The following is a 104,588-nucleotide window of genomic DNA, read 5'->3' as shown; positions in this document are numbered from 1 at the left end:
AGCCTAACCTATACATCAAGCTTGAATTTGCTGTCAAAAACCTGTTTCAAAAGAACTAATAGTTTATTCCATGCCAAATAATGATTGACCAAGACCCTGGAGCATGGATTCAAGTTTCTCTGAAAAAGTTTTGAAATGGAAAAGTTTACATGAGCCAAAGAATAAAGAAAATAATAATATATTCAACACACACACCAATGGAGGTTATTACTGGATGAGGGATGAGGTTCTCTTGGCTTCCCAGTTTCCACATAGAACACAGGTACTTGGCATCCATACATGAAGAGCATATCAAAGTATCTCAACAAGGAGTCTCACCAGATGGAAGTTTTAGCAACAATTCATTTTAACAGGCTAAAGAAAGTGGGGGTGCATTTCCTGCTCCCCACATAGTAAATGAGAGTAAGGATTCAAAATGGCAGTTTTTATCTGTGGCCTTCATACTTTCTGAGCTAGCGAATATACTGGTCATGTTGTCTGGCAGCTCCTAATCATTTAGACAATGGTTCTAGGTGGGTAAAACATGGAGATGTGATCTAGGCCTATTCAAACACAGAGAGTTTTAGAACTTCTATCAGATTTTTATTTCTACCTATTAGTGGAAGAGTTTGCAGGTTTTTTTTTTTTTTTTTGGTCAGCACTAGAGTTTGAACTCAGGGGCTCACACTTTCTAGGCAGGCTCTCTTGCTGCTTGAGCCACTCTGCCAGCCTGAGTTTGCTGCTTATTAACATCTCAAAGGAGACGGTAGCTATAGATAGCCCTTTTTATCTCTCCCTATTCTTACAGCTTAATACCTAAAAGGTGATGGGAGGAGAGCTCCTGCTCTGGTTTTTTATTTTTTACTTCCTTGTTCTAACGTCTGAGGCTGGCCCTTTTAATATTTATTAAAAATAACACCTCCCTGTCTCATATGTCTATCCTAAGTCAGAATATAAAGTTTGAAGAGCATTGGTATTCTTTAAAGGTCTGGTAGAATTCAGCAGTGAATCCATCCAGTCTTGAGCTTTTTTGTCCTTATTAGGAGACTATTGCAGCTTTAATTTTATTGCTTGTTATAGAGATGTTTAGGTGTTTTATATCCTCTTATATCCTTCAGTTTTGGTAGGTCGTATTCATAGAGAAATGTATCCATTTATTTCAGATTTTCTAGTTTATTACAATATAAGTTTTAAGAATATTCCCTAATTGTTGCTGATGGAGTGGAGTCTGTGATCAGAAGACTTCCAAATTCTTTGTGTCCAATGGGGAAGAATCCATTGTAGGACACATAGGTGTAAATGGAGTTTATTAAAAGTTTGAGAAGGGACATACAAAAGGGAGCATAGTGGGGCACAGGTGGACTCTGCAGGCAGAGAGAGCATGCTTCTCTTCTCCAGGTGCTTTTAAAACTTACCTCTGGGAAGGGAGAACCAGGTGATTTCCATCCAATAATCAAATGAGTGGGGAGGGAAAGGAGAACCAGGTGATTTCCATCCAATAATCAAATGAGTGGGGAGGGACATGGGCAGCTCTGGGCCAGGTGAAGGTGGTATTGAAGGACAGACCACAGGAGGTCAAGGAGACACTTCTCCCCATGAAATGCCCACCTGCATCTGAAAGGCATCTCCACCCTCAGGCAATAAACAAAGAAAAAGGCTGTAAAACCCAATCCCCACCCTGACCCATGGGACCACCTGTTTCCAGGTCCCCCTGCATTCCCCACTATGCAGTCTTTCTCTTCTCTACAAATAAAATATTTCCAACCTCTACTGCTGGAGTCTGCCTGTGCTTTCATTCTCAGAGCAGGCTCAAGAATCCTGAGCACCTAAACTTTCTGCACATGTCATCTGTGCATCATATTTAGCGAGCCACAAAGGACATTTCTTCTGAACCAAGGTTGATATAGGTTGTGCCAAACTGGGAAAGGCTGCCTCAGAATGTGACTGTGACTGTGCAGCCCCCCCCCCCCACCATGGCCTAGCTACAGTGGTCCTCTCAGGCCGACCTTTCTTTTGCGCGCTCTCTCTCTTGTTTAAGGAGGGTTTCTCCCTTGGGAACCTGAGGAAAAGCTCCAAGCCCATTACAGCTTAAGGCAGGCAACCTGAGAGAACTTAGATGCCAGCTGGGAGCTTATACCGGACTGCCAATGCTTCGTGGGTGGAGCCAGACTTCAGTGCACCAAGGCTTTTTTTCCCTCTCCTTAAACTCTAATTCTCTCTCTCTTTCAAGATCTGACTCACGTAAAAGGAGGTCCAAAAACAGCCAGTGGAAAGGAAAGTTTCTCTTCAAACTATAAAAGGTGTTCTGGCTGGGGCACTCCCTGATGTCACCCAAAGCTGGAGATGCAACTTCCTGACCCGCCCTGAGGCTCCAAAGGTGGCTAAGTCTCGGACCCCTCCAGCCATGTCCATAGCAAACAGACAATCAGATCTTTACAATTCCATCATGGTTTCCATGGCCTGAGAGTGGAGGTCACCCTTTGCTTCCAGTGCTCTAGTACTGCCCTTGGGCAGGATCGACCTGGACAGCAGTGGTGACCAATAATCCCTCATGCATTGAGCCTGGAAACTCTTTTCCCTCAATCCTCAGCCTCTCCTTCCCCTTTCTCAAGTAGTTCAGGATGAGTGTCCCCTTCCCTCTTTGCTCTAAACAGCAGTGGGCTTCCTTCTTCAAAGTTTGGGAAAAATCCCTGCAGGCACCAGAAAGTGCTAATCTCTAATTTAGGCTTAACTGTCTTTGTCAAGCATCTGGTTAAACTGGTTAAACAGGTTCTGCAGCCTGCTCTCAGGGAAAAGAAAGAAAAAAACAAAACAAAACAGTTAAAAGACAGAGACCTCGAAGTCTTCTCTGTTTTTGGCCCTTACCAGAGCAAAAGTCTTCAGATGCTCTCTCTCTTTTCATAAAAAGCATATTTGCCTCACAGGATATATAGGGGGACAAAAGTCTATTTCATCAGGAGTTCCCATCCATGCCTCTACAGGGATCCTCCCTCTGTCATGCAAGCCCTCTTGGTTACTTTGATAGAGTTATTTTTAAATCACAAGCCTTCAGCTGGTAGAGGAGAACCAGGCCTACCTGGGTCGCAGGACAAACAGGCTAGTCAAAATAGATAAGAGATTGGTCAAAGGTCATTTTGGTGGGGTGGCTGCACCCAAAATGCCTAAAAATCCTCCATGACCTTAGCCACAGGTGGCAGTGGCAGGAGCAAGGGAAAGAGGGATACCCTCTCCCACTAGAGTTTCTCCTCATCTGGGGACACCTAGATAAAAGGAGAAACCTCTGTTAATGTGACCAATTTGCCCTTTTTTTTTGATGGGGAATCAAGCCTCAAGGATCCAGGAAGGATCCCTCTTGCCTGCTTACTAAAATATTAATTTTAATGAAAATTACTCAAGTTTTACTACACCCAGTCTTGGCCACATTGTCCTCTGGGAGATGAGGAAACATGGTCAGAAGGAGGGAGCATTAATTATAATACCATTCTTCAATTAGATATGTTCTGTAAAAAGGAGGGAAAGTGGACTGAAGTTCCATATGTTCAACTGTTCTTTTTCCTGAGACCACCCAGAATGGCTGAACAAATGCAGGCTAGATACCCAGACCATGGTAACCCTTTGAAAAAAAACCCCAAACTCCCTTCAACCAAAGAACCCATCTGAGGCTCCATCAGCTCCCCTCTCCCCCCTTACCCAGCTACCTCACACACCAGACATCGTCCCACAGGACTCGACCCCCTCCAGTTAACTCCTGCAGGGGATAGGGCTCACATTCCTTTTAGAGTGAGTGAACTTAAAGAAATAAAAAGGGATTTAGAAAATTACACAGAAAACCCAGATCTGTACATCCAGGCATTTAGAGAAGTCAGCCAAAACTTTGAACTGAGCTGGAGAGATGTAATGCTATTGCTATCTCAGACCCTTACTGCTCTGGAGAAACAGTGGATACTAGATCAGGCCGTCAAAACTGGAAACAATTATCACTTAGATAAATGTGGCCCTACAGGCCTGTCTCAGACTGGGCCCTCACAGGAGAAGGAAGGGGAGGGAGAAGAAAGACAAAGACACTGGATACCTAAAAGGGAACCTCGATTCCCAGTTCTAACAGGAGATCAGGCAGTACCTAGGTATGACCCTAAGTGGGACCCTGTAAATGACAAGGATGAATGGAGCCATAACCATTTCATCCACTGCATTGTCTAAGAAGAGCCAAGGTAAAACCTCTTAATTACTCCCAAGTCATGACTATATAGCAAAGACCCTTAGAAACCCCAGTAGCTTTCCTACAGAGACTTAAGGTTGCTTTACAAGAGCATACCAACATTGTACCGGAGTCACAGGAAAAAGAAATCATCCTAAAAGATAAATTTCTAACACAGTCAGAAACAGATATCCATAAAAAGCTTTAGAAACTGATGGCTGAAGGGAGCAGAGATCTAGACCAATTTATCCATGTAGCTACATCCATATACTATAATAGAGACTTAAAAAAAGAAAAAAAAAAGGACCTGGAAAAGGAAAAGAAAAAGGATAAATGGCAGGAGGCTCTGATTGCAGTGCTGAGAGGTTTCCCCAGGGCAAAGTTCAAACCCGAGGACATGCTTTCAATGTGGACAGGCAAGCCGTTTTAGGAGGGATTGCCCTAGGGAAAGCTATCTCTGGGACCCTGCCCCATTTGTCAGGGAAAACATTGGAAGGTACAGTGTCCCAGGTTCCCAGGGGAACCAAGACCAGAGCCTCCCACCTAATGATGGGTTCCGGGTCCTCGCATACAGGCTCTTGTGACCACCATAAAAATGGGAGCCCCAGGTTATACTCACTACAGAAAAGTGCAAGGTCAGCCTCCTTATTGATACTGGAGCCAGCATCTTAGCTATTCCCTTCTCTCCTGGACCCAGGTTCTCCAAGAAAATTACTGTCCGGGCATATCAAGCCCGTTGACAGATAAGCACTCATCACAGTCAATTTTCAGGGCTCATCTATAAATGTCCCAGTAGGATTAGAAAAGTAATGACAAAACTTGAAGTAACTATGGTTAACAGCTCAGTAATTAACATGCAGTCTAATGTCTTTTAATTATATACAATATTACAATTGGAAATTTATGCACTAACTTGTAAAAGAAGTTAAGACACAAACGTGGTATAATGTGTTTTTATAATTTTATTTTAGAAGGGTTATATTCTTAAAGAACACAAAGACACCTAATATATAAAGGAGCCAGTATTAGCATCACAGTTTAAACCTTGAATTTTGGTAGGTAAAGTAACAACTCAGTGGTTGTCAGCACTGTCAATTAAAAACCCTAAAGTTTTTAATGGTTAGGAGAAGGCAGTATTGGTAATCTCAAATAGCCTCTGCATTAATGTGTAATTGTATATTGTATACCTAAAACAATATTTAGCCAATTTCAGATAAATCAAAATTTACCTGAAAAAGAGATGTCAGGCTTAAAAGTCAGATCTCTTAGCATTTGTCATAAGCAGCAGAAATGTCAAAGATCTTATTAAATAGAATGTATCTTAGATAAAAGAACTATAGTTGTTTACACGTATAGACGTGTAACTCTGTAACTGATTTTATAACATTTAGATGCATGTACAAGGTATTAGAACCATTTAAAAGAATTTTTACTTAATTTTCACTTAGTTTTCTCAGTGTTACCAGAAGAATATCTTAGAGTTTTTATATCTGGCAAGAGACTAATTTCAGAACTATCATACACTGGGCAAAGAGGCTGATACCAAAAACATGTAAAATGAAAAGATAACAATGTAAAGGAAGACAATCTGTTGAGTGTTAGTGAGGAAACATCTTAATATGGACCTTGTAACCAGTACAGAATTAACTACTAAATCAAAATCACACCAAGGGAAGCTTGGCTGATGGAAGTTAGATGTCAATAATGGGGAAACAATTTCTCAGTGCAAGAAAGCTGAGTAGTTTTGAAGCATTAGTACAGGTAGTAATAGAAAATCCTTTTGGGGGAACAAGTACATTTTCTACAAGATTAATGTCTCAAATGATTAGATACAGAAACAGAGATAAGGGAGTAAACATAAAGTTAGGAAACCCAATGACTAAGTCATAACTTACACGTGATAAGAAATCACATTCTAGATGGCTTAGGACACACAGCAGGGTTGTTTTTGCCCTGCATGCAGTCCCTGGAGCCCAAAAACAATAGGCTCAGTCACTGAGAGTTAATGACACACACAATTTAGCATTAATCACCTTTTAATAGACCCCAATAAAAACTTAATGTTTCATCCCATCTGGACGGTGAACTTTGGTTTGGTTTTGGTAAAACTTTCTATCAGCCTTTGGCACCAAAAATCCCTGACATTTATTTTGATAGAACAGAAACCTATTTTTATTTATTTATTTATTTATTTTTCTTTTATTCATTTATGCATACAATTTTTGGGTCTTTTCTCCCCACTTCCCCCTGCCCCCTCCCTTATCCCCCTGCCCTCTCCCTCTCCCCCCCCCACCCCTTTGCTATCAGGCAGAAACTATTTTGCCCTTATCTCTAATTTTGTTGAAGAGAGAATATAAGCAATAATAGAAAGGACCAAGGAAGGGCAGAAACCTATTTTTAAATACAAATTAGTGCCTTAAATTTTGACCACAGAAAACTCCTAGGCAAACTTAAACTATAGCCAACCCAACCATAAATATGTAAATGTATAAGCTTTAAGACCTTAATTTGCATCTTGAAACAACCTTTGCAAAAACCCAAATTTAGATAACACTTTTTAATAAAACTCTTAGCAATCATACCTTAAAGCACGTAGGAAGAAAAGTAAACTATCTTTTCTATAATGTTAATCTAAAAGAGCATGAGTTAATAAACCTAATTATAAAAGAGTTAAATGTAAACTACACTCACAATAGAATGAAATAAAATGAGATTATTGCCTATTAATTTTGTTTTTGTTCTAAGACAAAGGATAATTAGGCCTGGTTGGGATTAGAACTTTAGACAACTTTTTTAATTACAGTTTTACATATTAAATTTATTAAAGTAGTTTAAGATATCTAAACACACCACAGATGTTTTGACCTAGGGATGCCAAAAAAAGTCAGATACAAGTGTGTATGTATGAGCTCAAAAAAGTAATAATTTGGTGGTCACAATTAATAGGAGACAAAGACATACACAGAAAACACACACAATAGCACACAAAAATGATTACATTAATTCAGAGTGCATTTAAATTATTTTATTGTCAATTTTAGTAGGTTAGTCAGCTAGATTCTTAAGTAGCTTATAACAGATCTTTAACACAAATACCCTATTCTTTGTACAATCCTTAACAAATTAACATAGTAAGACCATACTAATTTAGAGAATTTTAATCACAAGTTATAATTTTCCTAGAGAATGGCAAGATGGCATCATCCATGAGTTTCCTATCCCTAGGGAGTGGTAAGATGTCATTGAACACGTGGTGGCTCCACTGTGGTGGCAGCATTTCCTGTGACCACATGGTCTCTCCAAAGCATCTTTCAAATGGAACATAGACATCTTACATGCAACACACAGGCTCAAAATAGCAATCTGTTACAGAAATAAAAGATATCTCCCCCTGAGAGACAGCTGTTACTGTCCATATGAGTTAGTAATTTGGATTAGCAGGATCAAAGCACTCCCAGTATTTAAGGATACAGCCAAGTGAATATGTGGGCTTCCCCTATGCTGGCTGGTGGAGAGAAAGCGAGAGAGAGAGAGAGAGAGAGAGAGAAAGAGAGTGGGAAGGGGGTGTTTTCCCTTTAAGAGAGCATGAAGGCTTCCTAGATCCCTGAGGCATCCCTTCTTTAGATACCAAGGAAGTCTCCAATGTAGGTCCTTTTAAACTTGGATCTGTCACATGTCTCTGGAGTGAACGCATGGCAGGAGACTCTGAGTTCAAGTCATCCATCCTCCTAAGGGCCCACCTCTCCACCCTTTTCATGGGGGTCCTGAATGGGATGCTAATCCTGAATGCTAGCTTAATGAAGAAACCAAATAATTAAAGCAAACTAAGTAAGGTGGGATTCGAACTCATGTCATCATACTTGCTAGTGTTAGAAATGAAAGAGGCATGGAAGAGGCAGAGAGATGCTCAAACACCAGCACAGGGTTTATTTTTCAGGCAAGAGCCTTGTGGAGGGGGACCCCAGCAAGAGAGGTAGAGCCCACTCCCACACACAGGATTGGGCTAGATATAGGGCAATAGTGAAAAAGTACCAGGAAAGTCACTAAGGCATACTGTTGCTGAGCACCCAAGAAAGATAAATTGTAGTTAGGTTACTGTCTGTTCAACTGTCCTTGGCACCCATTTTTGGAGATAAAGGTTAACAACAGTCCCTTTGTCAGGCTTTGGGGTTGGGTGGGGAGTTTTTAGTAAGCCACCTGCAAGGGGATAGGGGGTCTGGTCCTAAAATGGCTGTCCTCACTGCTAACCCCAACAGCTAGGTAAGCATTTGATCATTTGAGACACTCCACCAGCCCTTGTTAGCTTTGCTAGAGAAAGGAGACTTAGAAACTATCTTTAGAATCTGGTAAATAATCCCATTAATCCTGTCAGTGAAGGGTGCATGTGTCCCTGGGACACGGGAATGCGACCTTTTGGTAAGCGTTTCAGTGACCCTTTCAGGCCATGGGGACAAGGAGAGCATGGGCAAGAGTTGGGACTACTGCGTGCCCAGGGCAAACAGAGAAATGACGGGTAGATTGGCAAGGGAACCAGAAAGAGGAAGAAGGCTGAAATGCACAGCAGCTGGCCTGAGGCCCAGGGCCATGGCCACCTAAGCTGGTGCCTTTGGCTACCCCAGGTGCTCAAGGCAGAGTGGCAGCCTTGGAGCCCGGTCATGTGGGTGGTAGGTCTTGGGGTACACAGCTCCCTCCTCCTGCCTACAGCCAGGTGGACTCTGTTGGCGGGCTAGGCTGTGTGTGCGGTTCCGAGAGCAGAGGCGGGTTTCTGCACCTGTGCTGAGAGGCGTTGAGGGGCACGGGCCAGAGACCTGGAGTGCTCTGAGAGGCAAGGTGGGCTTCCGGGCTGGCTGAGAGATGGGCTAGGAGATCTGGCGCATGGGTGGCACCTTTCCCGGCCTCCAAGCCCTTCCCGATGGTGGTAGTGGAGATGGAGAGCGGCATTGTTAGTTTGTGCTGCAGCCTCCTTCTGGAGGGTCAGCGGGCCAAAGACCCAGAGTACTAGCATGTCGAGGCCCACCTTTTCCCCCTTTGGCCTGGTAGTTTTTAGCCCCACCAGGCGCTGTCCTTGGCCCCTCCAGAGGCATTTTAAAGTCTGAAGTTAGATGGGTCCAGTGAGGCATGCCTCCCTGGTGGTCCATAAAATGGTACAGGTTGGGGGATGGAGGGTAGGTGGAAAGAGGAGCCCTGCCTGAGTCCCCAGGGCAACGACTGTGATGACCAGGGGCGGTTCTGATTGTCTCCGATCCACATGGTTTTCTGGTCCAGTAGTTAGAGATCCTGCCACATGCTTTCCTCACAGTGGCATTTTTGGGTGACTCAGTCTTTAGGCTGCCAGGAAAGAGGAAGATAGCCTTGAAACAGGGTCATAAAACATGATAAGCTGTCAATTAAAAGCTGTAACCTCAGACAGAGCTGTAAAACATGAGAATTGCCCATTAGAGCCATGCAAAAGTTCAGGATCCAGGTGAAGGGCACCATGCAGAGATAAACACTCGCGCATTCCTTTGTCTCCACTTGTAAATAAACTTTCCAAAGCAGGACTCCCCTGCTGTTCTTATCTAAACCTTAGGTCTCTAATCCACTACTAGCCCCTAATTTATGGGAGAGCACATTCTTTGTAACCTGATGCCCTGTGCTGCTTTTTAAATATCCTGTGAATCCTTTGTTCAGTGCTCAGACACAGGTACATGTGTGGGCCTGCTAGCATAAATTTAAAATCTGAGTTCTCCACTCCTCCGAGTGTCACTTGGTTTCTCCTCTGACTATACTGCCACAATATTTGGAGGCCCCAGCGAGTTTCCAACTGACTGGCCCCTTGAGCCACTGGCTGGAAGCTGGGCTGCATCGGAGTAGGGAGGAACATGGGACCAAATGAAGTGGCAAGCCACCTGATGGTATTCCAGGCCTTCCTTCACCCCGGTGCCCCAACTCTCTGAGCAGTCTTGACCTGGCATGGACTCCAAGGAGAAGTGGACCGACTCATCTGTCAGTCTCGTCCGGACTCGGTAATCACCACCCCCCGGAAATCAGTCCTAAATCAGGTCCCGTCTCACTGGACGGAAAGGGAGCTTAATCCACTCCTGGGAACCTCCTAGAGGAGTTCCACAGGTCAGGGACTTCTCCCAGAGGGGGGAAGGAAACTGTTATAACTTCGGTGTAAATGTGTGTGTGTAAATTTGTTTAAAGCATGGGCAAAATTTAATCTGCTCCTGGAATTCCAGCTCATTTTATGCACGCTTAAGTTGACATTTTTTCTGGCATGCTTAATTTATAAAACTTTTTTTTGTGTGTATGTAAACATCTTCAAAATGGTTCTTAAATTGCTACTATAAGGTTAATATGATACTCAAGGTAACAAAAAACAGGGTATTTGTTTTAAAGATCTTTGTTATAAACTGCTTAGGCTTTTACATTTAAATACATAAGCATCTTAATACATAAATACATAAGAATCTTAAGGACGATTCTTATTATAGAGTAAATGTAAAAGTTATTACTCTGTTCCACTGCTACCTTAAACAACAACAAAAAACATGTTTTCAAACATGTTTCAATCAGGTCTCACTAGGATGCAGACATTCAGGGGTTAACACTCTGGCTTAGCCTGGAAGGAAAAAAAGGAGGCTACAGTCTGCAACAAAATCTTGGAATTTAGGTAGTTAAAATGACCTTAGCGTGTTTCATTCTGTCATAAGTAAAATCTGGGATTTAATTCTCTGTTATAATATATGGGTCTATTAATAAATGAGCTTTCTATAAATTGCTTTTATACAAAAAATAATTTCAGGGTTGCTTTCTTGTTTTTTCATGCAAAATGTAAGGCTCTAAGTTAAAAGATTTTATGAGTTATTTTCAACAAGTAACAAAATATATAAAAGGTATTAAGGATATGGTTTTTTCAAAATAAATAAAGGGTTAAAAGAATACTTTTAGATAAAAAGGAGGATAAAGACCAGCTCCCCAGAGGATACAAAATAAAATGTCATAAAGATACAGAGTAAATTGTCATAAAATGATACACTTATAGATGGTATGTAATTGATTAAGTTAATTAAAATCCAGTTACATTAAGGGTTTTATAAGGTCAAAATTTAATGTACTGATGTTAAACTAAAACTTAATTCTCTAAGCTCATAACAACAAGGCTACCTTAAAAATATTGTATTGGTCTAGATAACATTTACAAAAAAAATGTCTTATAATGGTTTTGTTTTGTCAAGATAACTCAGAAATTTTTGATACTACAGGTTAATCCATAAATTTGTCAAGATAACAAGAGTTTATTAAAACACAGAGAGACAAGAGGCAACTGAGCACGGGGGGGTACTGCTGCACTGATATGAGGGTTAAGACAGATTTATTTATGTAAAGCCAAAGTGCACCCTCCAGATAGGATAAAAGTAAATAAATAAATAAATAAAGACTCCAAAAGGAGCACTACACTGGAAGTTGAGACCTCCAGTTTTTATTAGACATAACAGAGTGGGGATGTTAGTCCTACTCCTTCCACATGGCAGGTAGAGGGAATTTTTTCCCAGGGATGACCAGATTGGGCCTGTTATTTTAGGGGTGCTCCATTGGCTCCAGGTTGGTGGGATCCTACTGTATGTCATGAGCCATTCGTTAATGTCAGCAATCTGGGATATGATCCCTTATCAACATCTGAGCCATGGTTCTTGGCCACTATGTTTCCTAACTCCACACCTAGTCCCCATAAATATTTACCTGGGTTCTCTGGTGATTTTTGTCAGTGTTTTAACTACTAAGGTAACTGAGTCATGTTCATTTAGGAGTTGGTTTATGTTGGGGTTAACAATAAAGACAGCCATGTTAGGACTAGACTCCTCCCCCTTGCAGATGGCTTACCTTTATCATCCTGGATATATGCCAGGGACAGTTGGGCAGACAGTAGTATTTTTCCACTAGCCCCCTATGTCTAGCCCAAGCCTGTATATGGCAATGGGCTCTTGCTCTCTTGCTGGGGTCCCCCTCCACAGTGCTCCTGCCTAAATAATAAACTCTGTACCAGTGTTTGAGCTGTCTCTGTGCCTATTCCGTGCCTCTTATTTTCTAAAGGTTATATTAAACTTTCTAGATGACCTCATGGTTAAACAACTGTTTTCTTGGATGATTCTAATACAGTTTGTACCCTGGGCTAGTTTGTGACTGGGCTGTTTGTGTTTGCTAAAACTGTTCTTTCTCTCTACAACTGATAAAAATCTAAAGTTTTACTTCAAGAGTAACAACTAAACTAATATGTGTATTAACCTCTATAGAGTTGTGATGCTGTTGCTGGTTCCTGTGTATTAAATATATTTGTATTTTTCAAGTATATCAAGCCTTCTACAATACAAAATTTAGATAAACATGGTAACAAAAAGTTAGTGGTACTGATGTACTGTTCTATTAGTTGCTAAATTGTCCATCAAAATTTTAACCATGGCTCTTTTAAATTTTTGTCATTTTAGTTCTGACCCTCCTAGGACATTTACAATCAAGTCCATAAAAAATGACTCTAATAAGTGCTTATGTGTCAACCAAGCTAGCTCTTTTGTTAGATTTTGTTTTGTATTGTCCTTGTCTAAAGGTCCACTGCCTAAGAGTCACTCCTTCTAAGCCTCTGTGTTGCTTAAATTTGGCCAAAAGGGTCTAGTTGGCACTGACTCCCACCTGATTTGCTTGTTATTCCCTCCCAACGTGGGACCGAAACCAAACAAACAGAATCCAGGAATAAGTAGCCAATCAAAAAAGATCTTCAGTCTATGGCCATACCACCCTCAATGTGCCTGATCTCATCTGGTCTCAAATGCTAAGCATGGTCCGGCCTGGTTAATACTTGGATGGAAGACAGATCTTCAGAAAAGACTGCTCAGAGACTAACAGTTTGGAGACAAAGAGGGGAATGCCATCAAAGTTCCAATGGAGTCACTGGTGCCAGACCTCTCAAAGATAACCAAGGCCAAGAGGATTAAAGAAATGGTTCCTATACATGTGTGGCTATCTGATTAAAGCTTTTCCAGACACAAACTCATATTTTTAGACAGGGTCTTCTACTAAAATAGAGACAAAATAACTATTTTTACTGGATCTAAACATGTCCTTTAATACTTAAAGATGGTGTTTTTAGCTTTTTGAAAAAAATAACAAGTTTTCTTGGACATACATACTGACAGTATATTGTTGTCAAGGTAATTCTACTCAGTTAAAAAAAAGGGATATGATAAATAAAAGATTAAAAAGAAACTCCTCCAACCCAGTTGGACGGGTCCCCATCTAGTAATGTTAGCAGCTCTTATGGCTGTTGAAGTTACAGGTGTCACTCCCTCCCAGGATTCATCACTCCTGGATAAAAAGACAGCCACCCCTGCAGAGCCCAATGTCTGACAGGCTGTCGTTACTCAACTAACCCCCCTCAGATTAAGGTTCCAGAGACCTTCACAACAGCATGCCATCACTGGAGAGATCTCCAGCCCTGCCCCAGCCACATCCTGGAAGCTGGTTGGTCAATGCATGGCGGAAGCCTGAGGATTCATCCACCAGGACACAAGTGTATCCTCTTTTCTGTCACCCATACCTTATCCTGCTGATTAGCATTGTTGCAATCTGTTTGCACTAGGACTGGCTGTCACTGCTCCCCAAGATTGGAATGTAGGCCAGAGATTACTGGCTGGCCTTCTGTTATCTCCTCATAGTAGGAAGCCTTACTGCTGTTTTGTGTTGTCCGTAGCCCAGACCCCAGTCTTCGGCTTGAGGTCTTTGATGTGTTTTTGCCTTCTGACTCTACTGCATTTTAAGTTTGTTCAATCCAGAGGTCAGGATGACTGCTCAGCTTGTGTAAAGCTGCTTTCCTTCCAGGGAAAACTGAGGTATGCCTTCACCTTTTATCAATATCAATGTTAATTTCTGAATGCATCAGGAGAGGGACGATTTACTATAAAGAAAACTGATAGGCCTAACTGGGTTGCATGAACAAAGGCACTATAGGGCAGATGGTTTGCTGACAGAAAGAAAGGGACCCCTTAAAGTCATGGAACAGGGGAGGAAATAAACCTCCTTGTGTCATCCTACCCTTCCACGCCACCCCCATATCAGTTTACTAAGGAGAGAGCTGCAGATCTAGAGAGACTACACAGAGGTGATTACCTAGGTGGACCTGGGCCAGTAAAAGACATTGATCTGCCACCACCATGACCCCCTGTTAAGGCTTCCTTCTAGGACAGGAAACCTTAACTTGGAATCTCAACTGTACAGCTACTGCCATTAGCTGTACAGTTATAGCTGTACAGCTGTACAGTTGACAGGTTATGGTGCACCACCCTGGAAATCTTCCTTGTCTGAGGGACCCTTGCTTATCAGTGCTTGCCAGCTAACTGGAAGGGCATTTGCACATTAGTATTCCTCACCCCAGATAAACAAAGTGCCTAACAGTCAGACCCCCCAAACACACCTTTAATGGCTCATATGTGGTCAAAGAGAGCTATCCAACTCAACCTTTATTAATCAGACTGGGGATAATGACTGGAAAAGGAACAGGCATAGGAGGAATTGCCTCGTCAGCCACCTACTATAATCAATTATCTGTGGATCTAACAAATGACATAAAACAAGTGGCTAGGTCTATAGTGACCATGCAGGACCATCTGAACTCTCTAGCATCAGTGGTCCCCCAAAACCAGAGAGGGTTGAATTTACTCACTGCAAAAAGGGAGGGCTTTGACTTTTCTTAAACACAGAGTGTTGTTTTATGTAAAGCAGATAGAAATAGGCAGAGATATGGCTGATTCCATTGTCTGGCCCTCTCCTTATGCTTCTATTGGCACTTGTGTTTGTATGTGCCTTCTTAATGCCATAACTGACTTCATTAGCTCGCAAATGGAAGTGATAAAGTTACAGCTCCTGGTAACACAATATAGGTCTTTGGGACAAGAAAAACCTTATGAGATTTCTAAAGTCTAGTGTTGATGCTTGTCCACAAGTGGAAAAAGCATCAAAAGGGGGGAATGAAGAGGAAGATAGCCTTGAAACAGGGTCATAAAACATGGTAAGCTGTCAATTAAAAGCTGTAACCTCAGACAGAGCTGTAAAACTGAAAATTGCCCATTAGAGCCATGCAAAAGTTCAGGATCCAGGTGAAGGGCACCATGCAGAGATAAACACTCACACATTCCTTTGTCTTCACTTGTAAATAAACTTTCCAAAGCAGGACTCCCCTACTGTTCTTATCTAAACCTTAGGTCTCTAATCCACTACTAGCCCCTAATTTATGGGAGAGCACATTCCTTGTAACCTGATGCCCTGCACTGCCTTTTAAATATCCTGTGAATCCTTTGTTCAGTGCTCAGACACAGGTACACATCTGGGCCCACTAGCGTAAAATTAAAATCTGAGTTCTCCACTCCTCCGAGTGTCACTTAGTTTCTCCTCTGAATATATTGCCACAACACCAGGTGCAAAGACTTGGAGCAGGGACACACAATGCGTGTATGGTACAGTGTGGGGAGGAATGAGGGAGGAGGGAGAAGAGCACCACTGTTTTTAAGGCAGCCCAACCCCCTGGGTCATGCACACCCAGGGAGGGACCCAGCAATGCAAACCAAGTGCCTTGGGTGATCCTGGATCCAGGTGCAGGGCAAGACACCAGTGCATCCTGTGACAGACATTGTGGCATCCTACCAGGGCGTGGCCCCACTGTGCCACCTGTGGGCCTTAGAGTGAGTCCCCTGCATTGGGTCCTGTGGATCCCCACATCTCCTAGCTGCATTTCCTGAGGGCAGAGCTTGGCTCCTTTCCTTGGCTGTGCAAAAGGAAGAAAAGAAAAAAGCAGAAATGACCCTCTCAAGTACAGGATTTGGGGGCTAAATGTTTCTTCTGAATGGCATCACCCATGCTGCCAGCCAGGTTGAGTCTGTGATCAGAGGACTTCCAAATTGTGTCCAGTGGGGAAGACTCCATCGCAGGACATGTGAGTTAAAAGTTTGGGAAGTGAAATACAAAGGGAGCCTGATGGGTACAGGTGGAATCTGCAGACAGAGAGAGTGCTTCTCTTCTCCAGGTGTTTTTAAAACTTATGCTAATCTGTGGGAAGGGAGGAACCAGGTGACTTCCTTTCATTAATCAATGGGTGGGGACGGTTATGGGGGCCCCTTGGCCGCTTTGATCCTGCTAATCTAAAAACAAAAGTTGGCTAATTCATGTGAGTAGTAACACTTGTCTCTCAGGTGGAGATATCTTTTATTTCTGTAACAGATTGCTATTTTGAGCCTGTATATTGCATGTAACATGACTTTGTGTTCCATTTGAAAGACTCTTTGGAGAGACCATAAGGTCACAGGAAATGCTGCCACCATGGTGGAGCCACCACGTGTTCAACACCATCTTGCCACTCCCTAGGGATAGGAAACTCATGGGTGACACCATCTTGCCATTCTCTAGGAAAATAATAACTAAATTGTGATTAAAATTCTCTAAATTAGTATGGTTTTACTACATTAATCTGTTAAGGATTGTACAAAGAATAGGGTATTTGTGTTAAAGATCTGTTAAAAGCTATTTAAGAATGTAACTGGCTAACCTACTAAAAATAATGACAAAATGATTTAAGAATGCACTCTGAATTAATGTGATTTTTTTGGTGTCATTTTGTGCTTTCTGTGTATGTCTTAGTTTGTCTCGTACCTAATGTTCTTGTGGTCACTGAAGTTTTATTTTTTTCAGCTCATATGTGCATGCTTAGATTGACATTTTTTGGTCAAAACATCCATGTGTGTAGATGTTTTTAGGATGGTTTTTAAACTGCTTTTATAAAGTTAATGTGTAAAACTGTTATTTGGAAAGTTATCTAAAGTTCTAATCTCAACCAGGCCTAACTATTTTCTACCTTAGGAGTAAAGAAAATTTATCTGTTTCATTCTATCATGAGTGTAATTTACATTTAACTCTTTTATAATTAGGTTTATTGACCTATGTGTTTTTGTACGTTTCTATTATTAAAAAATAGTTTAATTTACTTTTATTCCTGAGTCTTTTAAGAGTTTTATTAAAAACCGTGTCACCTAAACTCAGGTTTTTACCTGAAGTCATTTAAGATACATATTAAGGTCTTAAAGCTTGTAAGTTTATATATGTGTGACTGGGTGGCTATAGTTTAAAGTTTGCCTAGAGAGTTTTCTGAGGTCAAAATTTACGAATTTAAAGTACTAATGTGTATTTTAAAATGGGTTTCTGTTTTATCAAAATAATTGTCCGGGATTTTTGGTGCTATAGGCTAATACAAAATTTTAGCAAAACTGAACAAAAGTTCACCCTCCACATGGGATGATGAAAGCTTATGTTTTTATTGGAGTTTACTAAAAGGTGATTACTGGTTACAAAGATCATATTAAGATGTTTTCTTTTTAACAGTGATCAGACTGTCTTCCTTTATATTGTTATCTTCTCATTATACATGTTGTTTTTGGTATGAGCCTCTTTGCCCAGTATATGATAGTTCTGATGTTGTATTATTTATTAGCAAACATATCTTAAAAGTTTTTTCAAAAAAACTCATGAAATTCAATGAGTTTTTACATCCTGCTTAAATTAGTCTCTTGACAGATGCAAAAACTCTAACATATTTTTCTGGTAACACTAGGGAAACTAAGTTTAAACTAAGTAAAAATTCTTTTAAATGATTCTAATACTGGTAGAGCCTTGTACATAAATCTAAATGTTTTTATAGAGTTAAAAGTGTATACATGTAAACATCTATAGTTCTTTTATCAAAGGTACATTCTATCTAATAAGGTCTTTGACATTTCTGCTCTTTATGATGCTAAAAGTTCTGCCATTTAGACCTGACATCTGTTTTATCTGACATTCACTAGATAAACATTGTTTCATATATATAATATGTAATCGTGCATCAAAATAGGGGCTATCTGGAATTATTCACACTGTCTTCCCCTAACTAATGGGAAATTGAGGGGTTTTAATTGTCAGTTGATAATGCTGAAGACTACTCACCTGATACTTTACCTAACCAAAATTCAAGGTCTAAACTATGACACTGCTACTGGCTCCTTTGTATGTTAGTACAAAGTATATAAGCCTTATGCTATATTTATATGTTAGTACAGTATATAAGCCTTCTAAAATACAGATGTAAAAAGACACCATACCAAACTTGTGTCTTAGCTTCTTTTACAAGTTTGTGCACATGTTCCCAATTGTATTAAGAAAGGTTTAGTGATATTATATACAATTAAAAGTAATTAGACTGTTATGTTAATTGCTGAACTATTAACTACAGTTACTTAGAGTTTTGTCATTACAGTTCTGATCCCTCTGAAACATTGACAGACAAGCCCATGAAAATGACTCTGACAAGTGCTTACCTGTCAACCAGCACTGACATTCTTAGGTATTATGGTCATTTTGCATTTTCCTTGTAAAACTTTATAACTATTGTCTGCTGACACTTTACAACAATTTAAAGGTGTCAATAATCCTCTATGAGACAGACAATTAGATATAATTAAGCCCAGTCTAAGAGCCATTTTTAAATAAGTCTTATTGTTGCTTAATTTGGCCAAAAAGGTCATATTGGCACTGACTTCTGATCTGTTTGTTGTGTTACTTCCCCTCCTCTGTGAGACAAATCTGACTTTCTGGGAGAGTCTACTCCTTCCAAAGGACAAAACTACCAACCTAGCAGACTCTTCAAAGGAACAGTTTAAGAGGATGTGACCCCCAAGTTGTTGGCATCCCCCAACTTCTTAGAGGGACAGGTGGCATTCAGTCACCTGACACAGTTAAAGAGAACTACACAAGTGAGGGGGCCATGCCAAATCTAGATAAAGTAGATTATGTCATACCTCTACAATTAATCAAAGCTGAAAGATTTTATAAAGGGTCTCTCATGCATGTGGTCTAAATTTTTCAGTGGTATCCAACTTCTGCTTAGGGACACTGTGTGTCTTCTCTCTGTACAGAACCCACTCATTGATATTTACTGTCTAATTGGACTGGCACCTGCCTCCTGGTACTGAAGAGGAAGATAGCCTTGAAACAGGGTTGTAAAACATGGTAAACTGTCAATTAAAAGCTGTAACCTTGGACAGAGCTGTAAAGCATGAGGAATTGCCCATTAGAGCCATGCAAAAGTTCAGGACCGAGATGAAAGGCACCATGCAGAGATAAGCACCCATTCCCGCCTTTCTTTGTCTCTACTTGTAAATAAACTTTCCAAAGCAGGCCTCCCTTGCTGTTCTTATCTAAACATTAGGTCCCTAGCTCACTACCAGCCCAATTAACCTGATGCCCTGCACTACCTTTTAAATATCTTGTGAATCCTTTGTTCAGTGCTCAGACACAGGTACACATCTGAGCCTGCTGGCATTAAAAAAAAAAAAAAAAAATCTGAGTTCTCCACTCCTCAGAGTGTCGCTTGGTTTCTTGTCTGACCATACTTCCACAACAGTACACCTGGCCCCTAATGTAACTATTATCCCAAACAATCAGTCCCTAACTGCCCACCACAGTGGCTGTCCAAACAGAGGGCCATCTAAGGTTTAAAAATAGCTATAGGTATAAACACATATAGGAAAGTAACCATAAGACTCTGTCACTTCAAGAGAAAAGTTAGATTCTTTATCCTTCCTGCTACCTGGCAGGTCCCTTTCTAGTACTCCTATCATTGTTCATATTTTAAGTCATGCCTTTTAAACCACATTTATCTCTTGTAGATTAAAAGCCTTTAGGATCCCAATCATGAGGCAACAGGGCTATCAATCTCTACAGATGAACAAGATCTCCATGGGTAACCCAGATCTCCATGAGAAACCTTAATTGTACTGGACAATAATTCAGACATCTTGTGTCCAAAAGGACCCCCAGGGAAAGAAATAGGAGAGACAATTTCCCTTTATCGGTAGGGTCTGTTGCCCCTTTTCAGCTTGAAGCAGATTCAGAAAAAGAGAACACCAGTGTCTCAACAACCTCAAAAAGATTTTTTGGGGGATCTTGTATCTCAGGGTGAAAATGGAAAGGCTAGAATTAGGGCAAGTTGGGGACTCAAAAATATATGACTTAGTATTGCATTTAAGATTGACCATGCTCTGGCTTAAGGACCACCCTCACCTGGTCTAGGAACTGCCCATGCCCCTCTGCACTCATTGACTAATGGATGGGAATCACCTGGTTCCTCCCTTCCCCTAGGATAGCATAAGTTTTAAAAGCACCTAGAGCAAGAAGCCTGCATTCTGCCTGCAGATTCCACCTGTGCCCACCATGTTCCCTTTTGTATTTCTCTTCCCTAACTTTTAATTAATTCCATTTACCCCCATGTGTCCTGCCATGGATTCTTACTAGAAGGACACAAAGAATTTTAAAGTCTTCTATTCACAGACTACACTGGCACCACTAACATTTGTACTTCTTTATTTTTTCCAGTATCTTTATTTGAATGTTCTAACATATCTACCTTGTCATTAAGTCCTGAATTCTGTTTTCAGTTTGATCATGTCTACTTGAGCAGATTTCAAACACGTTTTAAAATTTGTCTTATTCATATTTTCATTACTAGAATTCCAGGTTGACTGTTTTCATGATTTCTGTATTTTTATTGAATTCCTCTTTCGTATTTTTGCATTGTTTTATTTCATTCAGCTGTTTATATGTATTCTCTTGAAATTCAGGCATTTGTTCATGTTCTCTTTAATTTCATTGATCATTCTTACAATCATTTTTGAGTTCTTTCAGACGTCTTCTATTTCAGTATCATTAGTGTCTATTGGTGTGGGGTTGTCCACTTTTGGAGGAGTCATGTTGCATTTTTTCATATTTCTTTTGTTTCTGCATGGAGATTTGCATACCTGAGGCCACGCTAATGGTTGGAGGCTTTAATCAACTGTAGTCTTTCAGTTGAAGTATTCTCAATGTTCAGATAAGACTGTGTAGTGGTAGGGTTGAGGTGCTATTTCTCACTCCTGGGTTGGAAGTATTGCTTAGTAGCCAAGAATTCCCATGTGCTCAGAGCACCAGGCCTGATGCCCAGCATTGCTAAGAAAACTAGCTGGACTCTCTTGTAGAAGGGTCAGTTGTCTTCTTCTAGAATATATTCACTGTAGAAGATTTTCTCTTCTACTGGGAGCTGCTGCTGACCACAGGTAGCTTTACAGTCTGTGGACTGGACAGATTTCCATTTGCTTCACAAGCCTCCCATTTTGTGTCCCTAGGGGCAGTAAATGTCTAAGCTTAGGGGTGTCTCCCAAATTTGTTGGAGAGTGTCTGGGTGCATACAGAGCTCTACACTGGTAGGGGAAGTTGAGGGACCAAGGCACTCTGCCTGTTGGTCTCAGTGTTTTCAAACCCTGCTAGGAGTTCACCTCCATTTGAAGGAGGTCAAGGGGATGGAAATTATGTGGTTCAGAGAGCCTGGTCTCAGGGCTGCCAATGCTCTTCCTCTCCTTGTCTCTTAAGAATGTCTCTCCTTTGTTACCCAACTCTTCTCATTCATGGAGTCAAAATGGAGGACATGTCTGATCCATTATCTTGCCTCAACTGCATTTTGTAGGATGGTTTTTGGGGTGTAGGATTATTGGTTGATAGTGTTTTTCTTTTAAAACACTGAAGGCATCATCCCATCTGGCTTCCAGTAAGCATTCAGGTGATAACCATTACAATGATATACTTGTTTCAAGATCTTCTCTTTCTATTTGAATTTTGATGACTTGACTTTGATATGCCTAGGTGCAGATCTATTCAAATTTACACTACTTGCAGTTTGTTAACTTTGGGTCTTCTGGTTAATGCTTTTAATTAAATGGGAATTTGGGGCCATTATTTCTGAAAATAAACATTCTGCATCTTTCTATCCTTTCCTTTGCTACCCCTCATGTATTAGTACATATAATTAATGTCATACAGGCCTCTAAGTTCTCCTTTTTCTTCATTCTCTTTTCCTTCTGTCCCATGGAGTAGGTAATTTCACTGGCTTATCTTCAGCTTTACTGATTTGTGTTGCCAGCTCCCAAATCCCGTTAAGCCTGTTTAGTAAATTTTACATTTCAGATATTATATTTTCATCTCTAGATTTTTTGGGGGAATTTGCTTTCTAAAATAGTTCCTGTCTTCTTGTTATGATTTCCATTCAGTGAGAAATCATTCTTATACTTACCTATAGGCATAGTTTCTTTGAACATACTTATTTAAAAACTTTTGTCTAATAAATCCACTACCTTTTCTTATTCAGGGAGTTTCTAGTGACTGCTTTTTTTAAAACTGTGGTTCATAGTTTCCTGTGTCATTGTATGGTTAATAATTTTTGTTGAAAACTTGGCATTTAAAATGATATGTGTAAACTGTAGAAATCAGAATCCTCCTCATACCCGCACCCCCCCTCCCCAGAGCCTGTTATTGTTACTACTAGTTCTATTGCTTTTTGTTTAGAAACTTACTTGGACTAATTCTGTAAAGATTCCATACTTCATCATGAGCAGACACTGTAGTTTGTGATCTGTTAGCAGAGTGTTCCACTGATTTTGGACAGAGGTTTTGAACTGATAAGTCACTCAGCCTCTCCCAATTCATTCTGTTTGACTTGGTTTATATCTTCAATCCTGCAACAGGTAGCTTATTGCTCTGTCTTAGCCTTCACTTTCTGCTTACACAGAACCACAAGGTTCTGAAGGCCTTCTCAGGTCTTTTTCTGCGGATGCACACAGCAGAGGCATGTGCATGGCCTTTCAGATGCCTAGGAATATTTTGTAGCTTGAAGCCCCAATGGACTTATCTTTTCCCAGTTTTTCCTTTTGTAGTGAACACCAACCACCACTGCTACTTTGGTTTGCTACAATGTTGTACAGTCACTGATTCATTTAAATGTATCCTGTATGTGGTGGTTCACACACTGAGGTCAAATGCAAGTCTTGAGAATGGGGCTTTTCAAAGAACTGCCAGAGTGGTCAAATAGTGACAATTTTCTGGGAATGAGGCCTTTAAGGTACCACAAACCTATTTTTCTCCTTCCAGAGGCTGCGTGGTGGTTGATAATCATAACTCCCATACTTGCAAGATGGTTGCTTTTCGCAGATACTCCAGAGCTAGGAGAAAAGAATGGACAGGACAAATTAAAATAGTATGGCTTGCTATTTGGAGAGTACCTTTTAAACTATACACTTGGAATGCTCTAGGACTTTGCTTAATATTCACAGTCCCACAAATGTTGATTTTTTTTTTTTTTTTTACTATTTTTGCTAGTTTTCCAGTGTGTTTTTGAAGAAGTGGACTTTTGGAAGCCTTATTCTATTTGTGAAATTCTCTCCACAAAGCAGATTTTAAAAAAAGTAGGTGTGACCTTTCTGGTCAATCTTTAAAGACGAGGTTTTCTAGAATGTAAAATTAAGGCACATCTATGTAGAAAGCTTGCTGCAAAATGACAGAAAAATCTATGGCACACTGCATTTATGTTAGTTGCTTGCCTCCCCAAACCCTTGCTATATGTTTAATAAATGTTTGCTGCACATCTACTATGCATGAAGCACTAAGTGTTGAACCCATGTGAGCAAGGCAAAAGGCTCAGCATATTTGGTAGATGACATGGAAATATAAAATTAAAACTTTGTAATTGCATTTTTAGGAAACTGAGGGAGGAGCATCTGAGTCAGGGAAAATATCACCAAGTGTTGACAGTTAAGCAATTTTTACAGGATAAGTAGTGTAATTAGACATGTCTTGCAGAAAAAAAAGCTATATAAAGACATGAAGATGTGAAAAGATCTGTCTTTCCCAGGGAATCAATAGTTTGGTAGCCTGGTAATGAAGTACCAAGAGATGTAAGCGAAGAGGTGAACAGCTGAGTGAGGACCCACAGAACCTCATGGCTGTGCAGGCTCTGGAAGGTCCACCTGCAGAGGGTGCCATTCACCTAGATTATAGGGAATGCATCCTGGGGTATATAGTGTAGCAGCCCTTCTAATTTGTAATCTTCCTACAGCCAGTAAGGAGAAGAATATATTGTTCTGTGAACCTAGTGAGGAAAAGATCAATGTTCCTAGAAGTAAAAAGGTGTACAAACCAATTTTCCAATGGCGTAACAGTATGACTACAGACTTAATTTGAAATAACCAGATACAACTATGTTACTTTGATATTTATCTATCTCTGGTCATCACTACCAGAATGAGGCAGGAGAATAATACAGGTTAGGGTAAATTACTCTGCAGTAGCAATCCCCAAATCTTAGTGGCTAACAGCAAAACATTAATTTTTTTATATCATATGTCCATCTTGAAAAAGTTATGACGGGGCTTTATGTGTTTGTCACCCTAGACTAGGCAGACAGACCCTTATTTGAGACATTGTTGGTCTCATGGCAGAGCAAAGAACCATGTCGTAGGACTAGATGACTTTCAGGCACTCAGAAGTGACTCTTGGAATTTTTGCTCTTATTTTATTGAGCAAAGTTAACCTCATGGACATTCCTCTATTTATCAAGGTGGTTATATATAATCACCTCACAGGGAGGAATAGCGCAAGAAAAGATACCCCAGAGAGGGATAGTGGACCTTTTGACCAATCATATAGTCTTTGATAGCAGGCATTATTATTAATTCTATTTTAGCAATGGAGTTCAGGAAAATATATAACCTGTTTAACTCACAAGAAGGTAATAAATGAAACTGAGAATTGAATTCAGTCTAGTTTAGTCTCAGAACTCTAATCTCCAGTTCATCTGACTCCCCAGGGCACCCCCTGCAGTCTTTCAATGTATTTTTTTGTGCATGAGAGCCCTGAGGTATTTTTGTATTTTTGATGTATTTGGGCAAAGAGAAGTCTCTGTTCTAACCCTAATAGCTATTATAGACATCCTCAGTGGTTTAGTGCCATTTAGCTCCGGAAAGGGACCTTTAGCATTTGGCCCTTTCTTCTTGCTTAGTTTAATTTTTTATCTATTTCAAAAGAAGAAGGAAAAGTTCTTCGTTCTCTAGTGCAGAATAAATAGTTCATGGCAGATGCACAAACACAAAGTGTGACTCAGAAAGTACCAAATAACCATTTAGGTCATTTGCCTGTTCTTGAGAAACAAATCTGGGGAAATGGGATAGGTGGGTCCGTTGTAGAAAGCCAGCTAGGAACTGGAACAGAAACACTGAGGTGAGCACAAGCCTGTGCTCCTCCATTGTGTTCCTGAACAATTGAAATTAGCACCAGACCTGGGTAATGCATTATAAGAGCGAGATGACAAAGACGAAGTAGTGGCAGAGATCTCATTTGTGACAGTGGGTCCAATCTAGCAGCAGCCCACAATTATTTTACCTATTTTGTTCATTATTTTGTTCACTATGTATTGAGACCTATTATGTTTTAGGCATTGTGCTTGGTAGTGTGGACACCGAACTGAAAAAGAGATACTGTTCTTGCCCTTAAGATGTGTCTGTTAACTTCCTGTGTAACAACTCACCCCAAAACTTATGAGCTTAACACAGCACCCACTTATTTAACACACTAATCTCAGATTGAAAATGTAGTCTGGTTCATCTCTCTCTGCTAGGCTCACTCATACATGTGCATTCAGCTTCTGGATTCGCCTGGAACCAACTCATCTCAAGTAGCTGTGGTGGCTAGCCAGATGTCAGAGCAATGTAACAGTAATGACAGGGCCACATATTTTTCATTATCCAGCAGTGTAACAGGTCTGTTTCAAGAGTTCCAAAAGAATTTCCAAGCAGAAACACTCAAAGTCTTTTGATTCCTAGGCTCAGAAAAGTCATTTCATTACATTCTATTGATCAAAACAGACCACTGGGCCAGAGGACAGTGAAGGAAGTTGTAAAAAGATTCTTTTTCTTGAAGGGAGGACTTGTGAAGTCATTGGGAGGGGTATAGATACAAGGAACAGAACTACTCTTAGCCAGTGTTAAGTTCCATAAAAAATACTGCAGTGTGATGAAACACTTTTTTTTTCCTTATGCTATGACTGACTAGGAAGTACTGGACTGGTACTTCCACCAAAAACTACCAGAAAAACAGACAAAGTAAATACAAGTTTTCAGATATTGAAAAAGTACAACTACAGGACTGTGATTCCCTGAGAAAAGAACAATGAACTCTGCTTTCTTCTAGAAGTGCTTATTGTGCCCCATCACAAAATGGAGGGAAAACAATGAGAACACAGTAGCATTGATAAGATGAGAAAATATAGTTTGTGGTTAGGAGTAACAGACATGGCTGGAATTTGTCAGGGAGAGAAGAGAGGAAGCTATGCCAAGAAAGAACTACATAAATCTTCAGAAAGAACAGCTCAGTACTAAACTTGGCAAGCAGCATAAGACGCCACCAGGCTGGAGGGAAAAAAATAACTACTAGAACCCTATAACAACTTACCAACTTTAACAACTGCCATACATTTTCTGGCTGGAATTATTTGAATGTTGAATAGAGTGGAAAGACCATATTGAATACCTCAATATGGCCTAGTAGAGCCCCTGAAAGTTCACTGTGGGGAACCCTAGAATGAAGGCTACTCTATACCGACTCTAACAAAGCTTTAAAGCAAAGTCACAAAAAAATCCAGCTATTCTACGAGTAAATTAACTGCCTATCAGCACAAAATCTAATAGTAGTTTTGGTGGCACTAGGGTTGAAGTCAGGGCACTCTACTACTTAAGCCATTCTACCAGGTCTATTTTGTGTTGGGTATTTTTGAAATAGGGTCTCTTGAACTATTTGTCTGGACTGGCTTTAAACTGTATCCTCCTAATCTCTGCCTCTCAAGCAGTATGGATTACAAATGTAAGCCACTGGTGCCTGGCAACTAATAGTCTTTAGAGGAAGACAATGTAATCCAAGCAAGAAAGATGTAGCCCGCAAAATGTCTGGAGTAAGGTGGGGTGGGAATAAAGTACTTTTGCCTTCCATCTTACTGAGTTCCATGCTATTCATGTGTGACACAGACAGGATTTCACATTTTTGAATTTTATCCTTATCAATTTTTCTCTTTTAGAGGAGAAAAATTAGCACGGTTGCAGGTATATGTCTTGCTGGATATACATGCTTGGTTGAAGGGTGACCAACCCTGATGTCCTGGACACTCATGCCTAATGTTCCCTATCTTTCCCTTTGGGTGCCTTAGCACAGATGCTGGCTCAGTAGTCTTGCTTGAGCACAAGGACACCAGAGGTAGAGCTCAGGAGCTCCCTGTTCTAATAGAGCAGCTTCTTCACCCAGGACCTGTTCTTGGAACTTAGATACTTGGCCAGCCCCTGCCTCTTATTTATGAATAGTAGAGAACTGGGGGTGACCACTGCCTTGTACCTTCCCCCAGTGCAGGGAACACTTCCTTAAGATTCAGGGCATTGTACGTGCCCTGATACCTTCTCTGCTCTAATTCCCTCCATCTCCAATCTGATTTTAAATTCATACTCATTCTTTGCGGGTTTGAAGGTAAGTTTTTGCTCCAAGTGAAACCAAAATACTTGGTGAAGTAAAGTCAATAAAATTGATGTATCTTGTGAATCTATTGACTTTCATAAATTCTGACATTGTGGAGAGATATAAGCATGTCTGTCTATGTCAATGGCACAGTTCACTCAACAGTCCCATTGCATCCTTGAGGTTCAGATAGCACCCTGTGGTTACTTATAACACAGTAATGGGTGTGTGGCTGCCCATCTAGAATCATGGCAAGTGTACAGCAGAGCAGGAATGAAATATGAGAGGACTCCAACAAAGTCTATCATTTTACAGAGAAGGAAACTAAAACATATAATGTAATGACTTTAACCAGTTTCCTGTGGAACTCCTCCTTGAGTTATATGATTGGGGGACAGAAGAAGGAAAAGAAATAGAAGACAGTGTCCCTGATTGTTGAGGAACTTCAAAGCCTGACTTGATGGTTTTATACTGGACTATCGATTGCCCTGTTTTCTAAAGATTTATCCTCTAGTGAGTAAGAAGGAAGTCAGCACAGCTGGACTTTCATTTCCATTCTTCTTTTTATCAGTCAGAGAGACCAAGCTTTCCTACTCATATTAAAAATCCAACCATTTCTTCCAGATATGCTCTCCTTGATTTTCATATCCAATTTAGGTTAGCCCTAGCCAAACATTCTTCCTCTATACTCTTCTGTTTCCTTTTCTCAGGGTATTTGGTTGATCATACTTTTCTATGAAACCCAAGCAACAGGAAAGAAAAAGACCCCTGGCCTCCTTGTTAAATGTAACCAAGTCAGGAAAGAAAAATCTTTTGATGTGGCTTATTTTACTTTAACAGGTTCTTTTGTTTGCATTTGAGTTGGAGTCAAAATTGCACAGCCAGCCATGCTCCCCATTTTATAGCCAGTATCTCCCCTCAGTGAGCAGGATGCTGTCATTTCTGAAGTTCTGGTACCCAATGTGAAATGCTGTGGGAATAAGTGCCTGATGGAGGAATTAAGGCAGGAGGTGGTCTAAAGATAGAAGATCTTTTCATTTGCTCTCCAAACCTGCTCCCCAGCTTTGCTTACCTGTGTTCAAATCCTACCTGGCCCTGAGTCCAAGGCCAAGTTGGTGTTTATTACATAAATGCTGGAAATTGCTTAATACGTGCCTGGGAATAGGGATCTTTGCTTCCCTCTCACTTTCCAGAGGAGCATCCATGCAGACACAGGATAAAGTGCTCACAGTGCTAGCAATGCTAACTCTTATTGACTATTTTGCACCACTCTGATCTGAGATGCCTCAACAGGCCAGAAGCAAAAATAAGAAGGAGGCCCATTATAGCTTATCTTTTATGATGTGCTATGGTTCACAAACAATTTTAAATTCAATATATCCCTTGATTATCACAAGAACTATCTTTAAGCAAGGAATTATTCTCTCTTCACCTCTCAAAGGAAAAGATAAATCATTAAGCAGATAAATGATATGCACAGGGCCAATTTGTTTTTTTTTATAAAAGCATTTTCCAAACACTATACATCTCTTTAATTAAGCATATTGCCTAGATTGGGATTTTTAATGAATCTGTTAGTAGAAAATTGGTTTAATGGGCCATATTCAGCAGTAAAAAAAGAGACAGAAAAAGGGAGAGCAAAAGGGATATAGCATTTAGAAAATATTGGCATGAAAATGGAAAAATAAGACTTGTTGAAACTATTGTAAGAAGGGGATGAGGTGATAAGGGAGAATGATGGAGGGGGTGAATTTAACTAAGATATATTGTAAGCATATTGTAAATGTCACAATATATCCCCAGTACAACAATAATATGATAATAAAAAGAAAATTAAATTTTAAAATGTTGGCATGGAGATTTTATCATTAAATGAGTTAATACACTTAAAGCATTTAGCAAAATTTGGCATACCAGTAAGCCCTCAATAAAATTGTTATTAATGATTATACCAATTATAAGTTGATAGATATGAAAATATAGTGTAAATTCTAATTTACCATAATAACATGTATTTTTATTAATCAATTTGAATAAACTTCCTTAGTTTTTCAAACCCCAAACAGCAGAAACATTGCTCACAGCATTTCACATGTTTTTAGTCTGTCTCCTCTTACATCTCTTATTTTCCTTGGGGATTTTTGGGTGACACTTGCAATTCAAAATAACAGATTAGCAAAGACTCTGAAGGGTTTGCACAGGGCCAATTTGAAGGCAAATGCAGAGCTGGGATTTAGATTCAATATCTTCTTGGTTCAATTCTTCTCATGTTTCTTCAAAGTCATCTTTCTTCAATTCTTTCACATCTGAGCAGAAATCAGCAACTTCAGAGCACATGCCATTCTTTCTTGCTCTTCTTCTCATTTCCTTCTCCAACAACATCATGCCCTAGGTACAGCACATATGTGGTAGGTGTCTGGGGAAATGGTGAGGCCCACTCTGAACCTCAGGCTCAGCTTCTCATTCTTTAGGGGTTTGAAGGTGAATTTTTGCAAAAGGTAAGTGAAGAAAATAAATAGCTCAGACTTTGCTAATTGTTCTCCTAGGCAAGCTCGCTTTCCTGAAAGACAAAAACAGAAGAGGAATTACCTTCACAATTGGCACTAGTGCCTTCTGGTTTGGTATCCTCAACTACCTCCTGCAAAACCCAAGGCTGGCTTTGGCCTGGCCTCACCACAGCACAGAAGACAGAAGTGCAGGATTACAAAGTCAAATGCCTTGCCAGGTGAAGGGGTTCTGGAGGAAGATGCAGGGTGTAGGACAGAGACAATGGGAGCCCAGGGCTAACTGAGAGAGTGAGTGTCTAGCCTAAAAATGTTCAAACCACTTGTAACAAACAAAAATGACAATAGCAAACAGCAAAGCAGCAATGAAACTGTGTAATATTTATCAGTCCTGAAAAGGAAACTCCATAATATAAACAAGTAAGTGTAAGAGCAGTCATCTTTTTCCTATAACCATTTATAACAGGTACTTAGAGTATGTTTTTGCAAAAGCACTGAACCTTCACTTGGATCTGCAGGTGCCTGATGGCTATTTAAAAACAGGATAAAGCTTGAGATCTCTGCCTTCATTTCCTGTCTGTCTCCTTTGCCTTAAACTTTGGGTCAGATTCCTATTCAACTCTGCACGTAGGCATGTCAATCATTTAAGGAGTGCCCAACCACACCTGATAAGCCTGCCCCTTCAAGGCTGAAGACATCATGATAAGAGTATTTAGGGTATTTCCAACAAATTACCAACTGCCCACATCCTCTTGCAGACCTCTGGAGTGGCACCTAGAAGTCTTCAGTCATTGCCAGGAACAACTTCTAGATCAGCAGAGTCTGGTAGGCAGATCATCCCATGATGACACTGTTCATTGCAGGATCTCATGGGAACCAAACTCACCCATTTCAGAGTCACAGCAGTGATGGACAAATGTTCTGCACAGCAAATGCTCATTGCTCTGATTGCCTCCCTGAGCAGTAGGAATGTCCTCAGCACCAAGGGGGATTGTCCACACCTCCAAACAGTGAGAATTTACTTCACGCCAAAAAGACTGTGTGTGACCATAACTGAAATAATGATCCACCAGATAGCAATCTGACCAAGTAGGTGACCCTGCACACTTCTTCTGTTCCCTAAATAATCTTGGAGTTCATTTCAGTATGGCCAAAAACTCAATGAGATGCCTTCCCATAATATCCTATGGAATATTATATTCTGTGCCTTTCTTACATGTTTTATTTTCTTTTGTATTTAAGAGGTGAGTGGCTAAAAATGATTTTTTGAGAACTCCCAGAGTCAGTCCTCTAGCCCAGGGTTCTGGTTATACATTGTCCTCCTTTATCTTGGGGACCTCAGTGATAGGATTTTCCCTCTATTTTGGAACTGCTTAGGCCTCCCTCCTTGAGTGGTCTTTCCTCAACAAGGCCTTGGTTTCCAATGAGAGCTGGATCTTCCTCTACAGCTCACATTCCACACTGCCCTGGCCACATCCCACTCTGTCATGTATGGAAACCTGATGTAGATGACAGAGAGTCTGTTCAGCCACTCCCCTTTCTACACATGTGGTTGAGCAAGTTAAGCAACATTTCTTGGCATTATGAAAATGTGTTCTTGTTTACAGGCAAAGTTAGTTTATGTTTGGGCTATACACTGAATCTGAATAAACCAAATAATATGAAAATTTATGCAAAAAAACCTTTTAAAAATAATATACAAACGATAATAAGCAATCTACCTCATAGTTACTTGATCTGGTTCATTCCCCCAAACAGAAAAGAAACTGTTTAAAAGGTTCAAATTACTCTTACTACTTTAGAGGTAAGGAAACTGAGGCCAACCCAATGTGGAAGTAATCTCATAAAGCTTGTGTGGCTGAGCTACTCCTTGTAAGGTTACATGGAGATACACGTTCTAAGAAGTCAGCTTTTTCTTTCTATTTTATTCAGCTATGACCCTAGGGCTAAATGTTTAATACATAATAGATGCTCAGTAAATATTTATGGAATTAAGGAATTAGGAAATTATTTACAGTAATCTGTTTAATCTAACTCAATGGCTGCAATATACAGGATCTTTTGTTACTGATTTTACAATGCTATAACCAAGAATAGCCTTGGTTATATAGAATGGCTAGGAAACATAACAGCTTTCATTATGTCTACTCTTCTGCTTTTGAAGTTGCAAATTTTATGTATTAACTAGACATTAAAAAGGTAATGGAATTTAGAAAAGACAAAAGACCTCTTCAGGGAGTGCTTATATGGTAGAAGCCGATCTAATTAAGATAATAGTGTTTAGAGCCCTAACACTATGCAGTCAGCTCCTTCTTATCTCCTTATTAAAAGTCACCTCTATTTCTATGTGAGTAGGTAGCCCTTAAAAAGAAATTGGAAAATTTAAAAACTCTATGAACATGGCAGGTATCTTGGGTCTCTGTCCCCAGTGCTCTGGAAAAGAGACCAAAGGGAGGAAATCTCCAGAAGAGCCAAGGGATGGCTTGGGAAGTAGGACTGGTCTGAAGCAATGCCTGATCCAGGAAGTGCTGGGCTGTAGCCAACAGCAAGATGGGAAGGGCATCTGGAGACATCCTAAGTAAAGCAGTGGACTACAGGGAGAAGAGGAGGGAATGGTAAAGGATCAACTCTACATTCCCTCTCCTATTCATCACAACTCACCCATTGAGAAAGGCAAAAATGATTCCTTCTTCTTAAATTGTCCATTCTCCAAAAAATGCTCTGGATTGAAGGTGTCTGGGGTGGCCCATTCTTTGGGGTCTCTGTGCAGTGCAGTCAAATTGGTCAGGATCATGGTTCCCTACAGAAGGCAGCGAAAAGTAGAAGTTTGACCTATGGAACTCACCCATGCAGAAGGGTGTTGGTCCTCAGGCTCCCATGCCAGGGCCTACTCATATCCTGACCTCCTACCCCTCACCATCTGCCGAGACCAAATCCACAAGACCCTCCCCTTTGTGCAGGGTGACTTTGAATGATAAGTGGAAGTGTCTACTGAGAGTTTACTTGGGAAGTTAGAGTATTCTTCACTGCAGAATGGATCAGATCTTTACCGCAGAATGGCCTTATACAGGGCCAGGTTGGTGTGGGTCTGGGAGGAGACAAAGGAGAATCCATGATGGAATAATGTGGTAGGTCAGTCCACACTTTATCAAAGTCAGCCCTGTTGCTCATGCAGTGTGGATTACAGCATCTCTACAAAGGGAAAGGACGTCTCCTTCACTTCTGCATCTACTTCCTTCCACGTTCATGTGCTTACCCGGTACCACCACAGGCTTAATTATAGATACAGGTATCCAAGGAAAGGAACTGCTGTCCATGAAGGCACATGTTAAGATTCTAGAGTTACTAGAGAAAGCCTTTTCCTTCATCTATCTCACTCAACCCACCAATAAGGCTGGTCCTTCTTTACATCTTTCTCGATTCCTGCTTTCTACCACCACCTTAGTGCAGGCACTTTCCTCTCCTAGATTCCTGTACTAACCTTGAACTATGCCCTATATTTTCTGCTCCAAACCCATAGCAAACAGAGTTTCCTATGAATGACACAGTCATACCACACAATTCACCAATTCACACTTCAAACTTGGTACTCTAAAAAGGCTTCCCATCACTCCTGATGCAAAGACTCATCTTCTGACTTACCAGGGCCACTCCCCTCATTGTCTAGGCTGGCACTATGGTTGGATTTACAAAGAGTAACAACTGCTATTGTGAATATGAAGCTCTGCATGTGTAATCTCAATTCACTTCCACATGGATCCTATGAGGTGGATTTAAATGCATTTTACAAGTGAAGAAATTGAAGCTGTGAGAGGTTAAGTAATGTGCTCAGAAATCACACAGAGGGAGGAGGTAGAGCCACCATTGGAACTATGACTATTTGATGTCAAAGCCATGGTTCCTGGCCTCTGTTGCATACAGTCAATTAGATTTCTCATGTCCAAGATGGTTTCAAGAGTTGATGCTAAAAGTCTGTGATGGAAGAAGTCTGAACTGGATCACTGGAGTTAAACAAATGATTAGAAAAAAATGCAAAGAGCACCTAGGGAGTTCAGTCCTCATCCCCATACAATGCTCAATGAGTAAGGAAACAGTAAATGCAGCATCTGCTTTTCTGGCTCTGACGTGACAGTCACCAATCAGGGTCCAGTGGGTTTGCTCTTCTGGTTTTGCCTCTGGAGACTGTCCCAAAGAAAAGCACAAATTAGATCCACAGAGGCTATGAAGATGATGAAAGCAAAGGAAGGAGCTGGAATTGTGCAATGTGCAGAGAGGATGCTAGGGGGCGAAGGAGAGCTCTCTGAGAGATGTTAAGAGTTGTGGGTGTTTGTGATCAGAATTTTGTGAAGTCAGGAAATTTAAGTCTGGGAATGTAGTTCAAGTGGTAGAGCACTCACCTAGCAAGCACAAGACTCTGCCAGTATGGAAAGGGAGGAGGAGGGAGACACAATTTATCAAGAACCAATGCAGAAAAATTGAAGGGAGATTCTGTTGTAAAGTTAAAAGTAAAGTCCTGTGGCAGGAACAGACAATTCTGGTTCTAGATCCCAAGTCCAAGGTTGAGCGATCTCATGCAAGTTTAATTTCCCTGGGCCTCAATTTCCCAGTCAATAAGATGGGAGTCATATTCTTTCTGAAAACTGAGTAAGACATTTTGAAAGAGGCAAATAGTCTACAACACAAAATGCTCAATAAGTGTTTACTATTGTATCTCCATTTCCAATAATTAATTGGAAAGCCACTGCAGTGGCTTTCTTTTTGAGAAGATAGTTCCCCATTATGGGGCTACAAGTAAAATCTTGAAAAATAGATGTGAAGACATTAATTAAAAACATCATCATCAGTGTGACATCTACCCAGCTGGTGTCACACATCCCTGCACATTTTAACATTCTATAAATTCAGGATAATGGAGTAGAGCTTCTAAACTAAACCTGGCATATCTTCCTAATCTTGTGAGATGCTCTACCAGGCAAAGAAAAGAGTTCTGTGGCAAAGTCTGATAGAGAATTGCTGCCTGCTGAGATTCATGATGCACAGGAGCAGATTAGCAATACTGAGAAGTCACAGTGGAAAAAAAATTCAGTCTTTGCCTAAATATATCTGACATTGGAAATTTCCCTTCTTCGCTGCCCACAATAATAACATATAGTTAAAAACATGGAGGAAAACTAGATTAAATCAGGTATAAAGTATCACTTTCCTCATCTAAGTGATTCCTATGGAGAGGATTCAGGTTCTTTTTGATGATTTCCTGAGACAGGCTTGAGGATCTAAGCCTGGCAGTCCCTACTTACCTTTGGCAGGTGGTATCCAGCCAAAGTGGTGTCCACTGTCACTTCCCTGGGAACGCTCAGCGGGAGGATATTGCCCATTCTTAGCACCTCGTGGATCACAGCATTGATGTAGGGCATTGATGCTCGGTCCACTAAGCTCGGCAGCTTCTCCTGGCCAATCACGCTGTCAATTTCAGCCTGTACTTTTTCTGCAAGAGAAGAAGAGGTTCTATTACTTTTAAACTGTAAAATTTTTTATTTGTTTAGTATAAATTAATTGTACAAAGAGGATTTATTATATTTCCATATACACATATAATATACTTTGATTAAAACCACCCTTTCTATTATGCTTTCTTAGCCCCCTCCCTCCTGCCGTCCCTTTAACAGTTTTTAGGGGGTTTCATTAAGGTCTTTTCATACACATTTAAAAAGGTCTTTGATCATACTCATTCTCAATACCCTCTTCTTTCCCTCTCTTTCCACTGGTTCTCCCCCAAAGTCCCCTTTTTACAATCATGTCATATTATTTTTTTTGAGTCTAGATTCAACATATAAGCAAAGACATGATTTTTATATTTCTGAGCTTGGCTTATCTCACTCAACATAATTATCTTTCATTCCATACAAGTTTCTGCAAATGACATACCTTCCTTCTTCTTCAGAGCTGAATAGTAATTTGCTTTATCCTTTATTGTTTGTTGGACACCTAGGCTGATGCCATAGTTTGTCTGTTGCAAATAGTGGTGCGATAACACGGGTGTGCAGGTTATCTCTACAGTATGTTGACTTACATTCCTTCACACATATGCACAAAAGTGCTATTGCATGATTGTGTGGTAGTTCCATTATTAATTTTTTGAGAAACATTCATACCAATTTCCATACTAGCTGCAAAGATTTACATTCTTTCCAACAATGTATAAGGGTTCCTTTTCTCCCACATCCTTGCCACCATTTGTCATTGTTCATTTTCTTGATGATAGCCATCCTGATTGGGGTGAGATGGAATCTCAATATTATTTAATTTGCATTTCCTTTATGGCTAAGAATGTTAAACATTTCTTCATGCATTTATTGGCATTTGAGCTTGGCTTGAGAACTCTGTCGATTCCTTTGTCCACTTACTAATTAGATTATTTGGTCATTTGGTATTTAATTTTTTGAGCTCTTTATATATTCAGGATAAAGATGTAGGAGTGTTTTGCAAGATCTTACCCATTGTATTTCAACTAGTGATCTGGTTGGAAAGAAAGAAAATGCTCCTTAACCCACTGATTGATTAGCTTATTTAGAGAACTGTCAAGTCTTTAACTTTCCTTGAATCTAGTTAGACTATGGAATAGAATAGCCAGGATTAACATGGCTAAGCTCAAAGTATGATCTTGTCTTAGTCTATAACAAAGTGACATGGACTGGGTGGCTTATAAAGAACATGAGTTTATTTCTCATAGTTTTGGAAACTGGGAAGTCCAAGATCAATATACCAGCAGGTATGTTGCCTGGTTCATCAGTGGCACCTTCTTGCTGTGTCCTCACATGTTACAAGGAACAAGGCAATTCTTTTTTAAGGACATGATCACCCTACAAAGTCCCTATCTCTTAGTACAATCACATTTGATTTTAGCATTTGAACTTGGTTGAGAGGACACAAATATCCAGACCACAGCAGATTCATGGACTAATTTCTCAGGGAGATACGTAAGAGAAGATAGACAGAAAACTCTTGCTCTACAACATTGTTGCATAAGCTATTAAAACCCTTTGAGACTCAGTTTTCTCTTCTGATTAGTGGGAATAACTTTGCCTTATATTGAGATTTACCTGAACTGATGCAATGGAAACAATGAATAATATAGAAAGTGCTAGCCATCCTCCAATGACAATACATTTTTGGCCTTATTTCAGGATCTTCTATTCTATTCCATTGGTTTGCATGACTATATTTGTGCCAGTACCATGCTGGTTTTATTAGTATGACTCTGTAGTATAATTTGAAGTCAGGCATTGTGATAGATTAAACATTGCTTTTTATGCTCAGGAGTGCCTGGGCTGTTCAGGATCTTTTGTGTTTCCATATGAATTTTAGAAATTTTTTTCTATTTTTGTGAAAAAATGTCGTTGGCATTTTGATGAGGATTGTATTGGATTTGTACTTGACTTTTGTTAATGTGTCATACTAATGCTCCTGATCCATGAACATAGGACCATTTTCTAGTCTCTACAACTACTTTCTTCAGTGCTTTATCATTATCATTGTAGAGGTCATTAACACCTGTGGCTAAGTTTATGCCTAGGTATTTTTCTTTTTGAAGATGTTGTGAATGGGAAGGGTTTCCTGACTTCTTCTCTAGTGAACTGTGGGGTGTCTAGAAAGGCTACTTTTTTGTATGTTAACTTTTAGCTTGCTGGAATTTTACATCAGAGCTAAGTATCTTTTAGTGAAGACTTTAGTTTTTAAAAGTACATTACCATATTATCTGCAAATGAGGATAATTTAACTCCTTCCTTTCTTCTTCATATCCCTTTTAGTTATTTCTCTTACTTTACTGCTCTGACTGAAATTCAAGCACTGTATGGTGATAGTGGAGCCCTTGTCTCATCTCTGATTTTAGAGGACATGCTTTCAGTTTTTCCCCATTCAGGTTAACGTTGGACTGTCACATATAGCATTTACTATGTTGATGTATGTCTCTTCTGTTCCTAGTTTCTTCACTGCTTCCCTCCCCTCACTTTTTTGGTGGTACTGGGGATAACTCAGGGCTTTAAGCTTGCATGGTAAGAACTGCACTCCTTGAGCATTGCCTTCAGCTCTTTTTGCTCTGATTATTTTGGAGATAAGGTCTCACTTTTTGTGCAGGCCAGCCTGGATTGTGAGCCTCCTATTCTATACTTCCTTTTGTTGCTGAGATGACAGGCATGTGCCACCATGCCCAGGTTTTGTTTTTTTTTTTTCTGTTGAGATGTGGTCTCAAAAACTCTTTTACCTGGGCTGGCCTGAGAAAACTGAGCAAACTGTGATCCTCCCAATCTCAGCCTCCTGTGTGGCTTGCAATGACAGGCATGAGCCACTTGGTGACTGTTTCTTCAGTACTTCTATCATGATGCAATGTTGGATTTCATCAAATGGTTTTCTGTTGTGATGATGTGATTCTTGTACTTGCTTGAGTGTTATATGCTGTATTACATTTATTGGTTTGCGTATGTTAAACCATCCTTGCATTCCTGGAATGAAACCAACTTGCTCATTCTGTGTGATCTTTTAATGTGTTGTTGAATTTGTTTTGCTGGTATCATTGAAGATTTTTGTATCTAAGTTTCTCAAGGAAATTGGCCTATATTTTTCTTATTTTCTATGCCCTTATCTGGTGTTCATGTCAGGGTAATACTGGCTTCACAGAATGAGAGTCGAAGTTATTCTTCCTGGGTTTTTCTTTGTTGGGAGGTTTTTAATTACTCTTTCAATCCTGTTGCTTATCAATCCTGATCAGGTGAGGTTATTTGTGTCTTATTGGTTCAATTTTGGCAGAAATTTGTGTCTAGAATTTAATCTTATTCTTCCAGATTTTCCAGTTTTTTGGAGTGTAAGTTTTCAAATTATTCCCTAATGATCCTCTGGATATCAGTGGTATCTTTTTGCCTCTAATTTTATTAATATGTATCTTTTTCTTTCATTTTTGTCTGCCTCAACCTCCCAAGTGTTGGAATTATAGGTATCTGGCACCATGCCTGGATCATCTTAACTATTTTTAAGTAAACAGTTAAGCAATGTTGACTTTTTCATCTTCTAAACTGAAATTCTATGTTTGTTAAATATCTCATTTCCACTTTTCCCAATCTCTGGCTACTATCATGCTATATTTTGTGTGAAATGTGACTATTCTAGATAACTCATTTCAGTGGAATACTATAGTATTTCTGCTTTTTCTGTCATGCATGGCAAAACATTGCCATGCTGTAGTATAAATGAGAGTTTCATTCTTTTTAGGCCTGAATTGTATTCCATTTCATATATACTCCACATTTTGATTATCCATTGATGGTCCATGAACACATGAACACTTGGGCTGATTTGACCTCTTGGCTACTGTGAACATTATTATATGAACGTGGGTGTAAACTTCTGTATTTTAATCTATTCCTATTATGGTGCCTCTATTCAAAGAAAGGCAAATCTATATCCAACTCATTAGCTTTTAAACTTAAAAAAAATCTTAGGTAGAAATGCATTTTACATCATGACCACAGATACAGAAATATGCAAACATATAAGCATATAATTATGCATTAATATATGAAGAAATGGAGTATTAAGAACATATTTATTAATAGTACATGGGAAGCACTCTAATCTTCTCTATTTTATTTTTATCTTAGGGCAAAAACAATTGGTCTTGATCCACTAAATTAATTTTATGCCTCTTTAATAAACTATTTACCATAATTTGAAAAATGGTACCACAATGGTTTCCATGCCCCCTGCTCAAACTATTCTAGAATCTGACAGACAAAACATGTGTTGTGAATGTTCACTCTCCTTGTAGGGACAACAGTCTGTGGGAGAAGATATATAAATCATGTGTGATATACACAGCAATGGAGATGCATCAGGGCATCTCCAGAGGAAGAAAGTGCTAATGATCCTCTACCTAATAATTTCTGGAGGAAGGGAAAAGTAGGGAGGTAGAATTTGAGCAGACTACCCTAGAAGAACTAGGGGATGACCTTATCAAGAAATCAGTATAGTACATTCTCGTGGAGGGAAGAGCAGATGTCATGACTTAGAGACATAAATAAGAACAGTGCCAAGAGTTATTGAGCAAAGCCACTATGCAGGGTGGGTGAAGTTGAATCTTGCCAGGCAAAAGAGAGCACATCAGAGGGCATTTTATATCAGATGAATGAGTTTGAGCAGTATGATATGAAAAGGGGAAGACACTACTAAAGGAAAGAAGGGCATACCTAGATTTTCATGTGAGAATATAACTCTTTCTGAGCCTTATCACAATGTCAATCAACTTCACTGTTTCTCTGAGCTTCACTCTGAGCTTCTTGAGAGCAAGGACTCTGTAATATTTGTACCAGAAAGACTCACTGAAAATCCTCACATAAAATGTGAAGAATGTGCCCATTCCCAAGTGCACATCACCCCGTGACTATTTTGCCTACCTTTCCATTATACTGTGCCATTCTCTGGCCTCTATCTAAGCCATATGGTTCAGGAGCATCATGCTTTCTTGGTCTGGACACATTCACTGCACACCCACCTTGGACTTCTGGGTAGAGACCCATATACAGCAGACCCCAGCGCAGGGTTGTAGATGTTGTCTCAGTTCCAGCAAAGAAGAGGTCCAGTGTGCTATAGATGAGGTTCTCTTCATGAAAACATGAAGTAGTCTTGTCTGTGTCCTAGAAAGTACAGTGTATATTGGTTTATTCAGAACATTTTTGATTGTTAAAAAGATGGGGGGCTTCACTCTCAATCAAGAATTTGTTAGTAAAAATCTCCAGGAGAACTGACTTTCCCTTTGGTCTCCTCAGGAAGCACCAATATCATGAGTGTCTTTCTAGCCAGAGTGCCAAAGCTGACAGAAAGCTTCAAACACTTGGGTGGATGAAAATCATGACAACTATTTTCTTATGCCTGTAATTTTGGAGAAATGATGAATATCGTGGGAAGAGAATGGGCTGTAAATGAGACAGAGTTGGTGGTCACTGTCAGGCACATCTTGCTGCATGACATAGAGCAAATCACTTCACATTTCTCTGCTATAGTTTCATAAAATGAGAATAACACACATCCCTTATGATGACATTATCCATTATGTGAGATGCGGAAGGCACATAGCAAATACTCAGTAAATGATTGTGCTGATACCATAGAATAAATAAATAATTCCTCTATATACAGCTATTGTATCTCCTCATTAATCTTTTCTAGTTGAAACTTCTGTTTCCACCAATTAATCCTTTTCATACTCCATTACCTTTAGTATCTTCCTTGGGAAGCCTCAGTTTCTAAACATTGCTCTTAATGTTAATAGTCCTACACCTGCATACTATATGGCATGAAGTCTCCTCCTTTGAGGAGAAAACAGTCCTTCTATTAATATGCCATTAAGAAACTAAGACAGAAGACAGGAGAGATCTACCATTTGTCTCCTGCAGGAGGAGGGACCACTAATTTAATGAGTCAAAGATTATGACACTGATCCAGTGCTGTCCATTAGTCAGAGGACCTCTGAGCTCAAGGTGGAAGCCCCACTGAGACCTTCAGGTCAAACTCTGGCATCCAACTCAGCTTTGCTTGTGTTTTGCAATGGGGCTAAAAGATGGGGTAGTTAGCTGACCTCAGACCCAACTAATAAAAAAATAGAGCTTAATTTTCCCCTTGCTGTACAGTTCCTTCAGATAAGAATAAGGCATAAAATTTGAAAAAGGCATAATTTTGGCATTCACAGGGTCTTAAACCAAATGCGATTAAATCCTTACATTTGTTTCTAATTACCTCAACAATCCTGAGGTAATGCTACCTTGTACTTCTGAAATATTACCTCTATTTTTACTCACCTGTGGTAGGCTAAATAATGGTCTACAAACATATTTGCATTCTAATCCTTGGAACCTGAGCATGTTACCTTATATGTCAAAATGATCCTGTAACTGTGATTAATTTAATGATTTGAGATAGAAAGATTATCCTGGATTACCCTTATAAGAGTGTCAGAGTCAAAGAGAGAGATGCAAAGATGAAAACAGAGACAGAGAGGAGAAAAGATGTTACACTCCTGTCACTGAAGATGGACAAAACAGTCACAAGTCAAGGAATACATCCCTAGAAGTTGGGAAAGTCATGGAAACACATTCCTCCTAGAGCTTTCCAAAAGGAACAAGTCTGGCCAACACTTTAAAGTGAATCTGATTTTGGACTCATGGAGAATTGTGAGAAAAAATCTGTGCTATTTGAAGTCACTAGACTTGTGGTACCTTGTAGCTGCAACTGGAAACGGATACATTACTCTTTGTTCTATAAGAATAAAACAAAGGAAACTCTTTTTCTCTCACCTTTTCCATTTCCTTGAGGTAAGCATCTATAAAGTCTCTTGTTTTGTCAGGATTCCAATCTCTCTTGTGTTGTTCAATAATTTGAGAAACAAACAATTTCAGTTTCTCCCAGTTGCTGAAGAGAGTTTGGTGTGGTCCAGGAATGAATTTCATTATCCATGGGAAGACATTATAGAGCTATTTAAGAAAAACAAAACCACTATGGTGATAACATGGTGCCACTTGTCTACTTTCAAAGACAGTCTTATCCTTTCATCTCTTTTATTTTCTTACACTCCAACTGTGTACTCCTCCTGTACTCCTCTTTTCTTTCTCAACCCTCTGCCAGACATCTCAGCTCCATGCAAAAGATATAGTGCTTTAGACTTCTCACTACCCCAAGTTACAGCCATCCTCATCACCTACCTGGATGATGTCATAGATTTCATTGTTTTTTCCTGATTCACTCATAACTCCATCACTGTCTCTTTTCCTTCAAGCTGCCAGAGGAATATTTAGCAATGCAACCACATAGGTTCAGTCTTTGACTCTGAATTCTCAATGGTTTTCCATTATACTAAAGTTCTACTCATTTTCATGCCTGTAAGCCTTACTGAGACGTTCCTTGCAGACCTGTCACCACCTTTCTATCTCTGCTACTCTGTACAGTCCAGTTACATTGGCCTCTGTGATCACATCGACGACATTCCTGTTTTAGGTCTTTGCAGTTGGCATTCATTGTGCCTAGAAAACTTTCCCTCTGAAATCTTTATAAACCTGGTCCTTTGCTTCATAAAAGGACTATTCAATTATCTCCTCAGTGCTGTCCTACCAGGTGATTCTTTATGTAGCAGTCATGTTTTCATCCCCTCTCTAGTCCCTTGTTAAGATTTCTTTTCCCTCACATAAATTATTATTAATATGTATTTATGTGGGTACTTACATAATTTGTTATCACTCACCAAGATATAATTTCCTTATAGGTAAACTTTTGTTGTGTTTTAACTGAAATAAAGTGGGTGTTCTTCAAAAAGCCTTTTCTAGAATCTCATGTAAAACTGATAGCATATCAATAGTGAAAAATTAAATAGACTTAAAATGAGATGGGCGTGGATACGATTATTAGCTCTGCTGCTTTCTAGTTTTAATGGCTGGTAATAGTTATGATAGTAATTATGTACTTTGTTGATCTTCTGCTTAAGTAGCTGCCAGTGGGTTCCCATGGTGATTCTGCATACTGAATGACAGGAGATACACGAAGCACTAACACAGAACTGGTGAACCATTATCTATATTTGATTGTACATACCTACACTAGCTTGCACACACCATGTTGCTTCATTTCATCTTTATAGGATTGTTGTAAAAATTAACAGAGGTAAGTGTGTGCAGATATTCATGAATGCCTGGTATACGCAGGCACAGTGTAGAAGGGTTCCTGTTCCCCATATCCTTGTCAGCATTTGTTGCTGTGTGTTTCCTTGATAAAAGCCAGGGTTGATGGGGTGAGATGGAATCTCACTGTTATTTTGATTTGCATTTACACAATGCCTAACAATGTTGGCCATTGATTTTTAAAATTTTGTGTTAGCATATTGTTATTGGATAGAGGGTACATTGTTACATTTACAAAAGTGCTTGCAATGTATCTTAGGTAGATTCACCCCATCATTCTATTTATCCCCCTTCTTAGAATAGTTTCAGTAGGTCTCATTGTTTCATTTTCATTTATGAGTACATAATATTTCCATCATATTTGCCCTCCTGTTTACCCTTTCCTTATGTCTTCTCCTTCCCACTGGTATCACCCCCCCACACAAGGTCTGTTTTCCCTGTCTTTCTTTTTTTTTTTTTTTATATCATATTGCTTTTGTATTGGGGGTATATTGTGACATTTACAAAATTGCTTATAATAATCTTAGTTATATTTATCCCACCATTATTCTCCTTTATCTCCCCTTTCCCTATTCTTAGAATAGTTTCAATAGATGTCCTTTTTCATTTTAATACATGAATACATAATATTTCTACCATATAACCTCCTATACCTTTTCCTTATACCCTACCCCTCCCACTGGTACCAATCCCCAAGGTAGAATCTGTTTCACCTTCCTGTCCTGATTTGGAAAAAAAGACATTTTTGTTTGTTTAAGATATCTATGTAGAGAGTTTTGTTATGACATTTCCATGTATATATGTATTATATTCCATATTGTTTCATCCCTCCATTTTTCTCCTTTCTCTTTTAGTCCTCTTCTTATGATGATTTTTAACAGGTTAAAAATTCTGTATCATTCTTGTATAGAAAGCATAGAAATGAACCATATTCATTTTCTTTACTTCTTTCAGTTACCCTCCCCCTCCCACTAGTGCCCTCACCTTGGCATGATGTGTTTTTTACATTCTTGTCCTTCATTGTTTAGATGTCTGCTCATTTGTCAGTGGGATTTTTGCCTTGGTATTATACCTGTACATGCACTGTGCTTAAGTCAATGTAACCACCCTCCACTGAATTTCCTTGCTCTTTTCCCCTAGCCTGTGCTATTTAACAGTTTTCAATGTGTTTTGTTGTGTCTTGTTCCTATACAGATGTGATGTACTTCATTATTGTTTGCTATCTTTCTTTCCTTCTTTTCCTCCTCTCTTGGTCTCCTCTACCAGTCCCACTTTTGGATTACATGCTCTGTATATATTTCTATGTATATATAATATTGCTTTTATATTGTATTTGTATTCTGCATAGAAGAGAAAACATGAGGTCTTTGGTTTTCTGAACTTGGCTAACTTCACTTACTATGATGTTCTCTAGTTCTGTTCATTTACCTGAAGACAACAAAATGTCATTCTTCTTTATGGCTGAATAAAATTCCCTTTTATATAAATACCACATTTTCTCAATCCATTCTTCAGTTGTTGGGCATCTTGGCTGTTTCCATAGCATAGCTATTGTGAATAATGTTGCAATAAACATGGATGTGCAGGTGTCTTTATGGTAACTTGATTTATACTCCTTCAGGTATATCCTTAGGAGTGATTGCTGGATCATATGGCAGTTGTATTTTTACTTTTTTGAGGACCCTTCATACTGTTTTCCACAGTATGGCTGTACTAGTTTACATACCCACCAACATTGTATGAGGGCTTCTTTTTCCCCACATCCTCACCAACATTTGTTGTTGTTTGTGTTCTTGATGATAGTCATTCTAACAGGAGAGAGGTAGAAAATCAAAACGTGGTTTTGATTTGCATTTCCTTTACAGCCAGGGATGTTGAGCATTTCCTCATGTGTTTTTTTTTTTTTTTTATCATTTTGACCTCTTCCTTTGAAAAAGCTCTGTTGAATTCATTTACTCATTTCTTTATTTGGTCACTGATTTTTTTTGAGTTTAGCTGTTTGAGCTCCCTGAGTATTCTGGTTATTAATCCCTTGGCAGATATATAGCTGGAAAAGACTTTCTCCCATTCTGTGGGCTGCCTTTTCAATCTGGTGACCATTTCTTTCATTGTGCAGAAACTTTTTAGTTTTATGTAGTTCCATTTATCAATACTTTCTTTTAGTTGCTGAGCCATTTGTATGTTCTATTTAGGATGTTATTGACTATGCCTATAATTTTCAGTGTATTCTCTGCTCTTTCCTGCACTAGCTTCAAAGTTTCAGGTCTTATATTAAGGTCTTTAATCCACTTTGAGTTGGTACTTGCACAGGGTGGAAGACATAGATTTCTATATGCAGATACCCAGTTTCATGTATTTATTGGTCATTTGTAATTCTTCTTTTGAGAACTGTTTGATTCATTTGCCTTTATTGACTGGATTATTTGTTCTTTGATGTTTAATTTTTTTTATCTCTTTATGCATTCAGGATATTAATCCCTTATCAGATAAACAACTGGTAAAGATTTAACACCATTCTGTAGACTGTCTCCTTTCTCTGGTAATTGTGTCTTTTGATGTACAGAATTTTTTTATTCTGATGCAATTTTGGTTGTCAGTTCTTGCTCTTTCTTGTGTCATTAGAGTACTATTCAGAAAATCTTTGCCTATGTCTATGTCTTCAAGAGTTTTCCCTATGTTTTCATCTGATAGTTTCAAAGGTTTTGGTCTTATATTAAGGTATTTGACCCATTTTGAATTTTTGTACAAGGTGGGAGGTAGGTATCTAGTTTCACACATGTACATGTGGATACCCAGTCTACATTTGTCTTTTTTATTAATGCATTATTTTGGCACCTTTTCTAAGAATCAGATGGCTATACTTGCATGGGCATATTTCTGGGCCTTCAAGCCCCGATATTCTTTCTTCTTGATCTGGGTTTTTTTTTTTTTAACTGAACTTATGGAGTTTTTCACTTCTAATACTTCCCTTTGATTTTTTTTTCAGAATCTCAATATCCTTGCTGAGTTTCTCATCCATGTTGGTGACTTTCTCATCTAGATCTTGAATTGACTTCCTTACTTCATTCAGTTCTTTAGTTGAATTCTCTTTGTGGTCATTGATCATTTTTAAAACTGCTTTTGAATTCATTGCTTGGTGTTTTAACCATCTCAATATCTTTGGATTTAGTTTTGAAGAGTTATAAGCTTTTGGAGGAGTCATATTGCCTTACTTTTTCATTTGCCTTACTGTGTCTACATTATGATTTGCACATCTGTTATGATGAACAGCTCTTCCAGTTTGATTTGGTTAACTTCTTGGTGGGCAGTCTTCTCTTGAAGGCTCAATTATTAATACCACTTAGAGAGGAGTAAACAAACTACCATTAAAGCAAAAACTGTGTCAGGCTGGTACTGTATATAGATTGAGGGCTGGGCTGGTAAAGGGTCATTTGTCAGTATTAGAAATGTAGTCACTTTAGAAGATTTACTTCTTTGCATAACAAGAGCCACTGATGTCCTCAAGGAGTTTTGCAGCCTGTGGGCTGGGCAGATTCCCTATTGTTGCAGACCACTTAGTTTGTGTATCCAGGGTAGGCAAATGTCCATGACTAGGCATTTCCCCTAAGTAAGTAGGAGAGTAGGGGGAGCAATTACAACCCTGAGATCTCTATTAAAGAGAAAGAACTGATGAAAGGAAATCTGGGACTTTGCTTTCAGGTAATAAGAGCTTTTGGATTCTGCCTACCATTAAATCATCTGGGGGAATAGCCCAGTCTATTGGACATGGGCTGAACAGAGAGTCATCTTCAGAAGCCAAGAAATCTTCTATGGGCTTGGGTTTGGATCTCTTAGTCTTTGGAATGATACACAGACAATGGGACTCACTCCTCACCACAGAGGGTACAGCCACCAACCCTTCATAGCCCAAGGTCCCCAGAAGCCCAAGACTTGTATCCCAAGTCCTACCCATCCCTACTGCATCACTGCCTCTCTAAACACACTGAGGCATGCCCCCAGGCTCTCTGGTTTGCCACTGTTCCCTGCTTTCAGGTCCCTGGGATATCTCAGTCTCAGAGATGTGCCTCTCTCAACTAGCTATAGCTCTCCAAGATAAGGGGAACCACAAATTGGATTTCCTCTTCATGCTTTCCTGTCACATAGGAGGAATTAGTGTCACAGCAAATACTTGCACTGGACTTTAGATGTTTGAGAAAGTCAGCTTGTTTTGTGGCTAGGACAGTCAGCCTTTTACCAGGGTTGTATGGCTGATTTTGTGGTTGTGGCTCCCCTAGGTGCTGGCTTAGTACTACAGAATGTTTTCTACATCTTTCTGGGTGACCTCACTGTTTCTCCATGGATTTTCAGTTGTCCTGTCACCTCTTTTGTGATCACAATAGTTTTCCTCTTTCTCTTAGTGAAATAAAATCTATCTTTAAATACCCTAACTCTTCTCATTCATGGAGTCACATGGAAGAAACTCCTATTCACCATCTTACCTTGGAAGTCCCTAGTTCTCATTGTTTATGCCATTTCTATTTGTCAGAAAACATGCTAACTGATTTATCAGTTTTGTGTGATGGTGTCCATAAAGTTCCAGCAAAAGATGCTTTCAAGAAAAAGTGAAAAGAAATCTACTTCTGGGTGAATCATAAAAAAGCTAATAATCATAAAAAACAATGAAGCCTTAAATGCAGGCAGAGAAAACAAAAAAAGTGTTTTTGAAAGACCAGCAATTCATATAAATAAACACAGGCCTACATATATATATGTACATACATATGTATGTATATGAGGTATATATGTATATAAATACCTCAGAAAGCGTATGGATAAAATACAGTTTAAACAATACTCCCCATCCTCTGCTTGTCAAGCTCTTCTTTCTTCACTGCCTGGATCATCTTCCTTGAGCAAAACTGCAATCAAGTCCTTCCTTTGCTCAAAACCCTCCAAACTACAAGAAAATAAAACCCACAGAACAGGGGTGGAGGAATGACTCAAGTGGTAGAGCGCCTGCCTAGCAAATACGAAGCGCTGAGTTCAAACACCAGTACTGCCATAAAATAAAAAATCGATGTCAAAAAAAAAAAAAAAAAAGAAAGACCAGCAATTATATTTCTAGCTGATTCTCCCTGGAAAAAGTGTGAACATAGGGAATGATAGAAAAACAATTTCAATGTGCAATAGGGAAAAGACAGTAATAATAAAAATTAATGTGAGCATAAAAAATGCCATAAGTTTGCTTAACACACTTGCTGCCACATCCTCCATTTTTGGAATTGACATAGGTAATCTGAAACCCAGTTGTACCCAATCACCTTGGCTTGTTAAACCTCTCCTTCCTGTGTGATTGGTTGTAATACGGTCAATTATTTCCATTTAACCAGCTCTAAACCCAAGCTCTAAATCTTATAGCTTTGGACCATGACAAAAACCTCATGGTAAATACCAGATTCATGCAAATAGTTTCCCCTTCAAGCCTTCAGAATGTTTCCTTTAAGCTAACCAAACTGCCACCTGGAGACAACCCCTGTGGCCATAGTGAAGGCCTCATCTCATAATACTCTCTTCCTTTCATGGTTGAGCTCCCTGCCATCTCCAGATTGCCCATTGACCCTCATGGGCACCTCTCCTCCTGTGGATCTGTGAGTAATGAAATGCTTCTGTTATTTCATGTGTTTAGTTTTAGTGGGTCTCAACTAAACATACCTGACCAACGTACCCAAACCTAACTCTTCTCCTGATTTGCAAAGTGGCTACTTTTGTTCATGGCCTATCTCCAGAAAGAGAGCACAAGACTAACTTAGAGGAAATCCTTACATAGAAATATTTTTGAATAACTGCAATCAAAAGAATTTACCATAACATAACTCACACTAAAATGAAATTCAGAAGGGGGCTGTAAAGTACAAGACAGGATGAGGAAAACTGATGCTGGTAAATATGTGACTATAGACATTGACTCTGTAAAATAATCACAATTATGAGCTTTTCTGTTAAAAAGAATAAATTAAAATGCATGAGGATAGTAGCCTAAAGGAGTGCTCAGAGATGGTGTTCTAAAGATCTTGTTTTATTTTTGGGCAGGATAAATGCATTAATCTTAGTGTTGGCCATTCATGAATGTCAAAAGTTTTAAGGTAAATACTAAAATAATAGGAAAGAATGTTAATCTTCTAAATAAATACATGGAAAAGTAAAGTAAGAACATACAATAGTAATAATGAGTCCAAAAAGGAGAAAAATCACATCCGTAGAAACTACAAAATGATCATTCATCATTCTCAAGTGTCAATTATGATAAAAGAAAAAGAAACAAATGATTCAATAAAAAGATAAACATTGTCAAATTTGTAACAAAATTTACATTCAGAATTATTCTGTTTAAAATGTAAACATCTAAAACATAAGGTCATAGAGAGTTTAAAAGTAAAAGGATAGAAAAGAACTAACTAGGTGAAAACTGGGGGAAAATGATTAGTAACATTTATATTAGACAAATCAGTCTTTAGGGTAAGAAATAATAATAGACATAAATAACTTACTAAGTAGTTATAAATATTTCATTTCAGTAGGAAGAAATAACAATTTAAGTTTGTATGTACCTAGCAATGGAGTTATAAAGAACATAAAACAAAAATTGACAGAAACACAAGAAGCAATAGATAAATCTATCATTTTAGTAGGAAAATTTAGCTCACTAAATCCTCTTGCAAGCACCATTACAAATTAGATGTCTACAATTTACTGCAAAATTCAAGGGTCTAAGGCAGTAGTGCAACATGGATACAGGTGAAATAAAGTTGGCCATGTTGATACCTGTTGGAGCTGATTGGTGAACACACAGTGACTTATGGCTATATTTTCTACTTTAATATATGTTTGCAACTTTCCAAATTGAAGTGCTTTTTTCCCAACTAAAGCAATTAAAAAGTTTTAAAATAATGTCAGATGGAGAACACCAACATTTAGAATATATGGCCAGGTGCAGTGGCTCCTGCATGTAATCCCATCTGCTTAGGAGGCAAAGATAGAGAAGAGTCACAGTTCAAAGCCAGACCAGGCCAAAAAAAAAAGTTATTGAGACTCCCATATCAACAAACAAGCTAGGTATGGTGCAGGTCTGTAATTCTAGCTTCATAGGACGAATAGGTAGGAGGATTATGGTCCAAGGCTGGCCTGGGCAAAAATGTGAGATCCTATCTAAAAAAAAAAAAAAAAAAGCAAAAAACAAAAAACCTTAAAAGAAGAAAGGGATAAGGGATAGAGAAATGGTACAAGGGGTAAAATGTTTGACTAATAAGTGCAGGGCCCTGAATTCAAAGCCCAGTACCACTAGAAAAAAAATTAAAAATACACATATGTGTACATGCAAGCTCATACATGTATATGCAAACTCATATGTGCATATACAACAATAGTAAGGTAACTTTAGGCACAGGCTTAGTGGAAGAAGGAAGCCCAGAGGACTGATCTTAGCAATTGGGGTCAATACTTCTATAGCAGTGTCTTCCCAATTCAGGAAAATGGCTGAGAAACCAAGATGCTGAGTAGAGTTTTTGGCAGACTGAAAGGCTTAGAGGGACAAACATTGGGGGTATAGGACCCACCAAAGGAAGGGTAATGATTGAACCCCAAAGTGCTAGACCTAATGAAATTAGAAGATCAATAGTATTAAGTGTTGACTGGCAAGTAAATACTGCATCCAATTTTGCAATCTTTAAGGATATTTTATGTCCATATATAATGCAAGACAAATGAGTGGATGTCCACAAGAACACTTGGATAAGAATATTCATGTCAACTATATTCATAACATCCAAAACCTGGACACAACTCAAACACCCAACACTAGAGAACAGATTAACAAACTGTGCAAGGTCACACAAGGCTCTGCTAGCCTGAATTTTAAAAAGCAAGGGATACAGATGAATCTCAAAAGTTGCATAGTTAGAAAGTACACTCAGAAGATGCCTTTAAAGGAGAGGTAGATGGATATATTGGGAGGTACTTGGAGAGGACCCCAGGCAATACAAGACTTGTTTTTTTTTGAAGGACAAGTCTAGAGGCATGCCTGCACATCATGTGAAATTTGGTACTTTACCTGAATGTTAGAATTTTTTTTGTGTGTAGTAAATGTTTCATATTATTAAAAACACCAAAGTCAGCAGAAGGATTTCACATAACTGTGTCAAATTCAATTTGACGTTTTATTTAAGCTTCAAAAAAATCCAAGAATTGAAAAGGAGGAACCTATCTGTCTGAATCAGCCCCAACATCCTTATCTAAGATATGGGAAGACAAAATGCTTACCTGGCACACCAATGATGCCTCCAAACATGTGATCTCATCTAGTAACCTCAGCAGCTCCTGAAACCGATCATCCTGGTACTCAAAGCGCTCCCCAAAGGTGATGGAGCTAATGATATTGGAAACGGCATTGTTGATCTTGTAGTGAGGGTCAAAAGGCTTCCCTGGAGGTGGGGGATGGAAGGGATGTTTGCTACAAGGTCATTGATTTATTTCTACTTTCTATAGTCTACTCTATCTTTTCTTTTCTTTCTTTTTTTTTTTTTTTTTTTGGTGCTGGGATTGAACCCAGGGCCTCGTGCATGCTAGGCAAGCGCTGTACCACCGAGCTACATCCCAGCCCATCTGTAGTCTACTCTACATGACACAAGACATACCTAGTAGAGAATCATAAGAGGCTCTGGCCACAGACCCTAAACAGTGTCTGACATAAAACAAGGACTCAGTCAATGCCAGCCAAGTAAAAATGACGATTAAAAGTTAATTCAATATTGTGACTAATGCCCTTCCTTGTGTGATTAGTTCTAGCACTCCTAAGGCAGGAAGTTCACTGTTCTATACTCAGTGCCCAGCACAGTACTGAGAATGGGACAAGGGCTTAGGCACTTAATAAGCATCTGATTAGTGAATGAATGAGCCACTACCTCCTACACTGCCCATGAAAATGCTCACCTTTCTCCTCTTCTATGGCCTCCACGAGGTGCTGGGCCTCCTCCTGAATGCGCTGTTCTAAGCTCTTCTTTCCTAAACCAAAGTTCTTTAGCATTGTCACAGTAAACCTTCTTTGCTCCTTCCATATCTGGCCATTAGACATGATTAATCCTGGAAAATGAAAGTCAGCTTTATGGTATCCTGATTTTTATGCAGATATTTTGTAAGTAGTATAGAAATGTATATCAGATGGGAAGGAGGGACATTAAGGCACATGAAAACTATTCAGAGAAACAATCTCACAGCAATGAACACAATGGCTGACATTGCTGATAGCTTGCAATATCAGGCATTTTTAGTAAGTTGTTAAAACATTATATGTAATTTAGTACTCAAGCAAAATATACAGGTTTATTAACATTCCCTGGCTCATTGTATCAGTGGAAAAAAACTGAGGAACAGAGGATAAAGAATTAAGGATATTTTGCAAGGACACACAGTTAGTAAGTAGTTCACCAGGTATTCAAAGGCAAGTCTTCCTGATCTCAAAGCCCATGCTTTGATTAATAGTCACATACATATAGTTAGTATATTTACGTAAAGCTAAATACAAAAGATGCAATCATTGATAAGCAAGGTCCATCTGTACTCTTTAGTAAGAAAAAAAAAGTCTTTATAGCAGAGATTTTATCCATGGAGAACTTTAAAAGATGAGGAAATGACTCAAGAAAGCCAGAACAATGAATATTTCACATAGAAAGACCAGAAGGAGCCAAGGGAAGAACCCTATGATATACTCAGCAGACCTTCATTTGTTTAACTGTCAGGTAATACTATGCTGCTTTCCATTTATTCACATTTATTATTATTATTATTATTACTATTGCTGTTGTTATTTGTGGTAGTAGGGATTGAAACCAGGGTCTTGAGCTTGCTAAGCAAGTGGTCTATCACTTATGCCACATCCCTTGCTCTTTTGTTTTTATATTGTTTTTGAGATAGGGTCTCATCAAGTTTACCTGGGCTGGCCTTGAACTCAAGATACTCCTTCCATCAATTCCCTAATAGCTGGGATTACTGGCATGTACCACAATACCTGGCTTCATTTCTTCACTCCTAGAGCATTCCTCACTTCCTTTTAATATCTGCCTTTGCTTCCACCATCCCAGTTAAATGGCCGACATGTTGTCAAATCCAGGAACCCTTTCAACCTCACATTTTATGGTCTTTTAGCAGCTAGACATTTCTTCTTGAAACACTTCTTTCTGGTGGAGCTCAGGGTCCCTTGCTTCCAGATTTTCTTCTTAATTCTCTGCTAGTAATCTTTCACATTTCTGCTGGCTCATTTTGTTCTATAAAATCTTGAAATGGTGGAAATCTTTGAGATTAGGTCTCACCTCCTACTCCATTTCTGTAATATATCATCAACTCCTAAAATTTTAAATAACATCTCTTGATAGTCACCATCTAGTTCTGTCCCTGACCTCTAGACCCATATATACAACAATGTGCTGAGGTTGTCAAATTGAAGGCAGTTGAGACTCCATATCCATAGTTAATTTCATGATTTTTGTCTACAGACACTCCACACATGCCAAACTCAACCAAACACCTTATCTTCCTTTCACTGTTCCTATTTCCAACATCTGCCCCTATGGGAGTCACCTCAATACCTCAGTCTCCTTTCATTCAAGTAATCATGTCTTGTTAGGTTTTCCTTTTGAGTACCAGGAACTCATGTAGATTCTCTGCCACCATCCTGGTCTAAAGGAATGCCAATTCCTGCCATTTCCCTTATATAAGTTCTGATCTTTTCTAACCTAAAATGAAACAAAGTTTTCCTGCTGTCTTTATTCCATACTCTGCATGGTCACCTAAATGAGTTCCTTCCTCTACCTAAAAATATTCAGAAGATTCCACTGTTATTAAGATAAAAACCAACATTCTTAGCAAGAACTTACATGGGTTCCTCCTAGCAAAGCTCAACAATTTCATCTGCATTTCATTATCTTCTTTAAATCATGTGCTTGCCACACTGGATCCCCTTCAGTTCTTCAAAGTCTCTGTCCTCATTTCAGGGAGTCTTCGTATTCTATTTCATTTGACTGATTGTTTCTTCACTTGACTAAATGAATTGCCATTTACTTCCATTCTCTTCCATGAATTGTAGAACAGCTGTACACACCTCTGAAAAGTACTTCCTGCACTTACTTCATAACACTATATGGTTTTAATTATTATAGATAACCAATGCCATCTTCCCCCCCCCCATTCAGTATGTAAGAACTTGGATTTTATCTCACTGCTCTGTCACTCATGTGCTTCTCACAGAAGATAGTAAAATGGATGGAAGTAGAATTGATGGATTGTTTCAAAGAGGAATTGGGGCTCATTTAAAAATGGCACTTGGTTTGATTAGTAGGTTTGAGGTTTTGACATCCACTTTTATTTTTTTTTATTTATTTTTTCTAGAGGGAAAAGCAGTAAAATTATTTATTTCTTTTTTTTTATTATTCATATGTGCATACAAGGCTTGGGTCATTTCTCTCCCCTGTCCCCACCCCCTCCCTTACCACCCACTCCGCCCCCTCCCTCTCCCCCCTACCCCCTCAATACCCAGCAGAAACTATTTTGCCCTTATTTCTAATTTTGTTGTACAGAGAGTATAAGCCATAATAGGAAGGAACAAGGGTTTTTGCTGGTTGAGATAAGGATAGCTATACAGGGAGTTGACTCACATTAATTTCCTGTGCGTGTGTGTTACCTTCTAGGTTAATTCTTTTTGATCTCACCTTTTCTCTAGTTCTTGGTCCCCTTTTCCTATTGGCCTCAGTTGCTTTTAAGGTATCTGCTTTAGTTTCTCTGCGTTAAGGGCAACAAATGCTAGCTAATTTTTTAGGTGTCTTACCTATCCTCACCCCTCCCTTGTGACATCCACTTTTAAATGTGTGAATTTACTTAGTGATAATTTTAAGCATTCATGGGAAACTGTTCTACACAGACTGGAAGGGTGGAGATAACCTGTATGACAAGAATAAGAAACTAGTGGCAAAAAGAGACAGCAGCAGAAGGAAGCAGACCCACATCAATTTTCCTAGGGGAGGAAGTTTGGAATGGGGAAAGCAGAAAGAGAACATGTTGTGTTCCACTAGCTATAGCTGGGTGATATGGTTACATTCTGGATGCTTATTAAAGCAGATGTTTAACAGACCATAAAAATTTCAAGCACATATCTTACAGTAGTTATAAAACTTACCATTCTTATTAAAGCTACGTTCACTGATAGGTGTGATGGGACGATTCAGAAAGTTTTGTTCCATGTGAGTAAAGACTTCTTTGATTAAGGGCAGTCCAGTTATAACCACTGAAGATATAACACCCAACTCCAGGCTCAAAACATTCCCATATTTCTTCACATACTGAAAAATAAGTAAAAAGACACAATTGAGTGTGCACATGTCTGTGTGTTCAGGGATAGACTGTATGTGTTAAGAAGCTCATACTGTGCTTTCACAAATGTGTAGAGGGGTGCATCTTAGCCTCATGGGAATGTGTCTGAATTTTTTTTTTACCTCTCCACTAAACTTAGGTTCAATTCACTTCAGAATTGGACATTTCCCTGTAAAACATTCATTCATATATTCAAATAATATGAATGGAGTGAGCACCTACCACATTTCTTCAGAATGAAGCATAAGGATGTAAGTACACAAAATAAACCTGAAGCATCCTAAAATGCAATGAAGGCAAAAAAAAATTATAGCACTTCTGTCCTGACAAAGAAGCTGAGGTTTATTTGGACAAGTGTGGTGTAGCAAGCCTGGATTTCTTAGTTAATCAAAATTGTCTAAGTCAGAGGAGAACACCAACAACACCTGCTACGTATGGAAGGTGAGTAAAGGCAGAGGCCAGCTGTGGAGCATTCACTGTGGCTCTGGAGTTATGTGAGCATGTGACTCTATAATTCACTAGCTGTGGTTCTTGGGGCTATTGCTTACGATTTTAAGCTTTAGCTTCCCACTTATGAAAGAGAAAAATTCCTCTTCTTTCAAAATGTTCTGTGAGAAGAATGAGAAGAGCAATGTGAAAGGCACTTTCTTTGCTAGTTCTAGGCACACAGCCACCCAGCATATCCAAGGAATGAATGAGCTCTGTGTGTAGACCCACATTATGGTGACAATGAGAACAAGAGCACACTAAGATCCAGGAGGAAGACACTAGGTCACAGACAGCCATATTCACTGGGTGCCATATTAGGCATTGTTCACATTTTCTCTCATTATCTTCATAACTACTCCACAGTAGTATTTTTCTTATACAATGAGTTGTAGATGAAGTACAGTAGCCAAAGGGAAAAAACTGTTTTCTGGTAGAGGGAATTTTCCAAGCATTTGGTAAGATTTGAAGATAAAGACATGAGCTTGGGATGCTGTAGGACTTCCGAGTTCAGTGGGAGTGGGAGAGTGGATGTGGGAGGGAGATGCAGTGGAGGAGGGGTAGGAGCATTATGTAGAGACAGAAGTGGATGCAAGGATGTCCATGAAGAAGCAACAGTGTGCAAGTCTGTGCAAGTATCAGCTGAATGATAGTGTTTGATCAGTAAACAAAGTTTCTTCAACTTGTCTGTTCAATAGACAACGTTGTGTCAATCCATCATCAATCTTTTGCTCACTTGGATTATATCTAGCTGCGGTCACAGTATCAAACAGAAGGGCTTGGTTACTTCAGCTGTCTGTGATCCTCATCCCCATCCATCCCCATGTACTTACAGCCCCCCTTTCACACTGCTCTTAGAGTCCTGGACCTGAGAGCCCATTAGAACATGTGAAATGGATTTGGTCTCCTCCCACCACCCTTTGCTCACTGTTAAGACAGCCTAAACTCTGTCCATTCTTTGTTCTTGACCAAAAGTCTGCTGTTAATGTCATTATCTCATTGGGCATGGTGGTGCACACCTGTAATTCCAGCTACTCAGGAGGCAGGGATCTCTAGGATCCTGGGCAAAAAGTTAGCAAAATCCTCATCTCAATCAATAAGCTGAGCATAATAGCAAGTGTCTGTGATCCAGCTGTGTGGGACACATAGTTAGGAGGACTGTGGTTCAGGCCATCCCTATGCAAAATACAAGAGCCTATCTGAAAAATAACTAAAGCAATAGTTTAATGTATGGTTCAAGTGGTAGAGCGCCTGACCAGCAAGCATGAGATCCTGAGTTCAAAACCCCCGTAACACCAAAAGACAAACAAAACCCCCCAAATGGTCCTTTCTCGAACAGACTGTCCTGTCTTGCTAATAAGGGTAGACAACAGAAGTATATGTTTTTTCTTCTAAGAAACAAGAATACATACAAATCAAACAAAATTTTCTTTTGATGGGACTGTGATTTGAACTCAGGGCTTTGTGCTTACAAAGCAGGTACCCTGCCACCTGAACTACTCCTCTAGTCCATTTTGCTTTGGTTATTTTGGACATGAAGCCTCTCAAACTATTTGCCTGTGCTGGCCTTGATCCTTGATCCTCCCAATTTCAGCCTCCCAAGTAGCTAAGATTACAGGTGTGATCCATTCTATCTTTTATTTCATTTTGATATAAGTCTGGATGAACTTCTTAGCCTTACAAGAGAGATTGTTTGACTAATTTACTATATTCAATGGAGACATTTTTGGGAACAGCTGAAAATTTCAGATAAAGTTAGACGACTTCTAATTGGCAATGTAAACAAGCTTGAATCTCAGCTTGTGAGGGAGTTAGTCTCCAATACTACTGACTGAGTCTCAGTGTTCTGTCTTCTCTGCCCATGTATATTTCTACTTCAACAGAACTAGATAAAACTTTCATGGTGTTATCAACCAAGTAAACATAGATGGGTCAAATGACCTCTTGGAGCCCTAGTTTAACAATGCTGAAAAGCACTGGGCCTTTCTGCCAATGACTTTACATGGGATAAGTGACCCAGAGAGCATCTGAAATGATTTTGTAAGAAAGAGCACAGTTTTCAACATACATCATTAAATAAGTTGTTAAAAATTAAAAAGCAAAGAGTGAGGAAACAAAAAGCTAAAGATAAGATGGTTCAGGCAAGTAAAACATACTGAAAATCAGAGAAAATAGAAAAAGAAAGTGCAATGGTTTGAAACAGGAGTTATGAAAGGCAAAGAAAAGTTAGAAGACAGAAAAATGAATAGTGGGGGATGAAAACTCCAAAGTTGTATTAGGTGTTTAAAAATAAGGCTCAGCAAGTGAAGATTTAGAATAATGAAAAATAGGAAGCCAAGGATAAGTGAGACAACAGATTAAGTCATGAAGTCCAAGCAATAGAAACTTGAGAGATTTGCCTTAGTCTAAGTTCCTGAACTAAAGAAAAAGTAGAACAAAGACAAAAAGAGAAGAAAAACTGTACCAGGTCAGCCTCCCACTAGCAGTAGGCAAGAGGATCTGTTGACTTTGAATTCTCCCTACCACTGAGCTAGTACTCTTTCTCTCTCTTGTCCTAATGGGCACATGAAATGCATACTTTTTATATAGCTCTCTTAGATTTAATAACTCACCTTCAAATTTTATGCTGCATTTTAAAAGTTGCTTGTTTATACATTTCAAACATTTTGTATGTGTTCTTTTTCTTATTGATACATAGACCCTACTCCATTGATATATAGACCTCTAATGAAAATTACAAGTATAATTTTATCTTTACTATGTGCACATTTTGAAAGATTTATGACACAGTCCTATAAAACACTGCTCTCTGTGCATGTGTGGTGTGCAGGAATGTGTGTGTGGATGGCAGCGTGGGCACAAAGGGAGATAAAAATCTGTTGCTCTTGCTAAACTTCATTTCAAAATTTTGTCTTAATGTGTGTGCATTTATACCTCAAAGAATTTCTGTACAAAAAAGGAAGAAAAAAGAAATCAAAGTAAGCAAGTAATAAATCTTTATAAAAGTGGTTCTTAACCTTTTATGAGTAAAGGTTAAGACAGTGTATGTCATGGATCTCTTCTCCTGTAAATTCCATACACATGAGTTCAGTTGTGCGTGACTGTGTACAGCTCCTGGGGCCCCGAACTCCTGCTCAGAATAATGATCTTGCTGATGAGAGAACTGTGAGAGGCTGACTTGTGCAGAAAAATGGGTAATGGATAGTGGATAACATATGCAACAGTGCTGTTAGAAAGTGTCACACAACTATTACAAAAAGAGATGAATTTCCACTGCAGACAGGAAGGAAACATCTAAGGGGAAATGGAGTTTGAGCCAGATTTTCAATGAAGGTCAGGATGCCAGCAAAATGATATGTACTGTGAAGATAAAGACAAGTTAGCCTATGGTATCATCATATGAAGATGCAAAGGATGACAAATGTGGGTGTTTGGGAACAGAAAGGAGTTACTCAGATTGGATGGATTAAGGTTTATTAGAGAATACTGTCGAGTCCCAGTTCAATGCTAGGTGCTGTGGAGTTCAATAGGTCAAGAAACTGACAATCTAATGGAGCATATAGATAAAAAAATCAATGTTATATTACTATTATTTTGATGAGGGAAAGTTAGGAAGCACAGAAGAGGACCAAGGGACCAAGGAAGTCTCCTGGAAAAAATAACTTCTCTGGTGACAAGGGAGATAGGACACAAGTCGGGCAAGTAGTCGCTACACTGTGGAGTTTTATCACCAGGTGAAATATTTGGATCTTCTTTGGCTTCCAGTTAGAAGCCTGAAGATGACAGCATAGGCGAGGTGATGTGAGAGTACTGAAGGAGATGGACTTAGGAATCCTAGAACCTCCTTGAATCTAGGTTCTGCTTCTTACTTTCTGTGTGATTTGAGGGAAAATTATTGAACTTTTCTACATCTTAGTTTCTAAATGTATAAAATACGGGATATTACTAGCTATTGTCCATAGGTTTGTTGTCATAATTAACTAAAATAATTGAATTAAAGTACAAATTATCATTTTTAATCATATTTAAGACTGTGCATTTTAGAAATGGGGCTCTGGTAGTAGTACAAACAATTAACAAGAACAAGAACAAAAAAAATAAAGAAAAAAGGAACAGCACAGACCAGAGAGTGTTCTGATTGGGCTCCACTTAGCAAACAGGTCAGATATATCATACATATAATGTCTGTCATGCAGCCAACAACTGGGTTTTCTTGAGTGTGTTGGAATAAGCTTTGAAAGAAGGGGGGAATATATTCATAGGTATCAACTATGAACTAAGATCCTGGCATTTACTTGATACTAATTACTTACTGTATACTTATAATAATCCTATAAAGTATCCTCAGTTTTCAGAAGAAAGAGTAATAGAAATTTAGCACATAGCTAAATATAGTTTGGGCTCTTTCCAAAATACTCTATAGGTCCCATCTTTCAGTGAAGTTATGAAGATGTTTTCCTTTCATTCTGCTTGATGGAGCTGCCTAAGTATTGCCTAAGTCTAAGTTGGCCACAAGACTTCCTAATTAAAAAATCCCAGTTCACAGCCTCTCTAGGTGTGGCAATTGGGAGGTGGTAGCGGTTATGTGTGCACCCTCTTAATGAAAGCTGTTTGTTTACCACATACCCTTTCCACAAGATGGTGCTGCTGGAAGACCAAAGTAATAAGATAGAAGAAAGAATTTTTCAGTGAGGTTGTGGTACAAAGCCACCTTCCTATACTAGACACCCTGGTTACACCTAAACTCTTTTGTGAGAGAGGAAGTAAGTTTTGATCTTGTTTACAACAGTGCATTTTGGGGTTCCTTTGTTACAAGCTGTTTTAAGTGCATGCCAATAAGATTTTCATTCCTTTAAATAAGTACTCGTATAAGAAGCCACAAGAAAGGAAGTTTAGAAAATGGGAGGGGAGATGGAGTAAAATTTCCCACATACCATATAAACCAGTGAGTTTTTCACTGTCTCTCTCAGTGTATTAATTCATGCATTTTGCTCCATTGAAAATTTCCTGTCCCTTTTATTCCACTTAGTACCTTGCCAGAGATTCCTGTAAAGTTCAATCCAGTTTATTCCACCATTCTACAAAAGCATAGCCCCATGGGTTAACATTCACTGTGATTCAATACCCTGATATCCCAACTAGCTATCAGAATCTTTACTACTCATTTCATCATATGCTGCCTTGTAATGTTCTTGGCATGCTAAGCACTTATTTTATTGATAAAATAAGTCTATGAATAAACATCATCTAACTATGTCATAGAAAGTCAATTATCCTCTACTTACAGCATGAAATATAGGGTGGCATGAGCCTATATGTATATGTTTACAGGTCAAAAATCTTGGGTTCAATCCTTGCTTTGTCATATTTAGCAGAATAACCTGGACAAATCATATTACTGTTTGTTCTTACTCAGTTTTCTTCACGGCAAAATGGAAATAACACCAGATGTTACCTAACATGTTTACCATTCATAAAGATTAAATTAATATGAACATAAAAATCTGGATTGAAGTTCCAGTATTAATATTTCTCATTGCAAGACTTTAATTACAACTCAATTATAGCAATTAACATCATTTGTTTACACCCAAAATTATAAAAAAGAAAACCTATACAAAATAAAAATAAACAGTGTGATGAAAACTCACCAGGCAGGATTAAGATCCTATCTCTATTTCATTACTAGCCACTTTTGTGACATTAGGGAAGTCATTTACCTCTGTAGTCACATCTATCTTTGTAGCAAAATAAAGACACAGATCAAACTTCTTAATCCAAACATTGCCAAATAAAAGTCCTCTATGTTATGCCTACTGATTAGAATTCCATTTGACAGATATAAAACTCCAAGAAAAGGTTACTTTCTTTAGCCAAAAGTTGGGAAGTGTGCAGCTCAATAGAGCAAATAACGTTTAGCTTTTCTACCTCTATGTCTTAGAGGCAAACAAAAGGTTGTCCTCTTAGCTCCTACAAGGTGTTGCCACTGTAGAGGTCATGGGTGCAACCTTGTCTTTCACCCTATCTATGAGTCTCCTTTACTGAGTCTGTGGACTGAATAGGGACTTCCTCACGTAAGCTACTTAAACAGACCCCCAAGAGGAGTCTGGGGACAGAATTCTGATTACCATCTTTGTCCTACAGTAAAAACAAGGTTCCTTTCTCCATGCAGCAGATGTTGGAAGATCGCTGACTTCTATTCCTGTAGTAGTAAAGTATGTGGCTACCTTACCCAAAGGGTCACTAGCTTCTGTCTCTACTTTCCTTCTCCCCATGCCGTGCTGATAAGAATGTGGGTGTGTGTGTGTGTGTGTGTGCGTGTGCGTGGGGACTCATGTAAGAGGAGATAGCAGAAAGCAGGGAAGCCTAGAATAACTCTATAAAGTGCTTATAACCTAAATTTACATTTTAAATATGGCTTACAAATGTGAGCATTCAGAACCTCAACAGGCACCTGCTAAAGTAAAAGATGCACATAGTACCCATAGTAAGTCCTATACCTTAATACACAATATGTCTAGGATATAGTACAGTGTTACTCATCTTACTCAGCACTAGGAGGATATCTATTTGAGATGACACAGATGATGGAATTATATGATAGTGAAATTTTAAAGCAGCTATTTTAAAGATGTTCCAATGAAGAGCTACACAAACCCTTGAAACAAACAAATTAATAGAGAATCTGAGCAAAGAAATAAAAGATATACAGATGAACCAAATGTAAATTTTAGGACAGAAAACTACAAAAGCCAAATAAAAAACTCCATAGAACAGTTCAATAATGGAGCAGTAATGTAAGAAGTATACTGTGAAAGTGAAAGTATCTGGTCTGAACAACACAGAGAAAATGGATTAGAAACAACAAAGACTGAGCCTCAGGACCCTGTGGCCCAGCACCAAGAGATTTCACAGTTGTGTCATCAGAATCCAACAGTCCCAGTGGGAGAGAAAAAGAATATCTGAGTCTGAAAAACTATTTGCAGAAAGAATGTCTGAAAAGCTGCAGAACTGAAGGTGAAGGAAAGAAATTCTTAGAAGAAGGGAAGCTATGACTTTTTTAGATGAATAGCTAAAGAAAGTTCTTCAAGTCTAAAAGAAAATTATAAGTTTAGAACATCAGAGATGAGCAATGGGAAGAGTAAGTAAATGGGTAAATACAGTAGTTTATTCTTTTCCTTCTTGAGTTTTCAAAATTGCATTTGACTTTTAAAGACAAAATTATAATACTGTCTGATGTGGTACTTATTGTATGTAGAGACAATTCTTAAGACAATTATAAAGGGGGTGGGGTCAAGGATACTAAGTATTTATAATGTGTCTATTTTTCAATGAAGTAGAACATGTTTATACTAGCCAAGTCCAACAAACTACATACGTATATTGTAATCTTTAGATCAATAATCTGAAAAATGATGCAAAGAAATATGCTCAGAGCACCACAAACTAAATTCAAATTATTTTAATAATGTCCAAGTAGCATAAAGGAAAATAAGAAAGAGAAGCAGAGCAAAACAGCAAAAAAGAAAAAAAAAACAAAAAAAGAAAACAAGCAATAAAATTATGAACATAAATCATTATGTATCAAAAAGAACAGAAGAAAAAATAGTGTGCCTTCAACAATTAATGGACAGAGATAATGACCCAATTATATGTCATCTAGAAGCATTCATTTCCAATATATCATTCACATACTAACCATAACAAATTGACATGGTTGTATTATAACAGGTGATAGGTGATGTTCTGGCAAAGAATAATTCTAGGGATAAAAAAGGACATTACATGCTAAAAGGGTCAATAAATCAAAACAATGTCAATCTTAAATGTGTTCACAAACTCTGTTCTCATATCATGAAGGAAAAGTCACTAGAAGGGAATGGAGAAAAACTGATGGCATAAACGGCCAAACTCATAATGGAGTTGGAGATTTTTACCTGTCTTTCTCAGCGATTGATAGAATCAGTAGGTAGTTAGCAAGAATATAAAAGAATCAAACAACACTATTACCCAATTGCACCGTTTTGTTTAAACTTCATAGTCACCTGCCACAGTGTGATCTCCACAAGATACCTGTGCTGGCAGGAAAGTCAGCTGAGGATTCATGAGAACGTTTGGATGTTGAGAGAACTTTAAGAATACAGAGTTCTGAGAGTTAGGAACCCTGGAGGGAGATGTTTTGGAGGTGGAGGAAGGCTGGGGGAAGGAAGGTCCCAAGTAGCTGGAATGTGAACCTCGCATGTAGACAGTGAGTACACTGAGAAAATTTCAGTACAAGACCTATATAAAAAAACCCCTTACTTTAGTGAGAGTGCACTGCTGGACAGGAGGCTGAAGGCTAAAGGCTCAGTTAGGATGGAGGTGGAAGAAATCCAACTGAGAAATGATGATGATTTAGGTGGCATTGCACCATTTACATACGGGATAGAGCCTCCCAGAAGAAAAGCATAGCATTTTTTTAAAGGATAAAAATATAAAAGAGATAAAGTAATCATCTCATAAATAAGATGTTTCAATAATTTTTTAACAAGATAACACATATTAATTGAGTTAAGGAACTTAACATACTTAGCAGACTTAAATAGTAAGCGTTTTCATTATATTCCAGCTCTAGAAGGGGCAGGCAGAATGATGCCAGTTGACAAGAAAGGAAAACAAAGCTTAAAGAGGGCTCATCAGTTGCCAGCATCAGCCTTAGAGCCACCCATCCTCCCTTCCCGGTCCCTGGTCCTGTAGCTCAGGATTAGGGTCAGGACGCAGCCAGGCACTATTGCCCACTCCTACCCGCTGAATCTGTAGGTGCGACTGGCTGAAGTCCATGTGAAACAAGTGGCCCACGAAGGGCAGGCGCCAGGGCCCTGGCGGGTAGTTTTTGGGGCGCCGGCTTTTGAGGAAATCAGCAACAAACAGAAAGACGACAGCAGCCAGCAGGAGCGTCCGGAGATGGAGCGTCGCCCAGAAGGCGACCACCAGGGAGCCCACCGCCGCCAGCATGGCTCTGAAGACCGCTCGCTCTTCTGTGGTCTGAACACGGAACTGTCCCTGTCTGTCACCACCTAGTGCTCCCAGCATCGCCCGCTCCTCCCCCGCCCCCTCCAACTCCAGTCCCCGCCTCCTCGCTTCGCCTCTCCCCCGCCCTTCGCTCTCCTCCCCAAGGCCCGGCCCGGTTCAGTCTCCCACTCCCCTCGCCACGCCCCGCCTCCTCGCCCACCCCTCCCTGCCCCTCCTACTTCCCACTCAGCCTTCCCTGCAGGGTCACGCCCACTTGGAACGCCCCGCCCTCTACCAGGTAGATGAAGCTGCCAAATTTTGGATTCCCAGAGTAGTGAGGTGGGAAAAGGCCAGGATAAGAACGGTTGTTTACCTATTTAAAAGTCCTTGTTTCTCTGATGCCATTGTAGTTCTTGTATTTATTATTTTCAGAGAGCTCCTGAGACATTTGAGCTTCTGATTTCCAAACCTCTCTCACCAAGCTACTGTACCCTTCCTGGTAAACATAATGACTATAGCACAGATCGTTTCTGGGGCTCTTACTGTATACCAGGCAGCACTCAGCTCTTTACATAAATATCTTCGGTTTGGCAGAGTTGCAGGAGATGATCTTGCTAGTCCCATCTTCGGTTGAGAAAACAGGTGAAACCTTCAGGGTGGCCCAGGCCTGTCATCCCAACACTTAGGAGGTGAGGAAAGGAGGATGAAGAGCTGCAGGTCAGCCAGGGCTACATAAGGTATTCCAGACTACCATACACTACACAAAGAGACTTTGTCAAATAAATTAATTAATACATAAACACATAATCATTTACAAATATAAAGAAAAAGAAAAGAGAAAAAAATTAAAATAAATTGGTAAACAGAGGTTATACATTAAATATTGGTGAATCCAAGGGTTGGAATGACAACCTTTTAGGCAGTCAAGATTACAAAGCACTACATCAAAGCTCCTACTTCTGACTGCAATCTGTAATAGGTGCCTAGTTAATTAATATTTGCTGAAGGAACGTCCTGGCCCTGATCCTTTAGTTATGCCTTGGGAAGCTCCCCTCTGAAGCACCAAGAGTGCTGGATCTCCAGAATCCAACCTCCCATACCATCTGTGGTGCCTCCCTGTGTCTCACCATTTGTGAGACACTCAAAACAAGAAACGTCTTTCTGAAATAGTAGGGCAACATTGAAGAGATACACATTCTGCTTAAAAATTTTTTTAAAAGTAATGATTTGAAGTGGGGAATTCAGTCTTTCAAAATTCTAAAATTCCAGTCCTTCAAAAGTCTAAAGAGAGAGACAGACACTAGCCAGACTTTAGTTTATATCTTTCTAGTCCACAATTTCCTTTTTAAAATACAGCTGTTACACACCCATATGTTAGAAGAAGTTTTATGCAACTCATTTTTTAATTTGCTTTAATCATTGTTATGTGTTGTTATCCTGATTGATATGTGTGGCACCTACCAATTCATTCAATATGACGATTCATTCAATCACTATGTCACAATTTATATATACATTTTCATCTCCATGGGTGATTAGGTTTGTTGTCTTCCTCCTTCCCTTTTTACCTCTTTGGCATTAAAAACAGTGCTACAAGGGAGTGACTCATAATGACAGCAGGAGGAGCTCCGCTGATCTTCTACCTAGGGAAACAACCAGACCTGGTAAAAATTATTTATAAAAAACTGAATGATTTAAGACTGAACACTGTTCTAAGGGCACACAGCATATGTAGACTCTTTTACCAAGAAAGTCAACTAAATCTTGGTAAAAACAGCCAGAGTCTGAACCTTAACTCATTTTCTTCTTTCCTCCCCCATGTCAGTATGACAGAAATTCCTTACTAAGCATTCATAGCCAAGAACACATTCCCTCACTCCCAGTTGAAAGATATAGTATCTTTCCAAAAGGGAAAGACTTTCAGCATTTCTCATTACCTATCACCAAAACTCCACACTGCAGAAGCTCTATTTTAGGAGAGAGTGACTGAGGGTTCCAAGTTTCCTCCTCTACCCACTCCTTACTTGTTGGCAGAAATATTGCCAGAGACCAGCAGTTTGAGAATAGTGGGCCACCACTGTTCTCACCCAGCTTGTCCATAGAATAATGATCCTACACTGAATAGGTTAGCCACAAAATTCAGACATTAATGTCCTCCAAGATAGAGATCTGGGTCATAAGCAATTAAGAGGAGTCTGGTAGCTCCATGAAGCTACAGCTAAATGACAGGCTAGCTATGAGTTTTCCAGGAAAAACTGAGGAAAGAGACAGCTAAAAAGGGCCTCCTGGGGCCACAGCAAAGACAAGACTGTCTTCAGAGACTATTCCTGATGAGGGGCCCAAGCTTAATTAGACCAGATTGTAAAACAATTTATTCCCCACAGCACTGTTGAAAGTAACACAACAATAGCTGTGCTCATGGAGACTATCAATTGAGGATCTGCAAATGCAAGAGGTTGCATGAACTTTCATAGCCAAAGAACAATGTCATAAATCAAAATTTCAATGAACAGATTTTGGGGGGTATCAGATAGGCGACTATAACAAAGCAGTTAGGAAATTGCTTTTATAGATTTCATATTGTAACATTCTCTGGTTTGGGGTTGGTTGCATTTTCCTGGTCCATCAAGAATACATTCTGAGAAGTTTACCTAATAATCACCAGGTACATGAGATTCCAAAATTAAATTAAATGATTATTTTACTAAAGGGCCTAAGATAGCCTAAGATAATTGGATGGCAGTAGAGAGTCAACATTCCGACTCTCCACAATCACAAAGTTTCTACTTAGTCAAGGTCAAATTTCCTGCAGGATCTGAAACATAGATGTAGCTTTGACAGAGAACTTCAGCATCGCAGCACACATCCTGCATTTCCTGGTAGTTCCAAGGGCGTGTGATCAGGAAATGCAGGGCTGTGAAACTTTTTGACATTGCCCTGGCACACAGCATCATGCTGAGGATGGAGCCGCAGCTGGACATTGAAGCTGACTGGATTTACAAGGGTTGAGGTCTGTTCTTCACACACTTGGTAAGTATTCATTAGTTAATTCATCTGGGCTTGGCATTCTTGTGTGTGTGTGTGAACTACTAATTCAACATCTTTATTATATATCTATGCAGATTTTCTATTTCTTCTTCAGTCTCAATAGTTTGTGGCTTTTTAAAAAAGAATTTGTCCACCTCATCTACATTACCTATATGTTTTTATAAAAATTATACCAACTCATTATAATTATTTTTCTTTCTGAAAGGTCATTAGTTATGTCATCTTTTTTATTCCTGATTTAGTATTTTGAACTCTGTGTTTTTAAACAACTTAGCTAAGATTTTGTCAATTTTATAATGTTTTCAAAGAACCAACTTTTGAGTTTCTTTTAGTTGTCTTTATTGATTTTTTCAACTCTCCATTTCATTTATTTCTCATTTATAGTATTTCCTTCTTTTCATTTAAATAATATGCTTTCCTTTTGTGAGTTTCTTATGCTTAAAAGCTTGTTAATTGGAGAACTTTTTGATGTGGACAGTAATAGCTCTAAATTTATTTCTAAGAACTGTTTTACCTGAATCCCACAAGTTTTTTTTTTTTTCAGTACTATGGCTTGAACTCCACTAGCCCTTCACCTTGAGCCACTCCACCAGCCCTTTATGTGTTAGGTATTTTTGAGATAGGGTTTCTCGAACTACTTGCCTGGGCTGGTTTTCAACCGTGATCCTCCTGATCTCTGCCTCCTGAGTGGCATGAGCCACTGGCGCCTGGCTGAATCCCACAAGTTTTGATATGTTGTGTTTTGTTTTCCATTATCTAAGTGTATTTTCTAATGTCCTTTGTGATTTTTTTTCTTTGACCCATTGGTTATTTAGACATTTCTTGTTAAATTTTAAGTTACTGTTTGAAGTCCTTATATCCTTTAGTATTTACCAAAGCATGAAGCACATCCTTCAGTGTCTTTTGTGGACAGAAATGCTACCAACATATCTCTGTTTTTGTTTATCTTGGAATGGCTTCATTTCTCCTATGTTCCTATCTGATTTTGCTGGGTTTAGGACTGTTGGTTGACAGTGCTTTCTTTTAGCACTTTGAATATGTCATGCCGCTACTCTCTGGCTTCAGGCGAACATCAAGCTCATAATTATGGAGATGATACAGTTCTTCCTTGCTGCTTTCAAATCTCACTGTCTGCATTTTGACACTTCTTGACAATGATGTATTTAGGTGCATATACCTTCAAGTTTAACCTAGCTGCTGTTGTTGAACTTGGATCATGTTTTTCATTAAATTTGGGAATTTAAAAGTCATTCTTTCTTGAAACAAACTTTTTTTAGCTTTTGTTCCAATCCTCTGTCCCCCCCCTTACATACCACTTGATACATTTAATTGTGTACCTCAGGTCTCTAAAGCTTTGTTCTTTTTCTTCATTCCGTTTTCATTTTGTCCCATACAACAATTTATTGGCTTGTTTTTATTTCACTGATTCTTCTGAAAGCTCAAAAATAGTTTCATCAACATTCATCAGTAGTGGGGCATCTTGGCTGTTTCCATAGCTTGGCTGTTGTGAATAGCACTGCAATAAACATGGGTGTGCAGGTGTCTTTATTGTTACCTGATTTACATTCCTTCAGGAACATCCCTAGGAGTTGTATTGCTGAATCATATGGCAGTTCTAATTTTAGTTTTTTGAGGCTCCTCCATACTGTTTTCCAAGGTGGTTGTACTAATTTACATTCCCACCAATGGTTTGTGAGCGTTTCTTTTTCCCCATATCTTTGCCAACATTTGTTGTTGTTTGTGTTCTTGATGATAGTTATTTGAACAGGAATGAAGTAAAATCTTAACATGGTTTTGATTTGCACTTCCTTTATGGCCAGGGATGTTGAACATTGCTTTATGTGGTTCTTTGGCATTTGGACTTCTTCCTTTGAAAAAACTCTTTTGAGTTCATTTGCCCATTTCTTCATTGGGTCATTGACTTTTGGGGAGTTTAGTTTTTGAACTTCCTGCATATTCTGGTTATTGAACCCTTGTCAGGTATATAGCTGGCAAAGATTTTCTCCCATTCTGTGGGCTGCCTCTTTAATATGGTGACCATTTTTTTCATTGTGCAAAAGCTTCTTAATTTCATGTAGTTCCATTAGCCAATCCTTTCTCTTTGTTGCTGAGTCATTTGAGTTCAATTTAGGAAGTTATCAGGTCTTCCTTTTTAACTCAGTTTGCCAATCGATCTTTTTTGATGGGGGAGTTGAAACCATTATCATTCAGTGTTAATATTGACAGGTATGTGGTAATTCCTGTCATTTAATTATTTTTGTTGTATAAGGGTTTGTGTGTGCACAATTAATTCTGACATAGTTTCTTTTTAGATTCTTTGAACATGATCATGTAAAGCTTCTGTCTAGTAAACCCAATAATGGGGCTTCCTGAAAGACTGCTTCTAGTAGCTGCTTTAATTCTTTCCTGTTTCATGGCATGTTAAATAAGTTTTTGTTGAAAATTTGGCATTTTAAGTAGTATGTAAAGTTTTTGGTTTTGGGGGATTCAGATCCTCCCCCATACACTTTAGAGCCTATTGTTACTGTAGCTTTTATTGCTTCTTGTTTAGAGCCTTGGTTTAATTCTGTAAAAATTCCATACTTCCCATTGCCACCTTACTGCAGGAATCTTTCTTTCCTAAAACTCCTGTAATAACCTCAAGCTATGCTTTTGTCCTCTGTTCTACACCCTGAAAACAGAGTATATTGTGAGTGTGATTTAACTACGTCAAACTATCCACCTTCTCACAGTTCAAAGTTGTTACTCTTACTGCAAAGGCTATCTGACTCATAACGGTCACTCTCCCTCAGTGTATAGGCATCCACTACAGTGGGTTAATGAAGAATAATAACTGCTATTGTGAATATGAAGTTTAACATATACAACCTATTTTACCTCCACATGGATCTGGTAAGGTGGGTTTAAATGTATTTTCCAGATGAAGAAATTGAAACTGTGTGAGGTTAAATAATGTGCTCAGAGTCATACATACGAGGTAGATCCATCATTAGAACAAGGTCTGTCTGATGCAAAAGCATAGCTCCTTATCTCTGTTGCATATGGTCAATTAAATTTCCAGGACTGTGATTAGAGTTGGTTCATTGGAGTTCAATGAATGTCTAGAATAATGCAGCCAACATTTGAGGAATTCAGACCTCATCTTCCACCCATAAATTATCAGTGAGTTAAGAAACAGTGCATGCACCATCTGCTTTTCTAGCACCGCAGTGACAACCACCAAGTAATGTCCAGTGGGTTTGCTGTTCTGGTTCTACCTATGGAGATCATCCTTGAGAACAAGACATTCTAAGGATCTTAGACATTAGATCCACAAAGGCTGACCAAAGTGATCAGAAAGCAAGGGAAGGAATTGAAATTGTGTATAGTGGAAAGAGGAGGCTGGTGGCCTTGGAAAGTTCTCTGCAGAGATCTTAAGAGTAGTAGGTAACTGTGATCAGAATTCTGTCTTAAGACAGGGAATTTCACAAAGCCATTGCAGAAAAATGAAAAAGATATTCTTTTTAACAGTTAAAGCAATGCAAGTTCTATGGAGTGAGCATGGTGAACAGGTCTGGTTATGAATCCAAACCTCTGTCACTTTTAAACTTGAGAGATCTCATGCAAGTTTAATTTCTGCAAGCATCAATTTCTCTTCTATAAGATGAGTTATTCTGAAAACTAAGTAAGAAATTTTGAAAGAGCTAAGTGTTTACAGATTTAAATGGTTGCCTAACAATTTGTTTGTTCCTGTATCTCCTTTCCTAATAATTATATTGCCTGCCTTGGATGAACTTTCATTTTGAGACAGAATGTTCCTGATTAAGCACTAATAAGTAGAAACTGGAAAAAAACCCTTGGGACATTATTTAGAAAAACCAGGATCAATGTGACAGTAACCCAGTTGGTATAACATGTCTTTTCACATTTCAACATTTTATAACTTCAGGATTGTGAAGTAGGATTTTCTAAACTAAACCTGGCAGATCTAATCCTCAGGCAAAGAAAAGGGGTCTGTGGCAAAGTCTGACAGAGAACTGCTGCCTGCTGTATTCCCACAGAGATTCACACTACACAGGAGTGGATTAGCAATGCTGAGATGGCACACAGCACAACAAAAGTCATTCTTTGCCAAAAGATATTTAACCTACAAATTGTTCTTATCCATTACCATAAATGACAAGTGAAAAATATGAAGTGAAATATCAAGTGAAAAATATGAAGGGAAACTAGTCACACACACACACACACACACACACACACACACACACACACACACACACATCTTCCCTTTCAAGTGAATCTTTGGGACAGGAATAGAGGAAAACATGACACCTTTAAGTTCAGGGTACTTAGATGATCTCAAAGCTAGGTTTGAAGATCTGATCCTGGGAATATTTAATTACCTTTGGCAGGTGGTATCCAGCCAAAGTGGTATCCATTGTCACTTTCCTGGGAGTGCTCAGGGAGAAGATGTTGCTTATTTTCTGCAGCTCGTGGATCACACATTGGTACAGGGCAAGGTCTCTTGGTCTGCCAAGTGAGGCTGTTTCCACTGGCCAGTCACACTGTCAATCTCAGCCTGTACTTTTTCTGGAAGAAGAGGTTCTATTACTTTTACACTTTTATGGGTTTTTTTCTAAAGGCGTAGGAGTAGTCTCTGAGATCTCGCATGTTTTATTTCAACCAGTGTCCATGTTACAAAGAAATAAAATGGTTCTTAACCCTTTAAAGGACTTATTTAGAGAACTGATGGCTCTAATTTTCTTTGAGCCTCATTAGGCTAAGGAACGAAATAACCAGGATCAACATGGCTAAACCCATATTAGGATCTTGTCTTATTCAAGCTGATATAACAAAATACTTTCCAATAGGTGGGCTATAAATAACAAAAGTTTATTTCTCATAGTTCTGGAGTCTGGGAGGATCAATGCACCAACAGATATGTTTTTTGGTGAGATGCACATTTCGGTTTATAGATGGCACTTTCTTGCTGTGTGCTCACATGTTGTAAGCTAGTCTCTGGAACCTCTTTTATAAGAGCACTGATCCCCTTCATGAGGACTAATAACAAATTGACAACTCTACCTCCTAATACCATCATACTGATTATTAGATTTTAACAATTGTTCTTGGTGGCAAAGACACAAATATTTAGACCACTGTAGAGAATAGATAGCAAAGTCTCTACTAAAACCCTTTGAAGCTCAGTTTTCTCATCCTATTAGTGAGAAATAATTCTGCCTTGTCATAGGGATTTACTTCAACTAATGTAATGATAACAAATGATAGAACCTGTTAATATATGTTCCTCTTTGGTTTGAGTAATAGGGAGATTTCGGTTGGATACCTGGTTGTCTAGGAATACTCTACACTTCCCAGATTTCTTTGTGTATAAATGTGAACATGGGCCTAAGTTGTGGCCCAAAGATTGTAGTAAAATTGATGATTCATACTTAGAAGAAGGACTCTAAGGAAGGGTGCCTGCTTTCTTCTTTTCTCCCTTCCTGCAGGAAGAAAAGCAACTTTCTGGGATCCATTTTAGTGTTTGGAACCCCAATGCCTTTAAGGAGTCTAGTTTGGACATTTTCCACATGAGAGGAAAATAATGTCTATCATTTACTCTACCATCTATATAAAAATTAAATGAGAAAATATATATGACATAAAATTTATAATTTGATCACTTTATGGGGCAAGTTCTCCTTATGTAGGCCAGGCTGGCCTCAAATTTTTGATTTTACTGCCTCTGTCTCTTCAGTGTTGGCCTTACAAATGAAGGCTACCATGCACAGCTCATCTTAATTATTTGTAAGGGTATAATTCAATAATATTAAATATATTCACAGTGTTGCACAACCAAGCTCCAGAACTTTTTCATCCTACAAAACTTAAGCTCCAAATCCATTAAACAACTCCTGCAGCCTGTGACTAGTAGCATTCTACCTTTTGTCTGTATAAATATGATGATTCTAGATAACTCATTTTAGAGGAATACAGAGTTTTTGTGTTTTTGTGACTGCTTTATTTACCTGAGCATTATGTCCTCAAGGTAAGCTGTAGTGTATTAGGGATGAATACTATTCCATGTCATACATATTCCACATTTTGTTTATCCATCAAGAAAATGGATCTATAGATATTCATCCATGAACACTTGGTCCATGCACACTTGGGCTGCCTCGAACTCTTGGCTATGGTGAATATGGCTACTATGGACATGGGTCTAAACTTCTATCATTTCATTTCACTCATATCAACTATATAAGTCATATCCTATAAGTCAAAACTATATTCTAACTCATTAGATTTTAAACTTGAAGAATAAGGTCTTCAGATAGATATGTATTATATTTACATCATCATTCAAGATGCACATACATAAATATACACATATAGAAGCATATACTTATACATCAGTAAATGAAAGAAAATTAAGTATCACTCTGATAATCTCCATTCTATTTTTATCTTAGGACAAAAATAGTTGGTCTTGATCCACTAAATAGATTTTATGCCTCATTAATAAACTCTACCCCACAATTTGAAATCTTTACCATGATAGGTCCCATTTTCCACCTGCTCAAAATGTTCTATATCTAGAGGAAGAAAAATATTGGAAATGGCCACTTTCCTTGAAGGGATGTCAATTTGTGGGGAAAATATATAAATAAAGTGCCATATCCATAGCAATGGAGATGCACTAGGGCATCTTTGGAGGAAGAAAATGCTAATGATTCACTAGCTAATAATTTCCTAGAGGAGTGGAGAAAAGTTTTAGCAAGGTAGAATTTAAAGCAGATTCCTGTAGAACAGAGAGGAGTTTTCCATATGGGGTAATTGGAAAAGTAAATCCTGGTTGGAGGAAGAGCAGATGTCTTGATTTAGAGAGGCATAAGTAAGGGCAATACTAAGAGAGTGACATGTAGCTTAACAAAGTCACCATGCAGGCTGGGCAGGATTGAGGTTAGTTGGGCCAAAGTGGATACCTCAGAGGACATTATGTACCAGACCAAGCATCCAGTAAAAAATGGAAAGGCATTACTAAAAAGAAAGGAAAGGCATGATTAGATTTTCATGTAAGAATGTAACTTTTTCCTAGAAGCTTTCACAATGTCAATTAACTTTAATGTTTTCTCCTTGATTCTGGGCTTCTTGAGGGAAGGGACCACTGGAACCCATTATATTGTCTTCACAGAAGATGTGAAGAATGCGAAAAATGTTCCCATTTCCAAGTGCACATCATCCCATGACTATTCTACATATCTTCCCATTCTAACATGCTGTCCTTTGGCCCCCATCTGAGCTGTGTGTACAGGAGCAACATTCTCTTCTAGTCCAGGCACATTCCCTGCATACCTACCTTGGACTTGTGGGTAGAAGGCCAGGTAGCAAGCCCCAGCATGACATTGCATACATTGTCTTAGTTCAAGCAAAGTAAAGGTCTAGTGTGCTACAGGTGAGGTTTTCTTCATGGAAACTTGAATAGTCTTTCCGTGTGATAGAAAGGACAATGTGTATTGGTTTATTCAGAGAATTTGTGGTTGCCACAACACACAGGGCCTTCCTTCTAGTGAACAATTGGTAAGCAGACAAGTTTCCCTTTGGCCTCCTCAGGAAGCGTGAGGATTGTCCCAGAGTCAACCAAAAGCTTTAGGCCTTGAATGTAACTATTTTCTTATGCTTGCAATTTGGAAGAAGTTAATCATTCAGAGAGAGTGGCATGTGAATGAAATAAATTTGGCCTCCAATATTAGCCATGTAACTTACTGGTTGCATGACGTAAGGCAAGTCACCTCACATTTCTTTGGTTTAGTTTTGTAAAATGGGAATAAAACATATCTTTAAGATGACATTATCCATTGTAAGGTGCAAAAAGTACTCAACAAATGTTTTGGGCTGATAACAGAAAAGATTATGACACATTCACTGATGTACATTAGTCAAAGGTCTACTGAGATTGAGGCCATCTAATCAGTTTGGTTGTCTTCCTACTTCTTGTCTGCAATGTTGGAAATGGAGGAGGGGGAACACCAGAGCCCAAGTGAGGCCTTTAGGTTAAACTCTAACATTCAATTCCCCTTTATGGTCAAAGTGGGAGCTAAGAGCAGGGGTAAGTAACTGGACATAGCCTCAACTAATAACAAAAAAGAGCACTAAGGTTCAATTCTTGTTTTTCCCTGTGAGTGCAGCTCCTTCAGATATAAGGAAAGGGTAAAATATGGGGGATGAAAAGGCAGTATATTGACATTTCCAAGCCTTTTAGCCAAATGACAAAAAACCCCTTACCTTTATTTCTAATTGCCTCAACTATCTTGATTAATATTATCATACATTCTGAAATATTTTCCCTATTTTTATTCACTTATGGTAGGCTAAATAATGATGGACAAAGATGTCCACATTTTAATTCCTAGAACCTGTGGATGTTACCTTCTGTGTCAAAAAAGACTTTGCAGGTGTGATTAATTTAAGGATTTTGTCACTGGAAGTCTATCCTGGATTATCCTTATAAGATGGAGGCAAGACGTTTGGAGCTAGACAAAGATATAAAGATGTTAGAAAAGATCATAGAGGAGAGAATACATAACAGCCCTGGCATTGATGATGGAGAATGGAACCACATGCTAAGAGGTAGAAGTCTCTAGAAGCTGGGAAATATATGGAACAGATTATTCACAGAGCATCCAAAAGGAGCTACTTGGTAAGCACCTTGCTCTTAGCCCAGTGAAACTGATTTTGGAGTTCTGTAATTCAAAACGGCAAGAGAACAGATCTATCAATTTTAAGCCACTGAGTTTGTGTAAACTTGTTGCATCAGCGATGGGAAACTGATATACTACTCTTTGTTCTATAAGAATAAAACAGGAAACATCTCATCCCCCTTTTGCATTTCCTTGAGGTAAACAAAATAAAGTCTCTTATTTCAGTCTCTCTTGTGGTTTTCAACAATGCAAGAAACAAACAATTTCAGTTTTTCCCAGTTGGTGTGGGAAGAGAGTTTGGTGTGGTCCAAGAAGGAATTTCATTATTCACGGAAAGACATTGTAGAAAAACAAAATCATAATGGAGACAAGATGGTGCCACTTTTCCACTTTCAAAGACAGTCTTATCCTTCCATCTCTTTTATTTTATTACACTTCAACTGTGGACTCATCTTCTTCTCCTTTCTCTCTCACCCCTGTGTCATACATTTCAACTCCCCATGCAAAATATATTATGATTTGTATGACTCCTCACTACCCCAGTTATTGTCTTCCTCACCACCTATCTGGATGATGTCATAGTTTCATTGTTTTCCTGATTGCACTCACAACCTCAACTTTGTCTATCCCCTGAGCTGCCAGAGAAATACTCAGCAGTGCAGGTGAAGGTTCAGTACCTGACTCTCAATCCATTACATTCACATCCTACATCATTTTTGTGCCTGTAAGTCACACAGCAGGTTCTTGCAGACCTATAACCTCCTTTTTATCAGTGTTACTCTGTACATTCCAGCCACAGTAGCCTATGTGATCACATTGAGGACATTCCTGTTTTATGCCTTTGCAGTTGGCATTCATTGTATCTAGAAAGTGTTTCCTTGGATTCTGTATAACCCCAGTTGCTTACTTCAAGAAGGCACTTCTAAAATTTTACCTTCTTGGTGACATTTATCATCCTGGTGATCCTCTGAGTGGCAGTAGTTTTTTACCCTCTCACTATTCCTTTCTCATGATTTATTTTCCTGCATGGAAATAATCACTCAAATGTGTGTGTGAATATAATTGTTTATGGTGGTGCTCTTTACTATGGTGTAATCTCCATATGGATAATATTTTGCTTTGCTGTATTTTAACTGAAGCAAAGTGATTGTTTAATTAGTTGTCTCTGAAATCTGGTGCAGAATTGATAGCATATCATAGTGGAAAATCATGTAGACTTAAAATGAGATGCTCATGGTGTGATTACACCTGCTGCCTTCTAATTATAATAGTTTGGTTATAATCATAATAATATTATTAATAATGAACTTTGTTGATCCTTTGTTTGAGGGGTTGCCAGTGGGGACCCCACAGTGTTTCTGGAAACTGAAAGACATGAGATACACAAAGCATCAATACAGGACTGATGGGCCATTTTCTGTATTTTATTGCACACTCCTAAATCAGCTTGTATGCACTGTTGCTGGTTTTCATCTTTATAGGATTATTGTAAAAATGAAAAGAGGTAAGTATGTGCAGTTCATCACCGTGCCTGGTATACTTGGGGACTCTAAGAAATGTTTATTACTCTTATACTACAGTTCCTTTGTCCCCTCTGAGGAAGTTCTTTACTCTGAGACACATACCCAGAAGTCAGCTGACTTTCTTAGCTCTGTTTCAATAGAAGGAAAACAGCCCCTGCATAAGGTTATCATCACTCATGAGGAACCTTGGGTGACCTTAGAAATCTTGGATAAGCAAATCCAATTCCTTTTAGAAATGAGGGCATGTTACCCTGTTCTCCCTGCCTATATGGGAACACCTTCCTCTCAGACTGCACTTGTAGTGAGGGTTGGTGGAAAAAATTGGATTAGAAATTTCACTCCCTCCTTACCTTGTCATATTGAAGCTCAAATTTGTGTGAATGATTTCTAATACTCTCTAGGTACCCCATTTTGCTCTTGGGTTGAGCATGGTTCTTGGAGGGACCAAGAAGCTATGCCTTAAGAGATAAATAAAGCTTTACATACCTACTTCCTTCACCTCTCTTCCACAACACAAATGGGCTCCTAATCTATGACTTCTCCTTTTAGAAATACTTCTGATATGGTTTATCTGGCAATGCCTCTGTCTCTCCCAGTTCCATTTCCAAAATTCTACTGCTCAGTGTACCCCAAAACTCTAAGACACTTCCTTCAAATGTTTAGCCTGATTTTTTTTCTCCTGCAACCAATGCCTGGTATTAGTAGCCCCTGGAGGAATCTTTAAATCCTATCTACTAACCACCCTAAATCTTATACATTGACTTCTAAATAAAAGAAGCCTGGAGCTACCCAAGGATTGCTGGTTGTGCCTTTCTCTGACAAGTACATGGTTGTTCGTTCCTTTTCCAGAAAGCTTGAGAGCTATTAGCAACATGTCTCTTTACCCAAAATGTCAAGGGTCTGTCCAGCCTATTACCCTTAATGTCCTCTATACCAAGTCTCCGAACCCCCCGCCCCCGCCACAGCCGCAGAATTATGACTGTCAGGGCTATCCAACTTCTCCAATCATACCAGGCAAACCTTACCCAAGGCATCTTCACTTGCCCATGTGGGGACCAGTCATCACTCAAACTTCTCTTAAATTCAAGACACTTCTGCGCATTAAGAAATCACCATCTAGGTGATGTTACAGACAACTACTGTACCCAGATTTTAACTTCAAATTTCTTTAGTGACCATGTTAATCTAAAGTGACCCAGACAGACAGCTTTACTTTATCTGTGTGTTTTCCTGAGTGGCCTTCAATAAACAAATCTGGTTTCCTCTATAAACACTCAGGTTATTGTACTGGAAGCCCTTCTAGGCGCACAAGCATTTTTTGTTTGGAAACTTGTGAAGAATCACTTACTACAGACTGCATTTTACTTCTCAAACACAACAGGTCCCCTGGGTGGCTTCTTGAGGCCAACAAAAAACTTTTTCCTCCATTGGGAAAATAAAGCCTTGGGCTACTCAGGATCAATCCCAAGGGTCCTTCCTTCCCCTCACTGGGGCTACATTGACTGGAACCTTGTCAGCATGGGAAAATGAGAATAATAAATTTGCTTATATATTTTCCATAGAGCCCAATTTTTGCTTAGAGACAACATCAGAGATATTATTCCTGTGTGGGACTAATTTCTTTCTATGTTTACCATGTAACTGGGTTTGCACATGTACCCTAGTACACCTGGTGCCTAATATAGGTATTACCCCAAATAATCACTCCTTAACTATCTCACTTACAGAGGTAGTACAGACAAAAAGGGCCATTCAGTTATCCCTCTTTATTTATTTAATACAATGTTTAATCATGCAGCCTTTGCAACCCTCCTTTATTCAACTGGGTTAATGGAGAGTTGAACCTCTCCCTATCATTAACTAACCAGATCAAATAGTGAAATTGCCCTGGGTTTTTATCAAAGTTCTTCTCAGCCTTATTGCCTATGATCTAATACAGCAAGATGGAATCACAGTGGTCTCCAGAAAATGCTCTGGATTGAAGTCCTTGTGCTTTATAGTCACAGCCCTCTACATAAGGCAGGAAAGAGTTAAAACATGACACATGGAACTTACCCATGCAGAGGGACAAGGGTCTTCCAGTTCCAGTGCCAGGAACATCTCAGATCCTAAGCTCCCCACACCCCCAGGATCCTCCCCTTTGTGCAAGACAAATTAGAATGATGGAGTGGAAGTACCTACTGGGAATTTTACCAGGGTACTTAGACTATTCCTTACTGTAGAGTAAATCCTCTCTACAGAGACAGTCAGTATAGGTCTGGGAGGTGACATGTGAGCATCCCTTGGAGAATACTGTGGCAGGAGGTCAGTTCACACTGCACCAATATCAGCTGTGCTGCTCTGTGAAGGGAGGTGCGTGAAAACTCTATAAAAGCAAAGATTGTCTCATTAACCTCTGATTTTTTTAATTCCCTTTCATTAAGGGTCAAGGACACTGTACCCAGTTGCCACCACAGGGTTAGTAACACATGCACATATCCAGGGAAAGGAGCTCTGGTCCATGCAGGTACATGGCAAAATCCCTGAAGTCAGCAGAGGAAACCTTTCTCTCCTACTGCCTCATTCAAAATCAGCATGGTTTGGCCCTTTTTTTACATCTCCTTGATTCCTGTTTCCCATTACCACCTTAGTGCTGGACCTAAGTCTCCTGTAATAACCTTGAGCTATATCCTAATCACATACACTGTACAACTTCTCAAACTCAGTACTCTGTAATGGTTTTCCATCACTCCTAGTGCAAAGTCTCATCATCTGAGCCACCAGGGCCCCTCTCTCACTCTGTAGACTGTCAATATGGAACATTAATAAAGAACAATAACTGATTTTGTGAATATGAAGCCTGGCATGTTAAGTATCATTTCACCTCTACATGAATCTTGTGATCTAGGTTCTAAATTTATTTTACAGATGGAGTAATTGAGACTTTCACATTTTAACATTCTACAACCTCAGGATTGTCAAGTAGAATTTCCTAAACTAATCATGGCAGTTCTCTCTAGTTCTGAGAGATGCTCTACCAAGGAAAGAAAAGGTTTCTGTTGCAAAGTCTGACAGAAAAATTCTGCCTGCTGTGTGCCCACAGAGATTCATGATGCACAGGAGAAAAAGCAAATCCAGCCTTAACCTAAATATATTTGACTCAGGAATCCTCATGTCTCCACTTCCTACAATATTAATATCCAGTTAAACACATGGTGAAAATTGGAATAATATCACATATAACATATCATCCTCCCCACTTAAGTGGCTCCTTGGAACACAAATACAAGTCGCTAATCAATTTTAGGTTCCTTTTGATGAACTCATTCGGGCTTCAGGATCTGAGCCTGGCAGTCCACCTTATCTTATGGAGTTGGTATCCAGCAAAAGTGGTATTCACTGTCGTGTCCCTGGGAACATTCAGGGGAATTATGTTCTACCTCATGAACAACAGCATTGGAATAGGGCATTAATTCTTGGTCAGCCAAGCTTGGTTGCTTCAACTGACCAACCACTCTGTCAATCTCAGCCTGTACTTTTTCTGGAAGAGAACCACAGGAAGTTTATTACTTTTTAAAACCTTTATGCTTTCTTCTAAAGATGTAGAAGTGTTTAATAGCTCATCAATTGTCTTTCAACTAATGAACAGACTGCAAAGAAATAAAGTGCATCCCAACCCATCAATGGGCTATGCACAGAATCATCAAACCCTTAACTTTTCTTTAGCCTGTGCAGTCAAAGGAATGAAATAACTAGAGTCAACATGGCTTAGTTCATAGTAAGCTATTATCTTATTCCGGCTGCTGTAACAAAGTGCCTTACACTAGGTGGGTTGTAAATACCAGAAACTTGTTTCTCATAGTCCTAGAGCCTGTGAAGTCCCAGATCAATGTTCCAGTAAACATGGTGGTGCATTGTTAAGACTCACACTATAGTTCATGGATGGTATCTTCTTGCTGTGTCCTCACATGTTGCAAGGAACAAGGCAGCTCTCTGCTACCTCTTTTATAAGAACACTGATCCCCTTCATGTGGGCATATCACTTCTCAAAGTTTCCACCTCTTAATGCCTTGACGTTGATAATTAGGTTTCAATTTGAATTTGGTGAAAGGGGCACAAACATTCAGACCACAGTATATAGAGTATAACTTATCAAGGAGGTATGTAAGAGTGGGAAGAGAAGAGCAAATTGTCTCTCTACACCATTCTTGCATAAACTACTAAAACCCTTTGAAGTCAGTTTCTTCTGATGAATGAGAATAAATCTGCCTTATCATTGGGATTTACCTGAATAGATGTAATGAAAATAATGAATAATAGAAACTGCAAGGTATCCCCTAATATATTTTCCTCTTTTTTCCAGAGTAATAGAGATTTCAGCTGGATACCTCATTGTCTCCTAAAAACTACATTTCCCAGATTCCTTTATGAATATATGTGTACATGTGCCTAAGTGCTATCCAACAGAATTTTAGTAAAAGTGATGTTTAATTCTTAAAAGAAGGGTTTCCCCTTTCATTTCCTTTTTCCCTTCTTGCAGGTTGGAAAGACAGTTGACCTGATAAGCATTTTAGAGATTGCCAAGAAGGGCATCATTCTAGACAAAACAGAAACAAATTGAAAGAAGTTTGAAATCCTAAGGGCTTTAGGAGTTGAACTTAGATGTTTTCACATGCATGACAAATAAATGTCTATAGTTTGCTGTACTATCCATATAAATATAATTGGGGTAAAACACATATAACATAAAATTTATAATGTAACCATTTTTATTGGTTGTATTTTTGTATTAATTTTTAATGGTTGTATTTCTGCATTAATTGTATACATAAGATGCTTCATTATGACATTTCCATACATGCATACAATGTACTTTGATCATATTCACTCTTCAATTACTCCCTCTCATTTTCTCCCCTACCTCTTTTTTTTTCTTCCTTCTACCTAGTAGTTCTTCCGCTGTTTTCATGAACTTATTTATGTTTTGTTTCTTCTCATCTCCACCAACTTCCACAAATGAGAGAAAATATGCAATACTTGTCCTTTGAAATTTTTTTCCCTTTACATGATAATCTCCTGTCTATCCATTTTTCATGAAGTGACATAATTTCATTCTTCTTAATGGTTCAGTAAAACTAGGCTGATTCTATAACTTGGCTATTGTCATGAACACCAGTATACAAATAACGTTATGGTAAGTGAACTTTGATTCTTTTTAGTACATACCCAGCAAGGTATAGCTGGTCATAAGAGTGATCTATTTTTAAATTTTTTGAGGAACCTGCATAATGACTTCCATAGTGGCTGCACTAATTTATACTTCTGCCTACAGTGAATAAGGGTTCCTGGTCAGTATTGGTTGTTATTTGTTTTCTTGATGATAATCATTCAGATTGGGGTGATACAGAATCTCAATGTTTTGATTTACATTTTCCAGATAGCTAAGGATGTTTGACATTTTTTTTCTTGTATTTATTGGCCATTTGTACTTCTTCATGTGAAAAGTGTCTGTTTCTTTCTATTGCATGTTTATTGATTACCTTTTTGTTGTTTACATTTTTGAGCTCTTATGTACTCTGGATGTTAATCCCAAGTCAGATGAACATTTGGCAAATTATTCCTCCCATTCTATAGGCTGTCTCTTCTGTCTATTGATTGTTCCTTTTGCTGTGTGGAAACTTTTAATTTGATACAATCACATTTGTCAGTTATTTCTCTCATTTTCTTAGCTATTGGAGTCCTTATGCAGAAATTCATTGTTATGCTTACATCATGATATGTTTCCTGTATGTTTCTTCTACTATCTCAAAGAGTCAGGTCTTATATTGAGGTCTTTGATCCATTTTGATTTGGTATTGAAACAGGGTGAGAGATAGGGATGTAGTTTCAGTCTTCTGTATGTGGATATCCAGTTTGCTTGGCAGCCTTTGTTAAAGAGGCAGTCTTTTTTCCAATGTCTACCTTTGGCATCTTTGTCAAGAATCAGATGAGAGTACCTTTTGGGATAATTTATGGATCTCCTATACATACTATTTGTCTACATATCTGTTTTGGTGACAGTACTATGCTGTTTTATTGCTATAGCTCTGCAGAATAGTTTGAATTCAGGGATGGTGGTATCTCTGACATTGTTCTTTTCACTCAGGATTGAGTTGGTTATTTATGATCTTTTGTATTTCCATAGGAATTTAAGATTTTCCCTATTTCTGTGAAGAATGTCATTGGAATTTTAATGGAGGATTGCACTGAATTTGTATAAAGAATTTGGCAATATGGTCATATTAATTTTAACAATATTAATTCTGCTAGTCCATGATCATGGGAGGTCTTTCCATCTTCCAGTGTCTTCTACAATAACATTTTCCAGGGCTTGATAGTTTTCTTTGTAGAGACCTTTTATATTGTTGGTTAAGTTTATAACTAAGTACATTTTAAAAAGAGATTGTGAATGGAATAGATTTCCTGACTTCTTTTTAAGTGGGCTCATTGGTAGTGTGTAGAAAAACTATCAATATTTGTATTGATTTTGTAGGCTGCTACTTTGCCAGAAGTGTGTATTAGCTCTAAGAGTCTTCTAGTGGAGTCTTTAGGGTTTTTAAAGTATAAAAACTTACATGTTTGGATAATTTGACTTCTTCATATCCCTTTTATTTCTATTGCCTAATTGTTATGATGAAAATTCAAGCACTATATTCAACAGGAGTGATGATAGTAGATACACTTGTCTCTTTTTTCATTTCAGAGGAAATGTTTTCAGTTTTTCCTGTTCACTTTAATGTTTGATATAGTTCTATCATATGTACCTTTATTATGATGAGATATGTTCCTTTTATTCTTACTTTCTTCATGGCTTTTATCATGCAGAGAAGTTGAATTTTGCAGTCACCTTTTTCTCTGTCTATTGAGATGATAATGTGATTCTTATCCTAATTTCTGTTTATATGTCATATTACATGTACCAATTTGTTCATATTGAACACTCTTTCCATTTCTGGCTGGAACGAAGCTGATTTGATCATGGTTTATATTTTCATTGTGTTTTTGAATTCAGTTTACAAGTGTTTTATTGAAGAGTTTTGCATCTAAGTTCATCAAGTAAATTGAACTATAGTTTTCTTTTTTATTGTTTCCTTATCAGAATTTAGTATAAGGTTAGCACTGGCTTCATAGAAAGAGTTTAGAAGTGTTACTTCCCCTTGTGTTTTGTGGATAGTGTAAGGAACATTGGTGTTAGTTCTTCAAAGTTCTTATAGAACTGAGCAGTAAATATGTCTGGTCCCAGACTTTTCTATGTTGGGGGGGAGTTAATTACTGTTTCAATCTTGTTGCTTGTTAATGATTTATTAAAGTTATTTGTACCTTTTGGTTCACTTTGGTCAGCCAAATGTTTTTAGAAATTTATTCATTCCTTGGAGTATATATTTTCAAAATATTCCCCAGTGATTCTCTGGATTTCAGTGGCACTGGTTGTAATGTCACTTTTTGTCTCCAATTTTGCTAATATGTGTCTTCTTTCTTTTGGTTAGTTTGGTTAAGAGCTGGTCAATCTTATTTATCTTTTCATAAAACCAATTTGTTTCATTTATCTTTTATATTCATTTAACTGATTTTATTTCCAATCTCTATTGCTTCTTTCCTTCTACTAATTTTGGGGATGGCTTCTTTTTGTTTTTCTAAGACCTTGAAGTGTATCATGAGATTATTTTTTGAGATCTCTCTAGTTTTTTAATGTGGACACTGACAGCTATAAACTTTGCTTTTAGAATTTCTTTCAGGTCTATCATGTCATGTTTTCATTTCCATTTCCTTTTAGGATTTTGCTAATCTCCCCACCTTTTTGCTCTGATGACCCTATGATCATAGCAAAATGTATAGTTCAGTCTCCATGTGTTTGTATACTTCCTATGTTTCTCTTCCTGCTGGTTTCTAGTTTTATTCTGTTGTGGTCTGATAAAACACAAGAAGTTATTTGAGTTTTTAAAATATATTTGTCAGGACTTGCTTTATCAAGTAATGCATGACCTATTTTGGAGAATGTTCCATGGACTTCTGAGAAAAAAACGTGTATTCTGTGGCTGTTGTGTGTGCATTCTGTAGATGTCTGTTAAGTCCATTTGTCCTTTAATTCTGAAGTTTCTTTGTTGATTTTTTTTCTGGATAGCTTATCTATTGGTGATAGTGGTATATTGTAGTCATTCACTATTATCATATTGGAGCTTGTGTCTTTATGTCTAGTAGTGTTTGTTTTATGAAACTGGGTGTGTTGAAATTTGGTGCAGAAATGTTTACAATTGTTATATCTTCTTGATATATTGTTCCTTTTATCAACATGAAGTGACATTATTTTCTGACTACTTTTGGTTTGAAGTCTACTGTGTCATGTCTGAGTATAGTGACTTTTGCTTGCTTTCCAGTTCCAATTCTAGGAATATCCTTTTTCATCTTTTCACTTTAAGCCCGTGTTTGTCATTGCCAATGGTGTGGATTTCTACCTGCAACAAAGAATTGGTTATTGATTGTTAATGCAAACCATCAGGTTTGGTTTGAATATGGTTTTGGTGTCTTTATCTTTTATCTCTTCTTCTAGGCCCATGATTTGTAAGTTTGATCTTTTACTGGTGTCACAGGGGTCTTGTATGTTGTGTGTGTAATTTTTAACTTTTTTATTGTTATCTGAATGTTCTAATTCATTTACCTTATCTAAAATCCCTGATATTCTACCTCCTATTTGATGTAGACTACTGGTAAGACTTTCAACTGAGTTTTTTTATTTGGGTTATTGAACTTTGCATTTCCAAAATTTCAATTTGATTTTTTTCAGAATTTTTATCTCTATTGAATTCCTCATTATTTCACTCAGTTGTTTATTTGTATTCTCTTTGAATTTGTTTAGGTATTTATTTCCTTCCTCTTTGACTTCATTGATCATTCTTATAATCATTTTTTAAGTAATCTCATCCATTAAGCTATGCTTAGCATCCATTATTGAAGGACTGTTGACTTTTGAAGGAGTCATGTTGCTTTGTTTTTTATGTTTCTTGTATTTCTGTGTTGCAATTTGTGCATCTGGGGTCAAGTAGTTGCTTGGAGGTTTTAATCTCCAGTATTTTTTCAAGTGAAATATTTGCAGTGCTCAGGGAGAACTGGGTAATGTCAAGGTTGAGGTACAGGTTTTACCACTGTAGTGTGGGTATAGACCAGTAGACAAGCATTCACCCAACATGCTCAAGGAACTAGCCTGATCCCCAGAACTACTCAGATAGTACAAATCTCTCTGAGGCAACCAGCACTGATAGATGTACCCATGATGGCAGTTACTAATTAAAAACATTTACCACCACCACGCCAAAAGCTTTAGAGGAATATGAGAGCAATGGTACTGCAATATCAATTTAGAAAACACTAATAACAATTGTAGAAATGGAAAGAATATAGAAGGAATAATACTAGAGAATAATACAAGAATGTAGAGGCATAAAAATGAAAGAAGGGGGAAACGTATATAGGTATGAGGAATAAGAAAGAAGTGAATAGATAAGTAAAACCCAGTTAAATTGAAGTAGGAAAAAGAAAAGAAGGGAGAAAAAAGTAGAGAACAAACTACCAGTCAAAAACAAGGACAATAAAGAAAAATCCTATGTGGGAATAAGGAAATAGGAAAAAATAAAAGAGGGAGTGGATTTATCTAACTGCAGAGAGCAAGAGAATAGAAATGTGGCGAGGGAGAAAGGAGAGGAAGGAAGAATTAGTGATTACAAATTAAATATTAAAGGCTGGGGGTAGTGGCTCATGTCTAAAATCCCTGAACTTGGGAGGCTATGGCAGGGAGACCACAAGCCCCAGGAGAGCCTGGGCCTTTGGGGACTGACTGTCTCTTTGTACAGACAGAAACTTGTTCAGTGAATTAGAGCAATTTGCCTCCATGTGGTGCTTTCCACATCTCTGACTCAGACCTTCCTCTGCAGGTAGGCCAGTTCTCCAGGTCAGCTCTTAGTGAAGAAGCACTCAACCTTTCTGTGGGTACCAGGGAAAGGATGAGGCAGGGAATTTTGACCCTTATGGTCAGTCTTGCTACTACTCTGACTTAGGGTCCTTTCACAATGATTCCCACCACTATAATGTTAACTAATTCTGGGAAGAAGACAGAATATTCCCTGTGCCTATATTATATGGTCTCCAGGACCCTTGCCTGGTTAGATTGTAAATCTTACCATAGTGAGTTAATTGTTAATTGTTTTCTGAGTCTCTCCTTTCTTTGAATTGTCTCCACTCCTTTCCTCTGTTGTGACAATTCTGCCCAGACCACTCATGGAAGTTTTCTCTTTCCCACTATACTCTGGGTTATTTTTTTCTTTTAAAAATAAGGCTATGTTTGTTCATAGATGAACCCTTGGTGTGTGTGTTTTCTGAGGCTTTGTTTTTTCTTGTTTTCATCTCAGTCCCCATGCCTGGAAGCTGTGTGTGCTCTACCAGGCTGGGCTCTCCTCCCACCAGAGTGGTCAGTCTCTCCCTCTGTTTGTCATGCTAAAGATGTTTATCTTCCTTTTTAAAAAATTTGTTCTATCTGTTCACTACTGAAACCTCAGTGCATCCCTCCATCCCCCTCCATCACCATCCCTCTATCACTCACCTCAAAGATTATCACTTCTCTATCTACTCATAGTCACTTCCACAGAGATGCTACAGTTGAGTGGTTTTGGTTTATTCAGAATATTTGTGTTTGCCACAACCGACAGGAAAGAATTTGGAAGGTGTAATCTTCTGGGAAGATTACTGTACATTTGACCTCCAGAGGAAGCAGCATGTCATGAGCATTTTCCTCCATAAGCTTCAAGAATTTTGGTGGATGAAAATCAGGACAACTATTTTCTTATGTCTGTAATTTGAGATAAATTATTACTAGGGTGGAAAGGTATGGGATGTGAATGAGAAAAACATTGCTTCCAATGTTAGCCACATCACTTACTAGCTGCATAACCTAAAGCAAGTCACTTCATATTTCTCTGCTTCAGTTTTATAGAATGGGAACAACACATATCCCTTAAGATGATATTATGCAGTACATGAGATGCAAAAGGCAAACAGCAAATCATACGTTTGTGCTGATGCCATAAAGAACAAAGTGAGTTCCACTATGTACAACCACTCTATCTCCGCATTCTTGTCTTGTTGAAATTCCTCAGTTACCATCATTCGTGCCTTATAACACTCTGTTATCTTTACCATCTTCCTCTGGAACCTCAATTTTTCAACATTCTTCTTAATGTTAGTGGTCCCACACCTGCATGCCATATGGCAAGTGAAGTCTCCATTGAGAAGAAAACAGCTATTCTATTCACATGCCATCTGGGTAAAGTAAGAGAGAAGATAGAAGAAATTCACCATTCTACCTCTGGCAGGAGGAGGAACCCATAATGTAAACAGTCAATGGAGATGCTGAAGATTCAGTGATGCATATTAGCCAGAGGACCACTAAGTGGTCCATACATCCAGTTTGGATGTCTTCCTTCTTCTTATCTATAAGTTATAATATTCATGATATGGGGGTTGTGGGGAAAATTAAAGCCCCACTGAGGCCTTTAGGTTAAACTCTGACATCCAACTCAGCTTTACTTGTGTTCTGCAACTGACCTCACGCCAGCTAATAATTAAGCAGAGCTCCAAGGCTCAATTCCTATTTTTCTCTTGTGTAGCTCCTTCAGATACCTTTGTTCTTTAAGAACAAAACATAGGAAATATTTGCCCCACCTTTTCTATTTCCTTGGAGAAAGCATCAGTGGAATCTCTTGTTTAGGCAGGATTCTAATTTCTCTTGTGTTTTTCAACTTTGTGAGTAACAATTTCAATTTTTCCCAGTTGCTGAAGAGAGATAGGTATGGCTAAGGAAGGAGTTTCAATATCCATGGAGAATGGTTGTGGAGCTAGTTGAGAAAAACAAAACCATCATGGAGACACCATGCTGCCACTTTTCCACTTTCAAAGACACAACTGTCTTTCCACCTCTTTTATTTTTTGCATTTTATCTGTGGACTCATTCTTTTTTATTTTTTGCAAATTTTTAATGAAAATTTATAAATTCTCTCATAGAATCATGTTGTGGACTCATTCTTGACTCTCCTTTTCTTTTTCACCCCTCTGGGCATCTTTAGGTATCCATTATGGCCACATATGCATGCAAGACAAATGAGTGTATGTGTCCATACGAACCTTTCTACTTTCATGTCTTTTTCCTAGATTCCAAATATGATAGAAAATATATGATATATTTTTCTCAAGTCTGATTTAATTCATTTAAGTTGATGATCTACAGTACTATACATTCCTGTGATTGATATGATCCCATTTTCCTTTATGACTGAATAATGTATATAAGTACCACATTTTCTTCATGCACTTATCTGTTGACCCATAAATTATATTTTGTGATAAACATGGATGTGTAGGTGCTTCTATTGCATGCTGACTTTGAGTCCTTTGGGTATATACCCAGGAGTGGTATCGCTGGATCATGTAGTAGCTCTCTTTTCCGTCCTTTGAGGAGCTTCCATACTGATTTCCACAGTGGCTGGACAAATTAACTTTCCCACCAAAAGTGTATAAGGATTCCTTTTCTCTCCCACATCCTCACTAGCATTTGTTGATTTTTTTTAATGATAACTGATTGGGGTGAGATGAATCTTAAAATAGTTTTGATTTACATTTCAATGATGACTAAAGTTGCTGAACATTTTTTTCATGTGTTTATTAACCATTTTCAGTTTTTTTGAAATACGTCTGATTCTTGATTGGATTATTGTGTTCTGGTGCTTATTTTTTTGGTTCTATATATATTTTGTATATTCATCCTCTGTCAGATGAATAGTCAAAGATTATTCTGTAAGATGCCTCTTCCCTCTATTGTTTCTTTTGCTGTGCAGATGCTTTTTTGTTTGATATTACATTTGTCAATTCTTGCTATTATTTCCTGAGCTATTAGAGACCTATTCAAAAAGCCATTGCTTGTGTCTATACCTTGAAGTGTTTTCCTGTGGTAGTTTAAAAGTTTCAAGTGTTACATTAAAGTGTTTCATCCATTTTGAGTTTATCTTCATACAAGGTAAGAAAAAGGGATCTAGATTCAGTCTTCTTATAGATAGATAGAAGACTATAGGCTATCTTTTCCCCAATGTTAAGTTTTTGACATCTTTGTTGAGAATCAGATGGATAAAACTATGTGGGATTATTCCTGGGTCCTCTAGTCTACTCAACTGGTCTGTGTTTCTTTCTTTACCTTAACACCATTCTGTTTTTGGTACTATGTTCCTATAGTAAAATTTGAAGTCAGGTATTATGATGTCTCCAGCACTTTTTTTTTTGCTCAGGATTTCTTTGGCCATTTTGGGTCTTTTATGCTTCCATATGAATTTTAGTGAGTGTTGTTTTTTCTTTTTCTGTGAAGTATGTCATTGGGATTTTGCATTGAGTCTGTAGATAGCTTTCAATAATGTAGCCATTTTCACAATATTAATTCTGCTGATCCATGAACATGGGAGGACTTCCTATCTTCTAGTTTCTTCTTCAACTTCTTTCTTTGGTATTTTATTGTTTTCATTATGGAGGGATTTCACCTTCTTAGTTAAGTTTATTTATAGGTATTTTTAAGACTATTGTGAATGGGGTTGTTTTCCTTATTGCTTTCTCAACATATACATAAAAGTTACTTATTTTAGTATGTTAATTTTATATCCTGCTGAAAGTATTTGGTCAGTGATCAAAGTTCCTTCTAACCTGTATGTTTAAGAGACAACCTTGAGTTGACTGTAGTTCTGCCTTTTGTCCACCTAGGTCATGCTTAGCTGCATCCATGGTATCAAACTGATGTATACTGTAATGCATAGGGTAATGCATAGTTGCAAACATATGCTATAGTGATGGTAGAAAAGGTCATGAAACTATTATAAGAGATAATTTTCTCACGCAGATAAGGGAGGAAATATGATAGGGGAAATGGAATTTGAGCTAGATCTTTAAGGAAGATCAGGATGCCACCAAATGTATGTGTAGTGTAAAGGAAAATGTAATTTAGATTGTGAAATCATCACGTGAAGTTGGAAAGGCTGAAATGTGGGTATTTGGGAACATAGAACTTGCTCAAATAGGATGGAGTAGAGGTTTATGATAGAGCACAATCCAGTCGAAGTTTAATGCCAGGTGCTGTGGAGTTCAGTAACTCCTTAACTTTAAGAAGCTCAAAACTAATAGAGCATACAGATAAAAAAATCAGTTATTATGTTACTATCATGTCCAATAAATCCATTTATTTAGCCAAAAGCAAGGAAAAGTGCAACTCAACAGGAAAAAACCCTCTCTATCTCTATGTCTTAAAGGCAAAACCCTTGAAAAGATGTGGCCATCACTGGCCCTAAAAGGTATTGGAGCAGTGGAGGTCATGGGTGCAGCCTTGTCTTTCACCCTACCTGTGTGTCTCTCCTTTGTTGAGTCTGTGGGCTTAACTGGGACTTGTACCACTGAGCTACTGTAAAGAGACTCCCTGGAGGAGTCTGGGGACAGAATTTTGATTTCCGTACTTGTCCTAGAGTAACAAGGAGGTGCTTTTCTCAATGCAACAGATGTGGGCAGATCTTTACTTCTAGCTCTTGTAGTAAGTATGTAGCTACCTTACCCTGGAGGCTCCCTGTCTTTTCTTTCAATCTTCCTTCTCCAGAGGCAGTACTGATGAGAATGTGAGGTGGTTTACACTTTAGGGGAATATCCCAGAATAGTTCTGTAGAAATTTTGTTAACTAAAATGAGCACAGAGAGCCTTCACATACCACCTGCTGCAGTAAACTATGCACACAGTATCCAGTGTTATAACATGATCCACAACGTGTCCAGGATATAGTCACTAGAAAAGGCTCTGTTTGTAGAGTGGGGAGAGTAGACACCCTTATCTTGTTCCTGACTTGAGGAAATGATTTCAGTTTCTCTCCATTTAGTGTGATGCTGGCTGTAAGTTTGTTATATATGGCCTTTATGATGCTGAGATAAATTGCTTCTATTCCTAGTTTCTTCTGAGATTTTATCATGAAGTGGTGCTGGGTCTGGTTGAAGGCTTTTTCTGCATCTATTGAGATGATCATGTGGTTTTTTTCTTTGCTTCTATTAATGTGCTGTATTACATTTATAGATTTGTGTGTGTTGAACCACCCCTGCATCCCTGGGATGAAGCCAACTTGATTGTGGTGAATGAGCTTTCTGATGTGTTGTTGGATTTGGTTTGCCATTATTTTATTGAGGATTTTTGTATCGATGTTCATTAAGGAGACTGGCCTGTAGCTCTCCTTTTTGGAGGTGTCTTTGTCTGGTTTTGGGATGAGTATAATACTGGCTTCATAAAATGAGTCAGGCAGTGTTTCTTCCCTTTCTATTTTGTGGAACAGTTTAAGGAGGGTTGGTATTAGCTCTTCTCTAAAAGTCTGATAGAATTCAGCAGAGAATCCATCAGGTCCTGGACTTTTCTTTTTTGGGGAGACTCTTGATTGCTGCTTCAATTTCATTTTGTGTTATAGATCTATTCAGGTGATTAATTTCCTCTTGGTTCAATTTTTGATGGTGATAAGTATCTAGAAAATTGTTTATTTCATCAAGGTTTTCAAATTTATTAGAATATAGGTTCTCAAAGTAGTTTCCGACGATTTCTTGGATTTCCATGATGTTTGTTGTTATCTCCACTTTTGCATTTCTGATTTTATTGATTTTTGTTTTTTCTCTCCTCATTTTAGTCAAGTTTGTCAGGGGTCTGTCAATCTTATTTATTTTTTCAAAGAACCAGCTTTTTGTTTCATTGATTCTTTGTATGTTTTTTTTTGTTTCTATTTCATTAATTTTGGCCCTTATTTTTATTATTTCTCTCCTTCTGCTTGTTTTGGGATTTGCTTGTCCTTGTTTTTTTTAGGAGTTTGAGATATAGCATTAGGTCATTGATTTGAGATCTTTCTGTCCTTTTAATATATGCACTCATGGCTGTATAATCTTTCCTCTTATTTCTGCCTTTGCTGTGTCCCATAGGTTCTGGTAGATCATGTTTTCATTTTCATTAACTTCCAGGAACCCTTTAATTTCTTCTTTTATTTCATCAATGACCCATTGATCATTGAGCAATGTTTGTTCAGCTTCCAATTGTTTTCATGTTTTCTACTGTTGAGTTCTAGTTTTAATGCATTGTGATCAGATAGAATGCATGGGAATATTTCTATTTTCTTATATTTTCTGAGTCTTGCTTTGTGCCCTAAGATATGACCAATTTTGAAGAAGGTTCCATAGGCTGCTGAGAAGAATGTATATTGTGCAGAAGTTGGATGAAATATTCTGTAGACATCAGCTAGGTCCATTTGATCTATAGTGTGATTTAGTTCTAGGATTTCTTTATTGATTTTTTTGTTTGGATGACCTATCTATTGGCCATAGGGGGGTATTAAAGTCTCCCACTACCACTGTGTTGGAGTCTACATATGTTTTTAGGTCCTTCAGAGTATGTTTGATGAAATTGGGTGCATTGATGTTGGGTGCATATAGGTTGATAATTGTTACTTCCTTTTGGTGTATTTCCCTTTTATTAGTATAGAGTGTCCTTCTTTATCTTGTTTGATCAATGTAAGTTTGAGGTCTACTTTGTCCGAGGTAAGTATTGCTACTCCTGCCATTGGCTTAGTAAATCTTTTTCCAGCCTTTCACCCTAGCCAGTGCTTGTTTCTGTCAATGAGATGGGTCTCCTGTAAGCAACAGTGCCTGGAAGACCTCACTCCATGCTCTTCTTGCTTTTAAGGTTTCCATTGAGAAATCTGCTGTGATTTTGATGGGTTTACCTTTGTATGTTATTTGTTTTTTTCTCTCTTACAGCCTTCAACATTCTTGCTCTATTCTCTGTGCTTGTTGTTTTTTGATAATATGTTACGGGGTAGTTCTATTTTGGTCAAGTCTGTTTGGTGCTCTGGAGGCTTCCTGTATCTGAATGGGCATAGTTTTCTCTAGATTTGGGAAACTTTCTGTTATTATTTTGTTGAATATATCATGAATTCCTTTTGCTTGCACCACTTCTCCTTCTTCAATGCCCATGATTCTCAGATTTTGTCTTTTGATGGAGTTGATGAGTTCTTGCATATTCCTTTCACAGGTCTTGAGTTGTCTAATGAATAGCTCTTCAGTTTTTTCCTTTAATTTCCATTTCATCTTCAAGTTCTGAGATTCTGTCTTCCACTTGTCCTAGTCCACTGGAGTGGCCTTCCATTGTGTTTTTGTATTTCTGTTTCATTCTTTTTTCTGAGGTTTTCCATACCATGGGTCAGTTCCTCTTTAATATTTTAAATTTTCATCTTTAATTCATTTACCTCTCTATTTATAGTGTTCTCTGTTTCACTTTGGTGTTTATTTAAGGCTTCTATGAGTTCATTTGTTTGTTTTTGTGTTTTCTCATATTTTTTATTTTTGTTGTCTTGGAATTTTTTGAGTGCCTCTTGTACGTTTTGGTTGACCATGTCTGGTAACATCTCCATGAAATTGTCAGTGATTACTTGCAGGATTTAATCTTTCAGGGTGTTCTTGAGAGCTTCGCTGGGTTCCTTGGCATAGTTTCCCTTTGTTTTGTTGGAATCTGGAACTGGGTATCCATTTTCTTCATTTCCCTCTGAATCCTGTATTAAATTATTTTTTTGGGGGGGAATGGTTTGTATTCTTTTTGGTGCCTTCCCATTGCTGCACTTGGTACTATGTAACTATGTTCTTGATAGGTTATTGGTGGTTTCAGTCACCTGTTTTCTTTCCCTTGGTTTAATTTTGTTTTTTGGGTGTGTTGGGTTTTAGGTTAGTGTATCTATGCTATTTCTGTCTGTCCCTGGTCTGTGTGTAATTTAGTATTAGCTAACTCACAATAGTAAAACTCACAAAACATAGAAAGAAAGAAAAAAGGAATCAACAGGGAGAGGTAGACAAACACACACAGTCAAACAGGGAACAAAACAAACAAACAAACACACGAAAAAATTCCAGGTTCAGGAACAATAGAATTTCACTCTTAGTAGTTTTGGTGTTACTCCTTCAGCATCCAGTCCTGTGTTGGTACTTAAGCAGAAGCTCGGTCTTAGTTTTGCCAGGTGGTTGGGGAGACTTGCTAATATTTTTTTCCTGCCTTTCAGAGGCAGCTGCTTAGTCAGCTCCTCCATCAGTGAGGTGTGGAAGTTTGAGTTTGTATATTGTTTTCAGGTTCTGGAAACAGCTCTGTAGCCCACCAGCAGTCCTGTTTTGGAGTTGGGTTTTTGCTGTGTTGGTTTATTGGGGGCTTGTTTCTTTGCCTTGTCCCCTTTCTCTGGGGGCAAGGACAGAGATCCATCAGCTGGCTCCCTCTTGTCAGAGTGTTCTGATGGTTTGCTGATTGTTTTTCAATTTTTCGGTGTCATTTGACTCTGGATGTTGCTCACTGGCTCAGGATGTGAGCTTTGTGGACTGCTGTCTGCCCTATTTCAGGCAGCAGCTTATCACCTGCCTGCTGTCAGCCCTTCTGTCTTTCCAGTCTTTGTTTACTGAAAGTTCCTATGGAGAGCAGCTCCTTGCTCCTCCCCCTTCTCTGGTGTGCTTACAGCACCCCGTCCCCTCTGCTGCATGCTCCTTTTCAGTTTCTTGTTTATTATTCAGTTTTGCCTGTTTTTTTGTGGGGCGGGGGGTCAGTCTGTCCAGAGGGCTATGCTGGTTTATCCCAGGGGTGGCTGTGGGAATACCACATGATGCCTGTTGCTCACCTGTTGGTCTGCCAAATGTCCCAAGCAAGTTTGCAGCCAGAGTCTGGTGGCACAGGAGCCCTCCTGTTTCTCAGTGTAACATGGCACAGAGAAGCTTCCTTTGGGCTGGGGGTTCAGGGTGTCAAAGTTTTTATTCTTCTTGGTGCTTTTTTTCTGCCAAGTGTGGCTCCAGCATCTCAGCAAGATTTTTGATTCACAGAGCTCATGCTGTCTGCTTCTGCACTCTAGTCACCATCTTGGATCTCTTACTTATGTTTCTTGAAAACCTCACCTTTATTATAGTTTCTAAAACTTGCTTTGTGCCTTAAAATATGATTTATGTTGGAGAATGTTCCATAGGCTGTTGAGAAGAATGTGTATTGTGAAATTGCTGGAAGAAATACTCTGTAGATGTTTATTAAGTCCATTTGGTCTATAGTGGCATTTAATTCTGAGGTTTCATTATTGATATATTTTTGTCTGAATGACCTATCCATTGGTAATATGGGCATATTGAAGTCTCCCACTATTATTGTGCTGGGGTATATCTGCTCTTTTAAATGCAGTACTGTTTGTTTAATAAAGTTGGGAAAAATACATTTAGCACATATATATCAACAATTGTTATTTCCTCTTGATTGATTACTCCCTTTATTAATATTAACAGACCTTTTTTGTTTCTTCTGACTAATTTTAGTTTGAAGTCTATTTTATCAGATACATTTTATCTCATACACTTTTGGGGTAGTCCATTTGCTTAGAAAGTTTTTCACCCTAACCTATGGTGTTTTTAAAAAAATTTTTTGGCATTGTGATGCATTCCTTATAAGCATCAAATGCTCATGCTCTGCTTTTTAATTGAACTTTCCATTCTATGTCTTTTGATTGGAGAATAGAGACCATTAACATTAATATTAAAAGATATGTAGCAATCCTTTCCATTTTCTTGCTTTTTAAAAAATGTTTGATTCATTACTACTCTTCACATTCTCATCTATTCATCTGTTGAGATTTTTTTCTCCCACATCTTCATGGTTAAGTTTACCTTCCTCTGATGTCAGATTCCTTTGAGTATCTTCTGCAATGCTGGTTTAGTTTTTGTTTATCATAAAGGTTTTTCTTTTTCCTTCTGTTATGCATGATAGTTTTTCTGGGTAATCTGAGTTGGAAGATATTTTCTGTCAGTGTTTGAAATACATCGTTCCAAGTCCACTTTACTTTTAAGTTTTCTGTTGAGAAATATGCTGTTGTTATGATGAGTTTGCCTTTAGAGGCAACTAAGTACTTCTTCCTTGCAATTTTCAATACTCTTTTCTTGTTCTCCATATTTAATATTTCAACTATAATATGTTGTTGTGAGGTTCAATTTTGGTCTTGTCTGTTTGGATTCAAGTAAACAAAATAGTAGTGTATAGGAATATAGTTCAATTATGTGGAGAGCAATGCCAATGTTACGAATAAAAAAGGATAGAAAGATTAAGAACAATAATAGAAGGACATAGAATAAACAACCAATGGAATAGTTTGTAAACAACAGATAGGAAAAGTGAAAAGAAAAAGTAAAGAGAAAAATGACAATATATAAAAGAGATAAATAAATTAAAAATTAAAAAAAAAAGAAAAAAGGTAGCATGTCTTCCTTGTTGAGAGGAGTATATGTTTTCTGGGCTCTATCACTATAATAGACGCTGCTCTTCAATCTCTGGTATTCAGCTTTCTATGTGCAGTTTTCCTATTGTATTTACTCATACAACCCCTCACGGCTCTGGACTGACTAGGTATAGCCTGAGAAGATTGTTCTGTATTAGGTCAGCTGCTGGGGTGAGGTAGGGCAGGTTTTGTGGAATGGTAGCAAGTTCCAGAGGTTGGGCTACTCTGTTGGCATTCAGTGGGGGTGGTTCCAGGCATGTGAGGCAGAAGCTAGTTAATTGGTGTGTGATGCCCCAAGTATAGCTAGTGAATCAGAAAATTATCTGCTTTTTCCTACTCAGGGAGACCAGTGGCTTCTTTGGCTTGTCCATGAAGAGCTTTCATCTCTTTTTTTCACTAGGGCTCCAGTTTAACATTTTGTTTGAAAAGTGAGGCACAAATAGTTTCTCTCACTTATGGATATACATACATTGCTGAGTTGGGTGGTGGGTTCAGGGCTCTAACCAGCTGGTCTTGGGATAGAGACTTGGATTCTGAGCAATAACTAGCCAGCCTACTCACTTCCACACACTTCCTTTGGGTAAAGATCCTTGTGCTGAGTGGCTTCAACCCCCATCCTTGCTGGTCCAGTGACACACAAGGAAGCATAAAGTCAGTATAGGCATAAAGCCAGACTCTATTGTCAAAAGTAACCAAGGCAGAAAGGGCTGAGGGTGTCCTCAAGTGGTAAAGCACTTACTAGCAAGCAGGAGGTCCTGAAGTTCAACCCCCAGTACTGCCAAACCCTGTCCCCCAAAGTAGTTTTTCTAAACACCAACAGTGACCTCATTGAAAAAAGAAACCAGGAAAGCAATCTTATTAACAATAGCCTCAAAAAAAAAATCCCAGGCATAAACTTAACCAAAAAAGTCAAAGGCCTCTATAATGAAAACTATAAAACACTGAAGAAAGAAATTATAGTAGATAGTATAGGATGAAAAGATATCCCTGCATTCTAGGTTCATAGATCAGCAGAATTAATATTGTTAAAATAATAAAACTACCAAAAGCAATATACAAATTTAATACAATCCCCTTCAAAATACCATTCTTCATAAAATAAAAAAAATCCTAAAATTCATATAAAAACACAAGTTGCCCATATTCTGAGTAAGAAGTGCAAGGTTGGTGATATGATAACACCTGACTTCAAATTATACTATATAGCATAATAACAAAACAGCCTAGTACCTGTACAAAAAACAAACGTGTAGATCAAAGGGATAGAATATAAGATTCAGAAATAACCCTATACAGGTATAAATACCTGATTCTTGTCAAAGGTGTCAAAATCATACAGTGTAAAAAAGACAGCATGTTTATTTTATTTATTTATTTATTTCATATGTGCACACAAGGCTTGGGTCATTTCTCCCCCCTGCCCCCACCCCCTCCCTTACCACCCACTCCACTCCTTCCCTCTCCCCCCAACCCCTCAATACCCAGCAGAAACTATTTTGCCCTTATTTCTAATTTTGTTGTAGAGAGAGTATAAGCAATAATAGGAAGGAATAAGGGTTTTTGCTGGTTGAGATAAGGATAGCTATACAGGGCATTGACTCACATTGATTTCCTGTGCGTGTGTGTTACCTTCTAGGTTAATTCTTTTTGATCTAACCTTTTCTCTAGTTCCTGGTCCCCTTTTCCTATTGGACTCAGTTGCTTTAAGGTATCTGTTTTAGTTTCTTTGCGTTAAGGGCAACAAATGCTAGCTAATTTTTTAGGTGTCTTACCTATCCTCACCCGTCCCTTGTGTGCTCTCGCTTTTATCATGTGCTCAAAGTCCAATCCCCTTGTTGTGTTTGCCCTTGATCTAATGTCCACATATGAGGGAGAACATATGGTTTTTGGTCTTTTGGGCCAGGCTAACCGCACTCAGAATGATGTTCTCCAATTCCATCCATTTACCAGCGAATAATAACATTTTGTTCTCCTTCACGGCTGCATAAAATTCAATGTGTATAGATACCACATTTTCTTAATCCATTCGTCGGTGGTGGGGCATTTTGGCTGTTTCCATAACTTGGCTATTGTGAATAGTGCTGCAATAAACATGGGTGTGCAGGTGCCTCTGGAGTAACCTGTGTCACAGTCTTTTGGGTATATCCCCAAGAGTGGTATTGCTGGATCAGATGGTAGATCAATGTTTAGCTTTTTAAATAGCCTCCAAATTTTTTTTTTCCAGAGTGGCTGTACTAGTTTACATTCCCACCAACAGTGTAAGAGGGTTCCTTTTTCCCCGCATCCTTGCCAACACCTGTTGTTGGTAGTGTTGCTAATAATGGCTATTCTAACAGGGGTGAGGTGGAATCTTAGTGTGGTTTTAATTTGCATTTCCTTTATTGCTAGAGATGGGGAGCATTTTTTCATGTGTTTTTTGGCCATTTGAATTTCTTCTTTTGAGAAAGTTCTGTTTAGTTCACTTGCCCATTTCTTCACTGGTTCATTAGTTTTGGGAGAATTTAGTTTTTTATGTTCCCTATATATTCTGGTTATCAGTCCTTTGTCTGATGTATAGTTGGCAAATATTTTCTCCCACTCTGTGGGTGTTCTCTTCAGTTTAGGGACCATTTCTTTTGATGAACAGAAGCTTTTTAGCTTTATGAGATCCCATTTATCTATGCTATCTCTTAGTTGCTGTGCTGCTGGGGTTTCATTGAGAAAGTTCTTACCTATACCTACTAACTCCAGAGTATTTCCTACTCTTTCCTGTATCAACTTTAGAGTTTGGGGTCTGATGTTAAGATCCTTGATCTATTTTGAGTTAATCTTGCTATAGGGTGATATACATGGATCTAGTTTCAGTTTTTTGCAGACTGCTAACCAGTTTTCCCAGCAGTTTTTGTTGAAGAGGCTGCTATTTCTCCATCGTATATTTTTAGCTCTTTTGTCAAAGACAAGTTGGTTATAGTTGTGTGGCTTCATATCTGGGTCCTCTATTCTGTTCCACTGGTCTTCATGTCTGTTTTTGTGCCAGTACCATGCTGTTTTTATCATTATTGCTTTGTAATATAGTTTGAAGTCAGGTATTATGATACCTCCTGCATTGTTCTTTTGACTGAGTATTGCCTTGGCTGTTCATGGCCTCTTGTATTTCCATATAAATTTAACAGTGATTTTTCAATCTCTTTAATGAATGTCATTGGAATTTTGATAGGAATTGCATTAAACATGTAGATTACTTTTGGGAGTATCGACATTTTTACTATGTTGATTCTACCAATCCATGAGCATGGGAGATCTCTCCACTTTCTATAGTCTTCCTCAATCTCTTTCTTCAGAAGTGTATAGTTTTCCTTGTAGAGGTCTTTCACATCTTTTGTTAGGTTTACACCTAGGTATTTGATTTTTTTGGAGGCTATTGTAAATGGAATTGTTTTCATACATTCTTTTTCAGTTTGCTCATTGTTAGTGTATAGAAATGCTAATGATTTTTCTATGTTGATTTTATATCCTGCTACCTTGCTATAGCTATTGATGACGTCTAGAAGCTTCTGAGTAGAGTTTTTTGGGTCTTTAAGGTATAGGATCATGTCGTCTGCAAATAAGGATATTTTGACAATTTCTTTACCTATTTGTATTCCTTTTATTCCATCTTCTTGCCTAATTGCTCTGGCTAGGAATTCCAGTACTATGTTGAATAGGAGTGGGGATAGTGGGCATCCTTGTCTGGCTCCTGATTTTAGAGGGAATGGTTTCAGTTCTTCTCCATTAAGTATAATGCTGGCTGTAGGTTTGTCATATATAGCTTTTATAATGTTGAGGTACTTTCCTTCTATTCCTAGTTTTCTTAGAGCTTTTATCATGAAATGGTGTTGGATCTTATTAAAGGCTTTTTCTGCATCTATTGAGATGATCAAGTGGTTTTTGTCTTTGCTTCTGTTAATGTGGTTTATTACATTTATTGATTTTCGTATGTTGAACCACCCCTGCATCCCTGGGATGAAGCCTACTTGGTCGTGGTGAATAATCTTTTTGATGTGTTGTTGAATTTGGTTTGCCATTATTTTGTTGAGGATTTTTGCGTCATTGTTCATTAAGGAGATTGGCCCATAGTTCTCCTTTTTGGAGGTGCCTTTGCCTAGTTTTGGGATAAGTGTAATACTGGCTTCATAAAATGTTTAATAAGTTGTGTTGTGGAAAGTGGATATACCATGCAGAAGACTGAATCGAGATCCCTATCTCTCTTCCTGTACCAAAATCAACTCATAATGTATTAAAGATCTTAATACGAAGCCTGAAACTTTGAAACTATCATAGGAAAACACAGGAAAAATAGTTTAATATGTAGGTACAGGGAAGTTGTTTCTGAATAGGACTCTAGTAGCTTAAGAAATAAGAGTAATAAGTGATAAAAAGGAATTATATCAAGTTAAGAAGCTTCTGCACAGCAAAACAATAGAGTAAAAAGACAGCTGGTAGAAAATACTTGTCAGTTATTTATCTGAGAGGTGATTAATATCCAGAATATATAAATAATTCAAGAGAAATGAAACACAAAAGTTAAAATAATATAATTAATAAATGGTCAAATGAATTGAAGAGACAGTTTTCAAAAGAAGTACAAATGGCCAATAAACACATGAAGAAATTGTTCAGCATCCTTAGCAATAAGAGAAGTGCAAATTAAAATATTTAGGATGCTATCATCAAGAAAAGAAATAACAACAAATGTTGACAAGTGCCTGGTGAAAAAGAAAGTTTATTTAATTGTGTTTGGGATGTAAATAAGTCCAGCCACTATGGAAATGAGTATGGAGGTTCATGAAAATATTTAAAACAGAACTCCCATATGATCCAGTCATATTACTTCTGGGTATGCACCCAAAGTAATGAAAATCAGCTTACTATAGATATTCCTGTATATCCATGTTTGTCATGGTACAATTCACAATACTGAAATTACAGAATCCACCTAAAGTGCCCATGAACAACAAAAAAAATCCAAAGACATGAAAGTAAAACTGGGAATACTAGGAAAGGAGAGAAGGAAGGGAAGAGAGGTGTATAAGAAAGAATAACAGAAGCAGAGGGGGTAAATATGATCGAAGTACATTATGTGCATGTATAGAAATGCCGTGATAAAATTGCTTACTATGTAAATTTAACATCTAGCAAACAAAAAAAAAAAAAAAACTTTAAAATTTTTTTCCACATTTACATCCCAAACTCATTTCCCAGGTTTGCTTAACTGTGGTCATACCCTACATGGCCCTGGGTCCAAGGCCAAGGTGGCTGT

General features: G+C 38.4%; 1 protein-coding gene across 1 annotated transcript; it reads right to left on the bottom strand.

The window, feature by feature from the left end:
- Positions 1-28,037: 28,037 nt before the first annotated feature.
- Positions 28,038-65,752, bottom strand: Cyp2j2 (cytochrome P450 family 2 subfamily J member 2). The gene is made up of 9 exons (XM_020160601.2): positions 65,469-65,752; positions 56,005-56,167; positions 52,770-52,919; positions 52,101-52,261; positions 42,432-42,608; positions 40,634-40,775; positions 35,388-35,575; positions 32,752-32,890; positions 28,038-30,146 (listed from the first exon to the last, which is right to left on the bottom strand). The coding sequence occupies exons 1-9, from the start codon at positions 65,676-65,678 to the stop codon at positions 29,968-29,970; spliced, it is 1,509 nt and encodes a 502-aa protein (XP_020016190.2). The 5' UTR covers positions 65,679-65,752; the 3' UTR covers positions 28,038-29,967.
- Positions 65,753-104,588: the final 38,836 nt, after the last annotated feature.

Source organism: Castor canadensis, chromosome 7 (assembly GCF_047511655.1).
Source record: "Castor canadensis chromosome 7, mCasCan1.hap1v2, whole genome shotgun sequence".
NCBI classification, from domain to species: domain Eukaryota; kingdom Metazoa; phylum Chordata; class Mammalia; order Rodentia; family Castoridae; genus Castor; species Castor canadensis.
Note: the sequence above shows the minus strand (reverse complement) of the source record. Positions and strands in the feature narration are given on the sequence as shown.

Excerpts from the sequence above, each read along its gene's own strand:
- Cyp2j2 (XM_020160601.2), bottom strand. The coding sequence starts at position 65,678 with ATGCTGGCGGCGGTGGGCTCCCTGGTGGTCGCCTTCTGGGCGACGCTC. Across the intron at positions 52,920-56,004 it reads ACGTAGCTTTAATAAGAATG|GATTAATCATGTCTAATGGC; the intron begins GTAAGTTTTATA and ends TTCATTTTCCAG. Across the intron at positions 30,147-32,751 it reads ATTTTTGCCTTTCTCAATGG|GAAAGCGAGCTTGCCTAGGA; the intron begins GTGAGTTGTGAT and ends TTTGTCTTTCAG.